The 124,720-nt window shown below is 41.2% G+C and overlaps 10 protein-coding genes, 1 long non-coding RNA gene and 2 other non-coding genes across 18 annotated transcripts in view; 8 read left to right on the forward strand and 5 right to left on the reverse strand.

Moving 5' to 3' along the window:
- The window catches only part of rerglb (RERG/RAS-like b), an 11,885-nt gene extending 9,703 nt beyond the window's left edge, over positions 1 to 2,182 (reverse strand). The window contains exon 1 of the mRNA XM_086149209.1: positions 2,024 to 2,182. Within this exon, the coding sequence (XP_086005335.1) occupies positions 2,024 to 2,075 (52 nt within the window). The 5' untranslated portion in view covers positions 2,076 to 2,182. The remainder of the gene's footprint in view (positions 1 to 2,023) is intronic.
- Positions 2,183 to 15,802: 13,620 nt separating this feature from the next.
- On the reverse strand, positions 15,803 to 21,786 carry LOC147232387 (transcription intermediary factor 1-alpha-like). Its single transcript, XM_086148918.1, has 7 exons — positions 21,734 to 21,786; positions 20,708 to 20,846; positions 19,653 to 20,164; positions 18,629 to 18,693; positions 18,427 to 18,557; positions 17,106 to 17,258; positions 15,803 to 16,006 (listed from the first exon to the last, which is right to left on the reverse strand). Exons 1-7 carry the CDS (start codon positions 21,784 to 21,786, stop codon positions 15,803 to 15,805), a joined length of 1,257 nt encoding a protein of 418 aa, XP_086005044.1.
- Positions 21,787 to 27,285: 5,499 nt separating this feature from the next.
- On the forward strand, positions 27,286 to 31,256 carry rpl27a (ribosomal protein L27a). Its single transcript, XM_086149214.1, has 5 exons — positions 27,286 to 27,367; positions 27,988 to 28,051; positions 28,133 to 28,208; positions 29,896 to 30,070; positions 31,085 to 31,256. The coding sequence occupies exons 1-5, from the start codon at positions 27,365 to 27,367 to the stop codon at positions 31,211 to 31,213; spliced, it is 447 nt and encodes a 148-aa protein (XP_086005340.1). The 5' UTR covers positions 27,286 to 27,364; the 3' UTR covers positions 31,214 to 31,256.
- Positions 29,197 to 29,326, forward strand: LOC147232389 (small nucleolar RNA SNORA3/SNORA45 family). The gene has a single exon (XR_015106440.1). It is a non-coding gene; the product is annotated as a small nucleolar RNA SNORA3/SNORA45 family (small nucleolar RNA).
- Positions 31,257 to 32,116: 860 nt separating the features above from the next.
- On the forward strand, positions 32,117 to 40,877 carry akip1 (A kinase (PRKA) interacting protein 1). Of its 2 annotated transcripts, XM_086149218.1 has the most exons (6): positions 32,164 to 32,247; positions 36,587 to 36,844; positions 36,932 to 37,093; positions 37,168 to 37,242; positions 37,330 to 37,449; positions 40,431 to 40,877. In XM_086149218.1, the coding sequence occupies exons 2-6, from the start codon at positions 36,833 to 36,835 to the stop codon at positions 40,608 to 40,610; spliced, it is 549 nt and encodes a 182-aa protein (XP_086005344.1). In that variant the 5' UTR covers positions 32,164 to 32,247; positions 36,587 to 36,832; the 3' UTR covers positions 40,611 to 40,877. The 2 variants fall into 2 exon arrangements, with proteins under 2 accessions (XP_086005345.1, XP_086005344.1); XM_086149219.1 differs by lacking the exon at positions 36,587 to 36,844 and having other exon boundaries at positions 32,117 to 32,247.
- On the forward strand, positions 33,309 to 34,983 carry LOC147232391 (uncharacterized). The gene has a single exon (XM_086149216.1). The coding sequence runs from the start codon at positions 33,688 to 33,690 to the stop codon at positions 34,801 to 34,803; it is 1,116 nt and encodes a 371-aa protein (XP_086005342.1). The 5' UTR covers positions 33,309 to 33,687; the 3' UTR covers positions 34,804 to 34,983.
- A 2,127-nt stretch (positions 40,878 to 43,004) lies between the features above and the next one.
- LOC147232392 (nuclear receptor-interacting protein 3-like) lies at positions 43,005 to 48,531 on the reverse strand. The gene is made up of 6 exons (XM_086149217.1): positions 47,960 to 48,531; positions 45,874 to 46,029; positions 45,042 to 45,124; positions 44,825 to 44,964; positions 44,688 to 44,740; positions 43,005 to 44,533 (listed from the first exon to the last, which is right to left on the reverse strand). Exons 1-6 carry the CDS (start codon positions 48,113 to 48,115, stop codon positions 44,441 to 44,443), a joined length of 681 nt encoding a protein of 226 aa, XP_086005343.1. The 5' UTR covers positions 48,116 to 48,531; the 3' UTR covers positions 43,005 to 44,440.
- A 3,071-nt stretch (positions 48,532 to 51,602) lies between these two features.
- On the forward strand, positions 51,603 to 64,457 carry znf143b (zinc finger protein 143b). 4 transcript variants are annotated; one of them, XM_086149210.1, is made up of 15 exons: positions 51,603 to 51,670; positions 54,198 to 54,313; positions 54,890 to 55,078; positions 56,098 to 56,178; positions 57,155 to 57,354; positions 57,822 to 57,890; positions 57,970 to 58,086; positions 58,687 to 58,762; positions 59,310 to 59,435; positions 60,004 to 60,183; positions 60,273 to 60,500; positions 60,675 to 60,823; positions 61,764 to 61,916; positions 63,107 to 63,235; positions 64,103 to 64,457. In XM_086149210.1, exons 2-15 carry the CDS (start codon positions 54,208 to 54,210, stop codon positions 64,184 to 64,186), a joined length of 1,887 nt encoding a protein of 628 aa, XP_086005336.1. In that variant the 5' UTR covers positions 51,603 to 51,670; positions 54,198 to 54,207; the 3' UTR covers positions 64,187 to 64,457. The 4 variants fall into 4 exon arrangements, with proteins under 4 accessions (XP_086005336.1, XP_086005338.1, XP_086005339.1 ...); XM_086149212.1 differs by having other exon boundaries at positions 57,158 to 57,354; XM_086149213.1 differs by having other exon boundaries at positions 54,201 to 54,313; positions 57,158 to 57,354.
- Positions 64,458 to 64,871: 414 nt separating this feature from the next.
- On the forward strand, positions 64,872 to 75,080 carry LOC147232394 (wee1-like protein kinase 1-A). The gene is given in 14 exon segments (XM_086148919.1): positions 64,872 to 65,027; positions 65,329 to 65,534; positions 69,274 to 69,334; positions 70,491 to 70,663; positions 70,822 to 71,078; positions 71,720 to 71,809; positions 71,884 to 71,969; positions 72,057 to 72,227; positions 72,489 to 72,634; positions 73,196 to 73,235; positions 73,237 to 73,272; positions 74,486 to 74,625; positions 74,744 to 74,816; positions 74,862 to 75,080. Coding segments are annotated over 14 exon segments (1,854 nt in total).
- trnak-uuu (transfer RNA lysine (anticodon UUU)) lies at positions 68,663 to 68,735 on the reverse strand. The gene has a single exon. It is a non-coding gene; the product is annotated as a tRNA-Lys (tRNA).
- A 3,359-nt stretch (positions 75,081 to 78,439) lies between the features above and the next one.
- LOC147232396 (wee1-like protein kinase 1-A) lies at positions 78,440 to 84,464 on the forward strand. The gene is made up of 10 exons (XM_086149224.1): positions 78,440 to 79,365; positions 79,855 to 80,069; positions 80,497 to 80,557; positions 81,067 to 81,239; positions 81,383 to 81,651; positions 81,958 to 82,047; positions 82,135 to 82,220; positions 82,308 to 82,478; positions 82,750 to 82,895; positions 83,422 to 84,464. Exons 1-10 carry the CDS (start codon positions 78,904 to 78,906, stop codon positions 83,576 to 83,578), a joined length of 1,830 nt encoding a protein of 609 aa, XP_086005350.1. The 5' UTR covers positions 78,440 to 78,903; the 3' UTR covers positions 83,579 to 84,464.
- A 4,492-nt stretch (positions 84,465 to 88,956) lies between these two features.
- On the forward strand, positions 88,957 to 115,067 carry swap70b (switching B cell complex subunit SWAP70b). Its single transcript, XM_086149225.1, has 12 exons — positions 88,957 to 89,192; positions 90,350 to 90,490; positions 96,470 to 96,643; positions 97,115 to 97,342; positions 99,365 to 99,511; positions 99,965 to 100,073; positions 101,519 to 101,700; positions 104,824 to 104,931; positions 105,652 to 105,818; positions 108,954 to 109,152; positions 109,908 to 110,004; positions 113,251 to 115,067. Exons 1-12 carry the CDS (start codon positions 89,097 to 89,099, stop codon positions 113,367 to 113,369), a joined length of 1,767 nt encoding a protein of 588 aa, XP_086005351.1. The 5' UTR covers positions 88,957 to 89,096; the 3' UTR covers positions 113,370 to 115,067.
- Positions 89,355 to 99,389, reverse strand: LOC147232398 (uncharacterized). Of its 2 annotated transcripts, XR_015106352.1 has the most exons (5): positions 98,957 to 99,389; positions 97,107 to 97,390; positions 93,873 to 94,571; positions 91,579 to 91,702; positions 89,355 to 90,624 (listed from the first exon to the last, which is right to left on the reverse strand). It is a non-coding gene; the product is annotated as an uncharacterized LOC147232398 (long non-coding RNA). The 2 variants fall into 2 exon arrangements; XR_015106351.1 differs by lacking the exon at positions 98,957 to 99,389 and having other exon boundaries at positions 97,107 to 98,946.
- Positions 115,068 to 124,720: the final 9,653 nt, after the last annotated feature.

Here is a 124,720-nt window from a genome sequence, read left to right on the forward strand (position 1 = left end):
AAAGCGAATCAGTCGCCAGTTTTTAATTAATTTTTTTTTTTTTAATTTTTGCAAAAAAGGTGAAAAGGTGAAAAGCCAAAAAGCAACGGTGTGCTTTGGCAAAAATATTTTCCGCAAAAAGAAATTGCAATGTGATTTTTACAGGGCAGGCTACAGAAAAAAAAAATCACCTGAATGTGGAGGACAAGGAAAGTTCATTTAAATCTTTTTTTATTGTTTTTGCCAAATTTAGAAATTGACTGAAGTAACTTTGAAACATCCCTTCTTGAAATTTTTCAACCTTTTTTGCCTCTTTCGTCCATAATTTAACATTTTTTTCTTGAAATGGTTTGAAAAAAAAGGGATGCGTCGATAATTAAGAGGAGCAGAGTACAACACAGAAAACCAATGTTTAGTTACAATATACAATATTTTATGTCAAATTTTTTTTATGTTATTTATTTGCATTTTATTATTTTTAAGATAAAATCATTTATTGATCCCCGTTCAAAAAATGTGTCACAGCAGCACAACAATAACAATAACAATAACAATAACAATAACAATAACAATAACAATACATATAAATATAAATATAAATATAAATATAAATATAAATGTAAATATAAATATAAATATAAAAAGAAGAGACAAATGACAACAACACAAGGATAATAGTAATAATATTAACAATAATTATTATTAATATGATTATTTTATCATATTATATTATTTATTATATATGTAGTATTATTATTATTATTATTATTATCTCCCCAGTTGAATATGAGTGACTGAAACTTTTTTATACTAAGATATAAAAGATAAATATGTTTGAAAAGGACAAAAACACATAAAAATATAGCTGAGAGTTACATTGTTTCAAACAGGACCAGTTATTCAGCAAAAGTAATGTTCTTTTAATTTTAAAAAAACTCAATGATAATAAACTAATATATTATATTATTAGCTAAAAAACTAATAATATAAAATCAGTCCATGTTTATCCAGGGGCAGAAAAAATAGTTTTTTTAGCTGAACTAGTTTAAACCCTTTCATTAGTTTGACATATTAAAATAGTGAGGCCAACTACTTTGGGGCTCATTAGGTTTTTTTCAATTTATCTTTATTTTATTGTTTTTTTCTTCCAACTTTTTTCCAGCATTTTGACCATTTTCATGCCATTTCTGAGATTTGAAACCAATTCCAGGGGAATTTATTTTCTTTTTGGCACATGCAGGTTCATTCTCTGCAGGAATTCTACCATTTTCAAGAATGTGAAGTTTTTAATCCGAAATTTGTTCGAGTGAAAATGGTAATTCTCAACTTAACGCTTCACTCATTGCAAGGTTTCCAGACTCACATAATCCCACCGAGCGTTAATGAATTTAATTTAGCGGTCGTTTTTGGACTAAATAGCCCGAAAGTTACACGTTACTCCAAAGCTACACGACTATTTAAAATACTGCATCTAGAAAAAGCCTCCCTAGTATAAATACTACCCACCTCAGTCTGAGTACTTTTTTATTAATTTATAATTATTAAAAAAAAAAAAACTGTTTGATTGTCATTTGCTTTAATGACCAACAGTCAAATCAAATGTAAATGTATAATATAATGATATACCATATACCATATAACACAATTATACTTTTTTCAATTTTTATTGTTATGTATTATTTTGTATTAATATTATTTTGTATGATTGCAAACACTTTTACCACAAATCCTCTCATAATCAAGCTAGTAATGGATTATTATATTGAAAAATGAAACATCAAATTCACACAAGAAGATTTTATGGTTTTTTTTTTTGTTTTGTTTTTTTTTAGTTTTTTTTCCATTAATTAGAAATAAGCTTCATTTTCTAAACATTTTAAGACATCAGACATCTTTGCTGCGTTCAACGCGTGTGTTTTCCAAAGCGTTTTAGCCGAACGGGAGAAACGAAAACACCGGCGAGAGCGTCTCAAGTGCCTCCCGTCGGGACGTAGCGTAATTCCAGGTGTGTGTGTGTGTGTGTGTGTGTGTGTGTGTGTCTCACCTGACTTTCCGGCCCCGGGGCTCCCCAGCAGGGCCAGCTTGATGTCGTTCATGCCTGGACTCCCGCCCTCCTCCTCCCCGGGCCGCCGGGATGTGAACGCCGGTCCTCTCCTTTCTTTCTCACTTCTTCTTCTTCTTCTTCTTCTTCTTCTCTTTTTTTTTCCCTCTTTTTTTTTTTTTTTTTTTTTTTTGAGTCTCCAAAGGGCCGTTCGGGGCTTTTAAAGCGAGGAGGCGGGTTTGAGGAGGAGGAGGAGGGAAACCCAACTCCCTCCCTCTCTCTAACATCCCCGTCTCTCTCTCTCTTTCCCCCCGCCTTTATCGTTTTAATCCGTGTGTTTTCCTCCTTTCTTTCTGTCCTTCCGACACACACACACACACACACACACACACACACACACAGATGGACGCCCCCTCCTCCTCGCCTCCTAGAAGTTATTCAAAGGTCACGTCGGAGTGTAAAACCCGTCCCGTTCTTTTTGGTCCCTACGGTTGTTGTTTTTTTTTGCCTCCACCAATTTTTTTTTTTTTTTTTTTTTTTGCACAACTCAATGTTTGCAGATAACTCAAAGGGGGAAAAATTAAAAAAAAAAAAAAAAAAAATTAAAAAATTAAAAATTTAAAAAAAGAATAAAAAACAAGCAAAGCTTTTTGATATTTGTTACATTTCCGTGATGTGATTCTCACTTTGGACTTGGAAATGTCATTGAGTGAACGGTGGTTTTCGACAAAGAATAGATAAAAATAAAAATAAAAAAGATCACGTCACAAAACGTGAAATGTGATGAATAAAATTAAAACGTAAGTGAGAAGCGGCTTGAATGCAAATCAGAAAACACTAAAAAAACACTGGAAAACGTTGCTTTTTCTTACCCTGACACTTTGTATAAACAACTATAGTGTGTTGCTTAGGTAATACACAAAGTGCTTTAGAGAAAATTAAATTTCATTTATGTAATAAACACCTTTTGAACATTTTGAGCTTTTAAAGTGTGCAGCAGAGCCTTGACCTGAATTTTAGAAATAAATTGGGGAAAAAGGCTCTATGTCAGTGAACAATAAAAAATAAATATTTGGTCTCGTCGGAGTGTAAAACCCGTCCCGTTCTTATTAGTCGGTCGGTGGCGGGAGAATCTGAATATTTTAACCTGCGAGTTTTTTTTTGTTTGTTTTTTTTTTTTTTTTTGCACAGCTTTCAATATTTGCAGATAACTCAAAGGGGAAAAAAAAAAAAAAAGCGAAGCGTTTTGATATTTGTTACATTTCCGTGATGTGATTCTCATTTCGAATACAGAAATTATTGTGGAAAATACAAACTTTTATTCCGGTTAGGTTTTGGATCCAGATGCTAGTTTTGATGCAGATATGCAGTAGGTTCGTTAAAAAAAAAACGTTACAAAGTGGGGAAAATTCTTCATTTGTCACACCGGTGATGCATTGAGGGGAGAATGTGGGGCAATTGTGAGCATCAAAAATAAAATACAATAAAAAAGAAAAAAAAAGAATGTTATATATATATATATATAAATTCACTGCTCAAAAAAAAAAAGTAAAATAATTTAAAAAAAAAATAAACACTAAAATAACACATCCTAGATCTGATTGAATGAATGGTCTTATTAAATACTTTGTTCTTTACGTAATTGAATGTTCTGACGACAAAATCACACGAAAGCGATCAATGGAAATCAGATATTTGGAAATCTGGTTTTGGAGTAAATAAAAGTGTGAAAACACACCAACGTTGATGTCATTTCATTAAAAACAAGTCCAAATGAATCCGTGTTGCTTCCTAAGTGGACGTTTTGATTTCACACAAGTGGGATTGAATTGAAATTACGTTCTGTTTGTTAAATGGTTCCTTTTATTTTTTTTTTATGTATATATAGGAGTAAATGAATGAGAATTAGCGAATGAGTGAGTGAATAGTTGAGTAAAGTACAGAAAGAATTGCTTTATGTCCATATATTTGTGTGAACGGTTGAATGAAAATAAACGAAGACCAAAAAAAAAAATCAAAACAAGCGGGAATGCGTTGATTAAAATAAATCAGAACGTCTCGCCCAAAAAACATGAAAAATCAGACAATGATAAATTAAACTCTAACAAAAGAATTGGGGCTTAAAAAAAAAAAAAAAAAAAAAAAAAAAAAAAGGTTTTCTTCTTAATCAGCACCATTTGTTTGACCGAGGCGGGAAATGAGAGTCTGTTTATTCTTCAGCGGAGGTCCCGAGCGTCGACCCCCTGATTTCATCTCGGAAAACTTTTTCCTCGTGAGATCGACGTCATTTGAACCCCCTCGGATAAAGCCATTTTATCGAACTTGTTCGCCGTTTATTTAATGCGCCGGTGACACGATGGGGAAAAAATGCTGATGACTTCGGGTCGGGGTTCTTCATCACGCGTGCCGTGGAGGGATGTAGTAAAAATCATGGCGGTTCCAAAAAAAAAAAAAAAAAAAAAAACATGAGTGAGATGAAAGTATAAACGCTGATTAGAACATTCATCTTATTCCTGACATCAAAATGAAACCGTCCGGACGGGAGATCCATCTCCGCTGACTTCGGCTGCCACACAAACAGCGACGCGCCGCCAATAAATCACCCGGCTGCAGATTGCATTTCACCGGCGTCGTCCAACGAAAATGATTATTTCCCCGGGAAAAAAAAAAAAAAAATACATTCCAGTCGGTGGTTGAAAACGAACGCAAACACATCAAATAGATATCTTGGAAAACACGAGGGGGGGAAAAAAAAGGGATCGTTGAATTTGCCCACCGCCGAAAATGATTTAGGGAGATGACCTGGAAATCATCAGATGAAAGAAAAGATTTTTTTTTTTTGTATTTAAATTTTTCTTATTTTATTTTTATATATATATTTTTATATATTTTTTTATTTTTATTTTACATTTTTCTTTCTTTCTTTGATGATGGCTGTTATGACAACTTAATTTGTCCTTTATATAAATAAAGTTATCTATGTATACATCCATCCATCCATCCATCCATAATAAAAATAAAAAAACAGTAATAATAATATTCTTGCAAATAAAGACTAAAATAAAGAAATAAAATTTCAAATTCCCATTCAAAAAAATGGCATATGTACAATAATCCTACAAAAAATAAAATAAATTGAAAATATTTTTTCATTTCAATTTTTTTTTATTTTGAAATGATTTTTTTGTTTTGTTTCTCTCTCTCTCTCTCTCTCTCCATATATATATATATATATATATATATATATATATGTATATATATAGAAAGCATTATAAATCGTAGCCTACACCTAAAGAAAAAAAATTTTGAGCAAAAAAATTAATCAAACTGAAAACAGCTTAACAGGTGAGAAAACCCACAGAAAAGTACCTTGAAAATGGAGCGTAAGATTGAATAAATAAACGAATGCGCCGGGAGGAGCGCTCCATCTCCTCCGACTGCACACACCACACGCCGAGCGACACGCCGCCAATAAATCATCCGTCTGTGGTTTGGATTTCACCGCCATCCGCCCGCCGGCTCAGGATCCTTTACACTGGAAACACATTTTTCGGTCCCACTGGACCGTCTCGTATCATTCCCAGCTTTATTTGAAGGAAAGCATGTGGCCCCAAACCCGGGCAAACGTCCCAGGGGACTCAAATAACCCCCTAAAAAATTGACAGAAATTAAAAAAAAAATATTCCCTATGAAGAAAAAAAAAAAAAACATTTCAGTCGGTGGTTGAAAGCTAACACAAACACATCAACTAGATATCCTGGAAAACAAATTCAAATTTTTCTTATTTTATTTTTATATTTTTCTTTTTTTTTTTTTTTTTTTTTTTTTTTTTTTTTTTATATTTTTCTTTTTTTTTTATATTTTTATATTTATTTCATGTTTTTTATATTTTTCTGACTAATTGCTTTTTGATGACGTACATGGCTGCTGTGACAACTTGATTTGTCCTGTATATAAATAAAGTTATCTATCTATATATCCATCTATCCATGATAAAAATAAAAAAAAGTAATAAAAGTTATCTAAAAAGTCACAAAAAATCGAAATAATATATCAAATTCCAATTAAAAAAAATATATATATAGTGAAAATGAATGTTTTTTCTGTTTTCATTCAATTTTGTTTTTAAAAATCTCCGTAAAAAAATTGAAAGAATAAAATAAATTATTATTATTTTGTTATTTTCATGTCAACTTGGGAATGTGAGAAACGTCTTTGTGAGGAATTGACAATCTGCATATATTTTTGTATTTTTCTGTATATAATCAAGCTCTATGTATTTTTGACTCGCGTGTCATTTTTTTTAATGACAAGTGAACAAGAGGGTGAATGTTTGTATTCCTCTATATAAATGTCAAAAAAAGGAATGTTTGTAATTTTAAATTTAAATAAATGTCAATGAATGGTCGTATGTCCATATGACACGTGAAATAATGAGTGTGTGCAGGACGGTCTCAGAAAATTAGAATATTGTAATGAATTTCTTTATCTTCTGTAAAGCAATTAAAAAAACAAAAATTATTTTTTCATGATATTCTAATATTTTGAGATAGGATGTTTGACTTTTCTTAAGATGTAAGCCGTAATCAGCAATATTAAAGTAATTAAATGCTTGCAATATTTCAGTTGATTTGCAATGAATCTAGAATATAGGACATTTTTGTTTTTGTAATTTCATGACAGAAGATAAAGAACTTATTTTCTGAGACAGGCCTGTATATATGATGTTTGAATGAGAGGGTGAGTGTTTGTTTATCTCTGTAAATGTGAATGAGTGAATGGTTGTAATTTCTACAAGAAATGTGAATGACTGAATTAATTTTTATTAATAACGTGTAGACGACAGGGTGAATGTTTTTTTTCTTTTTAGGACAAGTGAATGAGAGGATGAATGTTTGTATATCTTTATATAAATGAGTGAATAGTCGTATGTCTCTGACGTGAATGAGAAGGTGAATGTTTGTTTATCTCTATATAAATGTCATTGAGTGAACAAAGAATAACAAAGAATAAATGAATGAATGAAAATTTTAAAAAAAGATTACGTCACAAAACAAGGAAATGTTATGAATGAAATTAGAACGTAAGTGAGAAGCGACTTGAATACAAATCAGAAAACATTAAAAAACACTGGGAAATGTTGCTTTTTCTTACCTTTACACTTTGTATAAACAACGATAGTGTGTTGCTTAAGAAATTCACAAAGTAAAATTAAAGAAATTAAAGAAAATTAAATTTTATTTATGTAATGAACACCTTTTGAACATTTTGAGCTTTCAAAGCGTATAGCTGAGCTTTGACCTGAATTTTAAAAATTAATCGGGGAAAAAAAGCACTATGTAAATAAACAATAAGAGATAAATATTTTTTGCAAAATATTTTCATAAATGGAAAATATCTGCTCACATACATATCTGGATATTTCTTCATATTTAGCTTACCTGGGGTTGAAAGTCTCAATAAATTGACAGCGTTTTGGCGGGTATACCGGCTTCCGCGAGCGTGATGTCGAAAAATAATAAATATATTATATTTTATATATTTCAAGATCAGAATAATCTTTAAAAAAAGGAACTAACACAAATAAAATACTCCTTAATTAAATAATTAGAATTTATTTTTCGGAGTCGCGGTGTAAGGATAAAAGAGCTGCGGGTTGCCGACCCCTGGTTTCGTAAAAAATACATGAAAACTGGACAAAAAATAAATGAAAGTCAAACAAAAATATTTTAATATTTCAAGATCAGAGTATTCTTTAAAAAAAGAAATTAACAGAAATAAAATACACCTCAATTAAATAATTAGAATTTATTTTTCGGAGTCGCGGTGTCAGGATAAAATAGCCGCGGGTTGCCGACCCCCGGTTTTGTAAAAAATACATGAAAACTGGACAAAAATAAAAGAAAGTCAAACAAAAAAAATTGGGGGAAAAAAAAAGGTTTTCTTTTTAATTGGCACCATTCGTCCTCAACCGAGGACGGGAAATGAAGTATGTTTATGTCTCTAGACGAGGCCGCGTGATGGATTGCCAAGAGTTAAAATGGACGCAAAAAGGGTTAAATTTGGATTTTGAAATCCGTCCTGATTTTCCAAACGATACCCAGGAGACACGTTGCGGTTCCGCTCCGGATCGGACGACCCCTTCGTTTTCCCTCTCCAGCCCCTGACGTGAACGTAAACACCGACCTGTTCAATTTTCTCCAAATTATGGCCGAAACCCGTAGATACCGCGTGACGAAACCGGCTGCGACGTTTGAATCGGAACGCGTTGGAAGTGTTTACGAAAGGGTGCCGCTTAGCGTTCGCCCCTGTTTACATACGGAGTAAACCCCGAAAATCAGCTCGCGTGAGGCCGAAGTAATTGCTACCAGAGAGTTTTCTTCTTTTTTTTTTTTTTCCCCTCCGAGGAAGTTCAGCGTCGTCCGTCCGATGTGTCGTCAAACATTAAAAGGAAATGTAAAATTAGTATCTTTTAAATGTGTTGTTCGGCTGGAAACTGTCAAAAAAACAAGGAATCGTTGAATGTGAAAATCTGAAAGGAAAGAAGGGGGGTGAAGGATCTGAAAGGGACGGGAGAATCAAAATGTTTTGATGAAAAATGTGACTTTAAACTCGGAAAGGACTTGGTTTGAAAAAGAAATAAGAAGAAGCCGAAAAAATAAAATTAAGTTCTAGTCAAAGAGTGAGCTGGATAGCAGACAAAGGTCAAGCAGATTAAAATGTAAAGAATTAAAGAAAACTGAATAACTTTTCATAATGATCGGAAAAAAAAAATGACAGAGAAAAGCGGAAGATTGAAAACTGTTCCAATGACCAAAAGACAGCAGGCAGAACTAGAGGTTGCAGAGATGAAGATGTTGAGGTTCTCTTTGGGAGTGACCAGGATGGATAGGATCAGGAATGAGTCTATCAGAGAAATAGCACATGTTAGATGTTTTGTTGAGAAGGTCAGAGAAGCCAGACTGAGATGGTCGGGTCATGTACAGAGGAGGGATAGAGAATATATTGGTAGACGGATGCTGGAATTGGAGCTGCCAGGCAAGAGGTCTGGAGGAAGACCAAAGAGAAGATTTATGGACGTAGTGAGAGAGGATATGAAGGTAGTTGGAGTGAGAGAGGAAGATACAGAGAATAGGGTTAGATGGAGAAAGTTGACTCGCTGTGGCGACTCCTGAAGGGAAAAGCCGAAAGAAGAAGAAGAAGAAGTATGACTTCTGTACCGATCTTTGGCGGGCCGGATTGAAAAGACCAACGGGCCGGATTTGGCCCGCGAGCCGTAGTTTGCCGGCCCCTGATATGGATACAAACGTTCATTCACTGGTTCACACATCATACAGATTTGGTCCTCCAGCTTTCAGATCCTTCTGTGGAGCATCCAAATTTGAGTCCCTCCTATCCGGACCCTCGCTCCGTCCATCCGAGCTCCCGTGTGGACGCTCTCCGAGCCGGATTAGCCATGTACGGTTGCTGGTGAGCTCTCACGGACGTCCACCGCGCAAATTACCAGATGATCAGGCAGGGATTAGTAAAGCATGAGGCCCCTGGGCATGAATCCCAGAATTTTTAAGAAAAGAAAAAAAAAAAAAAATGGAAAGGTCAGATCCGCGACGCCGCAGAATAACCTGGAAGTCAGGAATAATCCCTTCAAAATTTTGAACATAAAATTCAACCCGGACGGAATTGTATAAAACAAAAATATATGTATAAAATAAAAAATAAAAAATAAAAATAAATAAATAGATAAATAAATAAAATTAATTAAAAGGCCAACAAAATTAGTTTCAAAAACTTTCAATCAGGAATAAAGAAAAAAAATGACATGAGCCTGATCTCTAGATAATTTTTTCTTTTTTTTGGAATTTTTATTTCTTATTAGTGTTAGAAGAACACTAATAAGTGTTCTTCTAACTTTGAAATAACTTCTTTTAACTTTGAAATAATCCAAAGGAACGATCCCACCAAAAATGTTGTCATTAATCATTTTGTTTGCCTCTATCTAAGCAGCAACTTCCTGTCTTCCGATTCCGATTCCTTAAAAACAATCATAAATAAATGAATGAAATAAAATAAAGAAAGGATTTAAAAGAATGACCTCTTGGTCGGTAGCCGCTAATTTTTCCTTCCACTTTGGAGATGAAGGTCAGCCTTTTCACATGGGACAACGGCATGTACACACACACACACACACACACACACACACACACACACACATAAAGTGCATCAACATGACATAATATTTGTCTGGGAGCTTGTCGTTTATTCTGAGATTGTGGGACAGGTTGAGTTGAGTTGGACAGGTTGCATATATTTAAAAACTGTTCTTGATGATTTAAAAGTTTTACGTTACAGAAGTCCATCGTTCATCACCAGAACAAAAATCCGCCAAGTTCAACAACAATCCAGATTTTTAATCCGGATACAGATTTTTAATGATAGAATATCATGTATAGTATATATCACAATCATAAATATTATTGAATATATATATATGAAATTATATAATAATAATAATAATAATTTAATTGAGGTGCCTTACTCGACACTCGAAGCACAGAAAAGTTTTAAAAGAAACAATGAAAATAACAATGAAAAGTGACAAAGTGTTAAAAAAAATGAAAGAATGAATGGTTGTATGTCTCTAGATGGCAGGTGAATGCGAGAATGAGCAATAATAATAATAATAATTAGTTATTTGAGGCACCTTACTTGGCACTCAAGGCACAGACATATACAAAAAGTTTTAAAAGAAATAATGAAAATAACAATAAAAGATGACAATGTGGTGAAAAAATAAATAAAATAAAAATTAATGAATGGTTGTATGTCTCTAAATGGCATGTGAATGGGAGGGTGATCAATAATAATAATAATAACAATAATAATAATAGTAATAATAATAATAATAATTTATTTGAGGCACCTTACTTGACACTCAAGGACAATGCACAGATGTATACAAAAAATACTTTTAAAAGAAACAATGAAAATAATGAAAGCAACATTGAAAAGTGGTTAAAAAAACAGTTAAAATGAATGAATGGTTGTCTGTCTCCCTGCGATCAACCCAACAGTTTATCTATTATTATTTATTTTGGGCCGAATATAATAAATTATGCACTGTAATTTATGTATAGCTTCGCCAAGAAAAAAGAAAAAACTCCTAATTTGGAAACAACAGATTTGATTTGCTTTAATAGTCGCAGTGTAAATGTCAAACTTCCAATTTATTCTCTGGATCTGCTGCACAAAAAGGCCTAAAGATGAAGTCAAAATTCTAATAGAACAAATCAAAACATGTCACGTCTGAAGGTTGAAGTCAAAACGAACGCCAAACATTTCCAGGTAAAGGATCCAGCGAAAATGCGGGAGGGAAGAAAAAAAAAAAATCTCTCTCGGGCCAGTTTATCTTTTTTTTTTTTTCAAGAAACCAATATAAATAAAAGAAGTCTGATTCGGCGCCAGGAAATGACGGGATTTATGGGAAAGATGGTTTTCATTGTGAAGCCGCTCTCCCTCCACAGGTGGCGTCTGTCACTCATTCGATTTAGATTTTAGCGTCACATTGCTCGTACCCCCCCCCCCCCCCCCCCCCCCCCCCGACGACATCTTGAACGCGTTACCGAGCCGACGGTTGCCCGGGCGACAAGCCGGTGACGTCGGCTACGCCCTTCGCGTAGCCGTCAAGCGGCCTCTTTCCTCCTCCTTTCGCTTTCTTTCCCAAATTTGGTCATCGCAGGCAAAGATTCCACGGCGGAGGTGTCGACATTTTTCACGCCGATAAAACGGCGTTGACCCAACACACAAAAAAAAACAACTTTCTTCAACTGAAAAAGTAGATGGACCGAAACGCTGAGTCTTCATGGCAGATCGTGTTTTTTTTATAGAATTCGATTCAATTGTCGACATTTTTAAACGCCAGATGACCGTTTCTGTGATGTCCGACCGGCAGCTTTTAGGATTAAACATTTGAAGATGATTAAACTTGAAAACTTGAATATATGGCTCGTGAATAAGTAACTGAATAGTTAAATATCTCTACGTCTATTTAATGTGTGAATGAATGAATGAGTGAATGAATGAATGAATGGTTGTTTGTTTATAATATATGAATGAATGAGTTATTTTTATGATGTGTGAATGAGAGGGTGAATAGTTGTATATTTATAGAATAGATGAATGAATGAATGAATGGTTGTATGTCTCTATGACGCATGAATGAGTGAGTGAATGAATGAATGGTTGTTTGTTTATAATACATGAATGAATGAGTTATTTTTATGATGTGTGAATGAGAGGGTGAATAGTTGTATATTTATAGAATAGATGAGTGAATGAATGAATGAATGGTTGTATGTATCTATGATGCATGAATGAGTAAGTGAATGAATGAATGATTGTTTGTTTATAATACATGAATGAATGAGTTATTTTTTATGATGTGTGAATGAGAGGGTGAATAGTTATATATTTATAGAATAGATGAGTGAATGAATGAATGAATGGTTGTATGTCTCTATGATGCATGAATGAGTGAGTGAATGAATGAATGAATGAATGATTGTTTGTTTATAATAAGTGAATGAATGAGTTTTTTTATGATGTGTGAATGAGAGGGTGAATAGTTATATATTTATAGAATAGATGAGTGAATGAATGAATGGTTGTATGTCTCAATGATGCATGAATGAGTGAGTGAATGAATGAATGAATGAATGGTTGTTTGTTTATGATACATGAATGAATGAGTTATTTTTTATGATGTGTGAATGAGAGGGTGAATAGTTGTATATTTATAGAATAGATGAGTGAATGAATGAATGGTTGTATGTATCTATGATGCATGAATGAGTGAGTGAATGAATGAATGGTTGTTTGTTTATAATACATGAATGAATGAGTTATTTTTTATGATGTGTGAATGAGAGGGTGAATAGTTGTATATTTATAGAATAAATGAGTGAATGAATGAATGGTTGCATGTCTATGATGCATGAATGAATGAGTGGATGAATGATGTGTCCTTATATTTCACATGAATGAATGAGTGGATGGTTGTGTATTTATATAATGTGTGAGCGAATGAATGAATGGTTGTTTGTTTATGATACATGAATGAATGAGAGGGTGAATATAACTCCTTACATGTAATGTAATGACTGACTAGTTGTGACATATAAATAAATGAGTAATTTTTTTATGATGTGTGAATGAGTGAATGGTTGTGTCTCTATCATGTGTGAATGAGAGGGTGAATAGTTGTATGTTATATATTGTGCAAACACATGAGAGGGTGAATGCAATTCCTTACATGACATGTGAATGGGTGGATGTCAATATGTGAATGAGAGGGTGAATGTTTGCATATTTGTTGAATGAATTAATGAGCAAATGAATGGTTGTTTGTCTTTTAAGTGTGAATGACAGTGAATTGTTTGTCTGATATGTGAATGAATATGTGAACGGTTGTATGTCTCTATGATGCATGAATGAATGAGAGGGTGAATGATGTGTCCTTATATTACACATGAATGAATGAGTGAACGGTTGTATATTTACATAATTGTACATAAATGGTTGTTTATGATACATGAATGAATGAGAGCGTGAATGTAAGTCCTTATACGTAAATGAATGAGTGAATGGTTGCGTCTCGCTATCATGTGTGAATGAGAGGGTGAATAGCTGTATGTCATATATTTCGCAAACACATGAGAGGGTGAATGCAAGTCCTTACATGACGTATGAGTGAGTGAATGGGTGTATGTCAATATTCTATTCATGAGAGGGTGAATGTTTGCATATTTGTAGAATGAATTAATGCGTGAATGGTTGCTTGTCTATTAAGTGTGAATTGTTTGTCTGATATGTGAATGAATGACTGAATGAGTGTATGTCTATATGATGCACAAATGAATGAGAGGGTGAATGATGTGTCCTTATATTACACATGAATGAATGGTTGTATATTTATAGAGCGTGTGAATGAATGAATGGATGAATGAATGGTTATTTGTCTCTGGAGTTCGAACGACAGAGTGAATTGTCTGTGTGATATGTGAATGAATGGGTGAATGATATGTCCCTATATAACACATGAATGAGCGAATGGTTGTATATTTATATAATGTGTGAATGAATGAATGGTTGTTTGTTAATGATGCATGAATGAATGGTTGTTTATGAAGTGTGAATGAATGAGTGAATGGTTTTATGATCATCATGAGTGACTGAGAGGGTGAATAGTTGTTTATGTATATTGCATGTTAATGAGTGAGTGGTTGAATATTTTTTGGACGTGTGAATGAAAATATGAATGAATGAATATGTCTGATACTAATAGTAATAATGATATTAGCCGGTTTGTCCGAATCAGAAGCATCTTTCGCTCCAGGCTCCACAACTTGAGTGTTTTTTGAAAAACGGCTGCCCGTTTGTGTGTGTGTGTGTGTGTGTGTGTGTGTCTCAGCTACATCAAATGGAATCATGCAGATGGAAGGGTGGTGTTCGTGCTCCAAAATGAAGACAAACGTGTCTGATGTGCACGTGACTCCACCGTCCCGGGCCGAGCAACGTGAAGCCGGGAATTTAAAAACAAAATTAAAAATAACTCCTCTTTGATAAAATCTCACAGTCAATTTACTCCCTATTTTATCTCAACATGCTGGCTCCTAGAGGCCCCCTTCTCATCCCTCACACACACACACACACACACACACACACACACACACACACAGATCAAACAAAGAACAGTTTACAGCTGGGTCCAAGTGGGTTTTATCAGATTTTCTTTTTTTTTTTTTTTTTTTGCCGTCCAGCGGAAACTCTTCACGGGTTTACAAAGTCCGGACGAGTTCTTGCAGTTGCTCCCCCCCTCAGGAAGATTAAATTTCATGGCGGTGGATTCCCCCCCGTGTGTGTGTGTGTGTGTGTGTGTGTGAGATGCCCAGCACTCGTCCTGTCTTGTGGCCTGTCCTTAAAACATCTCGCATGCTGGAAATCATGGCTAAATGTGGAAATTTATGCAAAAGGGAGAAAGAAAAGCAGCACATGTTAATTTTAGTTTTTTTTTGTTTTTTTTTTTCTATAAGATTGTTAGATTTTTGTGTACAGAATGAGTTTTACAACAGTTTTATTTAAAAAAAATGGAAAAAACATTTCCCTCATTTTTAATAGTTTATTTTCCTGTTTTGTATCATTGATGTTATTATTATAAATCTATATTATTTGGGGCTCTGAATCCTGCATTTTTTCAAATTTAATGCCATATCCTCAATTATTTATTGACACTTATTGACATTATAAGGATTCATCACAGATTCTGTATATGGCAGGTAAATGATCTTTAAGAATGTTTTTAAAAAAACAAGTGTACAAAAATGACAAATCACAGGTGCGCCCCCTAGTGGCTATTCTGAGAATTACATTAGACTTTATCTTGATTATTTTGAATTTCGATGCAAAGGTTAGATTTTTTTAAAAAAGACAACTCCTGGGTGATTAAATGAAGATAGATATTACATGTGAGATAAAAAAGAAAAAAAAAGTCATGAAAATATATATTTTTGGAAACCAAGGAAACAGTTACAATAATCATTTAAAAAAAAAAATGTAATTATGTAGATGTTATAGTTTTTTTTTTTTTCCTGCCTGTCATCATTGTCAAGCACAAAGTCAGCAAGAGAGGACCTCAATATCAGAAAATTCACCAAAATAATCTATTTAAAAGGATGATACCAAAAAAAAAAAAATTGAGAAATCTGCTTCAGGTGAGAAAAAAAAAACTTAAGTGTAATACTTCTTCCCCTTAAAGAGGAATCTCCTCCTGCGCTGGTGTTCCCCGCGGCCCCTGTGGAGCCACCGCAGGCGAGCCCGGTCCGTTTTGTCCCGGCTGGCCGACGGAAAGGTCCGGTCGGGGAACACCTCCCTCAGCTGGCTTAGGAAGAATCCCTCCAGGTTCTGACCGGCCTGGGCCACCTCCGAGTCCGGCTGCAGGAGGGGGACGGGGAGGATGGAGGCAATAATAATTTAAGTACGCTTTGCAAATGATGTCACACACACACACACACACACACACACACACACACACACACACACTTTGTGAAGTAATGAGGTAAATAGAGTAACTATTCGTCGACGAGTAACTACAAATACACCGAGCGAATCGTCAAGATATCGCTCATAAAATTGTTACTTAGACTTACTTAGACTTGTTACTGAGACACTTTATAGTTTTATGTGTATTTCTTATTCTCCCCCCTTTTTTTATTTATACTGTTTATACAATTTCCTACTATTATTTATTATTGTTATGTTTTACTTGAAACTCTGGCACAACAATGACTTCGGGATAAATAAAGTTGTTGATATTCTTATTCTTATTCTTACAAATCAGAGAAAAAAAAAGAAATCATGAAAAAATAAGGATGATTAATTAAGATGGTGAATTTAAAAAAGATCAGGAAAAGATATAATAAATATTTGATTTTTTTTTTTAAAACATTTATGATCCAAAATCACATGTAACACCATTTTGCTCCTGTGTCCAAATTAAATTCCCTATTAAAATTAAATTAAAACGGTATTAATCCATTCCAGCACTGTGGCTTTGTTACATGTTTTAAATAAGAAAAATGTACTTTATAAATAACAAGTAATATATTAAAAAATAATACTTAATAACAGAGAATGTGAAGAAATAATCTGGATTAATGAAGTGTATTTACATGCTACTATGTGTAGCTAAAAATAAACTAGCGCTTCGCTTTATCGTTAAATTCATCCACAACGTGCACAGTTTGCTCATGTGTTCCCATGATTTTCTATCTAAATGTGCTAATTTGCGCTCTTTTATTAATTTCACGTCACCGTGAGATAGTGAGAAACATCTTGCGCGTCCAGTACGTGCGTAGAAATTGACAATAAACAAATCTAAACACGTCACCAGTGGGAAAACCGGTCCCAACTTCCCACCATGTCTCCGTGTTCTACATGTGGAAGTGATTCCCGGAGCGCCGGAGTAATCCAATTACACCGATCCCCCCCCCCCCTCTGCCCTCGCATTCCGACGGCGTGATGGCGAACTCACGTAGTTAAAGGTGGCGCAGTTCTTGAACATCAACAGGACGTCGTCCACGAACTCCTGGGCGCTGGCGTAGCGCGGCGCGGCGCTTCGCTCCAGCTTCCCGCGGATCAACGAAAGGTCGACGGGCCTCCTGATCACCTGGTAGTAGTTTCGCGCCTGCGGGATGTTAGCAGACGGTGGTTGTCATGGTGACGCTCTGAATGCCTTGTGGAGGATTTTATGTGTCATCTAGGTTGTTATGGTGACCGCGGGTATTTTGATTTCATCAATGATCAAACTTTTACATGAAAAAATAGCAATAATCTGGATTTAAATTGGGTAGATTACAATAAAATGACCTTTTACTCGCTCTGAGGTTTCCTGGTTTTTATGGAAAATGGGGCGAGAAAAAAAAAAAAAAAGTATAATTTTTAATTATACAAATATTTATATATTTTTATATATTTCTAATCATTGATATACATATATATATATACACACACTCACATATCTATAAATATATGTATATTTTTTTCCAAAGTAAGTCAATGATCTCCTGTGTGTGTGTAAATAAATTTGAAATAATGTTAAAAAGTTAAAAAGTATGACGGGGCCACGTAACAAAACAACACAAACAAATATTAAGGGGTGAATGTAAACAACTCCATCTGCTTCCCTGTGCAAAATTTTTAACATTATGTATACGTCGGAATATATATGTATGTATGCATGTACGAATATATATATATATGTATATTATATATATGTGTGTGTGTGTGTGTGTAGGTGTTTGAATATTGTGATAAAGTTCTTAATCCTCTGTAATGCAATTAAACAAATATTACTTTTTCATGATATTCTAATATTTTGAGATAGGACTTTTGAGTTTTCTTAAGATGTAAGCCATAATCAGCAATATTAAAATAATAAAAGGCTTGCATTATCAGTTGATTTGTAATGAATCCAGACTGTATGACATTTTTGTTTTTGTATTTGCATTACAGAAGATAAAGAACTTTATCACAATATTCTAATTTTCCGAGACAGTCCTGTATATATGTATATGCATGTGTGTGTGTTTTTATATGTGTATATATGTGTGTATGTGCATTTATATGTATATACTGTAAATAGAGAGAGAGAAATGTATGTATATATGTATGTTTATTTATATATATTTATTTGGAATCAACCGGAGATCGTGGCAGGGAACCCAGACTCCAACCGTGCTGAAGTTTATGACTTTGTTAACGGATAAAATCGGACAAATACATTAAAAATCCGACATTTAACTTCTATTTTGTTGATGATGATGATGATGAGGTGTTAGATGAGCGGTACTGACCAGCGGGCTGACGGGCTCGTGGAACGGGGCGCTGAGCAGGTTACAGTACAGCATCAACGTCAGCTTCTCGCATCTCTGAGAGGGAAACACACACACACACACGATCACACCTTCACTGTCAAACTCTATGTCTGATGGGGGGGAACGGAAGAGGAGGTCACCCTGTGGTCCCGGTCGCTCAGGGAGGACGCAGCGGCCTTGCCCTCCCCGCCGCCGCCGCCGCCGCCGCCACGGTCGTCGCTGCAGAGCGTGCAGACCCAGTCACCTCTGTGGGGGGGGAGTCAGTAAGATCGATAAATGTGCAGCTTGGGTTTGTCGTTCTTGGGAAAATACATTCTTAGATTCAGTATTTTATATTCATTAGCTACACTGCTTGTCCTGCACGCAGGGTGGCGAGGGACGGAGGCTATCCCAGCTGTGATTGGGCGAGAGGCGGGTTCACCCTGGATCCATCAAATAGCAAATTATGGAGAAAAATAAATATTCACTTATTCATTCATACCTTATTTAGACATACAGCTGTTCACTCATTCACACGTCTTATAGATATACAGTGTCACCTTTTATCTTTTCACTTTATCGCAGATTTTTACCATTTTTACCCAATATTATGATGCAGATTGTTCACAATTCTGCGTGTTTTGCGGAATTAATGTATTTTTATGCAGTAAATATTTCTATTTATTTATTATTTCAATTATTTTTCGATCTACTTGATTTTTTTTCCAAAATCAGATGTATCACGGATTTAACATCGGTATCTTTAATCCTATATACATCTTTAAGTATACAATTATGTATTTAATTTACTTTATTCTTCTTATTATTATTCAATACTTTATTATTAAAAATCCGACTTAAATATCTGCATATTTAATCCGCAGTGCAATTTTAACTTGAACTATAACTTTATTTTTATATATTTATTATTTTAATTAATTTATGGGTTATGGCTGCGACCAACCAGAGCACAGTATTCTGTACCCTGGAATCTGATTGGCTCACCGACCGTAGCATCATCCTCCGCATCTCCCGCACATAGCACGCATTCGGCGTCTCGCCTCGCAACATTTCACGTCGACATACAACCGTTACTTGTAATTTTATTCCGCTGCGAGAATTATCCGTACAAGTTTTGCTCATTTATTTGCACCTTTTAAGAACCTAAGCGGCAGAGATAGATGCTAACCGGGCTAATAAGAGTGTGTGTGTGTGTGTGGACTCACGCAGGGTAGGATGTGAGCACCGGGACGTGGCAGTCCAGATGGTAGACTTTAGGGCAGTGGTCGCAGCACAGCAGCTCCCCTCCGTTCAGACACACGGCACAGAAATCCTCGTTCTCCATCTCCGCCGTCGCCACGGCGTCCTCGGTCTTCGCCTCCCGGGTCAAAGGTGGCGCGTCGCACCCCGACGCCGTCCCGTCGCTCCGCCGCAGCGTCCGAGCCCGGGCCGTCTCCGAGTCCGGGTCCAGCTCGATGACCAGGCTCAGCTCCCGGTCGGGGTCCAAGTAGAACTCCCCGTCGTCGGTTTTTCCGTCCGTGTCCCATTCGTCGCACCCGACGTCCAAGAGGATGAGCGGGGGGTCGGGGTTGATGGCGGGGACGCAGTCCGAGCCCGTGTCCGGCTCCGGGGCGACATCAGGACCCTGAGGTTCTGTCCAGGATGTGGGTTCTGAGGGAGGCTCCTCTGAGATCTCCTCTCTGACCCTTCCAGTCCATTCTGAACTGTCCAGTCCATTCTGTGTGTTGGGGGGGGGTTAAAGAAACCTGATTGGACCCTGAGACTCCACAAAGAAGTAAAATATTCATCATTTTTAATAATAAAAATTATAATAAATAATAATATCAGGTGCCTTAAATAAAATGTATTTATTAAATATATACTTTTCTTAAAATAATAACACTTTTTATTTCAGGTGTCTACCCGGCACAGTACTAACATGTATAAAGATTTAGTAGAAACCAATAAAAAGGGTAAAAGGGAAAATGAATGATAAAAAAATATCATATTAATAATGAAAAAATAAATATATTCATCTATTTTGTTTAAGTATTTTTATTGAAATTTTGTATTTCATAATATCCTTTATTTTTTTCACAGTTTTTTTTCAAATCTTATCAAGGTTGAGTTTGCACCAATCCGCCACCTTGTGCATTCTTTGTCCGTGTTTGGCCGACTATTTTTATTTTTTTTGGTACCTCCTTCAGTAAATGTTTGGGTGGAAATTACTCTTAACATTTCGAGGGTCTCATGTTTGTCGCCACCGCCTTCTCTTCTCTACCTGCTGATGATCCAAACCGGACGCCTTGTCGCGTCCGCCACTTTCCACATTCGGCTGCGGTGGCTGGAAGTTCAGCTGTTCCAAAGTCACCACGGCGACGCTGGAATTACCCAGAATCCTCTGAGCCTCCGGATGAATCCTGGGAAAATATGACAAAACCATCAGTAATAACAATCGTTCATCCATTCACTATACCGCTTATCCTGCACTGGATGGCCATGGGCACATCCTAATTGTCATTGGGCGAGAGGCAGGACTCAGCCTTGAGTGGTCGACCGCAAGACACATATAGAGACATACAACAAATCCCTCTCTCATCCACACCTTATGTGGAGATACTATTCATTCTTTCATTCACTGGTCGGGGATGACGTGCAGCGTAAATCTTGTGCCAAAATCAAATACGCGAATCGAGCATACAACTCTTGATACCGGATCAGTTGAAGCTCAGGATCACCTTAACCTCCATTGGTGCCGATAGTCTACAGGGTACCAGTGGAAATTGGGCGACTGTGGGTCGAAGGAGGAGAGGAGGACGGCGGATTCAGAAGAAGAGAGAGAAGTCTGGGACTCTGAATATTGCGACGAAAACAGGAAAAGCTTGAGAGTTGGTTGGCATGACACAGAGAAGGAGGATGGAGGTACTATGTGTCCAGGCACCAGGTGGAACCTTAGATGCAGGTTTTAAGTTGTACTATCATGGTATGCTGAATTCGGATCTGCCAGGCAGGAGGTGTTGAGGAAGATTAAGGAGAAGATGTATGGATGTAGTGATATGTAAGATAATAACCAGGCATAGAAAGCTTCTGTACCTTCTACCTGCCGCTGGATTCGATTGGATCATTTTAAATTCTACTTCTCGTTCGTTCCAAATGGAAATCATGAGAATAAATTTTTTTTTCTATTCTTGTTGCTATGGTTACACAAAATATGGCTGCAAATCATCCCGCTCCTCTTTATAAACAACGATAAGGGTTTGTGTGAAGTTGTGATGATTTACGTTGCCGTGGTTACTTATGATGTTACCAGAAGCGACCCTCCTCGGGATTTATGGAATTCGTCTGGAGTTTGGCGTTCATGCCGTTTCGTAATAATCACACTATTAATGAAGAAAATGATAAATATTTAATGTTCATCTCGGGGTAATCCAGACCCCAGGACTTAATTACCTTAATCTCCTGAGTAAAGCGGCAACACTCTGTTCGGGATGGCCTCGTCTTTCGGAGGACGGGAGTTGGTCCCGACCCCTGTCCTCCTTGCGGACCCTCATGCCGCCGAGCTGTGGGACGTTAAATATAGGTAACTTTCCTCCCCAAACAAGTCAAATCGCCAACAACCCTGTTCAATCACCATTAATGACATAAATTAAACATTTTTAGACCATGATTCAAGGTTAAGTTGCATTTACATAAGCAACAAGAGTCTATAAAGGATAAGTCTAATACAGTAAAGCAGGGGTGTCAAACTTAAATGCACCAAAGTTTTGGGCCAAGATTCAAAACTAGGAAAAAGTTGCGGGCCGACGTTGATATTTATTGAAAAAAATCTTCCTCCAGATAGAACAGTGACCCTTTTCACCCAAACAAGCTGTGCTTAAAAACTGCAAACGGAACAAGCAAAGCTTAATACTAGGCAATATATAACATAATATTAAAATTGAAATTCGAATTAAAAAACACAGCAATGGCATTTATTATTTAAATAAAAATGACATAAAAATCCTGTGCTTCTTTTTATTTGCAACCCTCTGAATTAAATTTTATCCTTTTACCACAGGCTGATAATAAACAAACATAAAAATGAAATGATAACAATAACAATAATAATAATAATTATTATTATAATTAATAATAATAATTATTATTATTATTATTATTAGTAATAGTATTATTATTATTATTATTATTATTATTATTATTATTATATTATATCTATAATTATTATTATTATTACTATTATTATCGTTATAATGTAATAATAACAATAATAATAATAATAATAATGCATCAAGAAAACATTAATTATAGGTCAGTTTGCTACACACTGATCTACTCTGATCATCTGCCTTTCTTTTTGCTATTTTTTGGAAGGGTAGTACATTACCAGTATTAGCATAAGGTTGCTATAATAACTGGCAACTTAGGAGAAGACGTTTATGGGTCCTGCCGTGATTTTTGTAATGGCTTTGCGGGCCAAAAATAATTACACTGTGGGCCAAAAGTGGCCCGCGGGCCAGAGTTTGACACCTCTGCAGTAGAGCCTCAGCTTGCAAACGCCTCTAATTACCAACAAATTGTCCGATGAACAGAGTTTTCGATCAAATTTTGAATCGTGCTGACAACAAGCCTTCGTTTACTAAAAACACAAACAAACTCATGGGTATTCCTTGTTGTGGCGTCGTACCGTAGCGGCAGCCCTGGTGCAACTCCGCGTTCTTTACATGGTTCATCGTTGTGTAAGCTAACCCTCATTATGGCTTCCAAAAAAGTTTAAAGTGCTAGTGCTAGTGGTGTTGAGAAGAAGATTTACAGAAGAAGGAAATAATAGCTAAACGTGAGAGCGGTACTGGTGTTACAGATCACGCCAAGCACAACGGCACAGCTAAGTCAACCACCTGTATGATCCTGAAGAACAAAGATACGCTAAAAACATGTCTGTGGAGGTTCTCAGTCATCCGGGTCTGGTTAAATTCTTCTGAGAGGCTCCTTTCGACAACAATTCGCTAAAGACGGGTGATGTGGTTAAAGGGTCGACTGTGTTCCTGAAGCAAAGGTTTCAAGTCTTGGAACACGAATAAAGTTGTTAGTTTGGATGAATGAAAGACAGCTAGCTGGAGAAAGCGTTAGCGAGGGTCTCATATGCGAGAAGGCTTTACTTTTGCTGATTTAGTGGAGGAAACGCTGAATAAAACTGCTGGCAAGAAGAGAAAAAACATCAAAAACAGTAATAATTAAGGTTTTCTTTGATTCCTCTCTGTATTTTTCCCACATATTAACCCATAAAAAAGTTTCAAAGAGTGCTTGGTGCTTGACAATGGATCATTGGGTTCATATTGATTCCATTGGGAAACATTTCGGTTCGCGAACGTGGTCAAAAAAACGAATGACCGTAATATCCGGACGATAAGCCACGACTTTTTTCACTGAAACAACGATGCAGCTAATATAAAGATATTTTGGGGGGGGGGGACAAGCTTCACGCCGCTAAAACATTTATCCTCGTCACATCGGTCCCATGAAATGAACGGGATATTCTAAGTCGTTCAACTCCGACACCGAGGAAGACGACTTTGACGATTTTAGTGCGCAGGAGGAAGCCCGAGATAGCGATCGGCTAGCCGATGCGGCTTATATTGAGGTGCGCTCAATAGTCAGGAAGTTACGGTATACTTGTAAGCTGAGGTTGTATTCATTCACTCATCTATACCACCTTCCTATCCCAGCTGTCATTGGACAAAAGGTTCAACCTGGATAAATCACAGAGCCACTTGTAGAAACATGCAACCGTTCACTCCTTCACACACAAGGTCAAAATATACAATTAGACTAGTTACACTAGTTACACTAGTTACATCAGTGACAGGCAGTCAGTAGAGGCAGGGGACGCCGGGCCTCACCTGTCATCATGGAAAGAAAAAAATGTAAAATGAAAAACTAAATTAAATGGTTATATTTATTCAGTGATTTGTACAATAAAGTTATTTTCCTCTTAACGTTATGATTTTTAGTTGTTTTTTTTTTTTTCAAAATTGCTGAAAAAAGGTGCACATTTACTGTTCAAATATGAAGAGGCACGTGGTAACACAGCAACCAGCTGAGCCTACTATGGATTGCAAAATGTTTATGCTAACTGTAGTGCCATGCTATGCACTGAGACCGTATTGCTGTCTCTGTATGTCACTATTAAAATTTCCAAACACTTTTATCATAGGAACTAAATTTCCATAGTTTAGCTGATGTGTATAATGTTTTTCGTCAACAACTGGGAAGTGTTTCTTGTGCTGAGCGATCATGAAACTACTCCAAAGAGACATTAAGTGAGGCACGCAGTAACGGTGCCTCATGGTAGGGGGGCGCTGGTGATCACAGGGATCCTTCTTACTACTTGGCTACAGAAAAATAGAATTAGCGATAGCAAGCTACAGTAAACGTCAGTGCCTCACAAGCTATGAACCTCACTGCACGTAAAACAAAAACATGTCTGTCAACAGTATGAAGATACCCTCTCCACCTCCCGCGACCTCTGACCGTAAACTACAGTTTACTAAGCTAACGTGCTATAGCTACAGCTCCGCTACCTGTAGGTTGCTCATTTTAACTAGCATTAATGTGAAAAAGAGCTTCCCTTTTGAGCCGCCCCTGGGAGTCGCCTTGAGGCCCCCATCTGTGACGCAAAGTCGCATCTTCATGTCGTTTACGATACCAGGAGGGCTGCTGCCGTTAGCCCCGCGCCTCCCAACACCACCTCCGCGTGCTACCGCGTTGGCGCCCTCCCGGGCCTCATTCAACCCCCGGGGTACCCGAGGCCACAGAGGCGGTTCGCCCTTTTGAGGAAAGTTGCCATGGCGTCCGGGAGGAGGCTCTGCCATCTCCATGGGACTCCAAGCCTCTCGGGTGCAAAACAAAGGAGACAAAGCACAGAAAACGCCGCCGGTTTCAACTCTCCTGTGTGCTACTGGTACCGACTTTTCGGGAAGGCATCAAAACAAACAGTGAGAAGACAAAAGAAGTGATTAAATTCACATTTTAGGGGATGTTTAACCGATCTGTAGTTGGGTGTTACTCCCACCAGACAAATACATAAACTCAGTATACATATATAGTCCACCTCAACAACCAACACCCCCCAAAAAAGCCTGCGCCAGCACACTCCTTTGTGTATTGTTATATTTACAAATGTACGGCTCATCGTATAGATGTACAGTTTATTATGCAGATGGTTATTTGCAATAGATGCGTGGTTCCTCGTATGTTTATGCTACCTTTCGGTCGCCCCGCAGGGACAAATCCAAGTGTTCCTGAAACTGAATCTGAAAAAGTCTAGTCGACGCTTAGCAATAAAAAACAACACGAGATGCCTGAGAGTGAATCCCTACCTGATTGTGAGTGTAAGCCGCTAGAAAACAGGGTAACGGCGCCGAAGAGGCAGGTGTGTGTTCCTGCGGGTAGACGGCAAGTGAGGTGGGGGGGGGGGGAGGTGGAGTGGCGTTGCTGCAGAAAGTCCAGTTGGTCTCAAAAGGGGGGTGAAAGGCGGGATTTGATTGGCGGAGAGCAAAACCAGCCTCAGCCGCGATGAACGTCCTCCTGCGAGCGAGTGGATCAGGTTGACGCACATCTCAGAGCAAGTCACGATGCCTTCGCCTGTCCTAAAGCCTTACCCTTTTCAAATGGAGCGCAGTGTTGATGCTGAATTATTTAAAGACTCTCTCTGAGGTCTGCTGAATTGTGCAGACTCGTGGAGAAATATGGTCTAACTTAGCGTCCGAGAAATCGTTTGCCGAGGCTCGGTCGGTTCGATGACCCCCTTCCAATGGTTGTATCTGAAATTGCATTTTGATGTTTCACTATTGTTACACACGGCAATGGAATTGGACAGCTTCGTTTAACCAACAACACAAATCGTTAATAAGAAATAAATGTCTGAGAAATATTTGAAAAATTACAAGTAATGATGAAAAAAGGTTTGTAATAACATATTTGACTTTGCTAATTACTTGAAGAAAAAAAAGAAAACTTCTCCAAATAAATTAGAAAGAAATGACTCGGAAATTATGAAAGCTTAAGGGGAGCAACCACAATATTCATTTAAATACATAATACCAATTTGAAAATCAAATTAGATTTGATCGATATGATTTTATACCGTGACGTCTACAATGAATACAATTATAAAATACTCTGCCGTTCACTTTTTTTATCAAACATCAAAGATAATTTCACATTTAAGTGTTTCTCTTTATTCAAGTGGACAACACACATTTGGACATCATTTACAAGTTCTTTCTAATTCTCCAAACTTGCAATTCAAACTCTGTCTTTAATTGTCCATGAATAAAATTGCCCTGAATGTTTTATTACACATATTGTGTAATTAATCGGTTATCGTGTCAATAATAGCAAGATATTTGTTTGACTCCCTCTCCTTTCCTTTTGGCTAACACAATGTGTGTCATCCAACAAACAACAACTTCCAAACGTAATGCAACATTTTCATTATTTTAGCAATATTCATCAATTAGAATGATCAAAAAAACCTGATTGAAGACGACACATATTTTGTATGAGAAAAGTCATTTTAAATCTGCTCAAAACAATCACTATCACTGTAAAGAGCTGGCTGTTGGCATAAGCTCTCTCTCAGGCTTAAATTCTATCTGTGAGTTTTGTGCTGTTTCAGGTCCACAAATAAAATAGAATTAAATAAAATTAAACCAAGCAGTGTAACATAATCTGTAATTGAATCATGTTTATTTTGTACGATCCGTAATTCTTAAAATTTCACGTGTAGTTTTTGTCATCCAGTTTCCCAATTGCCAGTTTCTGCAATTTCTCAATGTCGCCACTAGGTGTCGCTGTGATTTCCTGAGCACCTGGAGGCAAATCTCACACAAAAACGCGTGATTTCCAAATCCCGTTCCTCTTTCAACTAGCCTTCAAGATGGTAGGTACAGTCATGTATTCCTTTGGCTCGGAATTATGTGAAATCTATGGCCATCCTTGCTCGTTTTCACCTATAAATATCGCCTGATAATAGTTTACAATGCAATTATCACTCCGGGTCACGAAACTGATATTAGTTTGAATAAATTCAGAGATAATAGTCTAATTTCCCAGGGATTCGCTACCATCCCGTGTCAACTCGGCCCTGGGAAGAACTCAGGAAACGGCATTGCTTTCCTGGTCAAATTCACGCGTTTTAGCCGCGTAATTAGAATATTGCCGCCTTACACACCATCTAGTAAGAGGTGTGGTAAAAATGGCCAAAAATGCCCACAAAATACTTGGTATTCGTCTCTCTAATTGCCGGCGTTAGCTTCTGCTTGACGTTAGCTAGCCGCAATGGTAGGTGCTAACGTGAAATTGCTGTGAAGCCGCGAACTGGTTTCTGTTTTCAATTTTTCCCAAAGACACTTGAAACAAACAAGTACGTGCGCTTGTATCGTGCTTTCCACTTAACGTGGCGTTTATTCGGGAGGTTAAATTCGTGAGCTACCTCCCATGAGCTACACCCGCAGTTCATGCTAAAGCCGTTATGCTAACGCTACTTTCCCGTCCGTACAGCCCACCAAGAGCTCCAAGACTAGGAAGCTTCGAGGACATGTCAGCCACGGACATGGTCGCGTTGGTAAGTATATATCTTGTTTGCGCCATAATTAATAAAGTTATTATTTTGTCTGACACTCATGGGAACTCGTCCACCCCGCAGGCAAGCACAGAAAGCACCCCGGAGGTCGTGGTAATGCCGGTGGAATGCATCACCACAGAATCAACTTCGACAAATAGTAAGTTCTGCTTAATGTCCTGTAAAAGTTAATTATATTAAAAGGTTTCCACCTTAAACCTATGGATTCTATGATTAGTCAGCATAATTTCTAATGTGCTGTCTCTTGTGAGCCATTGCTGTTGTGGCTGCAGAACTAAAACTGCTCCTGACATGCATATGGTATGCCCTTATTGTGCATTAGTTTTTTGTCCTCTGGACAAGCCGATGCATTGTAGGGGCAGCGTGGCGCTGGAGGTTGAGCTATCGTCTTTGACACCGAACCCCTAACTGCTCCCCTGGCTTTACGATGAGCCATGAACCCCCTGCATATGGTCCACCATGGGTCAATTTGCTTGCATATCAAATTAAGTCTCCCCATTTGAATCAATTAAAATGCTATTAGCTTGTTCCAGACCTGCTGTTTTTGTTTCCAAGACAAATTGACACTTTACATATGATAAATATGTAAAAAATTATTAAGGGGAATTTAAATACTCAAACCTGCTTCAAGTTTATTTACCTTGAAGATCCGACAAAGATGCCGCATAGGAAATTGGGAGTTTTTCCATTTCATGCTCTTGCTAAGCTTACTAATCCTACAATGTATTGCAAAATTTAACTTGCACGATATGCTGCACTTCACCGCTAAACTAAATCCAGGGACTGGGTGAAGGCTGGTCATTTTTCAATTCATCAAACTGCCCCTGACTGTCTCTGGATGACCCTTCTGATTCCTTGTCCGTTGATGTTCCCTCTGTCTGCTACACCAAATCCCCATAAATCTGTCGTGCTTGGTCCGCCAGGTGTAAAGATGGGCTGGTAATATCGACTCAATATGGGTGAGCGATGCTATAAATCTGCACTCCTGAAGAAAGAACCCTAATTTCACTTTTTGAGGTTAAACTGGAAATTATAAAATTCATCGTTTGTTTTGTCCGGTATTTCGGGAGGAGCAACTTATTTGGCTGTGTTAAGTGTCGCTGCTCATTTTAGATTCATTGGCTTTTCAAGAGACTAGAGTCTCATCTTGACATGAACTGTTGTCTTGGTGTGCTAGAGTTCTCTTAGAACAAAGACTGGTCCTATTCACCGACCGGTTCTCCTCTAGACCGGTCAGCCACATGGACAGTTACATATATGTTTGCCCAACTGTGGTATCTGGTTCGAGTTGTTTATCCTACCCTATTCTTTGTCTAAAGGGTGGATGCTGTGTGCAGTGAAAGGAACTCGGTCTTAAAAGTTTAATGGGGATTTTTTATGTGTTATTTTGATGTGACATTAAAATTGTCTGTGGTGCAGATGGTCCCTGTAGCTAATGTCACCACAGTGTAGGATTTTGCCCCCAGTTTTTAATGTTTAAGGGGTTGATGCTTCATTCTGTGTTCTGAAAGCCTTTCGACCCCTTAGGGTGATAATCCTTTATCAGTCCCGTGGACGAGAGAGGAACCCAACCTTAAGTCTCAAAGAATGGGAAATTGCAAATCTTTGCCTTTTGGCTTATATTTGAAATGAACTTTGTCACCCAATGGTTTCTCTGCCAACTCAAACCTATTCAGTAAAATCAAGAAACAACAAACACTAGGAATCCACTATTTAAGATTGAAAATAGATTATTCCAGAAATCTGTTTGGAGTTGGAACAAATCATCACTACCTGCTGAGCTAATTCCGCTGACATTGACATCTGCTCCTCCTGTGTGCCCCCAGCCACCCAGGGTACTTTGGCAAGGTGGGTATGAGACATTATCACTTGAAGAGGAACATGACCCACTGCCCCACCATCAACCTGGACAAGCTGTGGACTCTGGTGAGCGAGCAGACCCGGGTTAACTATGGCAAGAAGCCCGAGGGACCCGCACCCATCATCGATGCCGTGCGCGCTGTAAGTTTTCCTCGCTCCCGTCATTGCTTTGAAAAGTGGGACGGAGTGGGTTGAACAATTTAACAATGATCTTTTAACAGTCCAGATGGGAAATGTGTGCTTTTTTTCCTCGTAAGACTCAACGTCTTTTAAAATCATCCATCGTCATTCGTGCGTAAAAATGTCTGGCTGTATGTTGGTGTCCTTTCCAGAAATGGAAGAAACATTATATCTGTTTGCTCAAACACCAGAAATATGAGTTGAAGAATCAGTTTGTCAGAGTCATGATTACATTAAATGCAACAGGTTATGATGAGCCTGTGAGTAATCTGAACATGTTAGTGTTTCAAGACTGATTACTTCCCCTACCACCTTTTGGTCTTACCCAGAGGTTTCAGCATCTACTCTACTAAGAGTTGCAAAAAAACTGAGCAGACAAAGATTATGGGCTGGTTGTACTTCATTTGATTTGGTTGAGGGAAAAAAATTGGCATAAAATGTTAAGCTTGATTATCTTTAGCTGGTGGACTAATTTGATTCAGAATTGATGACGGTAGACGTTTATTCTACATGGGTGAATATTAATTTGGCAACGTAATTTGTTTTAATTCTCCCAAGACAGAACAAACATCTGAAGTATACATTTCCATGCAGTGGGTATAGCAGATTTAAATTTGCTCTATGATCTTTGGTTAAGATTTTTTTTTATTATAACTATGATAACAGTTCAATAATTTCATTGTAATATGGGACTGTCATTACGCAGTGATAAAAATCAGGACATAACAGATGTTAATGGGGTTGAATGGCCATCATTTCCCTCGAGCCCTGGGTCTGACGCCACAGATGGGATACGTTTAGAAAAATAAAAGTCATGTTATCTGTCATTTGTGCCTGCTCAGTTTCCCTGCAGTTTGCAGGTGGTGCATTTCTTTTCAACAAAATGTCACAAGATGTTGGAACATTTGTGATCTGGTGGTGGTTTGATGTCGAGGCGTCAACAGTGACAGTGTCCATTATTTACCCCCACTGCAGGGCTACTACAAAGTCCTGGGCAAAGGCAAACTGCCCAAGCAGCCCGTGATCGTCAAGGCCAAGTTCTTCAGCCGACGGGCGGAGGAGAAGATCAAGGCGGTGGGCGGTGCCTGCGTGCTGATGGCATAACTCTTCTGTCAGTGTTTTTGCAAAAATAAATGTATAAAAGGAAGCAAACCTTTTTGTCGTGCCTGATTTTGGCCAGCCTTTGTGACATCGAAGGGGGTGCATTTCAAGTTTGGTCTTCATCGCTGCCCGAATGTTCCGGGATAGAATACAAACAACAAATCTCATACCACAGGTTTTATGAATCATGATATGATAGACTTTAACAGTACTGTATGACACTATGGCAGCAAAGTCCAAGCTGCTGTAGATCATCACATCTATATCATTGGCTGGTTGTTGAGGCTAGTTTGAGACTAAAATAAGATAAAAAAGTGATCACACAATGTCCTGCTTGTAAACCTCTGGATTGCGGAGGTTAAAAGTATTTTTCCCAAGCCAGTACTTGTAATGCTCTACAGAAATAATGAATAATGCTCCACCAAACTCCTTGGATAGAAATGAGTGAGATACCTGGTACATTTCCCATGTCAATAAGTGTAAACTAATCAAGTCACAACATGAATCCCATGCAACACACTTCAACTAAGAATAAGAACAAAAAGGCTGAGTGATTTAGCTGATCTAAGGCCAGTTTAAACTACATTTATAAACATTTAGTGTGATCACCCATTGCTTTCCCTTTTAGAAAAGAAGATGCAACATATAATGTCCTACCGTGGATAGTAGCGCGACAGGTTGGGATTTGGGAGGTTTTCGTTAGTAAACAATGGTATAAAATGTGACTTTTCTTTATGCCCTCGATTGAAGAACCATTATCTCATTTTTAAAAATATATGTAGATAAATAAATACAAAATATTTAAAAGCTACTCATAAACAAAATGTATTAATCATAAACGAAAAGAAAAACGAACACTTGAGATTCGGGCGGTGTTCCGAAGTGACGTCACGCGAGGGGCGGAGCTTCCGGAATCCGATTTCCCGTTTTGACAAGACTCGCACGACGAGCAGATTCCGCCGAACAGATGGGAGGAATGTGAGACCGGTAACCGGACGGAGGAGCGACTTCATGACTTCTGCGTCGTGCTCGAACGGGTAATGAAATGTTTAGAAAATATATTAATTCTTTTTTTGTAGTTGTTTTTTCGACATTACCGGGAAACCGCGCGCGTGGACACGGCCGCGCGCTCTTATTCGCCCCGCTTGCGTCCAAGCCCTCATCCACACGCATGCGCAATGTGGTACCACGGTGTTGTTGACGTCATTTCAACAACAGATTTAAAGTTTTGCACAGATTTAAGTTAAGATACACTAATTAAAGTACAAGAATTTTGTCAGGCTGAATCATTGCTGGGTGTTCGGGGCACTTGTTAATTCAAAATGACTTTTTCGGGACTTTTCTACAGAATTGGTGCAAAAATAATCAGAAGTTACTGAGAAAAAACATCCATTCAGTGGAATTTGCAGTTTGGTTTTGTCCCAAAGATGAATTTACCCCAAGCGAATGATCAATGTAGTCTGTTTTTTTAATTTAAATTCAACTGTCACTTAATTCAGATTATGCATTTATTAAAATTAACTGCAGATTTCCTTAAAAAAATACACTAAGAGCTACAAGGACAGTTAGCTGGTCTGTTTCGAATTGCTTCAATGTTTAGATCACATGTGTCAAACTCAAGGCCAGCGGGCCAAATGTTGCCCACCATGAAATTTTATGAGGCCTGCAAGAATGTCTTAAAAGGCCAGATTGTCTTTAAAATAAATATGTCAAACGCGCATTGACCACAAACTACATTTCCCACAATTAATGCCGATCATGTTACCCGCGAAGTTACAGCGTCTCACCATTAGATTGCAGTGTATCTACATCAATGCCATTTTCAGCAAGTGGATTTGAGAAATACAAATCCCTAAATGTACAGGGAGTGAAAAGTTGATGCAGATGGAAGGCTGTTTCAAGAAAGATGGGAAAGCGAAAACATGTTAATGCTTCGAGGATAAAAAAAAGGGTATGTCTCCTGTGTTATGAGGCAATGTCGGTTGTCAAAGAGCACAATCTACTTTGGCATTTTGACACCAAACATGGAGCTAAGTATGCCAAAGTTAGCCTTCCAGGAAAACAATCTATTGTTCAAGAATTAAAAGGCAAAATGTTACATAGATTGCATAGATCCAATGCAATTGCATATGTAACATTTTGGATTTGAATGAGTAATAAATTCATTGAATTACATTTAGTTACATTTATACTGTTACCATTACATGCGGCCCTTTGACGGCAACCATTATATCGATGCGGTCCTCATTTTCATGTGAAAATGAATTCGACACCCCTGGTCTGGATGCATTTCTCGTGAATGAATAAGGGCAAAGTTTTGGGCATTTTGTTAGCTTTGACACTTGTAATGAGATGAGGCGGACTTTGTATGTGTTGCTCCTTCACAGCAGAGGAAGGTACCCTGTGATTTGTGCGTCCGCAAAGCCTGTGATTCGTCCTCGCCATTTCCATCTCACAGCAGGGAGCTAATAAAAGAAATGCGATGCCCGGTCTTAGTCCAGTCCATGGACAGACTATGGCGGTACAGTGTTTGGATCAGCAGCAGACTGCTGGTCTGCTCAGGCTTGACAAGTATCTGCTCGGTCAGGACCGGGCCGATGCAGGCGCCCAACGTGGCTCCGCTTCTTTGGCGACAAAGGCACCAGGTTGCCAGTTGCCTGTTCGATTTAGTACGACATGGAGATCACCAGAAGGGGCTGCAGCTGCGCCACGGGGAGGGCGAGGGAATGTCAAATGACTCGAGAGTTTACGGGAAAACGTCTATCGCGACGATGACCTGGCCTCTGAAACCCGCTTGGTTTTCAGAAAACCCGTGCGTGGACCTGGAGCTTCTCCGGATTAAACACAGTAACCGGGCTGCAGATCTGGCCTGGGAATATAACTCCCACATCCAGAGTAAATACCAAGGCGCCGTGCCGATTTTCACCGACGGATCCAAAGATCATAAAACCGAGGCCACGGGGGCCGCGGTGGTCGTCCCCGGCTATCAGGTGGCGCTCAGCAAGAGAACACCAAACTCCTTGAGCGTATGCGCCGTGGAGCTGTTCGCCGTGCTGATGGCGCTGCAGTGGAGCGAGCGCTCCGACTGCGGCGCCGTGCTGATCTGCAGCGACTCCGTGTCGGCTCTTACGAGCATCAAGACAGGAACGTCCCGAGGCAACTGCGATCTCCTCGGCGAGGTCCTGTCGGTCAACTCCAGAGTGGCCCGGCAGGGGAAGAGGGTCGCCTTCATGTGGGTGCCGGCTCACTCCGGCATCAGCGGAAACGAAAGGGCGGACAAATTGGCAAAAGAGGCGGTTAGGAGAGGAGAGGTCGAGGTGAACGCGAGATCGTTGGAGTCGCAGGGGAGGCGGGTTGTAGTTTGGAGAAAAGCTCATCACAGGAAGCAGCGGCTGTGGAACGCTGCGGTGAAAGGGAGGTCTTTGCACTCGGTGCAAGGCAGAAGCGCGAAGCACAGGCAACAAATCCTGATGAGTCGGCTGAGGTTCGGGCACGGCCACCTCAACAGCACACTCTTCCTTCGAGGAAATCACCCACGGGATTATCTCAACATGTGCATGGGGTTGACTCAGTATCTACAGAAATTGCCTTAATAGTGTGCAGCAGGCTGAGAAAGCATCGCCGAGAAACTCAACAGAGAACCAGAGATGACCCTAAAAACACAAACTATAGTAATGATTTAAGAATAATCACATAGTTGACCTTCAAAAACAAAATGCATCATTAAAATGTACAAATACCAGCAAAAAAAACAACATTAAAATCAGTAAAAAAAAAAAAAATCTGAAAATAATGCTTTACTTCCAGCAAAGACCAAGCGGCCAGTTACTAAAAATCAACAAGAAAATTGGCGACAGAAAGTTCCCAGATCTGTGAGTCCTTGTTTTTTAAACACTGAAATGATTTGTTTTATTCAGTTCATCTCAATCTCAAAAGTTAATTTTTATCATTTATTTCTTTGGAACCACTTCAGCAGAATCACAGAACTTTCCCGTCAGCCAATCATCTGCCTCTTTCTAACCCTCTCCTCTGAGTTCTCTCCCACTAACTGTGTCCTCTTTCCCTCCATCCACAACCTCCACAAGTCCTGCCTTAAAGTTCCCCCTCCTTTTACCCGGATCTTCACCGTCCTTCCTCTGTTCTTGTCCAAACATCACACTCTGACTTTATCTCCAGAACATCTAGCATGTGCTGTCCCTCTGATGGATTCATTCCCAAAGAGAACCTCAACATCTTCATCTCTGCTCCCTCCAGCTTTGCCTTCAGGTCTTTTACTCAGTGTCTCTACGCCAGACAACATTGCTGGTGTCACCTCCATCTTCTACACCTTGCCTTTCATTCTGGCTGATAAGTCATTTATCAACCCTGCCACTTAACCTCCCCTGTTCCAACCTGCTTCTTCACATCTTCTCCATTGCTGTGAACTGTTGATCCCAAGTACCAAAAATCCTCAACCTTCTTTATCTCAACTCCCAGTAGCCTGAACATTCAACTATTCTATAGTAGCCTCTCCTTTCCTGTAGCCTCTCCTTTCCAGAGCATACCTCCACCTGCTCCCTGCTCTCACTCCATGTCACAATGTCATCTGCAAACATCATTGTCCATGGAGATTCCTGCCTGACCTAATTTGTCAGCCTTTTCATCTCCACTGCAAACAAGAAGGGACTCACAGTTGACCCCTGATGCAGTTCCACCTCCACCATGATACTTTGCTGCTGTCTTACAGCTGTCATACAAGTCCTGCACCACTCTAACATACTTATCTGCCGCTCGAGACAACCCCAGTTCTTCTCTTTGCACTCTTTGGTATGCTTTTTCCAGTTCTACAGTGGCACAATGCAGCTCCATCTGACCTTCTCTGCACTGTTCTACCTAAATACTGTATCCGTAGTACTCCTTAGACCAGATGCAAATTACAGTGAAATAAACAAGAGCAAGAAACCGACAGCAGGTCAGCAAGTAATTACCAGCAGTTAATCCAGAATCTGCCAGGTTAGCAGAAGGAGGCTGAAGCGGCAGATGGAAATCCCCCTACTCTTTCGCTCTCCTCTTCCTCGCTGGGGTTCTGAGGCCGGTTGGCATCCGGGGGTGTCGCGTCACTGCCTCGCTAATTTTTTTGAGAAGGCGTGGGGGGGTTGGACTTCACAGTGCCTGACTGTCAACTGAGATTACAGATGTCACCGAGCAAACTTCACAGATTGTGATGTGAGGCAGTGACGCAACACAGTGCAGCGGCGAGCTGTGGTGTCGCCTTGGCGATGCAACAGATGCAGCAACCCCTGGCTGAACCCAAAGAGGGAATCATTTTTGAAGGAAGTGGCAGGAGGAGGATTTTAGAGGAATCGCCCCTCTAACTTCCCTGATCTGATTGGTCAGGTCTCGGTGAAGCCGACCTTCTGTGAACCAGCGAGTTGTTTTTTTGGGAGTTTGTCCGGTTCAAGAAACACACCAGAGGCGACTTAAGGAAGGGATTCACCACCAAAACTGGCAGCGTCGAAACAAAATAGAGGGCGACTACTTCAGAGTCTGCGTGGAGAACAAAACCAGCATGAAAATACCTTTTTAAAAGAAACTCCTTTCAGCTGTGACTTTGAACCAATTCTGCAGAAAACACACCCGAATATGAAAAAAAAGGTATAAAACATCTATTATTTGTAATTATGAGAAGTTACCGCGAAAGCTGTTGAGTTTTCCCAAGCTCACGAACGTGCCGTGTTCCAGTTCATGGCGACTCAGGCCCGGCTGGAGTCCTCCCTGCGGCGCTCGGCCAGCCTGGGGCTGGAGGTGCTTGAGCGGGCCTCCAGGCGGAGCGTGGACTGGACGAGCGTCGACGCAACGCCGGCCTCCACCCCCATGGAGGAGTTCTCGCACACACCCCGCAAGGTGGGAGGAGGTTTTACATCCACTCGTCTAAAGAGCGTTTCTGATGTCCCCTTTTTTCATTTTTTGTTTCTCAGAAGTCACGCTCGGACCTAGACGAAGCTTTCGCGTCCATCGCGGAGCTCATGGCCCAGACGACGTGCCACTGCCGAGTCCGTAATCCTTCGATGTCACTTTGGTTATTTACTCCCTTGAAGCGCGTTGATTTGTGTATTAAGATGCGTCTCTTTGCACCGCAGAAGTTCTACGGGTCGGGAAGCTGCTCGGAGCCCAGCGACGCCGAGAGGAATCACGTGTCCCGGTTCCACCGGGGTCCGGCTGTTGAGAAAAAAACACCACCTCTGTCAGCCAGCACACATGTAAGCCCACACACACACACACACACACACACACAGCTTACTCATGGATGTAGTAAATGGTGCTAATGGTGCAAGGTGCTAACAACAGTGTTATGGCCAACTTCAGACACCCCACTCTATTAGCTGTGTGACGTTGTGAAAATGTGTTCATGTCGCGCAGTTCAGGGGTCAAAGGTCATGGGTGTTTGTGCTGAATCCATGAGACGGCCTGGAGGAGATTATCAACAAATCCATCTGAACTAATATGTCATAAATAATCACCTCATAATCAATACAAATTAGATATACAGTAGGCCCCTCACCTTTTGGTGTCTCACTGTGCTGCTGATTTTTAACTGTTTTATACTTAATTCTATATCATGGATTTTTCTCTGTACCACAGCTTTTTGCGGTATAAATTTTTATTTTATTAGAACAGTTCTACCCAAAAAAAAAAAAGAGCTCAAATGAACCTCAGTTTTTCTGATGCTTGCACATACAGACAGTAGGAAATCACAGAACTCCAAAAATTACTCTCAACATTACTGCAGGGTTGCTTCAATATATTTATTTCAATTATTTTAAAGGTACAATAAGTATTTTCTATGGTGGCGACCAACCAGAGCACAGTGTTCAGTATCCCGGGCTCTGATTGGCTCAGTGACTGTAGCATCGTTCTCGGCGTCTCCCGCACACAGCAGGCATTCAGCATCTCGCCTCGTCTGTTTAACGTCGACGTGCGACAACTACTAGTCGTGTTGCTCTGCGGTGTTGTGTTTGTGGGAATTATCAGTGAAAGTTATTCAATTATATCAACCCCTAATGTGACGCCCGAACGTTCTGCACCTTCCAAGTTATCTGGCACTGAACCCAAGCGGCAGAGGAACCATCGTAGAAAAAGTGCAACTTCTCAACATGTTAGAGCAGGGGTGTCAAACATACAGCCCACGGGCCGGAACCCGGCCCACAAAGGGGTTCGACCAGGCCCGCAGGATACTTTTGAAAGTGAAAAAATGCATAAGACAAGGATTAGTTTTTTTTAATTAAATGCAATTCAAGAATTTTCCGCTAGGGGGCGCACTATTTTGGTCAGAGTAGACGGCAATCTGCATCACTGAGACGGACCAATCAGCAGATGTTATCAATATACCACCTGCTGCTTGTTATGACGTTTTTTCTACCCTGTTCTCCACCTCCCCGCTACGCCCTCATTAGCCAAAATGTCGTTGTCAAAATAGAGAAAAGTAGTTAAAGAGTGTAGAATTTTCAAAGAAAAACGGACTACGTCCTATTTATTTACGGAGACGCACGGGAAACCTTCGTGCTTGGCGTGTTTGCAACAAGTTTCGGTATTTAAGGAATATAATATACGGCGCCACTACGAGACCCATCAGAGCGAAAAATATGACAGCTTGCAAAGACAACTGAGAAGAGATAAGATCAACCAATTGCTGGCGGTTCTGAGGAAACAGCGTCCACTTTCACCCATAGCCGAGAAATCAGTGAGGCAGCGGTAAAAGCCAGCTAGCTAATTGCTAGCGAAAATGTGCAATTTAAAGTTAGTCACCAGCTTCGCTACAAACGAGTGTGGTGGAATTCAATTTTCATGCAACTCCATACATTTTCAGTATGTATTGTATGTGTATGCATGTTTCATGTATGAAGTTTACACATTTACAGGACAGGTGAACACTTTCTTCCTTACTCATTTAATAACACTCTTTTTAGTTTGTAGGGTGTAGGCAGGGATTCAATTCAGATTTTATATGCACATGTGTAAATGGTTTAAAAATCCCTTTCTTTATAAGTCTCATTTAATCTTAAAGTGCATTACTATATTTTTCAATACCAATTACTTGTTAAAGTTTTGTGCCTTTGTACAATCAGTGGGATCACATGATCACATGATTGCAATGCATAAATGTGAATGATAGAAGTAAATTTCACTTTTGTCGAAGGAAATATGAGGTGTTTCATGAAATGTTTTGTAAAGGGATTGTTCATGAAATTCCAAGATTTTCCTAATGTTCTTGTACTTCTTTACACCAAAACAGAGGAAAGACAAGATATTTTGGTTATTTATTGCTGAGTATGCCATTATTTTAACGGTCCGGCCCACTTGACATTACCTTGGCCGTATGTGGCCGCCATGAGAAATAAGTTTGACACCCCTGTGTTAGAGCGAGGGAGAAGCTTCACCACCGTAGGTCGCTACTTTGTGGATTTTTGTTTATCCCGGCCGGTTCTGTAAAGTAACTCCCATGATAAACAAGTTTACCCCACAGTTGATATGGACCAAAACAGATGGTGTTAAATGGGCAGTTATATGCAATTATTGATTCCTAAACATCTGCAAGCATCCAACAGGATGTTGGAAAGTCGACCCCACGTGATTCCTCTTCAACTGGCTGCGTTCAGGTGCGAGCCAGCAGTCGGGAATCAGCATGCTGGGCATAGCTTTTTAGTCAGCGGCAGCAGTACTGCGGAGTTTAGTTGAGGCCGTCAGCAACACAGACCCCCAAAGACAATGAGTATTAATCGATCCAGGGTTGAACACTAAGGTCAGTTCAACGTATTTTTAGTTTTTAGCAATAAATGAATGATTTAAATTGCAATAGTGTGGCAAATACAATTTTGTGTGTGTGTGTGTGTGTGTGTGTGTGACCTCATGTGGGGGGAGCAACTGTGATGCCGCAAAGGGAAAGAGTTGCCTGTGATCCGTTTGACAGATTTGATTCGACATTCATTTTTTTTGTTGACAAATCTGTATCTTGAACGTACCCCATTGATTTGTGCACAGCTGCATGACAAAGAAAACACCTGTTTATTTTTGCGACAAGTTTAGAAAACATCAATAAGAGAATTACAATCCATAAATGAACTGAAAAAATGCAGAAATCAAATCTTGTCATTCAGTCACCGATCGATCGAGTGGGAATAGAAACGGCCATTAAAAGTAACATTAACATGGAACATCAAACTTGATGTTTTTTCTTTTCCAGACGGGACCCGGAACGCCCCCTCCCCCGCCGGGTGGCGCCCCAGCACCACGTGAGGACTTTTACATCGAGGTGTCGCCCGGAAGCTACGCCGTCACCGCCAGCCTAGCCGAGTCGCAGCAGCAGACGCACCTGGTCAGCCTGAGCCCCGGCGAGACCGTCGACCTCACCTTTAACCTCTGACCCCTGACCCGATAGCGCTGACCAATGTGTGTCTGTGTGTTGGCAAGTCTCATTATAGTTCCCAGAGTTTATGTCTATTTTGTTCTGAAAATGGTTTATTTGCTGCATATTGAGATTAAACATTTTTATTTTATTTTTATTTTATTTTATTTTATAGATCATGTGACATTTTTGCCCCAAAAGCAAGAAAAAGCACTGAAAGTTTCTGCTTCACAAAATCCACATTATGGTATTAAAATCAAATAAAGTTATTTTTTTTTAACTTTGCTTTTGTTTATTGTTTTTTTTTTCCCCTCATCTTTAGGAAGATCCAATGAGCCAATTATTTTCCATTTCTTTTAGAATTTCAACTATCATCACCATTTGGGCATATAATTACCCATTACATTTTCTATTTAATTCACAGAAACTGCTGCTGAAACCAGTTCTACTCCCTCCAGATACTTTTCAATTATTCCAAAAAACAGGTATCAATGATACATTCTGTTGAAACTGAATTTTGCAAAATTAAAGAGATAATTATTTAAGAAAATAAAACAATTGTTCTATATGTATATATATATATCCAGAATAATCAGGAGAAGATACATTTATATATATATATGTATATATATATATATATATATGTTTGTTTCTTGATCTATCCAAGTTAAACCTGAATCACACCTTTATTTACAGTTATTTGCAAAATCCAGGCAGTTTGCACGAAACAGTGTCTTGATTCTTTGCTCTATATTCAGTCTGTGTATCGTTGTCTTCAATTTCAACTCAAAACAGACCAAAAGGTCTGAAGCCCAGAACTCTGCATCCTTGGAGGGTCTCTGGAGGGGCACGAGTCGGATAAGGCGACAGGGAAGATGGAGCCTGGAGGAGGAGGAGGACTGCAGGAGGAACAGGATGGTGTGAAGGTAAGTCAGGCCCTGGTTATATTATGGGATGGATTGACAGCTGGACTGATGGTTTTCATGAAACAATAGTTGAGAGGATGTACATGGGTTGATGGATATGTGGATGAATAGATTGAAGAGTGGCCAAGCTGTAACCATGGAAACCAGCATGAACAGCCGCACTTGATGTTTGCTACTGGCCGTTGGTCTTGGACAAGATGGAGTGGAGCCTGCTGACTGGGGGGGGGGGTTGTCGTGTAAATACTTAAGTTCAAAATAAACAACTGGATATCAGAAATTAAAACATTTGAAAAAAATCCACATATGAAATCCAGGAGAACAAACGAGAATACTTGTTTTTACGTAAGGGTTAGCAAAACGACAAACTAACTGAACAATGTCCAAATAAATTAGACCAAGGCCCTTGAAAGGAGGAAAGGGAAAAAACAAAGTTAAAAGTAGGTGATAATGCATAAACATGTTCAAGAGAAGTATTTTTCTAAAGAATGGAGATCCTCCTGAAAGGATCCACTGGGACTGACGTCCCATTTGTAACAGCGCCGCCTTGTGGCCAGAACCAGACACTGCAAGTATCCTTGACCTCTGGTCTCCGGCTGGTGGAGGACTCTCACTCCCTTTATCCTTAGAGAAATAACTCCTGCATCCTCGCCAGAAACTGAAATCGTGTCTCAGTCACTCTATCCGTCTTTAATTTTAAGACATTAATGTCAAAATGCCCCAGACGGGTTATGTTTTAATGACCTCTTGACCTTCAAGCTGTGACGACAATCCTTCCCCGGGACTCAAACTGCAGTGCAGTCTAAACCCAGCTTTAGCCACAGACAATGTTGCTAAATTGCTAAAATGTATTATTATTGTTGTTGTTGCTAGTAGGAGGAGTCGAAGGAGTCGTAGTTATAAGTATAGTACGAGCAGTAGTACTTGTATCTTAATTAGCAGAAAATTAATAATTAATAATTAGTAAAGTAAAAAAAAAAATTTTTGTCAGACCATGATTACAAAAAAAAGGGTATCCTGGAGATGAGAGCGTATGGGATTATGAATAATAATAATATGAATTGTTGTTATTAATATTATTGGTATTATAAAAGTATGTTTTCTTTCTATGACTAAAAAGGTTCCAGTAGAAAAAAGGTGGCGAGTGAATTATTCTAAATAGTTCTGGAAACATACACAAGGCAAGAAATCTGTCATTTTGATATAAAAAAAATAAAATTAACAGATTAAAAAAGAATATTCTGCTTTATTATAATATATAATTCCAAAACATAAATTAATAAATCAACACTACAAATAAATAAATGTGTTTAAAATATTTAAAAATAAATCAATCTTCACTTTATCTTGCCATTGAATTCAATTGCCTATTTTTCTTATGTCACTCACTGAGAAATAAGGCTTTTTAAAATAATTTTTACCCCATACATTTTTTAAAAAGTGTCAAAAAAAGTCAACAGGAAAAACCAACAATAAGGCAAAACACAGCTTTTCACGTGGTTGTGGACTTTATTGGAGACTCAGCGCTGCTCTTTGCTGCACTCCACTGATAAAACTTCATCAAGGACCTGAATCCAAACAGGACTAGAAAATATACCACAACCTTTTTATAAATTCCGGGCAGGTAAACAGCTGTGTCTTTGGGGTAGAGCGTACTAAGCTGGGTAGCTACGTCACATGATGCACAAATGACCCCTGGTCCTAGATAAAGCAATAAATCACAATGTCTCTAAGATCTCTAAGTCTTGCGCTACAGGCTATGCTCAGCACACACCAGTGACGTGCGGTCAGGGGAGGCACCAGTCATAATGAAAAAAAAAATGAAAACGTAAGATAAATATTAACATTTTTCCTCTTATCTGATTTATAATTATATTTTCTGTATGATTCCAATCTTTTTTCAGATGTTCTCAAGTAAAAATCACTGAATTTGCGCATTTTCCTGATCAAGTACAAGCACGTACAAGCAAGGTACGGCAGGCAAACTCACCTCTGCACACGCAGTTTCTCAGTATGAATGTTTGTAGAAAGATTTATTATGTTATTATACACCACGACCTTCGACAAGCTGTGAAATGTCTTTAGCGTAAGCGTGTGATCGAATTATTCTCGCTGAATGGAAAATAAACCGTCGAGAAAAGTCATGAGGTGAGGCAGACAATCCTGTGCCTCACCTGAAGGGGGCATATGAGAGTTACCAGGTGCGAGTGACTGCTGTCTCTCTAAAAGCAATGTAGGATAAAATAAATAAGATAAATAAAAAAAAACAAGGAGAAGTTTCCAACAAACTGACAGAGCTTTTCGTGGAGAAGTACATGCGCGTGGGCTTCATTCAGAAATAAAGAAAAGACCACAAATTAATTTCAATTATATAAAAAAAATTAGATGTGACTATCAAGAATAAAAAACTCTTTTTGAGTTCGAAAGGAAGTCAGTGCCTCGCCAGCTGTGAACCTCACCGCACATCACTGGCATACATTACTGGTGCTGTCACGTGATTGGGTGAGGCAGGAGGGGGCGTGGCCAGATGTTGGCGAGGAGAACCCCACATTCTGGAGTGACTCAAACAGTTAGAAGCCAGTTTTTTAAATAAACACAGAATATACCGATGAAGTGGCAAAGCTTAATTGACTCTAAATGGGTTCATTAATGTCACGGTTTGGATAATAACACTATGTAGATACTATTATTATTATTATTGCATTCTAATATCATATTTCAATAAAATAATATAGATAAATCAAATAAATAAATAAATAAGCAATAGACAATGGATGGGTAGATAAAAATTAATAAAACTCATAGTAAACAGTCACGTGACCCTGACTGCATAAGGATGAGCGGTATTAATAATGAATGAAGAAATGAATATTCAAAATGTAGTACGTCTGTGAGGGAGTGTGCGGAGAGATTAAAACAAACACTTTAACTTTCGTCGACAGGCTTCTCAGTAAACTGGACCTGCTCCCTGATAGTCTGGCCAAACACCAGCATCTGCTTCTCGGTGTCGATCACACTCTGCAGGAGGACGGATGCACACACACACACACACACACACACACATTTAAGTCCTGGTAAGTTAAAACTTTTATTTCTTCGTTTGAAAATTCAGGTGCATTCAGGTGCATGGCGTTTTCGGGAACTTGCGTTGGATGCCGGTCTTTTTAATTACCTTGAGCGACTTCAGCGTCTTGTTGCCCAGCAACATCAGTGGCTTGTTCATTTCTGTTGAGAAAAACAAAAACGAAAAAAGGGCAATCGCATATATTCACGATGAAGGCGGACCTCCTCGAGACTCCTCATCCTCACCGACAACGCTGAAGGAGCAGACGATCCTGAGCTGCCCGATGGTCAGTCCGACCTCGCCGACGTAGCCGTCGACGTTGACTTTCCGCCCGAACGGGAAAACGCCGGACTCCTCTTTGCTCTCATCGATCTGCTCTTTCAGGCTGTGAGATATCAAAAAGTGGAATCTTTATTTTTTAACTTTTTTTTTAACCTCTCACTGGACGAACAGAGGACTCACCCCAAACTCTCGGCCGTCAGCGAGGACATCAGGTTGGGTCTGCAGCCGGTGTCGATCAGCACGTTCACATCGTGTCCCAAACACTGCAAACACATACAATTCATACGGCCTAATATTGATGTGGGATGGAGGACAAAAATATCGACAAGCGAAGCGAGGGGGCAAATGAGACCAGACAGAAACCCGTGGCTGCCCTTTTGTCAGCATGAAGCAAACAAAAGAACTGTTTCGCTGTTTTCATTATTTTGATGTGCAAAAATTTTAACTTTGTCACAAATTTCCCAGGTGTTTCTGTCTGTCGTCACTTTCGAAGTACATCTCAAAAATTGATAGAAATATTTCACTCTCAGAGGTTTCACTGACTTTCTGAAACAAGCGACGAACAATGTTTTTTGTGATATTCTCAGTTTTTGAGACGTAGCTGTGGTTTCTATTTCAGAAATCTCTGCCTTCCTGTTTTCTTAGATTTTTTTTTTCTTGTGTTGAACGTCCAGCTTTACTTCCTGTCCTTTTTTTTTTCTTCTTGTGATCACCTGTGTCTTATTGGGTAATTCGTCAGTCCTCAATCCTGTCGACCAATCAGCATCCCCGCCTGCCAACATGTGACCATGTCACGAGAGCGGCATCTTTTTCAATTGTGTTAAAAGTTCAATCCTGGTCTGATAGTTTGCTTTGGCTCAATCTTTTCCTGTTGTTTACTTTAGTTTCTCGGCATCCATCCCAAAGTTAACTTTATTTTAGCTTCACAGTTGGTTTATTTTCTTCTTTTCTTCATTTATGATGAATTTAAAGACATTTTTAACTAGGAAAAATAAAGTTTTTTTCCACTGACCTTGCAGGGCACGTAGATGAACCCCTCCTCTTCCTCCTCGTTTTCCTGCATATTGAAGCGGCAGCGGGTAAGATGGATGGCGTTATTGCCCGGCGTCATTCTTCCCCGTGACAGCTTGGCTTCCAGCAGACGCCGCTGCAAGATGTGATGCGGTTGCTGCGATGCAAAATCAAGGTGGTTGGAAAAAGTTGATGTGAAACTATCACCTTTTAGGGTTTTAATAAATTTAAAAATAAAACAGGAGTGTAAAATGCCAGATTATGCTTAAAATTTTTTCCAACATTTAGTAATGACAAATTGTCTTTTTTTTCTTTTTTAGAGAGACTGAGAAGAGAGGCCGATATTCAAATATTACGTAGCTTTATAATTTATTACAACATTAGGGATCAGCTCTGGGCCCCATCTTGTTGGCCAATGTATTATTCTAAATAGTTCTAGTAAAATAGATGAGGCAAAATCAGTCATTTTAATATAATAAAATTAACATTAGATAAAAAGAATATTCTGCTTTATTTTAAAAACAATTCAAAAACATAAAACCAGATCGTAATAAATTAGCAGCACATTAATAAATATAGTAATAAATGTGTTAAAATTAAAATAAAATGTAAAAAAAAAAAAAAAAAAAAGAAATTCCTCACTTTTTCTTGCTAATTAATTTGCTTTTTTTCTGTCAGCTTCAGAACACATGAAATTTAATCTATCAGCCATGTGACGTATGGCAGTTTAAAAAAACGTGACGTGAAACTAGAATTTCTTTAACATTTACCCTGCTGGTTTCATGAACTTAGACATAAAACACAACGATATCTTTGATTTGTTTTTTTAAAGGGGCAGATAAACGCATTCGATATTCAGTCAGGCAAAAGTGGCATTAAAATGTATTCTGATATCACGGATCATCTTGGTCACTATGGTGATAGATAGACAGATGACACTGTGATGTCTAGTGAGAGCAGGGAGCAGGTGGAGGAACAGGGGAGGTGAAGGTGTGGGAATGAGTGGCGATAAAGACAGTGGAGAGTAAAAAAAACAATTCAGGTGTGACAATAGAGATGAGAGCAGACATGTTGCCTGGTGAAGATCATGATCTCTTTGAGATTGAGGAGGATAGATAGGATCAGCTATAAGATAATACTTTATTGATCCCCTTTGGGGAAATTAGTTTGTCACAGCAGTGTAACAATAAATACCAATAAAAGAGACAATTAAAAGAATGAAGACAATAACAAGGATCAGGAACAGATAACCGAATGATAACAAAGATAAAAATAAACAGGATGAGAATGGGATGACAACAACGGGGATAAAAATAGTAGATAACAGAATGACAAGGATAAAAATAGATCACAAAATGACAACAATGATAAAAATAGATAACAGAATAGAAAACAAGGATAAAAAAAAACGAATTAGGACATGAAGTTAGCTGGTGTGAGAGAAGAGGATGCTGAGGAGAGGTTAGATGGAGGCAGATGATTGGCCCAGCAAGAAACAAAACGCAAATTTCTAAACGTACCCTGTTAAACCGGTTGATGTGTGAGGTTTTCCATTTGAAACCACGTTAAACTCATTTAAACAAGTTTATATATATATATATTATATTAACCACCAGCCATGTCATTATTACTCAGTCCTACTGTTAGAATGAAATATTAAGTTATTCCGAAATGGGGAAATTTCAATTATTTATGTTCACACATTTCATGTTATAATTTTAAATCTCCCGTAATTGCCTCTAATGTTTTTTAATGAATACCTTCGTCAACAATCGCGTGTACGTTCATCATTTTTAGCATGGAGTAGCTAACGCGCGTGTGACAATAACAGAGGAGAAACCATTCTGCTTATATTTATTCAATATAATTGAACAAATAATTGGGTTAATTTTAATTGCCATCATTACATATCAAGTGTAAATCGTGAGAGTCATAACTAAAGCGTAATTTAAACTATTTTATTTTGCCAAGATGAGGCGTTGACCCCCCCACTATAAAAGAAAAATGTAACATCCCGAATTCGGACTTTATTACGTAACCGCGACATCAAGGGAGTGCACGCGCGTCGCCTTTGATCTCCTACGCACCCCCTGATTGGACGTGCCCAGCATCTTCATGGCGTCCAGCGGCAGCAGCTCGGCGGAGTCCTGGTGCAGGAAACGGATCGCCTGCTTCAGCTTCCGCCGCTGCCGGAGCGCCGGGTCGGTATCTCCGCGGTTCTCCGTCCGCGTCCCGGTGAACATGTCCGTCCGCGGCGGGAGGCGGCGGGGGTTCTCCACTTTATCTTGACCGCTGCGGCCAATGACAAGGTATCCCCCGCTCGCTCTCTCCCTCTCTCTGTTTTGCTCGTCAATGAACACAGGTGTGACTTCCGGTTGTGACTTCCGGTGATGTTTTTTTCAAAATAAAACTCAGGCAAAATCACGCTAAACTCGGGTGGGCAATTATTTTGGCTAGCAGGCCACATTTCTTATTAATTTTTAAAAATGAAAATAGCATTTTAAATGTTTACATTTTTGGCATTTTATTTCAACTTTAAAATCGTTAATGATCGTATGAGATGAGATGAGATGAGGTGAGATGAGAACAACTTTATTTATCCCAAAGGAAATTGTTGTGCCAGAGTTTCAAGCAAAAACATAACAGTAATAGAAATAGTAGGAGGGAGGAAGAATAAGAAATACAATAAAATATGAATTGTCTTAACTGTTAACTACAAAGATTTGAACATTCCCTGCAGCTGAGGGAAGAGGAATTAAAATATGAATGTAACGACATTTTGTACGTAATCATTCATACAATATTAATCAAAATGAAAAAATAAGGAGTTTCGAAATCCAATTTTGATTGAAAATACTTATTAAAGTATTCAAAGAAAATACTTTGGTGGGCCAGATAAAATGGCAAAACATTATGGATCATTATGGATGTGGGCCATAAAATGCCCAGGTCTACTAAACCATACTTTGCAGGATTTTTGATAAATATATGCTTTGCTGGATTAACCTACTCAAATGAGATTAAAATAAACATGTCAGGTGCACATTTGACTGGATTAACCAAAAACATGGAATTTAAAAATGTTAAGATCCTTTTAAAACGGGCTTCTGTGTTAACGCTAAATAATAAGATAAAATAAGATAAACTTTATTGATCTCCATAGGGGAAATATTCCTTTGTCACTGCAGCGTAACAATTATAATGTCAAAAAGAGTAAATATGGATAGAAATATAAAGAGAAAGACAGAAGATAGCAAGACGTACATGAATAAATAGACAACAGATATATATGATATATAATAATTTATCCTTCATTATTCCCCGTGGGGAAATTTGTTCTCTGCAATTAACCCATAATGGATGGACCATATTCAGTAGGTCAGCACCAGGGGAGCAGTTAGGGGTTCAGTGTCTTGCACAGCAACACTTCAACACACTGGAAGGAGCCTGTTATAGAACCAGGAATGTTGGGCCCAAATCATATATTGTACATTTCTTTATAAATATATGCTTTTACCGAATGAAATCCATTCAATTTAAATGAAAATATGAATACTGGGCACAACTATGACCAGATTTTTTTTATCCTTTATATTTATATTTACATAAATATAGTGTTTATACTAAACTGTACATTTCCCGTTTCTTAATAAACATATACTTTACTGGATTAAAACCTTACAATAAAAATGAAAATAAAAATATTGGGCACATGTTTGAACAGATTAACCTAAAACAAGGAATTTAACCCTTACTTTAAGACCCATTCAAAACTTTCTAGTGTGTTTATACTAAATCATACATTTGCAGGCTTCTTAATAAATATATGCTCTGCTGAAATAACCATACATTAAAATGAAAAATCATCTTCCACCATCTAACCCTAAGAAAAACAAAAAAAACCAAACAAACACACAAATCCAGCACAAGGAATTGAACCTCTCTGTGATTTGTTGTCACAAATTAAACAATGAGAGTTGCAAAGGTTATATTTATGCATATCTGTTGTAAACCCATGTGAAGATATTGGAATCCATGGCACTGGTGACTAAATTGGGTTTCATACATTAAGAGGAAAGTACGTTGTTGGTCACTCCAGAAAACCTTCCTTTTGTAGAGTATACAAAAAACATAGAATTTCCATTTTCAAAGTAACCTCAAAATATTGAAAGATCTGAGCAGTCACATTTATTCAAGGTAGCTTACGGCTTCATTTGGCTTATAAAGGAATGAGGGTTACTTGGAGGAGTGCAGGAGTTTAAATATTTAGGGCGACCATTCAGATGATCGGTCGCATCTCAGTCGGTAGAGCGAGGCGTTGTTCCAGTCGGATCCCTGAAGCGTCATTGAGTTAAACAATAAAAACGTGTACTTTATTTCATAATTCTGGACATTTTAAGGTCCCCGACCTGCTGCAAGTTTTTGCACCCTTGCAGGAAACTGGAACATTTGTGTTTGCTGTTAATTATGTTTTTCTCTTTATTCATTACTTTTTGGTAAAAAATAAATCCTACTGGCCTCTAACGTGCTCTGAGGGAAGTCCAGTCTGTACAAAAAGTTATTTAATGTGTTTGGATTCATGCAAGACAAACCAGTTAAACCTCAATTCAAAAAGTTCTACAACACCTATACAAATACATGCATTCATCAACAGGACACCTATCACACATATGTCTGCAGGGATATTGAAGATTCAAGACTTTTTAATTGTCATGTGCATTGTAAGAATATGTTGATTCAAACAATGCAATGACATTCCTACTTTGTGCAGTCCTTTCACACCAGAACCAATGGCAATAGAGACGATAAGTGACAGTGACACGAGACAATATGGGTGACAGCACACAGAGATGTACTAAAAAAAGTACAGGCAGTTAATTAATAATTGCACAGACAAAAATGAAAGACTTTTTATTGTCATGATGCAAGCATAACGACATTTTGTACGGACTCCCGGCTAATCAAGGATTAAAAATAGACAAAGTATATACACAGATGGTTAAAAGTTGGTGGTCACAACATTTGTTTTATTTTATTTTAAAAGTCATGTAAGTAATAGATAGTAATACAATTCTAAACTGAAGGAGAGTAAAGCTTAGTGTTAGCAGTGAGTAGGAATTCAGATGTCTCACAGCCTGTGGGAAAAAAAACAGCTTGCAAGTCTTTTTGTGCTTGTTTTCAAACTTCCATGATAGCATTGATACTATATTACATAAAATAAAAAAGTGAGATTTCTGTGAGAGGTTGGCAAGTTCGGTTAGGCTTTTTAACCTGTTTTTATCTCATAAAATCAATGTGTGTGTGTGACATTCGTAGCCGGTCTTCACTGCATTGCCCACACTCCTCCCTGTTTTTTCCCCCACACGTCCTTGTTTTCAACATGGATGCCTTAAAATTAAATAAATCACCGGCGCGGTACGCCGGTAAACGGCGACTTGTTACCGAACACGTACGCCCGTAAGTCTCGGTCGCCGTTCGGCCTTTTTTTGGAGGCTTAAATATTTATTTTCTGCGGCGAAGGTAACGGACGGAACCCCGGAACAATACGAAAACCGACGCGGAATGGCGTCCGGTAGGGGCCCGCTACGCTGAATAATAAATATTGAAGGTGACGGACAGGTGTGGTTAACCAATGAGAGAGAGTCTTGATCACGTCACCCAATCATATTGTCTCAATCGTGGGGAGGGCGGGACATGACGGGAGGAGATTATGATGTCATACATGTTCCCGGGGCTTCGCGTTTCCTGCACTGGTGCATGGTGGTCGAACAGGAGGAATTGTTGGAAATTTTTCCGAGGTTAGTATATAAATTGGTTTTTACCCAGTGTGCAGTATTCCCCCAGCCGTCTCTGCGACAGATGGGGTGGCGAGCCGGGGCATAGACTCTTAAGTAGAGTGGAAAATAGAGCTTTGTCGTCGTTAAATGAAACTGACAGTCAACGGGTCGAAATGCTTATGTTGTCATTAATTAGCGCATGATCTTGTTTCCTAACTGCGTCGTTACTTGTACAAGCTCGAATGTTAGCTTAGGGGAGATGGTCGCTTTGCCCTCCATCCGACACAACGAGACGGTTTTTGCCCTTATAATACGTCCGCTCGTCTGCTTTTGTCCCGACGAGCCTGGCACATTTTGCGAGACTGTCGAGCCACAGTGGCCAAAAAAGTCGTGACTGTAAGGGCTGCCGCAGTCAACGAGGCTATTAGCATGGTGGCTAACAACTCCCCTCCCCGATACTCGTACTTTTCGGTGACTTTCGATCAGCCGAGAAACTCGACACTCGACTAAAACACACACTCCTCGCCTTTTTTCCCCACCACAATTGCCCGTCATTTTTTATAACAGCTAATTGACAGGTACTGCAAGTCATAGCTTAGCTAGTCGCTGCTAGCTAGTTAGCTAATAAATGTTGACACCAAGAAGCGCCAAAAGCAGCGCTCGCTGTGTGTAAACGTGTTACGTAATTAGAAGAATATTGACAAAGTATACAAAAAACTGGCGTTATTTCAAATATGAATGCCGTTTATTTCATTTAAGCAAACATAAAAGACGTGCTACTTTTATACCTTCATATCGCACTGCCACATTTCAGGCTATTATTGCATCTCAGTGGAAGCTGCTCCTCATATAACATGTTTAATTGTACAATGTAGCCTTAATCTCGTGTTTCTCCGTAATTATAGTTTTATTTTCAGTAACAAAACCTAACAACTCTAACCTGAGCAAATGATTCAATTGAAACTTCACCCTGTCCCAACCAGCTGCAAGCCAGAAGGTTTTGCAGGGTTTGTTTGTCACTTATAAGCCAAGAATCCTGTGGTGTGGATGGACTAGTTTGTCCAAATGTGATCCAAAACAAACAGAAAGTAAAAAAAAAAAAAGAAGTCATGACTGGGAATTTCATGCTGAGAAAATGGCTTGCAGTCTTGTAACAAGACCGTTCTCATTTATTTACCCTTGACATTTGTCGCATAAATGCTGCATGGTCACCTCATACCAAGGTTAGATGTTTCCTACTGAAAAACGTCATCAAAATATTGCGCATTTGCTTGAAATTTAGGAAAGAGAGGCAAGTTGTCTCTGGACCACAATTCACCTTCAGTATTTAAAATCATAAATCGCAGTGTCAGATTACCCCACAGTTTGGGCAAAGTAATGCTCTCCATCTAAAAAAGCATTGTCTTTTGTATAAATTTCCTTGTTGCTTATCACAGACATCTGTTGTCAACCACAGTTTGTTCGCCAGTGGCCTGAATAGTTTTGGGTGGTTGGAGGCATTGCTGACCTTGTTTATGTTTAAAAAAGAGAAAGAAATCTGATATTTTGATAGTATGTCATAAAAATATAAATGTGTTTTGAATCAAAAACATTTATTCTAAAATATTCACAGACCTGAATGGACAAGAGCGGAAAATGATTAGTATGTTTCAATCCAATCCAGTTCAAAGGATGTCAGTGTTAATTCAAGCTAATGTCAGTGCACGATGCAAATGCTTCTGTTTGTAAAATCCATCTTCTAAATACAAAATGTTGACATGCTGTATACCATTTTATTTGTGTTTTGATATATATATCTCTTATGTATATAAATGTCCATTATTGTATTGTAAAATCATTAAAATATATTTTAAGACAGGAAAAAATGCAGTTAGATATATCTCTGTCTACGCTTGTCACAGTCAAAGCTATTTTTGACAAGTATAAATAATTACTTGTTATTCTAAGGCTTTGGCCTCCTGGGTTGCATTCTTGAGATTAGTTGTCCGGGTTACCAAAGACTGTTTTTATGCTTAAAAAACATGAAATTTTAATGCGTCAGCTCTTTGAATTTTTTAAATTTATTATTTTATTTAATGATATCAACATACCTCACTGAAAAGATGAGCTCTCGCACACACTAGGAATTTTCTGATCTACATAACAGGGAAAACAAACCGCGATTCCACCGAAATGAATGATGCAGCCCAACACATAAAACAACCCCAATGTCTTGTAAAGGAGTCAACCCACCCATTGTTCTGTTTACTGCAAACACACACACACACACACACACACACACACACACACACACACGTGTTTCTCAGTCCATGCATATCAGCATGTGGAAGTTGCTGCAATGGGATGGGCCGAGCTGTTTATCTTTGCAGCTTAGCCCCCAGACAAACCCATCCTCCCCACATCATACGCACAACCATCTACAAATGAACATCAGCTAGTAAACATATCACTTGGCACATCTAGTGTTGTTTTTGCTCTTTTCTATTGTTCATTGTTGTTTTTAATCTCATGGCTGTAGATTAATGTGTGTCCTCTGTCTTCATTCCAGCAGCTGAAGCATGCTCTTGGCCCAGATAAACCGGGACTCCCAGGGAATGGCTGAGTTTCATGACGCCGACGGGCAACCGGTCACCCTCTGTCTGACGGAGGCGGTGACGGTAGCAGGTGACTCGTCGTCCATCCCATCACTGCAACGCCATTTGATACTCGCTGCATCCCGAGCGTTCTGATAACCAATCTGCATTTTCTTCTTGCCGTGGTGGTAGCTATGCGCTACTGCGGAGAGGATCGAAGTTCAACACCAGTACGGAAAACAAAATCGCAAAGTCCACATACGGAGGCAACCAAGTTCTTGTGACTCAAGTACAACTGATAAAAATGAATGGGGGTTATTTGAAGGAAATACCGCAGCGGCAGACCTGCAGTTTTAAACGATTAGAATACAAAAGAGGGAATTTGAAGTGTGCGTGCGTGCGTGCGCGTGATATACTGGTGTTAACTATAAGGAAGAAAAATGTAACTTCTACAAAATTGTGGCGCTAAATTATTCTGATTTAATAACCAACCATCTCTTTAATACGAGTCTGCCTTTATTGATAAATTCGACTTGTTAATCGAGAGCGTGATGATGAGAGAGGAGCATCGTTTTTCTCTCCAAGCTTCACCATGACTCAGAGAATATCACGCCGTCGATCAATACGTGCTGCCACATTCTTCTCACTGTTGTTTCTCGGGTCTTAGATGGCGATCAGATGGACAGCATGGACACGGTCAGCCTGCAGGCCGTGACCCTGGCGGACGGCTCCACCGCGTACATCCAGCACGACTCCAAAGCCGCCTTCTCGGACGGACAGATCATGGACGGCCAGGTCATCCAGCTGGAGGACGGCTCCGCCGCCTACGTTCAGCACGTGTCCATGCCAAAAGCAGGTAAGACGCCGACCCCTGGCAGCGCGTCAAGAGTCGAAGCGCTTGAGTGTTACGTTGCTGTGTATAAATGAATTACCGTCCAACCTTGACTCACAAGGGCATCGACTTGCGGATTTTCCGAGATATGAGTCGGCGCTCAGTGGCTTTTTCGCTTCGTGATACGAGCCGAGATCTGAGTTGGGAGCAAGGGAGATAAGCGTTTGACACCGCCGGTATCCGTGAAGTGGTGTTTAAAAAAAAAAAAACAGGAAGATGTGCAGCCTACCTGGCGGTAATTGTCGAAACACAAGCGAGGTGTCCCTGTTGTTGTCTCGATCATGAAGAGACGAAGAGTCGCCTGCCTTCTCAACTGTGAGAAGCCAGGAGACATTTTGGGGGATTCGGTGCAGCCGACGAGGGGGAACGTCAGCGGACGAGGTGTCAAAAGAGTCACTCAAAGCTGGTCGGGGACCGTTTGATGGTTTTAAAAAGAGGACCGGTGTTCACCGTCGCTAAATTAAGTTTAGCCACAAAGTGTAGCAAAGCATGCAAGTTACATTTAGGAACATATAGGAGCATTAAGTGTGCAGCGAGTAAGTTAAATTAAGGGATAAAGCACCAAATGAAAAACTTCCCCAACCTCCCTGCCAATCTCCGCCACCTCCCTCCGATCTTACATCGTAAGTACACTTAATAAAACCAGTTTATTTCATTATTTTTTTGTTATTTTTTAGATATTGTTTTCTATTTATAAAGTAAATTTTCGATATTTACAAAGACTTAACAAAACCAAGGGGGCAGAAACAGATTAATCGCGTTTTGATCCATTATTACAGGGAAATTAGATTTTGTTCTACGAGCAAATTGAGTTACGAGCTTGGTCCCGGAGCAAATTAAATCCATGATTTAAGGTAGTACTGTATTAATTTTTTTCCCCCTCCTCTGTCAAGATTTCTGGCACAGTTAGAACAGGGTAAATTTTTTCTGTTTTTTTTTTTAGTTTTAGAGAGTGACGTGTGATGGTGTGTCGTCACTTGCAGGAGGAGACAGTTTGCAGCTGGAGGACGGACAGGCGGTTCAGCTTGAAGACGGAACAACAGCCTACATTCACACCCCAAAAGGTTAAAAAAAAGCAGACAAAAACAGATGTACTCTTTACTAACCTTCAAAATGTGTCTTTCTCATTTACAATACGTCAGTGTTTACACTAACCGTGAGCTCTTTGCACTGTTCAATCAGCGTGTCGGGCTTGTTATAAGTTATCTGCGATAAAGGATTCGGCGTTCAAGGTGTCAGTTTACTTTGGAAACGTCAAGAGAACCAGCGTGTTCATTTTAGCTCTAAAAGTCTCAAGTTTTCAGCCAGACAACCTGCAGTGGCATAAATGTAGAATATTTTATACTGATTTTTTTGGCCATGATACACAATTGCAAACTGATATAAATCCCAGCGTGCAGGTTTTTCTTCCATCACTATTTTTATATGTACTATGTAAAAAAAAAAAAACTGTCATGTCAAATCTTACAGAGCTCATTTGAAGAGCAAAGAGTTGTAAAATTGGAATTGTATCCTGACAGTTTTCCTGGCGCCAAATGCGACACCTTCAAAACGACTGTGTCACATTCAAGTGGCGAAGGGCTAAAATGGGCACGGTGTGAGACGTTAACGGTCCCAAATGAAAGTGTCCATTGTGGGTCAAAGACACCAGTTTGATATCGCATCGGTAAATAGTGTCAAAAAATGGACTCCGCACTACCGCCGTCTCTTATTTTTATTTCTGGTTTTAGACTCCAGGGGAAAAAAATGCATGACTATAGGAATTTAACGTTGTGGCAGAAACTTTTTTTTTTTTTTTTTTAGAAGTTTCTCCCCACATCATCCTTATTATATACTAAATTTTCCCCAAAGCCGTGCTTTTCAACGAACCCTCATCTTCCTTTATTGCTGAGTGGTTTAATACAAGGATCAGACACTGAGGCTTCTGGCATTCAGGAAATGATCCATCTTCCCCACGCAAACAACCACCTACCATTTGGGACTGGACCGGAGCCCAGTTTCCTTTATGATGTTTCCATGACACTCCCCCCTTTCCTCCAGCAGATACCTACGACCAGAGCGGCCTGCAGGAGGTGCAGCTGGAGGACGGCAGCACGGCTTACATCCAGCACACGGTGCACATGCCCCAGTCCAACACCATCTTGGCCATCCAGGCCGACGGCACCATCGCCGACCTGCAAGCCGACGCCACGGCCATCGACCCCGAGACCATCAGTGTGCTGGAGCAGTACACCACAAAGGTGAAGGGCCGGTCTGGATCCGGTTCACTCATTTCGCGGCGGGAGCGTTGATAGGGCTTTTGGATTTGCAAATCACAAATCAGGATTGTTGCAGCAGTGGATTTTTGCGTTATCTTCAATCTTGTACTATTGACTGAGTATCAATATGCGAGCACGACAATCAAGAACTTCCTCGTGGTCCCTTGACTAAATGCCAAAATCGATCAATCCGGAAATACATTTCCAGATGAAATACATTTCATCGCAATTTTTCTTTTGATAACCAGGTGGCGCGCCGTCGGCAGCCATTTTGATAGAAACGCCAATATCTATCGTGCGTTAATCTACAAGAGAGCGTTATGATTTACGACAACGTCACATCACGCTTTCATCCATGCGATTGTTCGTCCGGGGAAGCTGCAGATCCACATGCGACCTGCGTGTTGAGTCTCTGCCGCATTAACAGTTCCCCTCCTCTCCTCCGCCAGGTGGAGAACATAGAAAACCCCCTGGGCTCCTTCGGCAGGGTGGAAGCAGACAACGGCGTGCACATGAGGGTAGATAACTCACCTTGGTTACCCGCATTTTTGCCTCATCGATATATCGGAGTTTCATCGGTGTTTCCTGTCCCATCAGATTGTGTTGCAGGGTCAAGACAACAGGCAAGCCAGGGTTTCCAATGTGGGAGAGAAGTCGTTTCGCTGCGAATACGAGGGCTGCGGAAAGCTCTACACCACGGCCCACCATCTCAAGGTGTGTGTGTGTTTGTGGATGGCTATGTTTTATGTCTTCAAAACAAATCGCTGTCTTCTAAAAGAAAAAGTGTGGGGAGTCTCCTTCCTCAAATTTCCAGTCAGTGTATGTATATATATTTGTTAAATGCTAGAACAAGGGAAGTAAAATGCAAAAATCCCAGTGTTGATTTTCAAATTCCAGCACTGAAAGTTGTTTTTTTTTTTCGTACTCTGCATCACTAGTCATTAATCACAGTTTAAAAATATAAAAAAATAAGTGGCTAACAATGAACTTCGTCAGTTGACTGGGCATGACCAGGCAGGGAAATTTCAAGAGTAACTGCCATTTCTGGAACAATATAACCAGTGTGTGTGAAGGCTCTCGGTGGTTCAGGTCACGGTACTCGCTGTTAAGCTCATCAAGCTCAGATAATGAATATAACCAGTGGAGTTTATGATTCATGATAGAACAAAAAAAAAAACAAAAAAAAAAGACTGTATAATACCACAGCTCAGCCGGATCCAGTGGAAACCAGGCGTAACTGTCACAATATTGTCTGCTGCTGATTTAACCCCTCCTTTTTTTTTTTTTTTTTTTTCTTGTTTAATGTTGCTACAGGTACACGAGCGCTCCCACACCGGAGACAAACCCTACGTCTGTGAATACCCAGGCTGCGGGAAGAAATTTGCAACAGGTAACAACCCATCGCTGTGTGACTAACTTGGGGCAGTTTCATCAGTGCGCACCACAAACTCCGACATTGTATAATCTGAGTGATTTATGTCAACGCTGTCAACATCAAATTGTTTAGATGAGAACTAAATCTAGCCTTATGCTTGCCGACATCACTACTGGGATCAATATTTTATTTGTTAAAGCGATAATATTGCATCAGATAAGCAGCAATAATTCTTTATTTTAAAAACACTCGATGCTGACAATATGAAACCGCTGCTTAATGAATGAATGAATTGAATAACGGTGTAATACATTCATTCAAAACCTTCCACCTAACATATATCTGCATTGGTCCAGTGATCTCAGCAGTCCACAAATAAAATTATAGCTATTATTTGTGTGGCGTAATGCTCTATTATAAAAAACAATGTTTAATTTTCATTATGACTGGACTTATTAATTATGAAAACAGTCTGTATGAATCAAACCGAGGAACTCCCTCCTGGCTTGGCTCAATGTAAATAAATTAATTTCTTTTTTTTTCCCTTTGCTGATGACGTCAGGGTATGGACTTAAAAGTCACTCACGCACACACACTGGGGAGAAGCCATATAGATGTCAGGAGTTAAACTGCTGCAAGTCCTTCAAAACCTCTGGAGATCTTCAAAAGCACACTAGGACACATACAGGTAATGGAAAACACGTGGAGTATGTTGTGTCAAACGCGGGACATTTTCATGGCTGATATGCAAACCGCAGATTTGGCTAAAGGCCCTTTGTTTCATGTAGACATAACAAATTTTGTACAGCCAGTTATTTTGGCCTTTTTTTTTTTCCTTTTTTGAAACCATACAGATCGCGAACAGTGCTGTCATTGGCTAGATAAATTTCAGCGTGCTTTAATTTTAGTCGAATGCAGGAAAATGTATTTGTTAACTTGCTTAGCAACCAAAGTGCTGCAGGAGATCCTCAGGCACATGGTCATCATGAGGAACTTAAGTTTCTGCTCTGTACTGCACACACGTGCTGCTTCACGTCTATTCTGTGATAATGAAACAAGCCTTGATTTTTTTTTTTTATTATATTTTTTTTTTACGCCAAATGTCACGCAGCATTGAGACTGTTTTCAATCGACTTATTTTCAGGTCAGGTTATCTTCTCCAAGAGTGCTGTTGCATCCTCTGTATCGAAATGAACGAAGGCCTCCTTAAATGCGGACTTTGTTTCTTCATTTTGCGCCCGTGATTCGTATTACAGGAGAGAAGCCTTTTAAATGCCCGGTCGAAGGCTGCGGCAGGTCGTTTACCACCTCGAACATCCGGAAAGTTCATATTCGGACACACACTGGAGAGCGGCCGTACTACTGCTCCGAGCCCAGCTGTGGGAGGTCCTTTGCTAGCGCCACCAATTACAAGAACCACATGAGGATTCACACAGGTGAGCACTTTTTAAATGTCTTTTCATCCACTCGTCTTTGACCCACATGCCAATCAATGTTACGACAATAATGACAATAATTTCTCCAGGAGAGAAACCATATGTGTGCACCGTGCCTGGCTGTGAAAAGCGCTTCACAGAATACTCTAGCCTTTACAAACACCATGTGGTTCACACACCCTGCAAACCTTACAACTGCAACCACTGTGGGAAAACCTACAAGCAGATATCCACGCTAGCCATGCACAAGCGAACGGCGCACAACGACACGGAACCCATCGAGGAGGAGCAGGAGGCCTACTTTGAACCGCCCGCAGGTCCGTGCAAATGCTGAGATAATCTCGTTCTGTTCACATACAGAAAACTGTTGGTTTAACACGAAATGCATAAACTCAATCAAGTGCAACACACTCGCTTGAAAAGAGATGAAAATCATTTTTGAAGGAGAATTAAAAAAAATCCCACGTTTAAAATCCTCCTCCGCACTGCAGATGCCATCGATGACCCAAATGTGAGCTACTCCGCTGTAGCTGTAGATACGGAGGACTCCGGCTCAGAGCAGGTTCCAGTGGAGAGCGCAGACGTAGTCGGCCCACAGCACGTTGCCTTGGTAACGCAGGAGGATGGAACACAACAGCAGGTAATGAGGCGACAGAGATGGTAAACATGCAGTATGCGCATAAAATGATCTTCTCATTATAGTGTTTGTCTGATAAACATCCCGGGTGTTTTTTCTTCCTGACGTTTTTTTTTTTCTTCCCTTGGTATCTGATCAATGCAAACGATACCAATGCATTTTGCATCCTTCGAATCAGGCACAATCTTTGGTGTAGAGTATGTGAGAAAACCCAGCGGTCTTGTCATGAAGCAATCAAAATCAAGTTTTGGTTGTTTTTTTTTTCTTATTCACGCTGTCCCGTCACCTGCTGGTGTGGAGAAATGTTTCTTATCATGCTGTTATTCCCGTTTTCACATTTCCAAGTGCGCTCCAGCTAAAATTCGACAAAAGGTATCTTATCCCTGCGCCAGTGGTGAAAGATAAGGACCTGACAGAACACAGAGCTGCGGATTGTCTGACGGCGCACAAAGCAGCAGTTTAAAAGTGGGGATATGAACACAACTGACCGCAAAACTAACATTTTATGCTTGTGTATAATGTTTTTTCTAAAAAAAAAAAAAAAAAACAACCTCCACCTTAATTTTCACTGCTCCCCTCAGATTTAGGCCCAAATTCAGCACAACAGAGGTCAGGTGATTTATTATTGTTTTGGTTTGTGTTTTAAGGTCATACAAATACTATATAATCTGACTTCAGCTCACTACTTCATCGCCACTTCTGCTGTCCCTGAAATAATCACACACACGGGTCAGATGGAGTTTTTTGTTGTTGTTTTTTAAAAAAGTGACAAACGTTTCTCAGAAAGTAGCACGCATCCTCTTAAGACACAAAAAAGACTTTATGAACGAGGCCTTTGCTCAAGATCTACAGCTCTGCTTGATACAAGCGGCTTTTCAGCTCTGTTCGTCTAGAAAACAGCAAGCGCATTGTTACAGAAATCTCAATGTTGTTCTCACATCAGGTCAGTATCTCCGAAGCAGACTTGCAAGCGATGGGTGGCACGATCACCATGGTAACTCAAGAAGGCACAACCATAACCATCCCAGCCCATGAACTGGCAGCGCAGGGGGCCCACTCGGTCACCATGGTAACAACCGACGGCTCTGATGAACAGGTAAACAATTTTTCTTGGAGGCTGAAGTCAAATCCGTCTTAGAGGGTCTCGTATACCATGTTCCATTATGGAAGACGGCAAGATTCGACACGCTGCAACAATACCTTCATAATGAATGGAACAGGATGGAGCCTGTTATTATCTGCAAGGATTTTATATCAGCTACCTATACATTAGAGGACTTTGTAAAGATTTGGAAAAGAGTAGCTGCAGTAGGACAATGCAGTCGCACTTGGTCCAGAGCGGAGATGTAGAGGGACAAAACCAAAGGTATCAGGTGACAAGGAGCATACGTTTGGTGAATGTAAACGATCCATTCTTTTTACAATCCCTGCCCTGAGGCTCAGTGACACATTTCAAACATCCACAGAGGCTGTGGGTGGCAGACAGAGATGGACAGTTCAGATTTTATTACGTGTCAGGGAGAGTTGAGGGGGTGAAATGTGCATTAAGGATCTCTGGATTTAAAGAATGAGTTGGGCAGCAAGGAGCCCTTGATGCCACCTGCTGTTTAGGAAGTGGATCTTGAACTTTACAAATAGGTCTGCAACTGCAAACTCTTGTTATCATTTTTACAAGGTGTGAGACAACCATGAACCTCTTACTACTTCTTTGAACCCACAACACCTGGAATGTCCTTGCTGTGACATCTTTACAGACAACTACATAAGCTCCAAATAACTTCTACAATCAGTGTACTCAATTGGACTCGTAGAATTGTGTGAACATGAACCATATCATCCATTTTAGGATTATTCTTTGCCGCAAAGCGTGTAGATCGGCACTATTCTTTAATTAAAACGCTAACCTTAGGGTTTTATTCAATAAAATACAATATAGGTTGAATAATGGGAATATGAAATTTAACTTGAGTGGGAAAAAGGAATATGTGCAGCGCATCCTGTAACTCTGTTCCCGATGGACAGAACACAGCATTGCTTCTCCGTGCCTCGCTGTTAGAAGTGAAACTGTGAATGACAAGGAATAATGAAGGACAGGTCTATTATAAAGCAAATTTCCCAAGATCCTCATTTCTCTCTTTCTTAAGTTATCAGGCACTGCATTACAAAAATGTGTAATAATAACTATTATTATGATTGTTCTAACACTCACCACAATCCCAGTAAATCCCGTGGTCGTATCATTCTGTGGTTCAAGACGGGTGTAAATTGATCCCCTGTCTCCCCCAGGTGGCCATCATGACACCCGACATGGCCTCGTTCCAAACCGTAGAGGAAGCCGGCTACAGTCAGGAGCAGGATGATGTTCACCCTGTCACATTACTGGCCACGTCCAACGGCACTCACATTGCTGTGCAGGTTAGTAGATTGACAACACGGTGCTAAATAGACTGACTGCTTGCACCACAATTTGAAATTTTTTTTCTTGACCTTGTATGGATAACCTCCTAAGACTTGCATCCATCTGAAGCCATGATGTGTTTTATGGAAAACAAAACCGAGTCGTTTTTCTCATGTCATATGATTTTTTTTTTAATTAGTTTTAATTTCCTTGACAATGTTATTTACAAATTTTGAAAAGCACAAAATCCATATAACATTTTTTTTCTAAATGCCTGCAATATTTGTATTGAAATAATACATAGGAATACATAATAAATTCAGTTAAATTTTGTGTAAATGCAAATAATTTTTGTCATTTGTTTTATAAATAACTAAAGTGTAAATTTGACACTCTTTCACTATAAACCATTAGACTTGACATGTGAAGGTGGGGAACACACCCTACTGAAAGATGACCACTATTGGATGGTGTCACTCAACGTCCTGAGCTCTGATTACCAAATTGCCCCTTCTCTCTCCGATGATAAATGAAATTAACAAATAAACAATATTGAAATAACAATTCAGTTATTTAATATGCCTTGATACATAAATAAACACAATATTATCATGTGGAACAAATGACTAACCAATCAAAATTTTAATACTCCTGAGGACTTAAAATCCCATGAAAGGCTGTACATCATCTAGCTTGGTTTATCATGCAACCTCTGTAATGTAAATCACATAACTACCTAGTTTTCCTCCTTTTTACCCCTATGTAAGTAAATCCAATAGGATTTAAACACTTGGAGATGAGGTTGTACTCAGCTGCAGGTACTTCTTAACAGTGTGGCCGGTAAATATTTATGTGACGGAGGTTGTTTTCCTTTCAATCTGCAGCTCAGCGATCAGCCGTCACTGGAGGAAGCCATAAGAATAGCATCAAGAATACAGCAAGGAGAATCACCCGGCCTGGATGATTGATGGGACTGAACATGGTGGACAATTTAGGATCAAAATCGTCTAAATTGAATTCTGTCAACAAGAGAAAAAAAAATCCCAAGTCTTCCTCCAAAGTTTTTCTTTCCTTCCTTACAGAGAACTCAGCTTTTATGTGTACATAGAATTTTGATAACTGGAAATATGAACCGGACTATTTTGTCCTTCGAGGAGGGAAAAAATGCTTTCTAATGAGTATGCAGCACGGCGCAGTGTACAGCTAATGCTATTTCTAATAAAACAGAATATTGCTTGAGCTTTTCATCTGTCTTGGGTTTTATGCAACAAACCGAAATGTTAACCAATATATTTCAAAGGACGGTGTGTGTTTCTCTCCCAACGCCACAGAACACACACACACACACACACACACACACAAAATTCACCCTATAATTATCAAAATCTTTAATCTGCAAGAGGACCCTTTATAACGAAATATGTGACGTCACAAACCCCCCCTCTTTCAAGCCGCACTCTGATTGGTTGCCGCGGCCCGATCTGTCCAACGGTCGTGGCAGAACCTTACGGGCGCGAATTACAAAAAGTATATTCCTCTGAGAAACTTTCAGGTAAACACTGGCTGCCGGTTTCGCTGAAAACCGTGAAAAGTGGTTTCAGAGAGCGATAGTCACCTACGCTGCCTGAAATTGTTTTTACTGTGTCTTCGCCGATGAAACGCTCACTGTTTTTCGGGGATTCGCCGGAGCGAACCTCCGCCCAGGAGAGCGCCGGAGGTGCTAGCATCCCGATGCTGGAATGTCCCGTTACACCTCCGCACCAAACCCTCGGAAACCTCCGGCTCTTTAACTTGCCTCACTCACCAGAGGTGAGTTTTTGTGTCCCTAAACATGTTGAAAAACCATGCACAAAGTCACACCAAGATTTTTTATTTATAGCAGTTCCAGCTGATACCTTTCTCAAGTCAGATGACGACCCAGTTAAGGTTCAGGTCTAGCTTTTACTCACATTTTCTTTTTTTACTGGATTCGATTGGTTAAAAAAAAATAATCAAGAGTTAAATGCATTTGCACGTTTCACTAGTTGTGTTTTTGTAAGGTTGGTTGCATTTGACTTTTTTTTTAATTGCAAATCTCATGATCGGGTTGTCACACAATGTGCACCTGCAGAGTTGGTTGAAGGGATCTGGTCCGGAGAGTTCGTCCCGCTCCAAGGTGTTCTTGTTTAAGAATGCCGGGTCCTCAACAAAATCCATGGCAGGGGAGGAGGGACTGCAGACCCCGCCCGTGAACTTCAACCCCTTCACCCCAGATTCCCATCTAGTTCGGTCTGCTACGCAGCAAAGGACCTACAGGAAGAGAGCACACTGGAATGAGTAAGTTCTTACTTTTTGTTAATGCATTCCCTCTGTTCAGTTGGTGTGTAATTACAAGGCCATTTCGATTAACTCATTTTCATGACGCTTTAATTTGCACCGGTGGATCTTGCCCAGTGTCCCTGTTCTACGGGGGACGGATTTCAACGGCGCACAGTGTGATAGCGCGATGGACGGGCCAGGTGGGGCGACGGTATTTGAAGGGAGAAACAAATTTACAATCTTCCCGATGGACGTATACATAATTTCATTCTTATGCGGGAAAAAGTTAATGTATCACACGAGCATTTCCACTCTCCGTTGCCATCCTAACTATTTACGTTGGAGCTAGCATGCAGGTCCATAATTTTTGCTTTGCGCTAGCATGCCGGGCGGTGATGGTAGCTTTGCGTTCGCATGCAAGTCCGTAATGTTAGCTTTGCGCTAGCATGCCAGGCGGCAATGTTAGCTTTGCGCTAGCACTTAGGGAGTGGATGTTAGCTTTGCGCTAGCATTCCGGGCGATGATGTTAGCTTTGCGCTAGCATTCCGGGCGTGGATGTTAGCTTTGCGCTAGCATTCCGGGCCATGTTGTTAGCTTTGCGCCAGCATTCCGGGCCATATTGTTAGCTTTGCGCTAGTATTCTGGGCGATGTTGTTAGTTTTGCACTAGCATTCCGGGCGATGATGATAGCTTTCCGCTAGCATTCCAGGCGATTGGTCAGCATTGTGCTCGCTCTCCGGGTGATGATGCTAGCTTTAGGCTCGCATTCCGGGCGATGATGTTAGCTTTGCGCCAGCACTCGGTGCGATTAGTTAGCTTTTTTTGTGTTTTTGCACTTAAACAGAGATACATCACACATACACAAAAGTCAAGTTATCTATGCCTTTACTAGAATTTGACATAGATGTAACATTGCTTTGCCCATTGTGCTGAAGCACTACGACGCTCGTTTACTGTATTAATCTGCCACTCAGGATACCTCAAAGCTATAATGTGTATAACATAAAAGTAATTCCCAGAACCAATATTTATCTGAACAACTCCTTTGCAACACTATTCAATCAATGTATTCATTATCTATTTTGATCAGTTTTTGATTACATTTGTAATGTTGGTAAAACAATGTACAAACATGACATAACAGAAATGAAAATAGTTAACAAATAGAACAAAAAATGAGTTAATATATGTGGAAGCTTTATCTGCTAAAAATTCAAAGTCAACACCTTGAAAGGGAATGTTGGAAAATGTTCCGGAGACATTTCAAATCTGAATAAAAGCAAGTATATTTTCAATAAATGAATCATTTAAAAAGCAGTTGTTGTTTTTTTAACCTTTGTAATAGATGGGACAGAGTCTGTTTTTAACCTCAAAAAGTTATTGTGAATTACTATATTTTTAATTTATGGATTGTTGGAAGTGAGAGTTTGTGTTTGTGAGACAGTGCACACAATGTTATAGTTTAAATGACTGGCCTGTGTCTTAATAAATGTGTTATGTTGATTTGTGATACAGTAAATCTGGGTCAGGGGAGGTCCGCAGAGGGATGTCTTCATCAGGATTCTCCAAAGCTGGCAACAGGAATCCATCAGTCCTCATGAACAGTGTGTCATCCTCTGTGTTGTCTTATGATGAGTTGATGCATTGAGCGGACATGAGGTTGCCGGATTGGCATCAAGTCCAGTCTTCGCTATGGCTATGTATGTGAGAGGCCCTGTCTTTTACAGGATCTCCCCACGCTGCCATTTCTGTTTTGGCTGTCATTAATCCCTCGGCAAAACTTGTTGTCCAATTATATTTCTGGCATGACTTGGGACAGCTTTGACAAACTGTTTCTGTGTCACATCTCTGCAAAGGTCAGTTTTCATCAGATCTAGATGTGACTGTAGCCTCCTTCTCATGAACAGGAAAACGGGAGCTTGGACAGTTGTAGCATGGTCAGTATTTCTGTATCCATGTAGGTACTTTGCTATCTTTTCTTTCAGTGACATCTGAGCATTGCCAATGGCTTTTATTGACTGCCTAAACGACTGGACAAAGTGCTCCCCTTTGGCAGGATAGTCAGGTACAGCAGTTGTATGCTTCATTTAATTTTTCCGGGCGAATTGTTTGGAACTCTTCCCATGTAAATTGACTACAATTGTCACTTATGAGTGGCTTGGGCAACCCTGTTCTTTGGGAAGAGTGTCGCAAAGCACCGCCAACTGTTTTTGTGGATGTGGCATTTTTCAAAATAAAACAACAAGAAACCTTCTATCTAAAAATGGCCCAGCGTCGTCTACGCGGATCCTTTGACATGGAGCAGTTGGCCACTCCCAGCTTTGGACAGGGGCAAGTATAGGCTGCCTTTGTGGCAGTTGACATCCAGAGTATGACTTGTTAGGTTCTCCATGTAGCCCCTAACAAGGCTCCTCTTCTTAATGGCACCCATGTGTCCTTCATGAAGGTCACCAAGCGAAGAGGTTAGTCCGGGTTATCATGAGTCAAGACCTTTTCTGACATTAACAGCTCCTCTGCTGTATTGAATGCCAGGTCACACTGCTTGGTCCAATTCCAGCTTGCCTTTCCCTGCAAGAGGTTGTTAGTGGATGGGGTACTGTGGCCTTTGGTGATAATTTATCAGTCCCAAAAATAAGCAAAGCCTGGGGGATGTTACTGGGCTTTGGTGCTTTCAGAATAGTGTCAATTGTGTCCTGTGGTTTGGAGCCCTTATCTATTCTGTGCCCACAGTACTCAGAGGAGTCTTTGAAAAAACTCCCATTTAGTCTTATTGACCTTTTCAGTCCTCATTCAGGTAGTCTAGTTAAGACTGCTTCTAGATTTGCAAGATGAGAGCTTTCATCCTAGCATGTCACGCTTTTATCATCTAAGAAACACTGCATGCCAGAAGTCTCCTGTAGGACCTGATCCATGGAGTGCTGCCATGCTGCAGGGGCAGGCACAATACCAAACACCATCCCATCGCACTGAAGAAAGCCTTTTATTTAGTGAGATGATTCTTCAATCTTTCAGCCATTTGCATTTAAGCTTGAGCTAAGTCCATCTCCGAAAAGTGTCGGCCACAGGCTAACAATACAAAGATCTTCTTTTTGCTGGAATGGGTAGTCGTCTGTCTTCTACAGCATATCACCTCCATAAAAGACAACCGCCCGAACAGGGACTTGAACCCTGGACCCTCAGATTAAAAGTCTGATGCTCTACCGACTGAGCTATCCGGGCTCTGACTTAGGCAATAATGAGTATCATCCGAAAGATAACAACACAGAGAGCGGAGTGTCGCCAAGTTCACCTCACAGAAATGGACCAGTGAATTCCAAGCACATATACAGTATATTGGTTAATTGAACAAATAAATTTAAATGTCTTTTTTTACCGTGTCTGATATCGCTGTACAATTAAATTTAATTAATCACAATGCTTCTGATTAATTGGGTTCATTTTTTTTAATCGAGCACCACCTCAAATAATAGCTATCCATATGTGCCAACGGTGATGTAGAAAAAGTTAATGACACAGCAGAGCCGCCCACTCGGGCTCCACCTTGTATCCTGTTTCACAGATTAAACCCATTGTTACAACCACATTCGTTAAAGCCGTTAACCAAGGACGGGGATTTTGGCCGAGAACCAAGACCTCATGGCTACTGGTGAACCTCTGCCATGTGCTTGTGGACCCCCTCCCCCACCAGGTGCTGCCCTCTGTTGGACAGAATACTCACTGTCACATTATTGCCTTTTTTTTTTTTTTTTTTTTCTAGCTCCTGTGGAGAAGATATGGAAGGAGTTGATGGCGAAGAGGACATTCTGCCTCCATCAAAGGTAGTCGTAAGATGGTTGAAGTTAAAATGAGCAATTTAATGGAATTAAAAATTGCTTGAGTGGACATAATGGAATAAATATGAACCGTTCAGTTCCAAGAAGTGGATTTTTGTCATTTTTATGTTTTAAACGTTTAAATCACCTCAAGTTGAAAATCAGAAATGTAATGCTTCTGAGCTGCATTATACATTTCCATTATTGGTAAGATTGTCATCACTACATCCTGCCTATTCTCTAGTAGTTTGTATCCTCAAAACAAAAAAAAATCCCAAACTGTCTGTTTTCGTTTCAGCAATTTTGCGAATAAGATGGTGTCACAAGGACAGCTAGTTTTAATACCGTATTTTCACGCCCTGCACTAAAAGGCGCAGTCTCAGTGATGTGTGCCATTACTGTATTTAACACACATAAGGTGCACCTGATTATAGGGCGCGGGTTTTATACACAATCCACGCCCACACTTCCCCCTTTAACGTTCTCATGGTGTCCTCTACTACGTCTGCCTTAACACAACAACTCACATACAAGCATACAAGTGTGCATATTTAAAAATAGAGCGGGAGCTAACTGAGTTTGGTATTCACTTTTTTTTTTTTTTTTTTACCGGTAATCGTCATCAATCGAACCCATGGAAGTCCTCATCCTCTGTTTCTGATTTGAACAGCTGCGCTAAATCTCCATCAAACATGAGCGGTTCACTTTCTTCACTGTCACTTTCCGCGCCGCGCGGCTCCTCGGAAATGATCCCGGCGAAAGCGAAAGCTCGAACAACAGTGCCAGCGGACACGTTTGCCCAAATGTCTACAATCCATTCTCAAATTGTGGCGCAACTCGCCCGGCGCTGTCTTCAGTGAGCGGCACCTCGTCCATGTTGGCGACGTGGCTGGGCTGGATTTGTTTGTTGCCGATATTTTCAGGGTTTTTAAAACATGGATATTCTGCATCACGCACATACCTGTTCTTTTATATCCAATCAACGTCCACACCTCCCCCTATAACGTTCTCATGGTGTTCTCACAGGGCGCACTGCACTATTGGGCGCGACGCACATTTTGAAGAAAGTCTTAAGACTTTTATGTGCGCCTTATAGTCGGGAAAATACGGTAAAACCTCCCTTGAAAATGTGCGCCTTAAATTTAATGTGTGCCTCTTGCAGAGAGTCACCTTGATGCAGAGCCACATGATGTCCAGATACGTCTCCGAGTTCCTGGAGCTTGATATGATCGGCTCGGGGGAGTTCGGTGCTGTTTTCAAGTGTGTGAAAAGACTTGATGGCTGCATCTATGCTGTCAAGAGGTCAAAGAAGCCGCTGGCGGGATCAACAGATGAGTAAGTCAAGCCTCACTCTAACCCACGCTCAAAGAAAGAAATGCCGCTTTCGGTCACTGAAACTGAAAACCCCTGATTATGTTCAAATGGGCTTTGCAGATTATCATTCAGTTTATTTTCATCTGATTATTCGAATGCCCCCCCTCCTCTCTCTACAGGCAGAACGCCTTGCGGGAGGTGTACGCCCACGCCGTCCTGGGCCAGCATCCACACGTGGTGCGGTACTACTCCGCGTGGGCGGAGGACCGTCACATGCTCATCCAGAACGAGTACTGCGGCGGCGGCACGCTTGCAGACGTCATCACAGAAAACCGATATCTGTCCGAGCTGGAGCTGAAGGACCTGTTGCTGCAAGTCGCACAAGGCCTGAAGTACATCCACATGACCTCCCTGGTGCACCTCGACATCAAGCCCAGTGAGTGCTGATGGTCCCGGAGCACCAGTACAATTTTTGCACGCGGAATCAGTGAGAATCCTACTTTTAAAAACAAGTGGATGGTGATTTAAAGTTTTATCAACAGTCAGATTTAAGATTATCAAGAAAGCTAGTTTGTGAAGAATGTATAGAAACAAATCGTTGCAGTCCCACTGACAAGATATAGTAAAAGATATACTAGAAGATAATACTCAAACCTGCTCTGAAGAGTTCAAGACCATATTTTACAAACCATATAATAACGGTTGGATTATTGGTAAAAAGCTAACTGCTAAAAACCTTAGCTTAGACACTTAGACAGTTATAGTTTTATCACTTGTTTACTAAGTCACTTTATAGTTTCACTGAGACACTTTATAGTTTATAGTTTATTTTTATTTCAAATTCTGCCTTTTTCTTTTTATTATTTATTACTGTTATATTTTCTGTAACTCTGGCACAACAATTTCCTTCGGGATTAATAAAGTTGTTCTTATCTTATCTTATCTTAACAATCAGAGGTTGAAATCTAACAGATTTTTTGTAAAGTAGAGCGTTTTGTCTTTTGTAAGGTCGACATCTTGAATTTCAAAGCTAACTGAAATGCTTTTTTTTTTTTTTTTTTTTCTCCCCCATCCAAGGCAACATCTTTATTTCCGACAAATCCGTATCCAGCTGTGACGAATGCGAAGACGAAGACACCTCGAGCTCGAACGTCATCTACAAAATAGGTGAGTAACATCTCCGTTCCCTCCTGGTTTCTGCCTCTTTCCGTTTCGGCATCTCTCGTATTCTCCTCCTCCAGGCGACCTGGGTCACGTGACCGGGCTGAACAACCCTCAGGTCGAGGAGGGCGACAGCAGATACCTCGCCATGGAAGTCCTACAAGAGGTCCGTCTTCTCGTCCAAACCATGTCCGCCACATTTCGACGGGTCAGGAGTCAATAAGCTTCGTAAAACCGTCTTTGTCCTCTGCAGGACTACAGTAACTTGACCAAGGCGGACATCTTTGCGCTGGCTCTGAGCGTGGTCAGTGCGTCCGGGGCCGAGGCGCTGCCCACCAACGGTGACAAATGGCACGAAATCCGGCAGGGCAAACTCCCCGCCGTCCCACAAGCTCTACCGCGACAGTTCCTCAGCCTCCTCCAGGTAGCGGCCGGGATCATTTCCATGTTCACTCTTCAGATGCAGAAGAAGTCTTTTGCCTACTCATTTCTTGAGCAGATAAGTTACTTTAAAAATCTTTTGGACAAGTTGACAGAAAATGGTTTTGAAATTTGCAGGTCATCTTTTCCCAGATCAATTTTGAAAATCACAATTGAGTTCACGTGTTCTTGACTCTCACATTCTGGTTCGGGAACGTATTTACAGATTTTCCCCCCCGACTCACCTGAATGTCGTTCATTTCAGCGGATGATTCACCCGAACCCCAAAAAACGTCCGTCAGCCGGTGGTATCATCAGACATCCGGTGCTCCTGACGGCGGCCAGAATGAGCGCCGACCAGCTGAGGGCTGAACTCAACACCGAGAGGCTGAAGAACGCACTGCTGCGGAAGTACGAATAACGACAAACACTCACCTACTCCGTCAGGGTCTCCGAATATTAAACTCCAGTTACTGACTGTCGGTCTAACATGCACTTGTCGCCAATTCCAGCTGCACACGATTTAACCCAGCACACTCCGTGTCTCTGGGTAAATGTGTGATCGTGTTTAGTGCGAAGCCAAAAACGTAACGCAACATATTGTCATCAAAATCGATATTCTAAGGTCTGCAGATTAAGTTGAAAAAGTAAACTGGCACTTCCTCCAAAAAAAACTGGAAAGTGTCAAGAATTTTTGAAAATAACCAAAGATTATCAACAAACTTGGAAAGCACTTCCTGGTGTTACTGATGACCTATTAGTAGAAAATGGTTTTCTTCTAGTCAGAACATTTGTAATTAAAGAGTTTCTACTCCGAGGGCTCTCCGGTCGGTGTAATAGAGAAATGATTCAATTCAGTTGAAACGTCCCCGTTGCAGGAGCTGAAAGGACTCAGAGATTATTCTTGATTTGATGTGAAAAATGTGACCCGTTTGTGAGACACTGACATTCCGGTTGTCGTTTTCTCGTCAGGAAGCTGAAAGGGGTTCTGCGGGCCAGAGCAGCGGCAGAGGGAGAAGGTCCTGTCCAGCGACAGGGTCCTGACTTCTGTCAGGAAAATCTCTCTGGTCACTTGTGGACAAGGCAATGAAATAATAAATCACTGCTACAAAAGCGTCCCATTTGCCAGGCTGTTTATTCTGCAGCAGAAGGACAGTTCTGACAGAGTCTGTATGGACTTTATATGTTTCTTTCTGGTTGTTTACACAGATTCTTAGAAATTGGAGAACAAACGCCGGGCGGTGATTTCTTCTGCACCCGGGATTTGCTTTTAGTTATTCGGCCTTTGCGGTAAATAGACATCGAGACAACCAGGGCGTTCGGCGACGGGTCAAAAGTCAAGACAGAGACCGTTCCAGTGGTTCATCAGGGTTTTTTTCTGGAGATTTTTTTTTTGTGCGGTTTTAAACACAAAGCATGCGGTTTAAATAATTTTCCATCACACTTGTTCCACAGTCCAGGCCAACTCCAGAACCTCCAGGCTCACCGGCATCGGAAGAACCGCTCTGCTTTCCTCGCCGTCCTCCGAGGGGTCGAATCCACGTCGACAGGAAGTTCAAAAAAACTGCAAGCGTAGGGATCCTGTTTTAAACGGATCCCGAATGAGGTGTTTGGTTTTTTTCTTCCTGTCGTCGAGGGAAAAACGACCAGACACGGAGACGATCGGCACAAAATGTGCCGGGGCAAACTCCCCGAAAAGACTGTTTCAGCCTTCTCAAGGTAGCGGCCCGAATCATTTTAATTTCACTATTCAGATGCAGAAAGAGAGAGCGTGGAAAATCTTAATTGTTTTTTGTGTCTTTTACTCGTTGCCCTGAGCAAATAGTTGTGAAATTCAGGGAAAGTCAAGAAAAAACTCGGAAACGGTTAAAAAGAAGCAGAATTAAATTAGGCTCGTCACAAGTTTTTGGAACAGGAGGGTGAAATCTCCCCCTGATTCGATTAACAGCATTTTAACTCAAACTTTTTGCTAGGCTTGTGGACATTTTGTAGATTTGCTGAATTTTGGATCCTTTTTTTTTTTTTTTTTTTTGTTTCCAGATCAGAATATTAATTTTGAAAATCCTAATTTGAATGGGATTGTTCTTGATTCTCACATCTTAAAATCCAAACCCCCCCCCCCCCCCGAGGCTGAACGTCAACAAGGGCAGAGAGATGGTGAAGGACTACCGAGTGCGATCGATAGCAGACTGGACCGGATATTGAACGCCGAAGCCATGGCGGCCCAGGTTCTCCCCCCACCTCTGTGCGACCGTGGAGCAGGTCTTCAACCTGAGCCTGAAGCTGAAGACAATTCCGCGACTGGAAAACATCTCGCACGGTGCCGAAACCAAAGGAGCTCAACAGCTACCAATGAAGACGCAGGAACAGCGCTGGCTAAGCTACGTCCCACGACCTGCTGCGTTTTGCCTACCAGCCTGGCATTTGGGCGGATGACGTAAACCTCTACCTCCTGCATCGAGCTCATCGGGACCTGGAATGAGGGAACTCTGTGAGGATCATATTTTTTGATTGCCCCAGTGTCTTCAACACCCACCAGCCTCTGCTGAGGGACAAGCTGGAGCTCCTAGGAATGGACAGCCAACCTTCCAAGGTGGATATCGGACTACCTCACTAACCGCCCATAGTGTGTGCACAGGACTTCATGCACAGTTCAGACAACCTCCACCTGCAGAAGTTCTCTGATGACTCCGCCATCTTTGGAGTCGTGGAAGATGATGACGGGGGAATACGGGGAGCCGATACGGGACTTTGCGGACTGGTGTCTGTGGAACTGCCTCCTGCTAAACACAGGAAAAAAACAAGGTGCTGGTGGTTGAGAGAGCGGTCGCTTATAAGTACCTGGATGTTCGCCTGAACAAAAAAAAACTGGACTGGTCGCACAATATTGATGCTTTTCACAGGAAAGGTCCTGCCAGCTCGACTGTTTGACTTCTTCACTCATTCATTCACTCATTCATTCATCACTTTTGCACGTTTCTACGTTGTCAAGATATTTCAGTACAACCTGTTAAACAAGTCATACCTTTTTATATACAGGACTGTCTCCGAAAATTAGAATATTGTGATAAAGTTCTTTATCCTCTGTAATGCAAATAAAAAAAAAAAAAAAATTAGTATTTCATGATGTTGTAATATTTTGAGGTAGGATTTTTGAGTTTTCTTAAGATGTAAGCTGTAATCAGCAATATTAAGGTAATAAAAGGCTTATAATATTTCAGTTGATTTGTAGTGAATCCAGAATGTATGACATTTTTGTTTTTGTAATTGCATTAAAGCAAAACTTTATCACAATATTCTAATTTTCGGAGACAGTCATGTATATTGTTTACATTACTCATTGTTTATTTTTAGTTTTATATTTTTGATAACTTTTTTCTCGCACTGTCTGTAATGTTTCTCGGTTCAAGAAATGTACCGTGCATAAAAGAACAATCAGTGGGACGTTAGACCGGGTGTTTGCTTTAATGGCAGAGCATATTCCAGAGTGAGAATAATAATAATAATAAGAAGAAGAAGAAGAAGAAGTGAAGTATCGGTTGGATGATACCGCTTGTATAGTATACGTATCGTTGACATTAAAGCATCAACATCATGGGATCAACATTAAGGCAGCAACATATTCCCATGGAATATTACACTGTCCACTTTCTGCTGTGAGTGGTTGAAATTTCCCGACCGTGGGAGAATTAAAGGAATATTCTCTACCTGCTTGGGTTTTCTCCAGGTTTTCCATCACAGTTCAAAACTGTTTATTGTCGAAGGAATAAAAGGGTGATTGTTGGGTGATGGGTCTATTTTGCTAAAATACAATGAAATTGACACTTTATTTCATAAAATCCAACTGAATTGAACTGATTTCAAAATGCATCAATCCTGATCCCTCAAGTATCAGTCAACTTTAACAAAAAAAATTCATTTGGAATCGACTCATAGACCCAAGAAGCAGGAGCTCTTCAGACAGAAATGTTAATGTACGTACAATGTAAATATAAATTTCATCTCAATTCCGTCCCCGTACCCAATACATCTTTGTTTCAAGACAAGTGTAACCAGATCACCCATTTGCGTTAGGTGGTCATCATGACAACCGACAATACGTTTCCAGTCAGGAGCAGGATGACACTTTCAATTGTGAATGCAACGCTGCGCAGGTTAGTAGATTTAACATTACAATTCGTGAATTTCATTGAGCTTCGTGTGAAAAAACTTGTCATTCTTACACATTCTGCGCTTATTTCTATCAACATGCGCACAAGTGAAAGTAGGAGTAGGTATACTTCAGAATAGTAATGTTGTAAATCTTTAAAAAAATATATCCTTGATTTAAAATTTTTGAAAACCATGAATCCACAGAGCATTATTCATTTACAACTATTGGAATAATACATTGAACAACATCAGTATATGTGATCTAAATTAATTACAAATGTCTAAATGTGTAAGTAGGAGTAGGTATACTTCAGAAAAGTAATGTTGTAAATATTTTAAAAAAATTATCCTTGATTTAAAAATTTTGAAAACCACGAATCCACAGAGCATTATTCATTTACAAGTATTGGAATAATACATTTAACAACATCAGTATATGTAATCTAAATTAATTACAAATGTCTGAGTGTGTAAATGCATGACTGCAAATTATTTTGGGGATTAATTTCATGTATAAATCCTGCAATTCTTGTTTTTTTTTTTTTTTTCAATGGAAGCTTCCTTCACACGTAGTCCCCGCCCAAAACTCACAATGCCTCCTACGGATTTTCCCCTCTCATCTGTTTACCACAATAGACTTGACATGAAGGTGAGGAACACACCCTACTTATAAGAGATCAAATTAAACCTCAACTTCACCACTTTAGAAAAGTGTCACTTTTCCCATCTTTGCAGTAAATAAGTCACATTAAAATAGTGTAGTTCTTTAATTTGCTTTGAGACAGTCATAAAAATAAGATGATTATGCGGAAAAGGAGACACAAATTAGTAATATCCCCTTGATGGATCTATCAAAATATGATATTAAGGCTCCGAGGAAATTAAAATCCCAAGGAGTCTGCGTGTAGAGTACACACTCAGGATAATTGTATTAACCTGCCTTTGTTCATCCTGTTACAACTTACCTCCCTCATGTTAATCACAAAACAAAATAATTCTCCACCTTTTCCTAATGTTTGTAAGTAAATCCAGTAGCACATAAATGCTCAAGAGGTGCATTTTTTTTTACTTGGGAAAAGATCGAAAAGTTACTAGTTGGAACTACTTAACAGTGCAGTCAGTCAATGTTTGTGTGATGGATGTTGTTTTTTCTGCAGCCCAGTGATCAGCTGTTGTAAGGTGAGCATCAAGAACACAAGACTGATGGAGAGCAATTCAAAACTTAAAAAACATTTAGTCTAAAGTGGATTATGTCAAAAAGGAAAAAAAAATCCCATCTTTCTCATAAGCCCCCCCCTCAAAAAAACACACACACACAGAACTTTTCTTTTAATTTGCACATACAAGTTTAATAACTTTTTAATAACTTGAGACCTTAAGACACTTTATAGTCTTCACTCGTTAATTAAGACACTTTATAGTTTATTTGTATTTCTTATTCCCCCCCCCATATCTTTTTTTTTTAGACTGTTTACACAATTTTCTGCTATTATTTATTATTGTTATGTTATTCTTGTAACTCTGGCACAATTTCCTTTGGGACAAGTAAAGTTGTTCTTATTCTTAACTGGACTTATAAGGTGGACTATTTTGACCTTCAAGAAGGGATATTTTATGTTTGCGATTGATTAATGGTGATGTTACTCTACACACCCTCTATGCATATTCTGGCTACCACAATACTACACTTGCTCATAATATCCCATACACATACTGTCAATGTATGTATAATATCAGAATCTGCTGCTTTTTCTGCACTTCTGGTAAAACGCTGCACTGAATTTTGTTGCCCTGTAAGTATGCATGTGTAATGACTTGAATCTAATCTAATCTTATCAACACACGCATGCTAATTTCACTTTCTAATGATTTAATCTCATGTTTAAAAAAAAAACTGTGGAGGGGGCGGGGCCAAAATATGACCACGCCCTCTGAGTACTTGAAAGGAGAACTTGTGACGTCACCACGTGGCCTTCGAGCTGCGAAGCCCGGCTTTCAAAATTTGGAGCCACGCTCTGATTGGCTGCGCCGGCCCCATGTGACCAACGGTCGCGGGAAGTACCTTGCCACGCGCGTGATAGGAAGAGGACGGCGTCGAGTCTTTGGATCGTTTGGGTAAACACTGGTACGCGTCGGTTCCGCCGAAAAACCGTTTCCGTCGCGGCGAGTGGTTCCGAATTTCGGTACCGGAGAGCGATACCGAACCGGTTTCGGGTTTGGTTTTGGGAATTATTCGCCTTCCAAGACGACTTTTCGTCTCGACGACTACAAGCTCGTCTCGGGCGTCGGATGGGCGTGTGAGGAGTTAGCAAACAAGTTCCCTGCTAGCTTAGAAGTTAACTAGCTTCTTCGCGAACGTCGAACGGTTCGCCGTTTGTTTTTGGACGGAAAGGAAGCTACTTCCAACGGAGGATTTTGATCCTAGAACCTTCTGGATTTAAAAAAAACAAGCACCAACGGTCGCCGCGGCTCCTCCGCGTGTTTTTTTTTCTCTCCCACTCAACCGACACGGGGTTTAAATCCACAAAATGTCGTGCTTCAGTCGACGCGGATCCCCGTCGCCGAAGTCGCTCAAGATTTGCCAAAAACTGTCCTTCTCTCTGAGCGACGGCGAGGACGGCAGCACCGGGGGAGAGTCCGGCTACAACGAGATGGACTCCCCGGTGTCGTTCCGACGCGACGGCGCTGCTCAGCGGTCGGAGGCGAGCAGCGACCCGTTGAGCCGCCTCAGCGAGGACGACGAGGTGGACCTATCGGGCGAGGAGGGCTTCGGCTCCCCGTCCCACCCGCAGTCCCCGAGCACCATGCTTTTCTCCACCGACGCATCCTCGCCGATGAAAAGTTCCCTGTTATTCAGCGACTCGCCGGATCAAACCTCCGCCCAGGAGGACGGGGAAGGATCCAGCTCCCCGATGCCGGACTGTCCCGTTACACCTCCCCACAAAACATTCAGAAAACTCCGGCTTTTTGACACGCCTCACACACCAAAGGTGAGTTTTCAGCAAGTAACCCGCATTCATCATGTTTATTAGACATTGCTTGCAAGGGTATTTGCTCGCAACAACATTATAGTTTTTGCTTTATTAAATCTCGCGGCGGTTCCACCCGCTGAAGTTTAATTTGTGTGCCTTATAACAGTAAAATGTTCAAACTCAGAGCGGCATCGAGTACTTCGGGATTTTTAAACAGCAACATTCCCAACGTGTTTAACCGATACATTCGCTGTGTAGGTTGACGACCCAGTAACCTAATTACGGATCGCTATTGCATAATACTGAGGATCTACGTCGGTGAATGTTTTCCTTGGCAGTTACCGCATTATTCTCTGCGTTTGTTAATTTAAAAGTTAAAACCCAATCTAAATTTAGATGCATTTCCACATTTTACATCGAAATGTTTTTTGTATGGATTGGTCGAACTTTTTTTTTTTTAATCGCATACCTCATGTTTGTATTTTCCGCATTTCTGTGATCCTGCAGAGTTTATTAAACAGAGCGAGGAGATCTGGTCTGGGGAGCTCGTCTCGCTCCAGGGTTGCCTTGTTCAAGAATGCCCTGCCTTCAGCAAAGTCCATGTCAGAGGACAGGGGACAGCAAACCCCACGGGTCAACTTTAACCCCTTCACTCCAGACTCCCTACTTATCCAGTCTGCCACGCAGCAGAGAAACAACAGGAAGAGAGCACACTGGAATGAGTAAGTTCATACGTTGTTTTTTCACCTTTTACCCCCTTTTGACCTGCTCCCATCGATTGAACGTAACCGTTCTTAAGCCCCTGCAGGGAAAATAAGTGCCACGCTCAGTATTTTTGTTAATGCGTTCTCCCTCTGTTCAGTTGGTATATAATAACTATCCATGTGTGCCAGCAGTGATGTAGAAAAAGTTAATGACACAGCAGAGCCGTCCGCTCGGGCTCCACCTTGTATCGTGTTTCACAGATTAAACCCATTGTTACAACCACATTCGTTAAAGCCGTTGACCAAGGACGGGGATTTTGGCTGAGAACCAAGACCTCATGGCTACTGGTGAACCTCTGCCATGTGCTTGTGGAGCCCCCTCCCCCCAGGTGCTGCCCTCTGTTGGACAGAATGCTCACTGTCACACTGCTGCCTTTTTTTTCAGCTCCTGTGGAGAAGATATGGAGGGAAGTGATGGAGAGGAGGACATTCTGCCTCCATCAAAGGTAGTTGGAAGATGGTTGAAGTTAAAATGAGTAATTTGAATAAAAACTAATGGAGAGAATTGTTTAAATTAAATCGGCTTTGACCCCTGGAAACTTATTTTTATTAAATTCATAGGTAAAGTTAATGGCACCAACGGCAGAGACCGGATAAAATGAACTCAGGAACTCAGGCCGATTTTCCCCATCTATTGTATATCAGTTGATCTGAATCAAATCATGTAAGATAATTGAAAGTGTCTTTTTGAGTTGAGAAACTCAAGTAGGGAATCAAGAATTGTTTAGACAGCAAAAAGTTTCTAAGCTACATTGTAAATTTGAATTATTGGGAAGATAGTCCAGTAGACATCTTGTCAAGTTCTTCTGTTTGCATCTTAGTCACAAAAAATCCCACCAGCTTTTTTGGGTTCAACAATTTTGCAAACAAGAATAAGATGGTGTCAAAAAAAGCTAGTTTAAATAAAACCTCTTTTGAAAACGTGTGTCTGAAATTTGACGTGTACTTCTGGCAGAGGGTCACCATGATGGAGAGCAACATGATGTCCAGATACGTTTCCGAGTTCCTGGAGCTGGAGAAGATCGGCTCGGGGGAGTTCGGTGCTGTTTTCAAGTGTGTGAAAAGAATTGATGGCTGCATTTACGCCATCAAAAGGTCAAAGAAGCCCCTGGCGGGATCAATAGATGAGTAAGTCAAGCCGCACTCTGCACTATACTAAAACAAATTCATACCAAAAACATCTGACACTGAAAACCCCTAATTAGTGCTTTTCCAGGAATAATCCTTGATTGTATCTTTGGTTAACTTTTCAAATGCTCCCCTCTCTACAGGCAGAACGCCTTGCGGGAGGTGTACGCCCACGCCGTCCTGGGCCAGCATCCACACGTGGTGCGGTACTACTCTGCGTGGGCGGAGGACGACCATATGCTCATCCAGAACGAGTACTGCAGCGGCGGCACGCTGTCAGACATCATCACAGAAAACTACAGACAGCTCCGTTACCTGTCGGAGCTGGAGCTGAAGGACCTGCTGCTGCAAGTCGCACAAGGCCTGAAGTACATCCACATGACCTCCCTGGTGCACCTCGACATCAAGCCCAGTGAGTCCTGATGGTCCTGGAGCACTAGAGTCACAACACTCAACCAGCAAGACTCCACCTCATAAAAATGAATATATATCGCCCTGAAGTATTTCAAGCGTCGGTCAATTTTCAGAAGATCAATAAAAGGGAGGTGTAACTAATAGGCGGAAAAATGTCAAACACAAACGGATCATTGAGTGAACTCACTCAGTCCTGGTTACCTCATTAACTTAAAACAAATTGCAAACGATGTCGAGAGAGAATTAAGATATATCCAAAGGCCACCTTCTTTATTCTAATACTACTATACTCTTTTCATCCAAGGCAACATTTTTATTTCCCGCAAATCCGTATCCAGCTGTGACGAATGTGAAGACGAAGACGGTTTGCCCTCGAGCGCCATCTACAAAATAGGTGAGTAACTTCTCCGTTTCCGCCGTCTCCCGTCTTTCCATTTCACCATCTTTATCGTCGGCCCTGACTCGCATTCTCCTCCCGCAGGCGACCTGGGTCACGTGACCAGGGTGAACAACCCTCAGGTAGAGGAGGGCGACAGCAGATACCTCGCCATGGAAGTCCTACAAGAGGTCCGTCTTCTCGTCCAAACCATGTCTGCCACATTTTGTTGGGTCAGAAGTCAAGAAGCTTCATTAAACTGTATTTGTCCTCTGCAGGACTACAGTAACTTGACCAAAGCGGACATCTTTGCGCTGGCTCTGAGCGTGGTCAGTGCGTCCGGGGCCGAGGCGCTGCCCACCAACGGTGACAAATGGCACGAAATCCGGCAGGGCAAACTCCCCACCATCCCACAAGTTCTGTCCCAGGAGTTCCTCAGCCTCCTCAAGGTAGCGGCCTCATTCACCTTGTAGATAAAGAGAGAGCGTGGCCGTTCTTGATTTGATGATTTTGCTGTCTTTTGCTCATTTCCTGAGCAAAGTAAGATACATGTGACAGTTAGGAGCAAATTCAGTTGTTTTTTTTTTTAATTTTTTTTGAAATTTTTTTCCGGATCAATATTTTGAGAACCCTAATTGAGTGCAGTTATTCTTGGTTCTCACATCCTGGTTTAACAACGTGTTGATTCTCCCAGACTTACCTGAACTCGGTGTATTTCAGGTGATGATTCACCCGGACCCGGCAAAACGCCCGTCGGCCTCTGACCTCATCAAACATCCGGTGCTTCTGACGGCGGCCAGAATGAGCGCCGACCAGCTGAGGGTCGAACTCAACGCTGAGAAGTTCAAGAACGCACTGCTGCAGAAGTATGAAAGACAGACACTCACCTGCTGCCATCAGGGTTTTCAAACATTTAAGTAAAAACGTAAATGAGCGCTCCGTCACTCGAGCAGTGATGACTCTTTGAGTAAATTGAGTAAAACGCAACATAACGCATCATTTTATAATCTTGATTAATTTCTGTAAGGAGCATCTGGGATCACACAAGTTCCTCCCGGATCAATCATGCGTTTCTCATCCTGATCATCAGATTGTGTATTCTAAACTATGCAGATTAAACGAAACCCCCTTGTCAGTGTATTACTTTAAAATTACCGAGTCATAAGTCTTTCGGTCGACCCGTTAACTGAAAACTCTGAGCTCAAAAATAGCGGGAAAACCACGTGCAAATTTTCTACCCTGCAGGTTCACTGTAAGAATCAAAAATATAGAAAAATCAGAGTGTAAACGCTGACTGGACCCAATCACCCTTTTACGCAATAACAATGAGGTGTGATTTGATGTGAAACCTGTGCCTTGTGAGCCGCTGACACTCCTGTTGTTTGTGTTCAGGGAGCTGAAGAAGGCCCTGCAGGCCCGAGCCGTGGCCGAGGAGAAGATCCTGTCCAGCGACAGGGTCCTGACTCGCTCCACGGTCCAGGCCAACCCCAGAACCTCCAGGCTCATCGGCAAGAAGATGAGCCGCTCCGCCAGCCTCACCATCTTCTGAGGATCGAATCCTCCTCGACAGGAAGCAAAAAACCGCAGGCTCACGGACCTTGTTTTAACCAAACTATTGTTTTTGATTTTTTTTTCGTCTTCCTGTCGTCGAGGACGACACTGCCGGACGCGGCGCCGTGAACTCATGGCTATCATCCACATCCATCACGCCTTTCTCGACGGATTTTTCCGCAGACCAGGTTCCTCCTCTATGGAAGGTAGTGCCTTTACCTCCGACGCTGTCCCTCCTTCACACCGACTCTCCCTGTCCTCGCACTTCCTTCGTCAAAGCTCAAACCCGTTGGCAGCGTTCCAAGCTGCATTGGAGTTCTCAGTTCATTTTGAATGTACTTGCCGTCGCCTCGTGCACCTTACTGCCTGTCCGACGCCTGATGCCGGGTGCTGGAAATTCCGACAACTGACTATTTTTGTTTTCGATGGAGCACTTTGGAAGCAACAGGTGGAACCAAGCCACGTTTAAAGTAAATAATTTAACAAGGAAAAAAAAAAAAGAAGAAATCCCGCTGCTATTCATGTTTGTGTATCAGGGTGGCCAATTTCAGAAGATCGGGGTCATTTCACGTCCCGCCGGTCAGACGGGTCGTGGAAACGGACTTGTCGCGCGAGGACGGATTCCTCGGACTTTTCTCAAAGCAAAGCTCTTGATCCCGAACGCCAAAATCAACCTGTAGCGTTTTTTCGGACACTGTCATTGGTGCTGTCGAACCCTGCCTGTAGCATTAATACAATCTTTGTACAGATCTTTACTTTCTTTGTTTTCTCTCTACTGTTTATATCCCTGAGGCTCTTCAGAGACTTTGTTCTAAATCTTAACATGTAAAAAAAAAACTTGTACTGTCTATCAAATTCTTTTAATAAATTTTTTACTATATACACACTCTGTGTAATTACTGTTTTGGCAAGAAGGGGTTTAAAGACACTCACCGCCATTTAAAACAGTTCAGAACTGTGGAACCGAACGGGGGAAAAGTCCGGAAAGGCGCTAACGTGGAGAAACTCACGGTAATCCTCTACATTCCAACACACATGTTGAAGATGTCGCAATCACCTAAAGAACTGTAATATTGCAGTGTAACAACTCCCGTGTACAATATGATGTTTTGGCCTTTTCAGTGCCTTTGTGCTCCTTTGCTTTTGGCTGATCCAGAAAAGGGGCAAACAATACCTGAAGGAATTCGTCTTGAAATTGTTTCCTCTGGGTTTTTAATTTCACTTCATTATAAACACCGCTTCAAAATATCTTTGTGAAGAGTACAGGAGCATAAATGTGTAAAAAACTTGTTTTTTTTTTAACACGTCCCCTTTCCTGGCCGTTCACTTGGTCCACACAGAAGTGTTGCAGAGAAGTAGATTCATGTGAAAGGCAGAATCTCCAGATCACAAAGTGCAGTTATGTTCTGTAAACGGCAACGTGAGGACTGGAAACTTATGTCATGGTTTTGTCTTTGACTGCTAGATGCATCGTCATCCTCAGCACTGGATTTTCCAATTTTTTTTTCCCATTCCACAGAGAAATAAAATGTTTGGAGGTTCTCAGTCATCTAGGTTATGGTGAATTCTTGTCAATTGTTTTTGGTCTTTTTTTTTTTTTTTCAACAAATAAAGCAAGTTCACCCCCCAAAAAAAAACAAATCTATACGCAGTATATCTACATATATATAATGTAGGTTTGTGGTTACTAGATCAAACTAAAACAATTTTTACACACGTCAATGAACTTACATATTTGCATACACATCTTATACCTAATTACCTCTGAGCAAAATATACATACATGCATAGACATAAAACATGCACGCATGCACACATTAATCCATGCATGCACACATACATGTGTTCCTACTGACATATAAATTAATATGTATATACATACATACATGTAATCATAAATATTTGAATACATACACTCATTTATAAATCTAAAACACGTATACATACACAGAATACATATATATATATATTCTGTGTATATATATATACACATACATTCATACGTATATATGTATATATATATATACATACATACATATATATGTATATAAATGTATGTATATATATGTGTGTGTATGTATATATGTATGTATGTATACATACATACATATATATGTATATATATACATACACACATGTATGTATGTGTATATATATATATGTACATGCAATTTCAGATGTATTTCCATCCATAGATTCATACATACCTTCTGAAAAAACACAAATACATGCAAACTTACAGAATAATACTTTAATCCAGCAGTCTAAAGCTGTCACCAGAAATGCTGATTTGCTCGCCAACCTGGCCACCTGATTACAATCAAGGGCTCATTAAGCCTGAATTATGCGCCAAAGTTTAGCAAAGATTGTAATCAGAGCATGAATGCTGATTTACTTGCCAACCTGGCAACCCGATTACAATCAAGGGCTTTTTTTAACTCGAATGATGACCTAAACTTTATACGTGTGTCCATGTTGTTGTTGTGTTTAGTATAAGGAAAATTCTTGGTAATAAATAAATTGGAGAACTTAGAATATAAGCTTGTTTGTGTTTCCTCAAGAATTTCCTTTGGAATAAAAACAACCTGAATTTCGAAATTTCACTCAAAAATAATTGAATATATTTTATGCTGGTCGCCACAGGTAGGAAAGACCTCCTGTGGCATTCAGTATAGCTAATATATACCATGTATGTATGTGTGTACAAATAAATATTTGGATACATACACTCATTTATAAATCTCCTAAAACACGTAAACATAAACAGAATATATTATATATATATATAATATATATTCTGTGTGTATGTATATATATATATATATATATACATATATATATACATACATATGTGTATAGATATATATACACAAATACATATATATACACACACACAAACATACGTATATATTTGTATATATATACATACTTATATATATGTATATATATGTATATGTGTTTACATATGTGTGTGTATGTATATATGTATGTGTATATACATACATATATACATATGTATATATATGTATATATACATACACACATGTATGTATATATATATATTTATATATATATATATATTTATTTATTTTAAATGTATATTTATATATATACATGCAATTTCAGATGTATTTCCATCCATCGATTCATACATACCTTCTGAAAAAACACAAATACATGCAAACTTACAGAATAACACTTTAATCTGGCAGTCTATAGCTGTCACCAGAAATGCTGATTTACTCGCCAACCTGGCCACCTGATTACAATCAAGGGCTCATTAAGCCTGAATTATGCGCCAAAGTTTAGCAAAGATTGTAATCAGAGCATGAATGCTGATTTACTTGCCAACCTGGCAACCCGATTACAATCAAGGGCTTTTTAAACTCGAATGATGAGCTAAACTTATACGTGTGTCCACGTTATTGTTGTGTTTATTATAAAGAAAATTCTTGGTAATAAATAAATTGGAGCGCTTAGCATGTATGCTTGTTTGTGTTTTCTCAATAATTTCCTTTGAAATAAAATCAACCTGAATTTTTAAACACATTTATATCTCAGTTTTTTTTCCACTATCTTTTCTTGTGTGCAAAACAACCTTGAATTTTATACATTAATTATTTATTTTTTCTTAATCACATACATTAAAAAATTCTACCTTAAAAGCTAAACAAGTTTCAAATAATTTACTATAGAAATTTTACGAGAATTTATTTGATGATCACAACCTGGAATTGTATTTCTCTTGAACAAACAAATATATATATATATATATATATATATATGTACAAACAGGCATACACACACAAGATTATATATAATTTAAAATACACACAACCTGGAATTTCTTCAATAAAAACATAACACAGTCATACATTTCTACTTACAATACTTAAACACATACAGACCCAAAGATTTACACATTTTTGAATCTTGAAATTTCACTCAAAAATTATTGAATATATTGTATGCACAACCTGGAATTATATGTATTTTTTTACATATAAACAAACATACATGCACACACACACACACACACACACACACACACACACAAGATCATATGTAATTAAAAAAACATTACATTAAAAATCTCAGATTTACACACTGTTTATTTTTTTTTAACTATTATTGTTCATAATAACCTGGAATTTTCATAGATAAAATATGGTTCTACATGTGTGATTAGTATAAACACATACAATTTTTCGGATCTCTAAAACAACAAAACTTTCAAACAAAAATGGTTCGATAATTTTTTTTCGCAAGAATTTACTTTCTAATGATCACGAGTTGGATTTTTTCTGCATAAAAAAATGTAAAAATACATGTGTACACACAAGATCATATACAATTAAAAACAAATTAACAATTTCATATGAGGAAATCACAAACTTACACAACATCTATCTTTTCTAAAAACTATCTGTCTGCATAATAACCTGGAATGTTCACAGATAAAAACATAATAGTCACACATAAATATGTCACGCTTTATTTTTATCCTTGTTTGTGTCACCCCTACTCACATGTTTATTTCTGTCATTGCTTATGTTCTTATATTCGTTATTGATTTATTTTTTTGTATTCTCTTGTCTATTCTTTTCCTTGTTGTTGTTGTTCTCTCTGCTTTCTATTTATTTATGGTTGTCTTTCACTATTTTTTAATTTTCTCTACGTATATTTACTGATCTTGTCATTGTTGCGCTGCTGTGACAGAAATTCCCCTATGAGGATCAATAAAGTATATCTTATGTGATCTTACATTTACAGGACTGTCTCAGAAAATGAGAATATTGTGATAAAGTTCTTTATCTTCTGTAATGAAATTAAAAAAAAAAAAAGGTTTTATGATATTCTAATATTTTGAGATAGGATTTTTTAGTTTTCTTAAGCTATAAGCCATAATCAGCAATATTAAAATAATAAAAGGCTTGCAATATTTCAGTTGATTTTTAATGAATCCAGAATGTTTTGTTTTTGTAATTGCATTACAGAAGATAAAGAACTTTATCACAATAATCTCATTTTCTGAGACATCCCCACAGAGTTGCTCGTTTTTGGATTTCTAAACTCACTTATATTTCACAAGAATTGACTTTATAATGATCACAGACTGGAATGCCATCACATGTACACTATAACACACACACACACACACACACACACACGGGATGAATGTAAAATGTATTCATTATCCTCTTTCTCTGTATCTATCTGCTTCTTTGACAATATTTTTTATTTTCATTTTTTTTTTTTGTTGTTGTAGTCTGTTCCAGATCCACGTTGAAGTTGAAGTTAAAGTGCGCGTCTCTCGCTGTGCGGTGCTGTCGCACCGCCTGTGCGCGTCCCGCGGCGCATCATGTGATCCCGCCCGGCGGCCGCTTCTCCCGAGCGGCCCCGGCAGAGGAAGAGGAAGAGGAAGAGGAGGAGGAGGAGGAGAGAGAGGAAAGGTAGCAGCAGCAGCAGAAGTAGAAAGAGACGTCGAGGCGGACGGCGGGTCCAGGACGAGCGCCATGTCTTTGCGGGACGAGCTGCTGAAGGCCATCTGGCACGCATTCACCGCACTGGACGCCGACCGCAGCGGGAAAGTCTCCAAGTCGCAGCTCAAGGTAAACTCCATTTCCGGTGGCCGGAACTTTTTTTATTTTTATTTTTTTATAAACATTATTTAAAATGTATCTTACACATAAAGTTTATCCCTAGAGTTGGACTTTTTTTTTGGTTTTTAAATTTATTTTGTTAGCGACTGATGAGCGAGACCGGGGGGGTCAAGTATCGCGAGAGTGCGCGATATTTCACGGGGTGTTTACTCAAACAAGTGGCAGCTTGACGCGTGTTCACAACTCCCTTCAAATATAATAAATCCATTAAAAACGACTGAAAAAAAATGAATAAAAAGTTGTATTTTTTACGTCTTTATATTTCCCCCTCCCAGATTTTATATACATTTTTGATAATTATCTTCTACCTACTAATTTGAAGGATAAAAAATGGAAATATAGCATTTTCTCATTTTTAAGATATTTTCCTTCTTTACGCAGATTGTTGTTATTGATATGAAATAACGCAATTTTAATAATTATTTTATTTTCAAAGAATCTGGTGAAGTAATTGTAATTAAAATTAGCAGATATGTTACACACGCACACATAAGAATAAGAACAACTTTATTTATCCCGACGGAAATTGTTGTGCCAGAGTTTCAAGTAAAACATAACAATAATAAATAATAGTAGGAAATTGTATAAACAGTAAAAAAAAAAAAAAAAGGGGGGGGGGGGGTCAAATCAAAGCTATATATATGTATTGGACTTTCCTCTGTTAAAAAAACATTGAAATGACTAAAAAAGTAACTTCCATTCGCTAATAAATATATTTTAATACCATTGACAAATAAAAACAGAATAAGTACATTGTTTAATTTGAATTGTCCTCCTTATCATTTTCAAGAAATAAATTAAGAATTTACCCATGTGGTTCTCTCATATTTTATTTTTAGTTTTTACCCACTACTTGAATCTGTAATAATGTCAGGGAAAAAAATCAGTGTATTCTCACAGGAGATTATAAGTTAACAGAGATATTTGGAAAAAATATGTTAAAGCATATTGTAAAAAAAAAAATGATTTGAAAAAAGGTAATTTAAGCCTGCCTCTGCAGTGGTCCGATGTGCGTCGTCTTCCTGACGCACGACCGGTCTTGTTTAAATTGTACATTTGTGATAAATTCATGGATCTGAGTGGAGACGAACGTGTTCCTCCCACAGGTTCTGTCACACAACCTGTGCACGGTGATGAAGATCCCCCACGACCCGGTGGCGCTGGAGGAGCATTTTAAAGACGACGACGAGGGTCCCGTCTCCAACCAGGGCTACATGCCGTACCTCAACCGCTTCATCCTGGACAAGGTGGGTGGGGCGGCGGCTCCGGGTCCGAGGCTCGGAGGAGACGGCGGGGAAACGCTTGGATTTAAACGTCGGCGAGTTTGACTGGAGGCCTTGAATTCTCCAGAGGTGTGAATGAGTGAATCCGTGGTTTTTGTCTCCATGTGATAGTTTGGAAAAAAACAAAAAAAAAACCCGCACACTAAAAATATGCTCCGAAAAGCAAAGACGATTTATTTGAAATATAACTGAGCAACAAAAAAAAAAAAAAAAAAAAAAAAAGGCTCGTCTTTAGATGCTTGACAGAAATATATGTAAACAAATAAGTTATCGTGGCGGAGTTTTTAAAGAGAAGCATTTTTTTGGCGTGCGGGACTCTACTAATCTCTAACTCTACCATCCCAAACTGGACAGCAGATGTGTGTGTTTCTTTTCTTCACCTACGATACATGAATGAGTGAATTAATGGTTTAATGTCTCTATATAACAAGTGAATGAGTGGGTGTTTATCTTTGAATGCCTGTGAATGAGAGAACTCATAGTTTTATGTCTTTATATGAGCTGTGAATGAATGAATGACAAGCCAGTGAGTGAATTCATGATTTTATGTCTCTATATCACACGTGAACAAAAGGGTGAAAAGCTGTATATCTTTGAATGCGTGAGTCTATCAGAGGAACGACACTTGTTAAGATATTTCGGAGAAAAGCTCAGAGAAGCCGGACTGAGACGGTCGGGTCGGGATAGTGAATAAATCGGTGGAAAGATGCTGGAATCGGAGGTCGGGATCGAAGAGAAGATGGACGGACGCAGCGAGAGAAGATATGAAGTCAGTCGGTGTGAGAAAGGAGGATGAAAAAGGTTTGATGGAGAAGGTTGAAAAGCTGATGTTGTGTCTCTATGACATGAATAAGAAGGTGAATGGCTGCACATGAATGAGTAAAATGGTTATATATCTTTATATGACCTGTGAATGAGTGTATTTCTGGTTTTATGTCTCCAGATGACATAAGAATGAGTGAGTGAATAATGGCTGCTTTTTGATGTGTAAACAAAAGAGTGAGTGATTGTGTTTCTAGATTCGCTTCATCGTGTAAACTGTCCTTTCATACCGGCGTCTCATGAGCGTTTCCTGCCGCTCGCCATCTCCCGTCAGGCCTCCTCCTCCTCCACGCTGACTCATGGTCGGCTCCCCGAGCCCGCTGGAATTCCTCGTGTTGGCAATGGCTTGGATTTCTGCTGAGTCATGACAAGAACCGGTTACTCATTCTGTCCGTCAGACGGTTCGTTAACAGCGAGAGGTCACGGAAACCTGACGTTTACATCGAACGGCGCCGCTCCCGGGTCAGGAAGTACCACGGCAACCGTTGTCGAGAAAGTGACGTTCAGGCTGTTACGTCATGAACACACACACACACACACACACACGGATGAATCGAATGGAGAGGCGGGCGTTGGTCTCTGCATTCAACCTCCTCCTAAGGAAACTCCACCTGCTTGCACAAGGAAGCTCTGTGTGTGTGTGTGTGTGTGTGTGTGTGTGTGTGTGTGTGACGCATACTGTGGAGACACAGCTCTTTTGACACTCTCATGTCGTAAATAATCTCCGGAACAATGAGTAAGTCGGGTGGTTTGTATCATTTTTCAGCCAATATAAATATAGTACTTAGAATGGAAAATCAAAAGTAATCTATTACTTTATTCAGTTACTCTCTCTCTATATATAAATATATAGTATTATTAAAAGTACTTAATACATATAAAGGCTCGCTTGGCGACCCCTGAAAAAATAGGCACCATCACACTTTGTCTCCATTCTTCAGGCATCTTCTCACTCTCTAAGATCCTGTTGAATAATCTAGTCAGAAAATCTACGGCTGCCTCTCCGAGACACTTCCACACCTCCACAGGTACATCATCAGGACCAACTGCTTTTCCACTCGTCATCCTCTTCAATGCCTTCCTCACTTCACTTTTACTAATTTTTTGCAACTTTGTGGTCTAATAGTCACCTCTTCTACCTTTGCCTCTCTTTCATTTTCCACATTCATCAGCTCTTCAAAGTACTCTTTCCATCTTCCCATCACTCTTGTAGTATCTGTCAATACATTTCCCTCTCTGTCCTTAATCACCCGGACCTGTTGTACATCCTTTCCATCTTTATCTCTGTTTCGCCAACCTGTATAGATCATTCTCACCCTCCTTACTATCCAACCGAGCATACAAGTCATCATACGCCCTTTGTTTTGCCTTTGCTACCTCTATCTTTACCTTTCGCCGCATTATTGATTAATCAACAACGGGTGAAATAAAAAATTGTCAAAAAATTTAAAAATAAATAAATTGCTGTACGATACGTGTGTGTGTGTGTGAGTGTGTGTGTGTTCTATGGTAGGTAAAACTACTTGATGCAGATATTCTCCTCCTCACTGACTCAGTGATATTCAGTGACTGCAGCAGAAATAAACACACGTTAGAGTTAATGTGAAGACAAAGCATCTATTTGAGTGTGTGTTTGTATGTGCGTGTGTGTGTGTGTGTGTGTGTCTGAAGCCCTAACGCTGCTGTTGCTGAAGGTCCCGGACTAAGCACTCTGTGGTCAAGTGTAGCGTAACATTCCACTGAAACAAGTAGATCCTTTGTGACCCTGAAACACCTGTGTGTGTGTGTGTGTGTGTGTGTGTGTGACGAATACACCAGCTGCAGAGCTGACATACCATCACACTGCTGTGTTTACATTTATCTTTCGGCCTTGGGAGCTTGAGTGTGGTCACCAGATTAAGAATAGAGCGATAAAAACAAGAATACAAAGTGTCTTTTGGACTTTTATCCCGGCCTGTTGAAAAACAGCGTCTACATAAGAAGCGCCAGCGCGGCCAGAAAGAGTTCGTCTTCTTTCTTTCGCTATTTCTCGACCTTTTCTCCGTTTGTTTTTTTAATCCGCTCATTTTTAACCCCCAGTTGCTGAATTTCTTTTTGCTTTTTTATGGATTTCTTTTCTTTCTGCAGACAACTTGGAGTGAAACAGGCTCTCCCTATTCTTTTTAAAAACGTTTGTCTGGGAGCCTCCTAAACTTCCTGTTTAAAACAAAGTTACTTCCGCCCGCTGAACGGTCAAGCGACTTGGAAATAAAACTATTGTTATTGCCAAAAACAATAATCTTTGTTTTTAGAAATCAAAATAAAGGAAATAATCTTGGATTTGAAAGACTTCCTCGTCCAGTAGGCCTTTCCGGGTCGATCCTGTCGTTGACAGTTGGCGAGTAAAAAAAAAACAAAAAAAAAAAAACAAAAAAAAAAAACGATTAGTAATTCGGGGCCGTCAAGCTGATTGATTGGTTGATTGATTGATTTGATTGATTGAGCGAATAACAACCGCGGCCGTGGACTGATGTTGGGTCGTTACCGTGGCGACCCGATGGGCGGGGACGCTTTTCCGACGCCTCCGGATGGACGTTTTCAGGAGACTCGCTTGCAGAATGGCGTTCCATGTCGCCATGGCAACGCCCCCCCCTCCCCCCCCAATGAGCTCCATCTCCCGAGGAGCCTGTCCTGCTCTCTCATGGAAATGTGGGGTTTTCGGGGGGGAATCCGGTCTGAATCCCAATGAACGCTTGGCTGCAGAGGAGGAGAACCGACAAGCCCGCCATTGTCCTGGGAGAGAGAGAGAGAGAGAGAGAAAGACCGGGACAAAGAGATAGAAAGAGATAGAAAGAGAGAGAGAGAGGATAGTAAACTGGGTGAACATGATACAACATCTTCAGGCGGAGCTGCATTTTTATAAAACCCATCCCTGACTAACAAACAACCAGAAGAAAAGTCCAGCCGAGCCCCCAAACACCTTCCTCCTCCTCCTCCTCCTCCTCCTGCGAGACAAAAACCAAACCGGTGTTGTCATTCCTGGTTCTCCGTGTTCGTCCCCCATCTCTGCGTTGGGTTCTTTCTGGGTTTTTCCTTTCCAGAGATTTGAATGAGAGGGTGAAGATCAGGGAGTCCATCGGAGAGGGACGGCTATGTCAGATGTTCTGGAGATAGAAGTCAGACTGAGATGGTCCTGACGTGGAAAGAGAGGCTGAGATTGGAGCCGGCAGACCGGAGTGAAGGTCTGTGGATGGAGGGAAAGAGGACAGGAAGTTGGTTGATTGGCTGGAGGTGAGGAGTTTTCAAAACCGGTGAGAGGAATTGGAGAAGGGAGAGGAAGAAATAGCAGGTTTTAGATCATTTGATGAAGGATTTGACCTTTCCTGGGAGAAGCATCTGTACCAGGGACGTGCAAACCACGGCCACATCCGGCCCGTTGGTCTTTTTAATCCGGCCCGCCAAAGATTGGATCCATTGAAAATGATCGGATCAATGACTGCTGGAGCTCAAACAGGAGATTATTTCATTTTTGGAGCTACTTGAGAATTTTCCTGAGCTGAATGCAAAACATTGGTGTTGTGATTTAACCTTCGCTGTGGACGAACTGACACATGAATGAGCTGCACGTGAAGCTACAAGGGAAACACCTGTTTGTGCATGAAACGCAAGCGAACGTCTTCAAAACCAAGCCGGTTTTATTTTCAAAGCACATGTCAGACAATGTTAAGAGAAATGTCAGACGAGTCTGATATGTACTGTTAACAAATGTGTTTTTTTTTTTTTTTTTTTTTAAATATGTCAAATTTTAAAAGTCAACGCGGCCCCTGAGCCAAAACGTTCGCCCACCCCTGATCTACTGACATGTTTTTTTTCCTCCTGGTGGAAAAGACTGCGGGACGTGACCTGAGAAGCATGTTGCAAATGTGGAAAATCATTTTGGTTTGGAGTTAGAAGATGAGATCCTGCTTCTCTGACGGCTCCTAAGTCCATTTATCTGAACCCCCCCCTCCCCAAAAATGTCAGCGGACTTGACGTCGGGCTCCACGCCGTGTTCCAATTAGTCCCTAATTAGTGTTTGTGGATGTTTGGAGGGCCGAAGGCCAGCATCTTCCGCCTGCCAGGGGTCGCCATGGCGACGCCACTGTTCAACCAGATAGAAAAAAAAAACAGATTATGCCGCTTCAAGAGCTTCCTTTGCCTTTTCTCGGTGGAATTCGCTTTTTTTTTTTTTTTGTTTAAAACCAGGACTCCCCTGCCTTGTTTATGGAAGCGAAACACACTCAATATGCTTTTAACACACAACTCCAGCTTCGTTCTTTTTAATTTGTCATTCTAATAAATAGCAGTCGGTGTAAACAGACATCATTCTACCTCCACCCGAGGTATGAATCAGAATCAGAATAAACTTTATTTGTACACAAGGGGCAATTGTGGGCCCTCTGTTTAAGAACAGACTTAAAACCTTGCAGTTAGCAGCGCTAGGCTAGCCGCGAGGCATGCCGTCAACACCTTGGTGCTGGATATCCCATGATAAACTTCTCTCATTCCGCTCTTCCCATCCTGTCTGCACTCAATACATGATAGTAACGTCCTATCTTTTCCCGGATCCAAGAGCTCTGTGATTGGGAAGCTTCCCAGGGTCCCACAGAATCCCACCAACGCTTTGAATATTAGTTATCGTGCCAACTATTAGCATGTGAATGTTAGCGCTAATGTTATTGTTAGCGAGTGATTGTATCCCTACTGGTCAAGGCAGAAGACCACACATATTGAGCTGGGATTTGTCTGAGGTTTCTGGTCGGGAAGTCGTTTCCTCAGCTGTCGCCAGGTGGGGTAGGAGCTGGGTTACTCTCGATCATCTTAAAGAGCGGTGGTCCAGACCCGTTCCGCGTGGAAAGCATCATCGGACGACCCCATTGTTATTTGGCGTCATAGAACTGAAATCTGACTTGAGTTCCAACCAAAAACCCTTCGCCGGTAGAATTAAGAGGGGAATCAGGCATTATGGACGTTTGTCTGATTGTTGTCTTCCTGATAAGTGAGACCATCGTTGAAAAAAACCAAATGGGTGACGCGGCACGGCGAGCGTAACGGCAGGCTGCGTGACTGACTGCCTTCTCCGTGTTTCCCCACCCGTCGCAGGTGAAGGACAACTTCAACCGGCAGGACTTCAATCACATGTGCTGGACCCTGTGCTTCAGGAAGAACATGGATCCGAACCAGCTGCTCATCTCTAACGACGACGCCTTCAAGATCTGGTGCATCTTCAACTTCCTGTCTGAGGAGAGATACCCGCTGGTCATCGTCGCCGAGGAGGTCGGCGGCGTTTTACGCAAAATAAATGTTGGGGGAATTAAAACAGTACTTTTGTTTTTTTTCTGCCGAATCAGGTAACATTCAAATGTGACTCTTTTTTCTAAGGAAACCAGCTAGTGGATACTGAATATCTAACATCTTGTCCACGCTAGCAGGACCACGGGGGGGAGGTTTCTGTTTTCGGACAGAAACATGAACAGCGCGGCTCGAAAAATCGTCCGCCGCTGGAGAACAAAGGGGGAAGTCCTCTGCTTCCTCTTCTCTCGTGAGCGGCAAGAGTTTATGGCTGCTGTTAGCAAACATCGGCAGCTCACTTGTAGGAAGTTTGCGCGAACGTGCGACTCCGTTGGCCTTAGGACTCCAGCGGGTCAAAGATCGGGAGGGCTTGATGGATGAGGGGCTGTGTTTTAAAAAACAAACCAAAAAAAAAAAAAAAAGTTGACGTGTGTGTTTGTGTACTCACATGTGCAGATCGAGTACTTCCTGCGAAAGCTGACGGAGGCGATGGGCGGGAGCTGGGTGGAGGAGCGCTTCGAGGACTACAAGCTGCAGCTGAGCTCCAGGCAGCAGAGCCTGAGCGCCTGGGAGCTCATCAGCCTGGTGGGCTCGGGGCACTTCAGCAAGGGCATGGACCAGCAGGCTCTGTCCATGGGCATCAGCGAGGTCTACCAGGAGCTCATCCTGGACGTCCTCAAGCAGGTCAGATGGAAAACACTTGTGACCACATGAGATAATCCATTGAAGCACCTTGTGAGAATTAAAAGAACAACTATCTAAATATAAAAAAAACAGGCAACTCAGAGGGAACAATGTCTAAATGTGCAGTGGTCTGTGGGTGCACACCAAGAGGTGGATGCCAGGCGAGTGCTTCTCTGTGGAACTGCACTTATTGTGGCCATCTGTGGGCCCAAAAAGACTTGCTTCGTGCTCACGTTAGGGGTCTAAAGAGGTACGTCAAATTGCCAGTCATCACTGCCAACGTACCCCACTTGAGAGCTTTACATCGCCATGGTTGCAAAGAAATACATCCACAAGAGGGCAAAGTTCAAGCTTTACTTCCCAAGTAGAGGCCATTAAACACATGGTGGCATGTGGACGGAGAAGTTTACTTCTCTGTTCCTTGTACCGGTTGAGCCTACTGGGCGACACTGCCCCTCAACGTCTGGTGGTACTGCTCTGACTGGCTAATCATCCGCGAGCTCCCCGAAAACATACGGGAGGAGGCTCCATCTGAATGTCGATTTAATGTTGAGCACGAATGAGCCCTTAGACTGGAAAAAAGTCCAACGGTCCTGTCTTAACTTCTTAACTGGCACTGGACTATTTTCATTCTGACCGCTGAGATCAAAACTGGATGGTGGGAGTTTCCAGTCTTTCTTCTCGTGTTTTGTTTGTTTTTAAGAGTCATGTGACTCCCGGCAGCTGAACAGAGGTCAATCTGACACACACTGTTCACAATAACACCTAAAAACAAATGTATTGTGGTGAGTGAAATGATTCCACACATGAAGACAATGTCAGATTGCGATGACTCCACTCTGAGTTATTTCCCCACTACTTCATCTTGTTACCTCATAACTTTTCAAGAGGAGGAAGTTGAAGTGGAGAGAGTTGTGGAGCACAGAGGCTAATAGAATTAGCTTTATCTTCGGGGCTACTTATGATGTGCTATCATCTCCCCAGAATCCCAGTCAGTGGTTGGGCGAAGATGCTGCCAGTCTGTTGTGTTCTGGTGTTTGCACGCTTAGGCATACATGTCATGGTGCAAGGATGGTCTTTCCCTACACCCGCTGTAAGAAGAAGGTGTTGAAATGTTTGCCAGCAGCAGTTAAGGAAAAACAACTAGCTGCTGCAGTTGCTAGTAAGGAGGCTAGGCAAATTAAATGTTTAAAAAGTTAGACCGCTTATGTTCAAGCCAAACTCATGGCAGCTCGGTGTAGTTGGGGCTTGGCAGTTGATGGTTGACGCGAAGGAGCAGCAGGTTATCCCAGCAGATATAGTTGGTACCCGGCTACGGCCAGATGGTCTGGGGTGGAGAGGATAGTCCATTTTAGCAAACTTAGGGTCCCCTGGGAGGATCGAGTTGAGGAGATTTGTGAGCGCAAGCAAGCTGAGATGGCAGCAGATGCAGAGCAGTGAGGTTGGAGGCCTCAGCTGATACCTTTAGAGGTTGGCTGCCGTGGTTTTGTGGCAAGTCTGTCACTGCCCTACGGACTAAGTTGGGCATTCATGGACGGAACCTGAAACTTGCAACACTTTTCTGTTAGCAGAACTAGCAAGTGGGTGGTTGTGGTTAAGTTGGAAGCACAGTACCTAGGGAGGTTATCTGTTTGCTTGTAGATAGGCCATGTAGTTTGGAGGGGGGGAGCAGGTTTCCAGGGCGCTGGATTTTGCTGTCCTGTGGTGTCGTGGGCCTAACTTAACGAAACATCTGTGAAAGAAGGCGCCCACTTGCAAACCCAAATGACATGCTGCGGACTCCTGTTGGCTAGGAGAAGTAGCTAGTGATGGTATAGTGTTTGTTGGGTTGTTAGCTTGCTGGTTACTTGTCATTTGTTGTCGTGCTTGTTAGCCTCTTTACCATCAGTTGGGCTTCACGATTTGTTTTGCCTTAATTTTGGCACAAAAGACGGAAACATCTTGTCCTGTGTATGAATGAATGCCTTGTGCGCTGCGAAACATCCCCGTGGAGTGAATCTGGTGTTCTCCACCCGTCCACAGGGCTACATGATGAAGAAAGGCCACAAGAGGAAGAACTGGACGGAGCGCTGGTTCACGCTAAGGCCGACCTGCATCTCCTACTACGTTGGTGAGGACCAGGCGGAGAAGAAAGGGGACATCCTGCTGGACGGGAACTGCAGCGTGGAGGTCAGAACCTGCTGTCCAATCAGAGCCTTGGCTCAGATCTACCGGGATGGAGATATAAGAATAAGAACAACTTTATTTATCCTGAAGGAAATTGTTGTGCCCGACTTTCAAGTAAAACACAACAGTAATAAATAATAGTAGGAAGGAGGGAGAGTAAGAAATACAAATAAAACTATAAAGTGTCAAAGTCAAGGCTATAGAGTGTTTTAAGGTCTTAAAAAGTACAAAGATTTGAATATTCCCTTCGGCTGACGGAAGAGGAATTAAAAAGTTTTAAATTAAATTAAATGTAAATTAAAAAAACAATGAAAAAGAATTAAAAAGGAATTTAAAAAATTAAAAAGTAATTAAAAAAATATGATGAGTATCGTGCTCCCAGCTGTTTTTCTTTTCTTTTTTTTTTTGTTAATTCTGTTTTATTTTCTTATTTCCACTTGTCATCTCCGCCGGCAGCCTTTGCAAGACAAGGAAGGGAAGAAGTGTCTGTTTCTCATCAAGTCGTCAATGAAGAGCTTTGAGATCAGCGCGTCGGACAAGAAGAAGAAGCAGGAGTGGATCCAGGGTGAGCGGCTAAAAGTCATAAAAATAAAAGCAACAGAGAGCGAACGGTTACATGGCTGTATGTGTGACTGAGAGGGTGAATAGCTGATGCCTGAATATGATGTATGAATAACAAGGCGAATGGTTACGTCTCCATCTGATGTAAGGATGGTTGTATGTCTATGTAACGTGTGAATGAAAGAGAATATTTAATGCTTGTATCGACGAGTGAATGAGGGTGAATGGTTGAAGGCCTCCATGTGATGCGTGAATAAGAGGGTGAATATATTTACCGTAATTTCCTGACTATTGGGCGCACCTCAATATAAGCCGCACCGGCTAGCGGATCGCTATCTCTGGCTTCCTCCTGCGCACTGACACCGTCAAAGTCGTCTTCTTCGGTGTCGGAGTTGAACGGACTCAGAATTTCCCGGTGATTTCATCGGTCCGATGTGACGAGGAGAAACGTTTTAGCGGCGTGAAGCTCGTTAGCGCCCCCCATCCAAAGTCCATATATTAGCCGCATCGTTGTTTACGTGAAAATAGTCGCGGCTTATCGTCCGGAAATTACGGTATGTCCCTATATGACGTGTGAATGAGAGGATGAACGAAAATATACCCCGCTAATCGCACAAAGCCCCCAACACCCCGAAAAAAAAAAAAAAAAGAAATGAATGTATGTACAGGACTGTCTCAGAAAATTAGAATATTGTGATAAAGTTCTTTGTCTTCTGTAATGCAATTAAAAAAAAACAACAACTTTTTCATGATATTCTAATATTTTGAGATAGGATTTTTTTTTTTAGTTTTCTTAAGATGTAAGCCATAATCAGCAATATCAAAATAATAAAAGGGTTGCAATATTTCAGTTGATTTGTAATGAATCCATGATTTGTATGACATTTTTGTTTTTGTAATTGCATTACAGAAGATAAAGAACTTTATCACAATGTTCTAATTTTCTGAGACAGTCCTGTATGTATATGGTTGTGAGATGGCTATTTGGTAGAGTGGTCACTTCTGACTTTCGACGACTGGTACTCCGGATCTTCGGTTACTGAATTGCACTTTGGATAAAAGCGTCTGCCAAACGAGTGTAATGTAATGTAATAATGAGTATTTTTATCTCTATGTGATGCGTGAATGAGAGGGTGGGGGAATATTTATGTATGTCTCTATGGGATGTATGAGTAAGAGGGTGAATGGTTGTGTCTCTATATGACATGTGAATGAGATTGAATATTTTTAGGTCTCCATCTGGAGTGTGAATGGTTGCATGTCTCTATCTGTGGTGTGAATGACAAAGTGCATATTTTATAATGCGTAACATACGCAAATAATGCATATATTGTAATAGCAACGCCTGCTTTACCCACCCTTTCAACACAGTTATTCAGACAAATGAAGGGCTCCGGATAAATTGTTCTATACTTATGGGAACCAAAACGTGGTGTTTCATCCCGGCAGCCATTCAGACGTGCGTGTCGCTGCTGCGCCAGGGCCGCGTGGCGCCGCACTTCGAGTCCCGGTACAAGCGGCGGGAGCTGCGCTTACGGCAGCAGGCCGACCAGGAGGAGCTGACGCAGAAGATGACGGAGCTGCAGGCGGCCAACGAGGCCAAACAGCTGGAGCTGGAGGACATGAGGAAGGTGAGAGGAGACAGAAAACACACACACACACACACACACACACACACACACACACACACACACACACGGAGGTCAGGTCTGGACTGTGACCTTGAGGTTTGCTGGTTGCTGATATGAACTTCACTATCCGACCGCTCCTCTGAACTCCAAACTCTGAACTCTCTGACGTTTTCCACATTCCTGTCAATCTTATTGGGATGCGTTTCTTGTGAATACTGAAATGTAAAAGTACCGTCTGTGAATGTCGTCATGGAAACATAATGGACAAATGCGTTTTTTTTTTTTTTTAAATCTTAAAAATAAATAAAAAAATCTGAATGAAATATACTGCTCAAAAAAAATATAAAGGGAACCCCTAAACACCACAATGTAACTCCAAGTTAATCACACTTCTGTGAAATCAAACTGTGAAATCACAGATTCTTTTTAACTCTTTTTAAGACATTAAATCAAAGCTGGATCAGCCTGTAGTGTGTTTTTCCACTTTCATTTTGAGTGAGTCTCCAAATCAAGACCTCAATAGGTTAATTCATTTGATTTCCATTGATGATTTTTGTGATTTTTGCAGTCAGAGGTGTTTTTTTTCAGTCCCCAAATGTTGATATCTGTACATATGTAAAAATTTTAAAAAGTAGCGGTGTCTCGGGTCAGTTCTCGAAAAGTAGTGAAGAGAATTTTATAATGCTAAAAGGACTCATCAAGAGGTGCAAAAAAAACAAAAAACAAACAAAAAAAAAAGGGTCGATCATTCTCTTCTCTTTGAAAAATGTTCCCACAATAACATTTGTGAAAACATATTCTCGATAAGCATCTGAGGAAGAGCTTATTTTTTGTTTGAAACGTCATGCATGCGAGAATAAGTGTTTTGTATTATATGTAAAATAAATCCTCTTTTCTTTTTGGGGCATTTTTCTGGTGCGCACATTTTTTCCAACCTCTTTTTCTTTGATCTAGCACCCATCCTTAACTGGGCAACGGATGTGTGTGTGTTTTCTTTTCTAGATTTTGTTTGTCAGCACATTCAACAATGTAAAAAATTAAAGTATTTAAGAATATTTCATTAATACAAATCTAGGATGTATTATTTTAAGTGTTTCATTTATTTTTTTTTGAGCAGTGTATATTCCATCTGATACTCAGTGTCTGATACCAGCGTGGTTACATTGCAACCACTAAAACAATATTTCCCCATCGGCGTCTCTGAACGTAGAATCGCAATTGGCTGTAATATCCTTAAAAGCCTCGACCAGGAAGTGTCTTTTCTGGGGCTGAAATGCCCAAACTGTGGGGGGCACTTCCTGTTTTTTTTTTTTGCAAGGCAGACACGCGTTGTGTTTTTCACGGTGGACAACACACTTCAGACGTCTGGCTGACTCTTGTGTGTCGTGTTGGTTTCGGGTAAATATCCGGGAGGAGCGCGAAGGAAACAATCGTTATTTGCATTTTCGCTGGTTTCGACAAATCAAACTTGAAACACGAGTGTTGTTGCAGTTCTGGAATTCCTTGATCACATGGATCCAGGAAGTCGAGCTAACTTCCTTGAGTTTTTTTTTTTTTTTTTTCCTGGCTTTCCTATTGATTAAATCTTGGTTGGCTTGGAGGTTTCACGTGCGAGTATAACATGACGCTCCGCCGGCAGTGGTTTTGGTCGCACGTGACCGGCCTCCGCTCAAGTGAGTCACAGGGCCCACTGCCAGCCGCTGAATACCCACAATAGATGGGCTCTGCCCTGCAGAACTCCTGCTAATGAATATTCTGACGGAGGAATGCGGAATCCAGACGCTATTATCTCCATCCAACATGTTTTTCTTGTTACTCTCCCTGGGTTGTCTAAATGGCTGGTATCCCCTCTCTCTTTCCCATGTGCGACGCTTCCTGTTCGCGTCGGGCGTCGACACGGAGCGTCGTCACGACCGCGTTGGCTCGAGAAAGACGTTTTTGACGTTATATTTACGCACACACACACACACACATGCAACAGAGGCCCCGGAAGGAAGCATTTGCATGGATTTAAATAAACGACATATTAATTAACATGAATCTCTCGCGAGTGACCCTATTTTGCTGTCGCCACTCGTTATTTTCAGTAGATTCAAACACTTCCGGTGTGAAATAAAATTAAATATTTAAAAATCAAATGATGAAATAAAGAAAATGTACCTTTATGTCATTTTAAAGAAATGGTTAAATCATGGATTTGTTTCCACTTTTGACTGTAGGTGGAATATAATCCCAAGGTTGATTGGAAAAGCACTTTAAATCTTAGCTACTCGTGTCATTTTGTTTTTTTAAATCGCTAAATTTAAACTACAATCTGGGAAATAAAGCCTTCTTTGTTCGCATGGTTTGAACAATGATTTAAATCCGTTGTTCCACAATATGGCCTGGCAGGACTCCAACAGGGTGCTGCGGGACAACTGGTGTCACCATCACTCTGGCGGTTGTGCAACATATCCACTCACAGTGAAGCGCGCACACACACACCCACACCCACACACACCCACACACACCCACACACACACACAGCCAGCCTGTCTCTCCTCTGAATGCACAAACATCTGCCATTGAGGTGCAAGTCTCCCGTTTCACGTAGTTGCCCGCATGAATGCACAATGCGCACGCATACAGTTTATCTAGTCAAACACACACGCAAACACACTTGGGGTCAGGGGGGTTAAACACACACACACACACATACACACACACACACACAATGGTGTCTCCGTGTCTCACACTGTCTTGTTACAAGCACTGGATTGTCTCACCCTGAGGACAAAAGTGATTCGTCCTGAGAACTCCCTACCCTGAAACCCCCCCTTTACCCGCCTCCGAGTGGTTCAAGCGTGCCACGACTCAGCAAATCTGCGCTTCGGCAATTCAACCCCCTTCCGATGTTTGGACGCCGTCTGGCCGTCGCTCGTTGGAAATATCTTTAATGCCTTGAAGCGTGCAACGAGCAGCATGCCTTAAAATCAGCAGGAAAAAAAAAAACAAAACATCATAACCATTGAAAGTGCCCTACATCCATTCTCAGTTCCCTGTTCTCTGTATCTGGATAAATATTATTTTCATTAACGTTCCTGTTTCTTTACAACCTGGCGGGGTAACCCATCTCGTGCCCAGGCTCTGGAGGAAGCGGCGGCGAACGCAGCGGAAGAAGAGCGCAGGCGGCTCCACACTCAGACGGAGCTCCAGGACCGCTACAGGGTGGATCTGGAGAAAGAGAAAATGGTATTGCAGCTTAATGCACGATAAACTGCATGGAAAATGAATAATAATAATTCCACATTTTATGTAAGGTGCCTTATTTGACACTCTGCAGACAGAGTTTAAGAAACAATAACAAAATGAAAGCAAAAAAAGTGGTTAAAAACAAAAAAAAAAAGCAAAAATGATACATAGAGGGAATATTAAAAACCAGAGATTAACAGATTAATAATTGTAGATTAATTTGTAGTTAACAGTTAAGACAATTTATATTTCATTGTATTTCTTATTCTTCCTCCTTTCTACTATTATCTATTACTGTTATGTTTTTACTTGAAACTCTGGCACAACAATTTCCTTCAGGATAAATAAAGTTGTTCTCATCTCATAATAGGAGACTGAAATCACCTCACTACGTAGGGTGTCTCCAAGGTGTGCACGTGTGGACATTGGCACAAACCATGATCACACTTTTTTTTTAAAAGAATAACTAATCCACAACTGATGGATAAACCAACCTATAAATTGCCAGTATCAGTGAAATCCTAACCCCCAGAAGAATGATTACTTTTTTTTTTACATATCTGTAGATACTGGATATTTTTGAAGGAATGACTGTTTTTATAAGCGACTAACAGATTTATTTATAATCTCCATACCAACCCATATCAAAGGACATTTTATATTTGTATGGTGTTTTTGCTCGCCTTCGCCGTGCAACTAACTGCCTGCGGCTCCGAGCAGGTGCGGCAGCAGATGGAGGAGCAGGTGGCCAAGAAGTCCAGCGAGCTGGAGCAGTACCTGCAGAGGGTCCGGGAGCTGGAGGACATGTACCGGCAGCTGGAGGAGGCGCTGGAGGACGAGAGACGGGCGCGCCAGGATGAGGAGACGGTCCGGAAACTGCAGGCGCGGTCAGTAAACGCCACCCTGGGGGAGATGGCTCATTCATTTTCCAGTTTCTATAAATGCACTTCTGCTTTACGGCGCTCGCAAACACGACACGTGCTGGAAAAGCCCTGAGCTGTCGCGGGTGATCGACTTGTTTTCGGCTTAAAAAGGCACCGAAAGGTATACGACAATTTTGAGCGAGTGTTAATTCGGCTTCGGTTACTCTCTGGGAATGTCAGAAAGTTATACTTAAATTCATAAGGACTAACATTATACACTATATGGCCAAAAGTATTTGCTCACCCATCCAAATAATCAGATGTTCCACCCACTTCTATGGCTGCAGCAGTATAAAATCAAGCACCTAGGCATGTTTTTAAAAACATTTGTGAAAGAATGGCTCGCTCTCAGGAGCTCGGTGAATTCCAGCGTGGAACTGTGACAGGATGTCACCTGTGCGACAAATCCAGTCGTGAAATTTCCTCCGCGCTCCTAAATGTTCCCCGGTCAACGGTCGGCTGTATTGAGAGAGCATGGAAGTGTTCGGGAACAACAGCAAGTAAGCTACGAAGCAGAAGGCCACGTAAACTGACGGAGCGGGGTCAGGGGTCAGAGGTCAGGGGTCAGGGGATACTGAGGCGGATCGTGCAAAGAGGTCACCAACTTTCTGCTGAGTTTCCGAGCTTCGTGTGGCCTTCAGATTAGCTCCAGAGCGGCGCGCAGAGCTTCATGGAATGGGTTTCCATGGCTGAGCAGCTGCGTCCAAGCCACACATCACCAAGTGCAATGCAAAGCGTGGGATGCAGTGGTGTAAAAGCACGGCGCCACTGGATTCTAGAGCAGTGGAGACGAGTTCTCTGGAGTGACGAAACTCACTTCTCCGTCCTGCAATCTGATGGACGAGTCTGGGTTTGGCGGTTTCCAGGAGAGCGGTACTTGTATGACGACATTGTGCCAAGTGTGAAGTTTGGCGGAGGGGGGATTATGGTTGTTTTTCAGGAGCTGGGCTTGGCCTCTTAGTTCCAGTGAAAGGAACTCTGAAAGCTTCATTTTGGACAATTCCACGCTCCCAACTTTTGGGAAACAGTTTGGAGCTGCCCATTCTTTTTTCTAACATGACTGTGCACAAAGTAAGATCTGGAAGAATGGTCAAAAATGCCCATGAACGCACTCCTGAACCTTGTAGACATCCTTCCTAGAAGAGTTGAAGCTGCAAAAGGTGGACCTACGTCATATTGAACCTCATGGATTGGGAATGGGATGTCACTTAAGTTCATATGCGAGTCAAGGCAGGTGAGCGAATACTTTTGGCCGTAGAGTGTATGTTTTTCTATCAGCTCAATATCAGCATCTTTCTTTGAATTTTACTATCATTCGCATCCGACCACATTTTCTTTCAGACTTTGAGGTTATTTTTAAGGGAATATTTTGAAGAAAATTTAATTTTTTTTTTTTTTTTTACTGTTATGCGTTTTTTTCAGTCTTTTTTTGACAGATTTAATTTCTACGGCGCCAAATCACAACAGCCGTCTGAGACAGAGGGAGGGACAGCCATGAAGATTAAAAAGTGCTAATAGCGCTGACAATTTCATGCTAATGATAGATATGATAAATCGTAAACAAAACAGTCCTAAAAATAAAACCCTCATCTTTTAAAGCAGCAGTCCCCAACCTTTTTTGTACTAGGGACCAGTTTTATGCTTGAAAATGTTTCCGCGGAAGGTTAGCGGCGCGGGGGTTCAAATAATAAAATTTTTTGTGAGTTTGCAGTGTTTAATCTGAATTCAATGATTAAACATTATATCAGACGATTCCAATATTAAGTGTGGCAGAAAGGGTGAAGGCGGAAATAATCCTTTTTCAAAATGAGATCCAGATGGTCTGACGAAAAAACTATCATTCTTACCAAGAAAGATTTTGATCCGCGGACCAGTATCGGCTCGGGGGATGAGTGGATTAATAGACATTGACCTGCCACGGATGTAAAATGATGCGTTCGAAGTGGACAAAAACAATAAATGTGTGTATATTAAAACATATCCAGACAGCTTAAGTATCCAGGTAGTATTAATTATTGACCTTTTAAGTTTTGGCCGAATAAGATCTCCTACAAGGAAATACATGCAAAACTCAACCGGCGGTTTCTTGTTTTCGGTTTTGAAGGCCGATAATGAACCTCTGGTTCCTTCTATCCAGCCGGCCCCCTTCCCCGCCGCTTCCTTCCTCTCTGCTGATGTCTACTTTCCACCTCACGTTCGACGCTCGTCGTCCGAGGCTCAGACGTGAGGAGCGGACAGGATCGCGGAGGGAACACTTCCTCTACGTCTCGTGGACATTGTTCACGCTGTACAAACTCTGCTGCGTGTATCATTTCTACTCGACCAAGCGGTGCGATACAGATTTAGCAACATGTTTTCAGCTTCGACCCACTGGTTTCCCCTGCGAAGGGCATCAATTGTGTTGTTCAATAATACAAACAATATATACTCGCTACAAAAAGGGGCATTTATTTTTAGTTTCCTCGGATGGGTGCGTGTTGTAGCTCTGCGGCACCACCTGCTGGTACAAAACACTTTGCGTGCCCCTCTTGGGAAATATTAAATTTATCTTTCCAAATAAAACGCTTTAAATTGTACATGTCGGTGACACCTTGACGGGTAAAAATATATTTCATGAATTGGCAGAGGAGCCGATGCGGGCAACATTAAATCCTCATTTCTGTCATAACAACAACAACTTGGAGCAGCACATGCTTTCTTGCAGATTTTTAAATAAATTTACGCAAGTTAATTTCAAAACAGTTCAAGAAGAGTGTTTGCATTTATTACCTGGCCGCCAGGTTTTGCAGCAGAAGTTTGCTCCACGCTGCAAACAATCCAATTACTTCATGACGCGGGATGCCGTTTTCCCTGCCGGTTCCCAGATACGGACGGAGGATCATATAAAAAAGCCGACAAATTTTCCCGCTTGGGAATATCTTATTGTGCAAAATGAAAACGACCGCTATCGGACAGGAGTGAGGCACATCCTCGCTTATATTAATGTTCAAACTGTGACAAGAGCTTCACAGAGCAGAGTGTTTGGAGCGGAGGAGAAAGGGAATTTGCCCGAACCCTGTTGGGTAACTTTACCGTGTTTGTGCATGTTCAACCGAGCAGGTTACTGGAGGAGGAGGCGACGAAGAGGGCGGAGCTGGAGCAGATCCACCTGCGGCAACAGCAGGCCATCTCGGAGACCGAGGCGGAGAAGCAGGAGCTGGAAAAGGAGCGCCTTGCCAAGGAGAACGCTCTGCAGGCCGCCATGGTGCAGCTGGAGGCACTGGAGCAGGAAAGGCAGGGGGCGCTGGAGCAATACCAGGTCGGCCTGCGCCGTCGTCTCCTAGCAACACTGGTTCTCGCAAGTCTTGATTGATAGTTCCTTTATTTTTATAACTCTGGAAATTCCCCAATCAACACTGATTTTTAACAAGTGAGGCAGACATGCTGTGTCTCGTGTAATTTCCCCCTGTACTTGAGGTAAATCAACCATTTTGAAAACTAGGGTCTGAGAATCGTGGCCTGTAATATCCCTGTTAAGAGGCAGTGGTGACAAATGTGAAGGCCAGACGGAATTCACAATCTTTAAAATCGAACTTCTGTCGAAAATCCTATCTAGTAATTTGAATAAATCAATCAAAAGCACTTTTAGCAAAACATGACATACTTACATTGATATTTTACTGTCATCTTCCCTGCAAAAAAAACGTCTTGTCTTGCAACTTGAGATAAAAAGTCATCAAATAACTGTTCAGCTTATTCTTGACATTGCAATTAATTTCATAATCTAATTTGAATCCCTATAATCCATGAAAAGAAACATGAAATGTGGGTCAATTGGCGTTTACTGCTTCAAGTTTTAATGAGGTAGTACCTTCTTTAGCCACATGGTGTCACTATAGAGCTGCTGGATGGGAGCTGGAGCGATAAACAGCAGAAAATCCTGGAATTAAAAGGTTCTGGTTATCCGGGGGATAAGAGTGAATGACAATTTGCAGCTGTTCATAAATAAAGACAAAAAAAAAAAAAATCATTGTCACCACTCTGTTTTTCTGTGCTCTCTTCGTTGCGAGGCAGACCGTGATGAGGAAGCTGGAGGACGCGTCCAACAACACCAAGGCGTGGAAACACAAAGTGGCCGAGCACGAGGGCTTGTTACGGCTCATTCAGCCAGGTAATGCCGGCCGGGGGTCAGGGGAGGGAGATCCAGATCTCAATTGGGGGAAAAAAAACCTTTCTTTTACCATTTACTTCTCATAAATTCTGTGTTTACACAAGGACGTGTCATTACATATTGATGTAATTAGGCAACCAGGTCAGAGCCAATAAAGAAAAGGTGTTGCGCCGGGGAGCGGCATTTTGAATAATACAAGAGCAAAACAACAAAACGGAAAACACATTGCTCCAAAAATCACGTCTTAAGATAATTTTAGACGCATTTTGAGTTGTCATCAAAGATGTCAATTGGAGGGGGCACCACCCAGGAAAGAATAATTTACAATGCGCAATGGAGGCCTTTTTGCGTGATTATGTCCTTGTTTCTGTTCCTATGGTAACCAATCAGCACGATAACCCTGCACAGTTTACATGGGGAAAATAAACAACCTCCTTGATGAGCGATGTATGAAGTAGATTAGTTTGTTCGGTTTGATAGAAAACATGATCCTGAGTTGTTTTTTTTTTTTTTCTTTTTTAAAGGTTAATTATCAATTAGGAATCGCTCTTTTCTGTCTCTGCATTGCTAAATGTGCATTAAAAACACGCTTCTGGAAAGCAGTCTTTTTTTTCCCGCATTAAAACCCCGCCTGGCGGGGATACGGCAGCATCGCGAGGGGTTAATGATCAGGCGTGTTTATCCCGTCAGTACGGGGTAGGGAGCTATTTAAGAAACCCGGTGCTCCTGTTCTTCTTTTTGTCTCCCCATGTCAGGGGAGACATCATGCTGAGGGAAGATGATGGGGTAAATTAAGGTCGAGCCATGGCAGGTTCAATACGGAACCTTGGTGTTGCTGCAGCCGTTTTGTATAAACGCTACGATTCGGGTTTTAATTAATCCTCCCGAAGCTAGCCTTTAGCTGCGTCGAAGCAGCAAATTGCCATCAAGCCAGATTCTATTTCTACGACATTCCATCTAGGACTGCGCTCTTTAAGATCATCTTCAGAAACCCAAGATCCACTCTTGTGCTGGCATTCGGCGACAGCGGCAAGGAAATGACCGGGTTAGAAAAGACCTGGAGGCCTCGAGGATGCTAACGGTGTAGCTGTTGACACGTGAAGTGAACACACGTGCAGCAGACCGATCGATCGGGGCGTTGCAGTGAGATTTGTTTTGATTTGAAGTTCTTGTGTCGCTCCATCAGCCTATCTGTAATTTTATAGGTGATTATTTGGATCATTGGTTGAAGTGATACTTCGAAATGGGCTGTTTCAACATGACTCAGTGCTTTTGCACTTCGTACAGTGGCCTTAAAATAATCCCTCGTTTACAAATGACATCACGTTAAGAAATCCTTGTAAAATCAGTGCCGACGTCGTTAAACGCCCGTCTTTTTTTTATTCAATCCGTCCTAATAACCACGGTTTGTTACATCAATGACACGCACATGAGGGGACACATTTCTGTCATTCAAAAACCTCATCTGTATTTTTAAAGTTTGAAATGGACAGTACGTGCCCGGGCCCAGGGCTGGGATGGAGGTTTTTTTTTTGGCTGTCAAACTTTATAACTTGATAGCAGTAAAATATTTTTCTCCCCCCAAAGGACTCCTCCATGAATGAATTTAATGGTGCATTTTTTCCGATTTCCAAGTCAAGTTCATTAGTAAAAATTAGTTTCGGATGAACAACATCTGTTTTGATCCCTGAGACTCCCACGTCGCGTCCCTGCCAACTATGCGGAGTCATTTCCCTCGAAGATGGCTCGGAAAACAAACAGCATCATGATAGACCACGGCGAAGTCCTTTTGATGAATTATATAAGGTCTGATATGTACCTAATGACGTCGGTCTCAGCTCTTTCACAAGCACGCGGATCAATTTCCTGTGCTTTCTGTAGGCGTGATCTTGGATCTTTTGGGGCTATTTTAACTTTGGAACACAGCAAGAAGCTCCTTGGTTAAATTCTGATAGGTGGGCCTCTGTGAGCCCCAAAAACATGCAGGAGGTTCATCTGGAGACCCCAAATTGCCCAGAAGTGCCCAGAATATGTCTCTTCATCAGGTGTGAATGACAGAGTGAATGATTGTCTCTATATGACATTGTGAATGAGAGGGTGAATTTCCCATATGGGGATCAATAAAGTATATCTTATCTAAATCTGTCTCTACACGAGTTTACGTAAGAGGGTGAATGGTTGCGTGTCTCTATATCACGTGTGAATGAGAGTGAATGATTGTCTCTATCGGACATTGTGAATGGTAGCGTGTCTATATGACGTGTGTGACGGACCGTACATGGTCCAGACCTCCGTGGCTGAAGGACAGCCCTGTTTGTTTTGCGTGCAGACGGCAGAGCTGGGCAGATGGGGTGGAGGTGCTTAACTTTTCGTAATGTTCCTTGCGGTGGACGGGTCTCTTCAGTGGCAAAAAGGTGCCGTCAAGGAAAAAGGGGCTATTTGTTGCGTTCCGGCCTGAATTGGGCCAGTCTGACATCACGATGGAGACGACCCATTCAAGCCTCCCCGTTCCATCCCTTTATACATCTTTGAAATGTGTTACATTTTAGTATCCTTGGTGGCAGGCTGCTGGTTAAGTGTTACTCAACCATCCATTTAATACTTCATAGCCTTTTATGTGGTTGTTTTGGGTTTTTGGGGATTATGTGTTCTCCCTTTCATGTGCTAATGGTGCTAATGGTGTGCTAGTCAGATGGTTGATCTGATCTTGTCGAGATCTTGCTGCTATTTGTGTTCATTTTTGAAACTGGTATTTGATTTTGTCCGGTGTGTTTACCCTTGCTGCTTAGTTGTTCTCCTTGCATATCGGAGACTTAGCACATTTTGTTTCTGGGATATGGTGACAGTTTGATCTGGGTTTTCTCTCCTCTGGCACTGCATTTTTGTCCTGATCCAGCATCGGCTAGCAGTGCCCGCTCGCCCATCCTGTCGCGTGTGAATGTGTCTCTATGAGTATATGTGAGAGTGAATGGTTGCATGTCTCTTAATGGTTGAATGGTTAAATGCCACCGTTTGTAGTCCCTGTAAGTGAACCCTGCTTCTCTGAAGGGACAGTCTCCGGAGATCTCTCAACCCTGACCACATGATAAGCAGTAGAGATAATGACTTTTTTCAAATAGGTGTTTGCAAGGCTTTAAAATGCATAGTTAATGATATGTTGTCACCGCTGATGCCCTGTGGTTGCTGCGGGTGAAGAGACAATGAAATCTATCCTACCTCTCACCCTTTAACAACTCTGCTCTCCAGGCTCCAAGGGGCAGAAGCTGATCACAAACTGGGGCCCGGCCGCCTTCTCCGACGCCGAGCTCAGTCTGAGGGAGAAGAAGTGGCAGGAAATGAAGAACCAGGTGGCTGAAGCCCAGTAGAGCCACCGCCACCTCCGAGAGCGTCGGCCGGATCACGGCGTCTGTGATGAGACACACACACACACACCGCCGCCGGCTCTCAGCGAAGAGAGAGTTTTCAGGGGTTCGGGACATGAAATTCACTAGTATCATTCTGGAGAAGTGATGTGGCATAAAGAAATGCATTTCCTGTTTCCCTGTAGCCACCCAGATGTTTTCAAACCAGTCTTGGCACTGGTTCTTTAACCCACACTGGCTAGATCTGTTTTTATTTTATTATTTTTTAAACACACGCACAACTATTGAAATAAAGTACAAAGACCTGTTAACCCCATAGAGACACTGGACTAAAGACCCTAATTGGTTTGGTTCGAGTGTTTTTCTACCTTCTGTTTACGCCTGCGGTCGCCGTTGCGTTGGGATAAGTCACTCACATTCAGAGTTTTTCCACACCAGCCTCTCCTCGGTAGACTGGTCACTGTCCGGTAACTGCGGGGGTTGTCCTGCAAGGCATTTCCTTTGGATTCGCTGTCCTTCTTCCTGTCTCGTGCCTTTTTAGAGGACGGCCATGTTGGCGTGAACGCTGCAGTGAAGAGGTCACTGTTGGACATTTTCGCCAGGCGGAGTGCACTCTGACACAAACACAGGGCGGCGTGGGTGTCTTCCTTTGTTATTAAACAATAAGCCAGGATTTCGAGCAAGGGTCTCGTATTCACACGGCCTCCTCCTTCCTGGGAACTGCCCCAGCACATGCACGACACCTTGGACCTTAACATTATTTCAAGAAAGTCATAATTTTGAAAATCTCACCCTGGGGTATCGGAGACTCGTCTGAGACCGCTTTTGGAGAAATTGACCAAAAGCAAAACAGTGAATAATGACCCTAAATATGTCAATTGAAGATCTGAGCCCGCCAACGACCGAAGCATGTTCGGAACGTCCCACGTTAGCGCACCGTGGGTGCCTGTGGACGCAATTTTGGCGCCCTCTGGTGGATGTGGGCGACCCGAGCAGCGAGAGTTCAGACCTGAGGAGGAGGTCGTGGAGGCGCGAGGGGAATGTAGATGCAGACGAACTGACCAATTGGGTGTATTGTGCCGCCGGATTCGTTGCAATTGGACGAGTCGACGTTTAATCGTCAAAAAAACCAGAAAGTTTTGCATTCTAGCTGTGAAACTCCGGTGTCAGCCGGCTGTGCAGGGGGTTCATGAGAAACCACTTCATGGCATTTCTTTTTCGGGTTCAGGGTATCAGAACTATGATAAGGCAAGTTACTTTCCTGCGTCTGTCTCTGCTGTAAGCATTAAAGCTTGTATTATATTAAAAAATAGTGTTTTGTTAATATTTTAACAATGCAATCATTGTTTTGCTGTTACTTGTGAAGGCCATGGCAGCGCTGCACGAGTGGGACCCGTCTAACGTTAAAAAACTGATGATAATGGAATTACCCCCCCCCCCCATTATGCTTAATTTTAATCAAATTTGTTTCTCCACGATTCTTCTGACCTCACAATCTAAAAATCTGTGGCCTAAATATCATGGGATTTTGATCAGAAATAAGGTGTTACGCTAACTGCTGAGTATGTGTGCTGCCTTGTACTGTAACCACTTGAGACTTTGGACACTGTAACGTGTGAATGTTGTACTTTTATATATATATATATATATATATATATATATATATATATATATATATAACAATAAAACTCAAAAAGAAAATCTCTCATAAGTCATTCGTCTGTGTTCCGTCTGCAAGCAATTTAATTTTTTTTTCATGAAGGTGTACCGGCTGAATTGTTTTTTGAAGCAACAGCGAGGCGTGCACGTTTTGACATCCTGGTTATTTACGGATTATTTTGTAGCACCTGATTACACACACAAGAAACATGTTCAAAATGTCATTTTTTTTTCCCTTTTTCTTTTTGCTCCTGGATGTTTGCCCCTGACTACAAATTGCAAAATTGCTTGTTTTCATGCAGTTCATTGATTTCCAGATAATTTTATGCAGATACGGAATTAATTACTTGGCAGGTTTTCGTGCATTTTATTTTGATAGTATTTTTTTCCCCCAATTTTTTCATAATTTGTCACAGCTTAGCTGACCCGGGCTTTGATTATATAATCTAGAATATTTAGTTTTCCCCATCAGTGCCCAAACACCTGTTAGTTTTCCACTCTCTGGCCTCGCTTTTGCTGAAAGTTCATTCATTAGCTTTACCCCTTGTCTGCTCGGAGGCAAGGATCATCCTAGATCACTTGCATGTCACTCACAGAACCACCCATTGAGACAAACAACCATTCACACATTTATTCATTCAGTCATTGGTGGGTTGCAACCTGGGCCGGTCGTCGGTAGCTCACCGGGCCAAACAGAGACATATTATTCACCCTCTCATTCCCAGGTCATATAGAAAACCATTCAATATCTCATCCACACACCACATAGAGACAAACAACCCTTCACTCCTTCATTCATTCATTCATTGGGCGTGAGGCGGGATTCGACCCGGGCTGGTCGACGATAGATTGCAGGCCTACACGGAGGCATACAACTATTCACCCTCTCATTCCGCGTCAACCATCCACTCCTTCATTCGAGGTACAGCCTGGATCGGTTGTTGGTCGATCGTGGGGCCACACATAAGAGACCTACAACCATTCACCCCCTTATTTATCAACCAATTATTCACAAATTTATTCACTCGCTCAACTGGCTGTGAGGCAGGGTTGACCCTGGAGCGGTCGTCGGTCAATCGCAAGGCCACATATAGAGATATACAACCATTCACCCACATAGAGACGCCTCTGCAGGAATTGAACCAGGGCTCTTCTTGCTGTATAGCGGAGCCCCATGCCAAAGTTGAAGTAGCTAAAGCTGGAAATGTGCGCGAATGTCGATGAACGGCAACACCTGAAGGACTGCGGCGGGACTGATAACACAAGAGTCGCAACAGATGGTGAGCGACCGCGGGGACAGAAAGGGATAGAATTTTTAAAAACACCTGTGGCCGAGCACATTCCATGTTGATTCCCGGAACCGAGGAGCAATTCGGTGACTACCCTCCGGACTGGAATCTATTCCCAGCAGTAATGAAACCACAGACAGCTCTTTTTTTTTTTCCCCCTCTTCTCACTCAAATCAATTTGTCGTCTGTCAGCATTTAATGACGGCAATGGCTTCGAAGGCCGCGTGTCGTCCGAGGACATCAGATGCGCATCCACTCAGGTTTTTTTATCGCTGAAACACAGTGATGGTGGATCATCTGGGGATGGAGGAGAGAAAAAAAAAAAAAACACCCTAAAAAAAAAAAAGGCTGAGTATAATTTCCATTACTTCACTGTCTAGACCGTCCCTTTTTCCAAAATAAAAACTGATCCCTGTCTCTGTGCGCCGACGAGACATCATCGCCGTGAAGTGACGCACTGTCACTCCAACTCCGCCTGAACGAGTAATTGAATTATCTTCATATTTTAAAATCCACTCTTTAGGTCAAGGAGCGACTTTGCTTGAATTTTTTAGCAGAAGACTAAGACGGAGCCAGCACACACTGCCTCATACACATCTTCTTTCTTGCGTATGTGCATGAGAAGTTCAATCACGGGGTTTTGCAATCACAGTCAATCAGAGAAACATCAGATATGAATATGGCATGAAAACAGTTTGACATGAAAATAAAACGTAGTCTCTGGACCACGGTGTTAGAGGACATTCAATTTCAAACAATCATGCTAAAGTAAATTCATTGTTTTCCAAAAATGTGTAAATTATTTATTTATTCATTTTTTTTACGTCACAATTGTGTATCTTTTGGACAATAAGAATTTCCACTATATATATATATATATATATATATATAGATATAGATACATTTCTTTTTTTTTTCCTCGCGGAATGAGCATTTCTGCCAGTAGCTCTTGCAGGCTAAGAAGTCATTTCTTCATAATGCTGACCTTCCTACATGACAATCATGGCTCAATAAGGCGATTTTAATGATTTATGGATGAAAGTATGAATCTGGTGTCTGTTATTTTTTACCTTTTTATAAGAAGCTTTATAGACTGCAGGCCAGACTGTAAAACTCAGTTTTGAGTTTGACACTGCTGTCTCCCGTCATGACTCGGGGCTTCCGCCTTAGGACTCGGAAGCCTCGATACTCCCCCGACATATGCCGGTTGTGAAAAACCTGAGTTTTACCGATCATGCTTTCTCTCACTGAGCTCGCGTGGATGCAAAGAATCAGCCCCCCGCAACATTAAAACTTGGAATGTTCCTCCGAGGATGAATCACTAGACTGATTAGTGTGGAAAAAAAAAGGGTAAACAATCCAAGAAATATGTTGGTGGGGAAGCAGGCGGATGTGGGGGAAGCGCCAGTACCCTTCGAACAACAGTCATCAAAAACACTGATCTCGCTGGTTTATTTTGAATATTCTGTCACTCATGGCTGAGGGATGGCATAAAATTTACATTGTGATGCTTAAGTACCCGTCCTTTTGTTTTTAATTTTGATATACATCACAATAGGTGGACAAGTGCGGACGGGTTGCTCAATTCCGCTGCTCGTCAAACCTTAAAAAATATACAATGTTAATAATTCACTCATTATCTAACACGCTTTTCCTGCACTCAGGGTGTCTACACGGCTGGAGGCTAACCCAGCTTTGATTGGTCTCCGTCCTCAGCCAATCACAGAGCCACATATAGACACATACAATCAATCATTCAATCTTTTGCAAGCTTTTGATTTTTTTTTAAACAAATTTCCAAGCATTCCCTTTCCCAAATTGACAAACTGTGATATATATGTACATATATGGATATATATATATACACACATGTATATGTATATACTGTACATATATATGTATATATACATATAGTTTTTTTCCAAAGGAGACGGGCTGTTTCAAGAAAAGTAATTTAGAAAGTGAGTGATCTTGAAATCAAGAGCACACTGAGAAAAAAAAATAGTGGCAAATGAGGCAAAAAAAAAGACAACGTTAAATTAAAAAATACTTTTAATGATACTTACAATGAAACGTAAATTGTCTCCGCCTGTATGGTGCTTTCACACCTCACGGCTTAAGATAAGAGATACTATAATACTTGACTGATCCCCTTAGGGGAAACTTCTTTTGTCACAGCACTGTAACAATAACAATACATATGAATATAAAGATAAATAGAAGAGACAATAAAAAGGAAGAAGATAAAAATAGATAACAGAATTGCCCGACTGGCCGGGAAATCGAACTGGCAACCCTCTGATTTGAGGGACGCCCCGTTCTGCCGACCGAGCCACAGCTGCCCCGGTGTGTTTGGCTGACGTAAAGGATTCGGGACAATTGTTCTTCCGCTGAAACGCCGCTGAATTTGTGTAGGAGGCGGCGGGGCACGCTCCCAGAAGGGTAAAGAGCTGTGACCCGGGGAATCGAGGCGGCGCGGCGACCTGCGAGAAACGACAAGTCGGTCCCGACATCTGAAAAGACTCAGCGGGCATAAATGAGTGACGGCGCAAGAGTAGAAAATCTGTATCCTGACCTTATGCAAAACAGACCATCTTGTAAAATCTCCACTTCTTAATCACCCGCCCCCCCCCCCCCCCCCCCCCGAACAAACGGAAAAAAAAAAAAAAAAAAAAGATCCCCAACTAAGTTAATTTACTCCATCCTTCCTCTTCGTATCGTGCAACAGTCGTTAATTTGAGTGAGACGGGACAGACCAAACAAACACACACCAAATACGTTCCATAAAATCTGCAGTCCAGATGCTCTCAGCACATACCGCAGCTGCGCTAACATTGCTTTATGCAACACGATGGCCTGTCATTAACACCGAGCGCGGACCCACATGTGCTCCGTCGGGCCGCCCTCCCTCACCCCTCCTCCAACCCCCAGCAGCGTCTGCATCCCATCATCCCTCTCTTTTAAACATCCTCGCACTCATCGGCCCGAGGTTACGGCGCTTGTGGCACGCGCGCCGCATTCCTGCGGAGTGATGCGAAACAGAAATGCATTAAATTCTCCGATCTGGAATCCATCGCAGGGGGTGTATGCGTGTGCGTTTGAGCGGCAGCGGGGCAGGGAGAATGTGGATATAGGCGGGGTAAAAGAGGACTCAATGCCCCCCTCGGGTACCGGAGCGTCGGAGGAATTCAAAATATACAGGGTTCGAAAGTTTTCGGAATTCTGGGTATATCTAACGAATGGGGTTGTCGGAGACCCGGGGGGCCGGCGGGGCTTTACGGAGCAGCGGGGTGCTCTTAGTGCAGTTCGATAAAACGCCTGCGGAGCGTTTACCTTCTCCGGCAATTCGGCCGATGCGGGGTGATAGCGCCGTATGAAGAGTTCAGGGAAGCATCTGGCGAGAGAGAGCGAGAGAGAGGACGAAAATAGCATCGCGCCGCATCTTCACATTATAGATCTCGGCGGATGATTAAAAAGTCCCCGGGGGGATTCCTGCGAGGGTCAACGATGCAAACAGATGTCCTCCTCCAGCTCATAAAAAAAAAGGAAAAACAGCAAAAGTGGGTCCTGAGAGCGGGGAGGGTGACGGCGGCCCACGTTCCATGTCACGCCAACGCCGGTGACTGTAAAGATGCAAACGCCGTGGGAGTGGGCTCGGGCTTATTTCACCTGTGCGCCGGGTTCTGACATTCACCGCCACATCCCGACGGCGGCGCGGCTCAGCCCGCTGACTGACGGGCTTCGGTTTTAGAGACTCTTCGTGAGGTTCAAGGGTGCAAGGAGACGGAATTTGGGACAAAAGGATCTGGCTCCAATCAGCGCATCTGACTGGGGCCAACAGCGCACCAACAGGAAGGCAGAGCCCCGGGGCCGCAGCGGGGAAATCAAACCCATCTCTCCGGATTGTTCGCTCCAGATATAAATAACTTTTGACAACACAAAGAGCCAAGTTAAAGGTGAGCCATGTGTCACCGTGGCCTCTTGTTTCTATTTTTGTCCCGCCCGTGGGATCAGAGGTTACCATGGATACGTGTGCAAGTGCACCGGCGGTTGGATCAATTGTGAATTGCATGCGCACAAGCGGCGGAGGATGCACGCATGTGCACAAACACCTGCATAAGGGTGATTAACGCAGCACGTACAGTCAGCCGGTGCATGCAATGTGCAAACATTCGCCCGATTTTTTTTTTTTCTTTCTTCTTCTGGTGAATTCAGCCCCCCCGCCCCTGAAATGAGGCGCGTGTTCCCACGTGATCTGCTTTACGTGACAAGACAGAAAACTTAAAAAGTCAGCGTCTCATCCTCCTCCCTCTCCTCCCCCGTGAACACAAAAGAATGTGTGGCAAGGCGCAAATATAAAACACAAGTGTTTCTGCGGAGGAGGGGGAAAAAAAAAAAAAAGAAAACTCTTTGAACCCCCATGGACTGTGCTGCACTCCTGCCAGCACATGAAGTTATTCCCTTTCAGCTGAAACCGTCTGCCTCGCCCGGCGGCCTGAGCCAAAAGTTTAGGAGCTGGCCTCGCACCAGAGCATTGTTTACCTGCATCCTCCTCGGCCGCGTAGGGTTTGTGAAGTCATTCTAAAAATACTGGTGCGCAGCGGGGCTGCGAGGAAGGGACGGCGTCGAACAGCGAGGGGCTCCTGAAACGGGGCCGTGGGGTCAAATGCTTGGCGGGGCTGGAATTAACTTGCCGCCTCCTCTGTCATCAGTACTTTTCTGGAAATCACACACCCCGCCAACCCGACCCTCATCCTCTGGGATAACGGTGGTAAAAATTGAAAAACAACAAAAAACAAACCACAGCTGCTGCTTTCTTGTTGTTTGTGTGAATGGGGAGGAAGGGCGAGAGTCGGCTTGTAGGCCAACGAGACAAAGGCGAGGCCGGCACCTGTCGTGTAAACCTGACGGGAAATCTCGCACCTGAATGAATGCCGAGGACAACACAAATGAGAGAACGTCGACAAACGAAAATCTAATCGATAGGGTAAAGGGTAAAGGTCACATCCAAGACTAACTTCGGCGGATTTGAACAAGAATTAAACAAAGCCCCGTCAGGCAGACCAATTTTCCAGTGACAGTTTGTGTGATTGTTTTAAACAAACAAGAAAAAAAAAAAACCAGAAATCGCGTGCAGCAGTGAATGACTTATTCCAGACCTGGGCTGGAGAGGGGTGTGCGCTGAAGAAAGACAGATATTCTGGGGCATTTTTAGTCATTGACGAAGCCGTGTAGAAAATATTTAAGTAGCAGCCGTCATACCCACGAGCTGTGACAAACATAATTGGTGGAGAAAATCCCAATGGCCGCTGCTGGTTAGTGTCAACTAAGTCTCTCACCGTGTTGTTTGGTGTCAGGAGTCGGCATGCATCAAATACTGAAATAATGATCTAACTAATGCTCAAACTAATGATACCCAGTATCTTCCTGCGGGTTTAATCCCCTCTCAAACTGTTGTGGAACAGTGGGTGCCGAAAACACTTCAAAACACAACTGGAGACGGAGTTTGTGCATATCGAGGCGAGTGCTGTTGGGGTTCGCGTGGCCCGTTGGGGCCAGATCTGCATCTCCAAGCACTAGAAGACGAAGCGGGAGCGAGGATAAAAACAAAAGACGGGGACTAAAACTTTGTGAAGAAAGACGCTGACGGGATATGGGAAGGAAAACATACCGTATTCTGTGAGAGCAAACACATGCACAGTCCTGTAATTGGATATTCGAGATATTTCTAACCTGAGCGCAAATTATTCTGAGCTCAGTGAAGCACAATTTTCAAGCAATTAAAGCATCCTGCGGAATTTTTAAGCATTTTTTTTGAGAGTAAAAATGTAAAAGAAAAATGTTTACAAGCATTTTTAATGCTCGCAACAGTGCATTTCTCCACAAAAGGCTAACTTCCGATCGCTTTTCAACCGAGCGTGTCTAAATCGCGACCGTGTGATCGATTCATTCCCATATTGATCTGACGCTTCGTGCTAATAGCGGCTCGACAGCGGCTGATGAAACAGCCCGTGGTTGTTACGCTGGGGGTTGTTTGGAAGCGGTGAAACGTGTCTTCACTTACGCGGTCTTAACAAGGACAATGTGAGAGCGATCGCCGGCTTCGCACACGGCGATCATTCCCCCGTTCTTACGAAGCGTTACCCAATCGCTCCACGCTCGAGGATGTGAATCACTCAGCTGGGGGAGACAAAGGGCTGGGTGAGGACTAGCGACGCTCGCCAGAATTTAATTTATTTCCAAATCTTTTTTTTTTTTTTTCTCCCCTCGAGCCGACCGGCCAAAAATGGGTCAAACGGCCGTTAAAATGTCCTGGCGACAAAGTGGTGACTCACGGCGACAGAATGCGGCGAAGACGAATACGCCACCCGCAAACACAAAGCCATCGCGCCGGAGTTAACTATAGTAAATATGCTATTTTTGAAACACATTTATGGGCCACGCGGGGGACATCCATCTGCTGGGAGCGGAGAACACGATGTGGAGTTTGGAGCCCGAACATCTTGAAAGCGTGATCTACGTCTGCTCACTTGGTTGCCCGAGCAGAAAAATAAGAAGAGCAAACATCTGCGGATTGTTGACCGATATATCGTAAAGTTGCGCGCCGTGTTATTTGTGCGTGTTTGGAGACGCCGATTTTACGGACGGATGACCGAGAAATTTTACAATGCCGGAACTCTACCAGGGACTGAATAAGGAGTTGTAAAGCCAGATGAACAAAAAAAAAAAGTGGAACGGCGCATAATCACAGGGGGGGTCGGGAACGCCATCTCAAATCCCGCATATCAGCAGAAAGAGAAATAAATAAAGAGGGCCAGCAAAGAGGCGGCTGGGCTGGGAGACGGACGAAGCAGCACGACAAGAGCGACAGAGGCTCTTCGCTCCGGCAAAACTCTTTAAAGTTACATAAGCAGCTCCGGCATGTCATTGTTTATTAAAGTGACTCACACGGTCTCGGTCTGAAACCCAGTAAAAGCGCGATGCCCACATTGTTTGCGGATTAAAGCAGAGAAAATTTTCTATAAATATTTAATTTTAGGGAAAAAAAAAAAAAAAAAAAAAGGCAGACGAGGAACAGAGAGAGATGCTTTGCCGGCCAACGGTGCACCGATGAACAATATATCTGTTGGGCTGTCAGGGCTCTTTATTGAACAGGGTCACTCCCCTGCAGGTGCTGAGATTTCTGGATTTCAAAATCCCTTTTCTCATTCCATCTGCGCCCCCCCACCCCCACCACACCCCGTTGGAATTTCAAATCGGTCCAAATAGATCCCCAAAGCGCTTTCACTTTTTTTTTTTTTTTTTTTTAAATGCAATAATGAAAGACAGCGCAACTTAGGAGACCTTGTTACCCCCGAAACTCGGTTTCGGCAAACACGAGTGTGAGACAGCCTTTCATTCACATGTCATATAGACATACCGTAAATTCCAGACTATAAGGCGCACCTTTATATAGGCCGCATCTACAAATGTTTTAAAGAAAAAAGAAACTGTACATAAATAAGCCGCACTTGTCTATTAGCTGCAGGTGTCCCCGTTGAAACATGAAATGTTAATGCAGCTAGATGCTACAGGAAAGATTTTTTTCAAAACTTTAAATCAAATAAATGACGGTAACATCTACAACTGGTACATGACGCAAATGTTTTTTTTTCTGGAATATTTGGCGAACTTGCGTGTGGCATCTCTATTTCCTTCTTCGACAGCCGGAATGATCGCTTTCAATTTGAAAGCCGCATCGAATGCATTTCTGCACGTTTTCATGATGGGGTGTGTGCAGTAAATGCAAGTGGGTTTGCCGAGGCGGTTTCATTTGTCCACTGGGATGGTGTTGGCGGAAGGAAGCTACTGTAATCACCCTATAAACGTCCATAAATTAGCCGCATCGTTGAAAAAGCCGCAGTTCTCAAAGCGTATGGAAAAAAGTAGTGGCTTGTGTGCCTGAATTTATGCTTCAATGAACCTCCTCCATTTTATTTGGACTGTGAAGGGAGACGAGAGAACCCAGGGAAACATGGCTCACCTGTTGGAATCCAACCAGGGACCTTCTTGCTGTGAGGTACAAGTGCCCTTCCTGCTGTGCAACCTTGCTGCCGGAAATTATTCCAATTTTTTTTCTGTAAAAATAAGTTGACCTCTTTTCATGTTCTGCTGTGAAATTGGTCAATGCAAGTAAGTGAGACCTCACCTCAAAAATCAACAAGAAATTATATTTGCAGAAAATACAAAAGAAATTGGCAAAAGAAGATGATTGAATTGGAAATCAGCACATATTAGCAAAAATAAATAAATAAAATTATATATATATATCAATCTCTAAATTAGTGGGACATTACATAAAGCAAATGGAAAAATACCTAAAAAAAATGAGATTTTTCTTTTTTACATTTCTACTGTATTTCTACA

This window comes from Fistularia commersonii, chromosome 7 (assembly GCF_037954325.1).
Source record: "Fistularia commersonii isolate RoL2024-O1a breed Wild chromosome 7, RoL_Fcom_v1.0, whole genome shotgun sequence".
Taxonomy (NCBI): Eukaryota; Metazoa; Chordata; class Actinopteri; order Syngnathiformes; family Fistulariidae; genus Fistularia; species Fistularia commersonii.

Coding starts and splice junctions, on each gene's coding strand:
- LOC147232392 (XM_086149217.1), bottom strand. CDS start 48,115: ATGTTCACCGGGACGCGGACGGAGAACCGCGGAGATACCGACCCGGCG. Junction 46,030..47,959: donor TGGGCACGTCCAATCAGGGG/GTGCGTAGGAGA, acceptor TTTGCATCGCAG/CAACCGCATCACATCTTGCA. Junction 44,534..44,687: donor AGACGCTGAAGTCGCTCAAG/GTAATTAAAAAG, acceptor GTCCTCCTGCAG/AGTGTGATCGACACCGAGAA.
- LOC147232396 (XM_086149224.1), top strand. CDS start 78,904: ATGTCGTGCTTCAGTCGACGCGGATCCCCGTCGCCGAAGTCGCTCAAG. Junction 82,479..82,749: donor AGTTCCTCAGCCTCCTCAAG/GTAGCGGCCTCA, acceptor GGTGTATTTCAG/GTGATGATTCACCCGGACCC. Junction 82,896..83,421: donor AAGAACGCACTGCTGCAGAA/GTATGAAAGACA, acceptor GTTTGTGTTCAG/GGAGCTGAAGAAGGCCCTGC.
- LOC147232387 (XM_086148918.1), bottom strand. CDS start 21,786: ATGAACGCCAAACTCCAGACGAATTCCATAAATCCCGAGGAGGGTCGC. Junction 17,259..18,426: donor ACGAGCCCGTCAGCCCGCTG/GTCAGTACCGCT, acceptor AACATCCCGCAG/GCGCGAAACTACTACCAGGT. Junction 16,007..17,105: donor ACTGCGCCACCTTTAACTAC/GTGAGTTCGCCA, acceptor CCCCTCCTGCAG/CCGGACTCGGAGGTGGCCCA.
- znf143b (XM_086149210.1), top strand. CDS start 54,208: ATGCTCTTGGCCCAGATAAACCGGGACTCCCAGGGAATGGCTGAGTTT. Junction 60,501..60,674: donor CTACTTTGAACCGCCCGCAG/GTCCGTGCAAAT, acceptor TCCGCACTGCAG/ATGCCATCGATGACCCAAAT. Junction 63,236..64,102: donor GCACTCACATTGCTGTGCAG/GTTAGTAGATTG, acceptor TTCAATCTGCAG/CTCAGCGATCAGCCGTCACT.
- rpl27a (XM_086149214.1), top strand. Junction 28,052..28,132: donor CCACGGACATGGTCGCGTTG/GTAAGTATATAT, acceptor TCCACCCCGCAG/GCAAGCACAGAAAGCACCCC. Junction 30,071..31,084: donor TCATCGATGCCGTGCGCGCT/GTAAGTTTTCCT, acceptor CCCCCACTGCAG/GGCTACTACAAAGTCCTGGG.
- swap70b (XM_086149225.1), top strand. CDS start 89,097: ATGTCTTTGCGGGACGAGCTGCTGAAGGCCATCTGGCACGCATTCACC. Junction 89,193..90,349: donor TCTCCAAGTCGCAGCTCAAG/GTAAACTCCATT, acceptor TTCCTCCCACAG/GTTCTGTCACACAACCTGTG. Junction 100,074..101,518: donor GAAGCAGGAGTGGATCCAGG/GTGAGCGGCTAA, acceptor TCATCCCGGCAG/CCATTCAGACGTGCGTGTCG.
- akip1 (XM_086149218.1), top strand. Junction 37,094..37,167: donor TCTCGCACACACCCCGCAAG/GTGGGAGGAGGT, acceptor TTTGTTTCTCAG/AAGTCACGCTCGGACCTAGA. Junction 37,450..40,430: donor CTCTGTCAGCCAGCACACAT/GTAAGCCCACAC, acceptor TTTCTTTTCCAG/ACGGGACCCGGAACGCCCCC.
- LOC147232391 (XM_086149216.1), top strand. CDS start 33,688: ATGCGATGCCCGGTCTTAGTCCAGTCCATGGACAGACTATGGCGGTAC.